The 127,577-nt window shown below is 47.8% G+C and overlaps 2 protein-coding genes and 1 non-coding gene across 3 annotated transcripts; all 3 read left to right on the top strand.

The window, feature by feature from the left end:
- Positions 1-7,340: 7,340 nt before the first annotated feature.
- Positions 7,341-59,828, top strand: mapkbp1 (mitogen-activated protein kinase binding protein 1). Its single transcript, XM_042338130.1, has 32 exons — positions 7,341-7,355; positions 8,378-8,514; positions 32,187-32,249; positions 32,976-33,033; positions 37,069-37,239; positions 37,984-38,121; positions 38,701-38,883; positions 39,401-39,418; positions 40,345-40,505; positions 41,281-41,470; positions 42,115-42,261; positions 42,820-42,995; positions 43,751-43,842; positions 44,352-44,477; positions 45,259-45,329; positions 46,977-47,098; positions 47,393-47,468; positions 47,866-47,977; positions 48,270-48,333; positions 48,649-48,774; positions 49,419-49,552; positions 49,800-49,864; positions 50,183-50,443; positions 50,757-50,893; positions 51,046-51,185; positions 52,289-52,453; positions 52,763-52,883; positions 54,058-54,262; positions 54,956-55,214; positions 56,322-57,293; positions 57,536-57,621; positions 58,871-59,828. Exons 1-32 carry the CDS (start codon positions 7,341-7,343, stop codon positions 59,141-59,143), a joined length of 5,064 nt encoding a protein of 1,687 aa, XP_042194064.1. The 3' UTR covers positions 59,144-59,828.
- trnav-cac lies at positions 40,876-40,947 on the top strand. The gene has a single exon. It is a non-coding gene; the product is annotated as a tRNA-Val (tRNA).
- Positions 59,829-66,626: 6,798 nt separating the features above from the next.
- jmjd7 (jumonji domain containing 7) lies at positions 66,627-73,113 on the top strand. Its single transcript, XM_007893171.2, has 8 exons — positions 66,627-66,675; positions 68,069-68,222; positions 68,688-68,941; positions 69,746-69,802; positions 70,121-70,216; positions 70,596-70,672; positions 71,635-71,794; positions 72,639-73,113. The coding sequence occupies exons 1-8, from the start codon at positions 66,627-66,629 to the stop codon at positions 72,725-72,727; spliced, it is 936 nt and encodes a 311-aa protein (XP_007891362.1). The 3' UTR covers positions 72,728-73,113.
- The last annotated feature ends 54,464 nt before the right edge of the window (positions 73,114-127,577 follow it).

Genomic DNA, 127,577 nt, shown 5'->3' with positions numbered 1-127,577 from the left:
GGAGAGGGGGGAGACCCGGGGGGGGAGAGGGGGGGAGAGGGGGAGAGACACGGAGAGGGGGAGAGGGGGAGAGGGGAGAGGGGGAGACACGGGAGGGAAGGGGGGAGAGGGGGAGAGGGGGGAGACACAGGGAGAGGGGGAGGAGAGGGAGACACAGGGGGAGAGGGGGAGAGGGGGGGAGACACAGGGGGAGGGGGGAGGGAGAGGGGGAGAGACACAGGGGGGAGGGAGAGGGGGGAGAACAGGGGGAGGAGAGCACAGGGGAGAGGGGGAGGGAGAGGGGGAGAACGAGGGGAGGGGGAGACACGGAGGGAGGGGGAGACACAGGGGGGAGGGGGGAGACACAGGGGGAGGGGGGAGACACAGGGGGGAGAGGGGGGAGACACAGGGGGAGAGGGGGAGAGACACGGGGGAGAGGGGGGAGACACAGGGGAGAGGGGGGAGAGAGACACAGAGAGAGGGAGAGACAGAGAGAGAGACAGAGCAGTGATTTAACACCGTCCCCAGCGCAGCGTTAGGATCCAAACACCTAACATATGCCATCCTCCCTCCCCCTCCCTCTCTCCCTCTCTGTCTGTCTGTCTCTGTCCACAGCCACAAACGGTTCAATATAATAATAATAATAATGATGATTATTAATAATAATCCTTGCAATTTGATGCAGCGCCCGATCGGGTACTTCGGGACGTCTCGGAGCGCTTGGGGGGGGATATTACACGACCGCGACAACAACCGCCGCCGCCACAAGATTACCGTCCGGATCGCGCCTTTCACGTCGGGAGGACGTCCCCTCCCCCCCGGGTGGGGTGGGGGGGTGGGGTAGTGGGGGTTGGGGGCCGCGCTGGAAAGCGAAGTGGCTGCGTGTTGTTTTGTGCGCGAAACGGGGCAGCCAATTGCGCGCAGAGGCCACCCACGAAAAACACTCGTGGATTCAGTGACCAATTTATTATTATTATTATAATACATGAATGTATACTGCGTGTGAGTGCAGACATGTATACACGCGCGCACGCACACACGCACACACACGCACGCGCACAGGGCTTTACAGAGACTTCACACTGTATTTTACACAATTTCAGCGCTAGATGCCAGTCGTTAAACCCGTCGGATGCACCCCCAACGAGCATATTCTTGCAATTGATGTAACGCCCGCCTGATCACGCCATCGAGACGTCTCAAAGCGCTGCGCGAGGATACACTGCGACGTGGAGTGACCGTAGATTTTGTGGGCGAAACGTGTGGCATTTGCAACCCGTTGCCATTTGCGCACAATATATATCTTGAGTGTTGGGGCTCTCTGCGAGGTTAACGTCGAGTGAGATCTGTTTCAATTACGTTATAAGGCTCAGCGGTATGTAACAATGTATTGTTAACACACACATACCCTGAACCTCACCCACTTACCCACCAGATAAAGGAACAATATAATCAATCTGTTCCGGGAGCTTTCTGTAAAGAAATCACAGTTGCTTCGTTAAGCTGAATGATAGACTGCGATGACCGCTCTCCCCTGAGTCCAATAACAGTGATATAATAATAGCCTTAACCACAACATGATAACAACCCAACAGGAGCAAGGATATTAGGAACGTAGGGAATCGCTAGAGGAGAAATGACGCAGGTTTGTCCCTGTCGTTCGCCTTCTACCATCCTGGTGGTCGCATGCTACGGCAAAGGGAGGTGTTGATAGTAATTAATTCTGTATGGATTAGACTGTAACTTACAAGCCGAGAGCACTTCAGCTCCGAGACCAACAGAGATCCGCATCTCACCACCGTTCCCGGCGAGGCACAGACTGGGGCTGTCAGATCAATGGTGGAGTGAGACGCCTCAGCAGACAGCTCCTGCTCTTACCGGAGGGTTAGGGAAAGGCCAGACAGCGAGCTCCACTCACCCACCCAGCAAGCCAACAGAAATATTCTCCTCTCCACCACTCGTTGTCAGGTCCTGGACCTCACAGCGTGAGCGTAGTGATGGAATCTGTCCCCGTGTGAGGTGCTTTGTCCGCACCTTCTCTGCCCCTGCTTTACAGCTCCCGGTTACCCGTGCGCGCTGTCACTCCAGGGCGCTGCTGAGGACAGCACGGCCAGCCTGGCTCACCAGCAGGACTTGAAAGCGCAGACCAGTCAGGGAACCCTACAAGGCGAAACTCCTAATGGGTAGGGTGGGCCTTCCTGGACAAGCAGCGGGAAAGCTTTCCAGACAGCGCTCCCAATAGCAAGACGCTGACATCTTGTTCGTTTGGTCATGCAGGCGTTATTCAAAAAGAGAAGGGAGTTTTTCCTGGTGCCCTGGCCAACAATTCTGATTAAAATTAGTCAGTCACTTAATGGTAGTTGGCGGGACATTGCTGTGTGCAAATTGGCTGCTGTATTTTTTCTGCAAATCACGCAGTCTCTACACTGCCTGCAGGCCACAGCTTGCCCACCACTGCGTTACATTAAGTGTAACAATAATAATAATTCTATGAAGTATACAGTGAGTATCCACTCTTGTCTCCAGATTGCTGTGTATACAACCAATTTCTGCTCTGGTTACTGTGCATCACCCACAAAATACAGTCAATTCACTTTACAGTATATTCTGTGAAGCGCTTTGAGACATCTCGAAGGCGTGATAAGGCGCTGTATCAAATGCAAGGATTATTATTATACAGCGATTCTTTTGTTTATCGGTAGCGAGGCGGAGTGATTGGGGAACTTTCACCCTAAATTCCTCCATGTTGCCCCCTCCTTCCCCTCTTTTAGATAGCGCCCAAAGACCTTCCTCTTCGACTGTACTTACGGCCCCCTCCTCCCTCCCCACAGCTCGGGGTCAGGCTGCACCACTGTTAAGCGCTCTGGGACACTGCCCTGAGTGAAGGGTGCTATATAAGCGCAAGTTGTTGTTGTATACAGCGAACCAGCTCTCGCACTAAATCTATAGTGTGTACACAGCCAGTGTGTGCTGTGTATACAGCCAGTCTTTGGTTACCATGTACACAGGCAGTCTCTGTACAATATGCAAAGACTGGCTGTATGTAGCCAAGATTGGACGGCACACCCAGTAACACAGTAAAATTAGATCACCAGGCTTGTTGGGAGATGTCCGGTGCAGGTGACAGCAGCTCCATCTTGGGGAGCCAGTGTGTGTTTGTGTATCTGCCGGCCTGGAGGGCAGATGCGCTCCTTTGGTGCACGCAGGCTCAGTGCTGAGTGGCCTCTGGGTGTTTGATTCCGGCTCAGAATGTTGGCAATCGGACCTCGTGTTTGTGCCGAAACACACTGAGGTCCGAACTCCCAGCCACCGGCGTAAAATTGTTACTTGTTCACTCGAGCTGGTGCAGGTGGTGAGTTCCAACCTGAGGCGAGTTCCTGCTGAGATGGATTCAGATATGCAGCACAAAGTGAGAATGAGATCCTGGTGGCTTTATTCTGTCTCCCTTTATCTTTGAGCTCACAATCCAGACTGACACTCCAATGCAATGCTGGGGGTGCGCTGTACTGTATTGACGGAGGTGCCGTTCTTTGGATGAGATGTTAAGGCAAGGTCCCGCGCCCCCCATCTGCCTGCGCAGGCGGACGTTAAAAGATCCCGTGCTACTATTCAAATAGAGAAGGGAGTTCCTCTCTCCCAGTGTCCTTGGGAGCCAGAGAACCGGTGGAGAAAATCAAGTGGCAGAACAGGTTTGATGGGGTGAATGCCCTCCTGTTCCTATCTGTATTCTGATGCTGACCTCAGGTCAGGTCATAGGCATTTGCAGCCGGCTTGCTTGCCCGGCCCCAGAATTTTACAAAAGCTGACCTAAGTGTAAAGATGCATTGACAGGATTTGGCTCCTCTTGAGTGAATATTTCTTCTTTCACCAAGGTCTCCCCTTCAAAGAATAATAAGGAAACTTGCCTGAGGTTTTGCCCCGGCCAGGAATCGAACTCAGGCCCTCTCGCTTGTGAGACGAGTGCTCTAACCACCACGCTATGGGATTTATAGGTACTGTCTGTGCTGAGATCTTCTAACTCAAGCACACATTGAGCACTGGCTGCTCTTGGCCTCCAAACGGACAGGGCCTGTTGCAATTTTAACAATCTCTGAAATATGAAGACTATGAAAGTCTGATTGAAGTGGGCAGGAAATTGTGCTTCAGGAGCCTGCGATTGACGGCTTTCTCGGAGTTCCCAGGGAGGAAATGAAACATTGTGGGAAGTGGGACATCCCCTGAGCCCCTGGCCTTCAGCGAGGAGGTGGAATTGTTCACGTCCCCCAGTCACCTCAGTCCGAGCGGGTCATGTTGCCACATCTCGCAGTAAGATGCCTGGGCTGGGCTGCTGCATTTCACTCCCCCCCCCCACACCCGTTGTCTGTCACATTTTACTCCACTTTCTTCTGAATTATTGATGTAACAGGAGAGTGGAACGGTGGCAGAATTTACATTGACATTAAAGTAATCATATTCCTTGCATTTGACAAAGCACCTTTCACAGCAGGAGTACGTCTCACAGCTCTTCACGGGATTAATGGCCGTGTCGTGTGTTTTTGTAGGCGAATGCGGTAGATAATTTGACAGGTTTGTGTGTCAACCTGACTCCATGGTAGCGCTTTCGCCTCAAGAGTCAGAAGGTTGTGGGTTCAAGCCCCACTTTGGGACTTGGAATCCCATCGTCCTAGCTGACACTCCAGTGCAGTGCTGGGTGGGGTGGGGGGGTGGTGTGGCTTCATTTTTGAGTTGCCATCCTTTGGATGAGACGTTAAACCGAGCCCCCATCTACCTGTCCAGGGGGACGTTAAAGATCTTTCACGTTGGGAGAAGGTCTCTCTTTTGTTTTGGTGGGCCAGGTGTCTGACACATGCGGAAACCCATCACCGTGATTAAGAGTATCCAAACCAAACTGAGAATTCCACACATCCCACCACCACATGGAAACTCCAGAGATAAATTGTTGGAATGGGATGCACACTTTCTCCCTGGAGGGACACATCCTGTTTATCTAATTCCGGAAAGTATTAGGCGCAGGTTGGCAAGAGCCAAGGCTTGGGGACTCCAGAGTGTGCGTTGGGGTAAGTGCTGGACTCAAACCAGTTAAAACTTGCCATTGATATCGATGTCTGGCAAACTTTCCCACTGATTGTCCAATTAGGACCACCTAACCTGTGAGGGCTTTGGCTTACAGGGTTAACAGGAACTGAATGGGAGGATTCCCTGATCCCAGTGAGGTCTCAAGATGCTTAACAAAGACTGAGTGTGAACCCGAACAGGGAGGGAGGTGAGTGGGGCATCACTACTCCAGTCAGTGTGGGTCTCGTGTCCTCTCTCTCTTTTCTGGATTCCACTTTTCATTTGGTAGGAATTTTTCGGATTGCTGCTGTCTCCTGTCACGAGTTAGCAGGAAATGATTCCAATCTCTTCTGCCTGCAGTTGTGAAACGGTCCCTGAGGCTGGCTAGTGTGTCTCTTGCTTCATCTTCCCACCACCCAGCCCTTCCATCAGGAGGTCGTACTGAACTTACAACATATATAACAGGCCGAGCAAGGAGCTAAAGGGCATTTTACTGCCCGTTAAGTCCTGCTGGGGTCAAGCATCTGAGTGAATGTGCGATTCAGAGCCAAGTAACACTTAGAGGCCTGACACTGGGACCTCCCTGTAAACATCGAGTCTCGCTATCACTTACAGTCGCCCACAAAACACAGTCACTCCACTCTACGCTATCCTGTGAAGCGCTTTGAGATGCCCTCCCGATGTGACGGGTGTTATATAATAATAATGATAATTCTTGCATTTTGATATAACGCCTTATCACGTCGCTGACACATCTGAAAGCATTTCACCGAATACATTGTAAAGTGGCTTGACTGTATATTTTGTGGGCAAAACGTGTATTTTTGTGGGCATATCAAATGTAAGGATTATTATTATTACACTGTACAGATCCAATATGGGACCTCCATCGAAGGGGATTGTGTGTTCATGCTGCAGGCAAGACAAACTCCATAATGGGGGGCGGTTTTGGTTTTAATCTGGAGGAAAAATTTCTGGTTCTTTGTTAAACTGCTGACCTCGCTGACGAGCTGTGTTTCAGACAGGATGATTGCTTGCTGTTTAACTAAGAGGATCTCATTCCGTGGCTGTTTGTGGGACGCTGCTGTGCACAATTGGCTGCCGCGTCTCGCCCACAAAATACACAGTCTTTTACTTTACAGTCTTTTACTTTACTTTACAGCGTATCCTGGGAAGCGCTTTGAGACGTCTCAATAATTGATAAGGCGCTATGTCAAAGGCAATGATTATTCTTATTATTATCCCAACCCTGTGTTACTATCTCCTTTGATATTAATCCAGTTTCCTGATGCTGGCAAGTTCAGTAACTTCCCCCCCACCCTGCCAACCCCTGTGTTACTGACTGTATCTCCATCCCTTGTACTGCCAGATTCGGGACTTCCTTCCGACCCAAAAATATCTCTGACTGTATCTCTACTGATGCTATCGCAGCTCACTCGCACTGCCAGACTCTCTAACTCTCCTAACCAGCTCCATGTGTTACTGACTGTATTTCTATTGATGTTAATCCAGCTCCCTCGCACTCCCGGGTGTCTTGACACATGCGAAAACTCATCACCATGCCTAAGAGTATCCAAACCAGACAGCATTCCACATCTGTATGCCACCCACACACGTAGAGATTTCCCGGGGTCTGGAATGGAATGCGCACACTCTCCCTAGAACGACTTAGCTTAGTTATCTAATTCCAGAGAGTATGAGGCATAGGTTGGCAAGAGCCGAGACTTGGGGACTCCAGGGTGTATGTTGGGGTGACTGCTGGAGTCTAACCAGCTAAAACCACATAGCTTGCCATTGATATCACGTTTGGCAAGCTTTCCAGCTGCTTGTCCAGCTAGGATCACCCTACCTGTTCCAGCTTTGCCCTGCAGAGAGGATTACCTGCCCCCAGTGACTGGTCTGCCCTTCCAAGTCCTGCTGATGAGCCAGGCTTGCCTGTACTGTCATCAGCAGTGCCCTGGAATACTGCCGACCTGCCTGGCTCAGGAACTGGACTAGAGTCCGGACCAGAGGGTGGGCTCAATTCCATTACCTTGGAGCCAGTTGAGGAGGTCCTGCTTTATCTCCTCCCCTCCTCCCCTACCTTACCGGGTGGGCTTTAAAGGTGGGGAAGGGTGAAGTTACTGAGAGCAGAAGCAGGATGGCTGAAAGCAATGGTGGGCGAGTCGGGTTGGATCGGGAGCGGAGACGAATGAAGGAGACAAATATTCAATGAGCAGACGGAGATGTAAGGTCACTGAGCTCGGGTGGGGCGAGGCCGTGGAGGGACTTAATGGTGAGGATCTTGAATTTGATCCACTGGGGGAATGGGGCCAGTGGAGGTGGGTGAGGTTAGGTGGGGGGGAATGGGCCAAGCCTGTAGAGATCTGGATGGTCTGCCTTGTGTAACGTTTCTCATCCAATTTGACTAAATTAGATTAAATTTGGTCATGGGACATTGTTGGTACGGCGCTTGTCAACATGTCTCCATCTCTCTTTGTGAAAGTTACTCTTTGTGCGCGATGTGTGCGTGCCTGTGGAAATGTTTCAGTATTGATGAGGCTCAGCATTAATTCAGGCTGTTAATAACATTAATAATCCTTGCATTTGATATGGCACCTTTTCACGTCTTTCTGACGCCTCAAAGCGCTTCACAGAATATGCTGTATAGTGAATTGACTGTATATTTTGTTAAGAGCTGGACTGCTCCACCTGATCCTTAGGGGCCTTGTGATGAGAATCGAGGGTTGTTTAATGGATCTTCCGAGGACTGTTGGCAGTCCTGTAGAGTATTTGTTAGAGCACTCGCCTCACAAGCGAGAGGACCCGGGTTTGATTCCCGGGTAGGGCGAAAACTTCGGCAGGTTTCCTTACTCCACATGCCGCTGTTTACCTAACAGAGGAGTAAGGTTGTTTGTTGACTGGCTGATCGTTTTCCAGGGGTAATAATGCCTCAACAAAAAAATTGGTCACTCAATCCACGACCGTTTGTGGGGCACTGCTGTCCGCAATTGGCTGCCGCGAATCTCCCACAAAATCCAGGCAATCCACTGTACAGTATATTCTGTAAAGCGCTTTGAGATGTGTCTCAAAGACGTGATAAGGCGCTGCATCAAATGCAAGGATTATTTATTCTTACTTCTGTATATTCTGCGAAGCGCTTCGTAACATCTCAACGAATTGATAAGGTGCTATAACAAATGGAGGGATTGTTATTTGTTACTATTGTCTAACACAAAGAGGACAGAATATCACACAACTCCACGGACAATGAGTGCTGACCATGGCAGCTCTCCGCACCGAGCCTGGCATTGCTCACACCCTCTGTGTCTGGGACACTCTGTTGTGAGCCTCTCCCTAACAGTGCATGTTTCTCAGTGTTTTTCTCTCTCTCTCTCTCTCTCTGCAGGTGACCCTGGAGAAGGTGCTGGGCATCACGGTGACCGGGAGCAGGAGCCTGGCCTGTGACTCGAAGACTGGACTCATAGCCTATCCATCAGGGTAAGTGGTTTGTACACACACACACACGCGAAACACACAACACAGATTTGCAGACGGACACCTCCTAGCGCCCACTTTACACGTCAGCATCTACGCCTCTGTGGTTGAGCCGCTCTGTTTGTAACAACAACAAGAACAACATTGTGGAGTCCTGTAGCTCAGTGGTTAGAGCACTCGACTCGCAAGTGAGAGGACCTGGGTTTGATTCCCGGGCACGGCGAAACGTTGGGCAAGTCTCCTTACTCCACACGCCTCAGATGGTGATTAATAGCCCCCCCCCCCCCACTCCCCTCGGTTACGCACAATTATTAACCATTACCTAGCAGTAAGTAGGAACCTGGTTGTTAGTTGATTGGTGGATCGGTTTTGCGTGTGTAATAATCCCTTAAAAAAAATATTGGGTCACTCGATCCACGACTGTTTGTTGGACACTACCACATTTCACCCACAAAATATAAAGTCAATTCACAGTATATTCTGTGAAGCGTTTTAAAACGTCTCGAAGACATGATTATTATTATTATAACAACAACAAATTACATTTGGACAGAGGATGTCCCAAGGCACTGGAGAGGTGGAGGGCAGGGCTAGGAGGGTGATTGAAGGCATGGTCGAAGAGGAGGGTCTTCAGATGGGACTTGAAGGAGGTGAGGGAGGAAGCGAGGCGAAGGGACTGTCATAGAGTTCCCGAGTTTGGAGGCAGAGAGGCTGAAGGCCTGACCGCCAATGGTGGGACGGGCCGGGCGGGGGACATGGAGCAGGCCAGAGCCGGCTGAGCGGAGGGAGCGTAATGATGTAATTCAGAACGTCACTCAGTTCCTCTCTGGGTGTTTTGTGCCGAGGAAGTTGAACATTTAACTCTTGGATGAGCTGAACGTTTTGACCATGGAATCTCTTGAGTGTTGCCCTGATTCTAAATGGCCCTGAATATGTTCCTGCCTATAGATAGATACACGTTTGCCAATGGAAGATAACCCTTAATATACAAGTTGCTCTTAATTTGTCACCCCACAGTTTACTCTGTCAACAGTGCAGCCACTCACTCACCACCTCTCCTGTACAGCTTGAAATGCTCTCTCCAGACACAGCCTGAGTTTGGGAGGACAGATCGAGGATTGTGAGACTGGGTGTTTGTCAGTCACGTTGACATGATACAACAACAACGTGTATTTATATCGTGGCCTTTACTTAGCGTACAGCTCGGAACTCTGAGCAAGAATTACACTCTCCCCTCGCCCACCCCACACCGGTACAGACACATACCCTCTCACTCAAACTCTCACCCTCCCGCACAGACACACACACACTCACCCCCTCCACCCGCTGCACAGATGCACACCTTCTCACACACACTACCCCCCTCCCTTCATTAAGGTGTATCTGTGGGGGGGAGGGGTGGGGGGGGGGAGTAATTCTCGTTCAGCGTTCCGAGCCGTACCCCACTTAAATGGCACGATATAAGTACACGTTGTTGTTGTATCATGTGTCAATTTGCACGCAGCAATATCCCACAAACAGCCGTGAGGTGAATGTCAAATTTTATTTGGGCGATTGTTGGCTGGACACAGGTAGAAAGTCCCTTAGTCAAATAAATAGATGTTGATGAATAGCCATCCCCTCTCGGTCCCGCTCACCTTTTCACCATCTGGAAACACCTAGTCGTGTCAGCCAACTGGATCAAGCAGTTATACTCTCAGAGTTATAATAATAATCAGCCTCACGCTACACAAATAATGGTTACCGTTTGTATACAAAGATGGCCAATGTGAACACCTGGATGCGTGTGAATTGTTTATAGTGTAGAAGCTGCTGCTAGCACCGTGACCATACTCTGGGAGAGCCAGCAGTGTAACCTGGTGTCCGAGAAGACCAGATCACTTGCTAACCACACTGGCAGAAACCATTATATCCCCGGAAAGCGATCCGCCAATCGACTAACAACCGGGTTCCCACTTACTGCCAGGCAAACAGAGGCGTGTGGAGTAAGGAAACTTGCTTAATGTTTGGCCCGGGAATCAAACCCAGGTCCTCTCACTTGCGTGGCGAGTGCTCTAACCACTCGATATTGTCAAAACACATTGCCCCCACCCTGAGGAACCTCTCCATTCCTCTCCTGTGTCTCTGCCTCCTCTCCAGGCCTGCTATTCCAGCTGTTTTGCTGGTGGTAAAGGGAGGGACCAGAGAGGAAACATGAGGATAACACGTGGGGTGCGGTGACTCTTTTTAACTGGATATCAGCACAGATGCCCCGCAGTGCTAGATCAACAGATTGTTATTGTGTGTGTGTGGGGGTGGGTGGGTGGTTGCTGCGTGTGTGTGTGTGTATGTTGGTGGGTGCTGGGTGTGTGTGTGTGTTGTTTGTGTCTATGGGGCCAGAGCCTTGTGTGTATTGTGTGCGTGTCTATGGGCAGGAGCTGTGTGTGTGTGTTGTATGTGCGTGTCTATGGGCAGGAGCTGTGTGTTGTGTGTGTGTGTATCTATGGGCGGGGGCACTAGCAAGGCAGAGCAGACCGAGGAATCTAAGACACAGGAAGTTACTGTGACTCGGGGAGACATCTGATCACCGTTCACGGCGTGTAAAAAGGATGGCACTGAGTAATCAGCGAGTCTGTCTGCAGGGAGAAGCCTATCATTTGCTCAAGAGGGTTCATTGACCTCAAAGCCAGAGCAGCAAAGCCTCAGCTCTGTGGGCAGCCTCTGAACCATGAAATTTGGATCTGCTCACAGCCAGCCTCGTGGTGGTTTATTTTCGAGTCGCTGCCCACAGGTCCACACTGGACTGAGTGAGCTGATCTCAGCCAGGGTTCTGCACTACACCTTCACTGCGTTCCTGGATTGTGGAGTCCTGTAGCGTAGAGTTAGTTAGAGAGTGTGCGCACATGCGTGTGGGTGTGTGGTGAGGACAGGTTATCTCCTCTTGTGTTCATAACTGTGTGTTTTGTAGGCGAAAGCGGAAGCCAATTTGTGTACGGCAATGTCCCTCCCTTCTCTTTAAAGAGCACCTTTAAAGGTCCCACAGCACTGCTCAAAAGAAAGGGGCTTCTCCCAGATAAAATTGATCATTTGCTTCATTGCTGTGGCAAATTGGCTGTTGTGTTCTTGTGTACAAATACCCAGTCACTGCACTTTCCAGTATATCCTGTGAAGTGCTTTGAGATGTCCTCCCAATGTGAAAGACGCTGTACCAAATGTAAGGATTATTACATGATTAGTATTATTATTAATGATGTGGGGATTGAACCCACAATCTTCTGACTCTGAGACGAGAATGCTACCGACTGAGCCTGACTTCTTTGGGAGAGGAGAATATTAATCAATAATGGTTTGAGCACTCGCTTTGCAAGTGAGAGACCTGGGTTCGATTCCCGGCAAGTTTCCTTATCCACACGCCTGATAATAATCCCTCAAAAAAAATTAATAAATGGGTCATTTCAATCCACGACTGTTTGTGGGACACTGCTGTGCGCAATTGGCTGCCGCATTTCTCCCACAAATATACAGTCAGTTCACTTTACAGTCTATTCTGTGAAGTGCTTTGAGACGTCGAGAAGACGTTAAAGGCTCTGTATCAAATGCAAGGATTACTATTATTATAATAGTCTATAGATTTGATATCAACTTATCACATCAACGAATTACCTCAAAGCATTTCGCAGGATAAATTGTGCAGTGACTGCATTTGTAGATAAATGCGACAACAGAGGAAACAACTTGGACCCTGAAGAAATTAAAAATACCTGGGTGTCTGACACATGCGGAAACCCATCACTGTGCTTAAGAGTATCCAAACCAAGCTGAGAATTCCATGTATCCCACCTACACATGGAAGAGGTAGATTGTTGGGATGGATTGCTGTTGCACTCTCTCCCTGGAAGGACACATCCTGGTAAACTAATTCCAGAGAGTGTCAGGCACAGGTTGGCAAGAGCCAAGGCTTCGAGAGCCAGAGTGTATGTTGGAGTAACTCCTGGAGTTTAACCAGCAAAAACCACATAGGTTGCCATTGATAAAAAGCAAGCAACTTGCTGCTCCTGATCGCATTGATACTGGGAGTGAGATGTCAGATACGCTATCTTGATTGTTGGATCATGCCCCTGTTTTATTCCCTCGTTCTCTGCTGGGCTTGGTTTGCTGAGTGGTTGGTTGGTGTGGCTGCTCACGACATGTAGAGTGATGGCTGCTCTCTCACACAGTGAGATATACCCACAGTGACGTGGGGGCCGAGTGGTAATGGAGTGAGTCTCTGGAGCAGATTGCTGCAACACATTGCTGCGCTTTTATATCAGAGCTGCACTGCTGGGCTCTCGCTCCCTCTCTCTTGTTCTCTCTCGCACATTGTCTGTCTCGCATTACCCTAACTCCCTGCTTGTCGGTCTTCCCAACTCTTCCCTCCACAAGCTGCAGATTATTCAGAACTCTGCAGCTGTTGTCCTCTCTTCCATGCCAAACTCCATGAACCTATCACCCCCATCCTCGCCCGGCTCCACTGGCTCCCCATTCCCACAGAGGATAGAGTTCAAAATCCTGGTCCTCGCTTTCAAAGCCCTTCATGACATTGCTCCTCCCTGCCTCTGCGACCTGTTAACTCCACGTCGGCTCCCTCTGGGCAGCAGGTCTGGCCTGCTTTGGAACTCCATCCCACAATACCTTCGCCTCACCCTCTTCCCTTGCCTCCTTCGAGGCCCGTCTCAAGACCCTCCTCTTCGACAGCGCCTTCGGTCACCCTCCTACCCCAACCCTCCCTGGCTTCCATCCCTCTTGATCCCAATCCCCTGCTCGGGTCCAAATCCTTGACTGTCCAGTGCCTTGGGACGTCATCCCAAAGCGAAAGACCCTATACAGCTGTAATTTGTTGTTCTTTTTGTCTCTCTCTTAATCTGTCTCTCTCTTTGCCTCTCATTCTCTTGCACTCTCTCTTGTATTCTCTCATTTTCTCTCTCTTTCTCTCTGTGACTCACACTCTGTCTCACACTCTGTGTGTCTCACAACCTCTCACTGGGGTCACTGACTCCACAGGAAGCAAGTTTCCTGAATCTGTCTATGTGTGTGTGTGTGTTTGTGCAGATTATTCACAGTTTATAATTTCCTGTCTATGTGAAGGGTATTTCATAGATTGCATTAATCATCAGGTAAGCAATAAGCTCCAGATCTGGGACTGGGGACTCACTTGTTGGCTTCCTTTCAGGGCACTGTCGTTGGCTCCACTTAATCAAATGGGGATTTAGTTCCTTTCAGTAATCGTAGTATAGTGTACTCCCAGGAGATAAACATTCATCTGGTCGCCACACAGATTCGGCCACTTCTCATTGTGCACGCCCTTTTTTCTAACAAAAAATTGGTCACTCAATCCACAACTGTTTGTGGGACACTGCTGTGCGCAATTGGCTGCCGCGTTTAACCCACAAAATATACAGTCACTCCACTCTAAGGGGAGTGGGATGCTGAGTGCATCTCCCTACCAACAGCAACAACAATAACTTCACAGTATATTCTGTGAAGCACTCTTGAGACGTCTCGAAGACGTGATAAGGTACTATTTCCAATGCAAGGACTATTATTATTATATGAATTATTATTATACAGGATAAATCAAAAGTCTTTCCTCGTGGGTCTATATAAGATGTTAACCCCCATTACCACGTAGACAGTTACACACGTCAATTCGGTTGCAAAAACTTTCACGAGTGTGATGAAAGACATCTGTAATAGCTGCACTCTCTCTACTAATTTCAAAAAAAGGACGTAATGGATAACTCTAGAAGTAAGGGAATCTGACTCAGCGGTGGCCTTCATTACGCAAGGTGGAGTCTGGGAGCCAAGGCTGGTGAGATCCCCTGCCTAGGGCTGGTGGTGGGTGGGTGGTGGGGTGGGGAGGTGGGTGACTACAAAGGTGGAGACATCCTCTCACCCCGAGGAGGCGAGCAGCCCACGACAAGCAGTCGCTGTAAAACGGAGGCATTCATTGCCTGGAGGGAATCTGGCCTCAGGTTGTGGAAATCACATAACAAACGGGGTCTGTGCTGTCTGAACCCTGGCGTGTTTAAACGCCCACCGCAAGCAAGCCGGGGAAGCCAGCCCTGCTGAGTGTGCGGGCGGTGATTCAGGACTTTAACAGTGACTTACAGTTAACACAGCTCCTGTCACAAATCAACGTCTCGAGACACTTGACGGTGTATAATTAATAGCAATAAAATCGATGTTATATAAGCAAGATGCCGCAGCTCATTCGCACCAACAGATTATCATCGCAAACTGAGGGCTGAGCAGATCTGCTGCTGCTTTTGCCCACATACCAACATTCACTCCACCTCCAAGTAACTCGTTGAGGAGCTCTTTGAGATTCTCTAGGATCACACTTTCCCTCGGTCAGACCCCATCTGGAGCAGTGCGTTCAGTTTTGCGAACCTGCACTTCAGGAAAGATATCTTTGGCCTTGGAAGGGAGTACAGTGCAGATTCACCAGAATGATACCAGGGCTAAAAAGGGCTAAAGTGCAAGGCCAGATTACATAAACTTGGCTTGTAGTCCCTTGAGTTTAGGAGGTTGAGATGTTTCAACGTGATGAGGTGTTGGTTTATGTTCCCAGTTGCGGTCTGTTTATTGAGCACTGGCAGCGAACACTGAGCTCCCCTCAGAGAGCAGGACCCCCTTCACCTGTGGATCATCAGCCTGGCTCAGTGGTAGTATTCTCGCCGCTGAGTCAGAAGGTTGTGGATTCAAAGGCGCTTTACAAATGTAATTTTGTTGTTGTTGCCTTTAAGGATCCCATGGCACTATTCGAAAAGGGAAAGGAGGTTTCTCTCTCCTGGTGTCTTGGCCAACAAATCCGCCCCCCACCCCAATAACTCAATCCACGACTATTTGTGGAATGCTCCTGTCCGCAATTGGCTGCCGTGTTTCGCCCACAAAGTACACAGTCAATCCACTTGACAAATATACTCTGTGAAGCGTGTGTGAGCTCTCAACGACACAATAAGGTGCTGAAACAAGCACAATCATTGTAATGTGTGGTGCAGGGTGATGTGTAGCTGGTATGTGTGGCAGTGTTTGGAGCTGTGTCTGATCAGGTCAGGCTCTGTAGGATGAGGCTCTGTGAGGCCCCAGGGCAGTGTAGTGTAAGCCCAGACACTGTCGTTGTTCCTTGGGTCTGCGGTAGTAAGATGGCTCTCGTGAGATTCCCTTTCCAATAAAGTGCCTGAGCCGGGATTTAATTTTCTCCAGCGCTGGTGTTGTGATAGATGGTGGTAATCAATGGTAATGCAGTATTGGAAAGAAGGTTGGTTTGTTCTGTGCCTCGCTGCTTTGTATATCTGTTCCACTAGCTGTTCTATCAGACACCGACTGTGTGGAGAGCAGTGTGGGCCAAAGGCAAGAGCTTTAACTCTTACTGCCCGGTGCTGCTGGGGGAGGGGAAGAGACAGCAAGACAGAGAGAAAGAAAGAAACAAGGAGAAAGAGGTCCATGGTCGCTGTCGATGGAGGGGGGAGGAAGAGGGGGAGTGAGAGAGTTAAAGAGAAGGAAGTTTCTCTCTCCTGGTGTCGTGGCCAACAATCCCCGAGTAAAATTGGTCATTCACTCCACAGCTGTTTGTGGGACATTGCTGTGCATAAACTGGCTGCTGCATTTCACCCACAAAAACAATAATAATAATCCTTGCATTTTATATACTGCCTTATCCCGTCTTCAATGCATCTCAAAGCTCTTCACAGAATACACCGTGGAGTGAATTGACTGTATATTTTGTAGGCGAAACGCAGTCAATCCACAGTATATCCTGTAAAGCACTTTGAAACGTCTCAGCATTGTGATAAGGCGCTATATCAAATGCAAGGATTATTGTTATTATAATAGGAGTTGGGGGAGGAGCAGGCTAGTTACTGTAGCTTCTCCATTTGCATTTTATTTCCATGGCCTGAATTCGCAGCTGAGTCACTGAATTCCATTGGGACTCTGTAGGGCGGGAAAGGGTAAGACTCAGTCCATTGGGATTGTCTCATTTGTGGTCCCTTTTTTTTTGGTCAGCTGGGTCTCTGACACAGGCGGAAACCCATCACCGGTGCTTAAGAGTATCCGAACTAAGCTGAGAATTCCACACACCTCACCTACGCATGGAAATTCTACAGATAAATTGAAACCGAATTGAAACTCTCTCCCTGGAGGGACACATCGTGTTTACCTAATTCCAGAAAGTATTAGGCGCAGGTTGGCAGGAGCCAAGGCTTGAGGAGCGTGCATTGGGGTAACTGCTGGAGTCTGACCAGCTAACACTGCATAGCTTGCCATTGAAAGCACTGCCTGGCAAGCTTTCCTGCCGCTTGTCCAGCTAGGCAACACCCTACCCATTAGGGCTTTGGTTTGCAGGATTAATGGTAGCTGAGTGGGATGACTTTCTGCCCCCAGTGACCGGTCTACGCTTCCAGGTCTTGCTAATGAGCCAGGCTGGGAGGTGCTGTCATCACCCTGGAATACTGCGGACCTGCCTGACTCAGAAATCGGACGAGAGACGGCTAGTTGGCTTGATTCTGAAATTCTATTGTGAAACATGTCACCTTGGAGCCAGTTGAGCTCCAAGGAGATCTCGCTTATCTCCCCCCACCCCCTCCCAACACACCAAAGGAGGATAGTCGTTAGTTGGTAATTGGACATCCGACAAGGGGGAGGGTTGAGCCCTCATTAGGTAGACGGTGATGTTAATGACTGGTGCTCCTGACGGACTTATATAGGGTACCATCGTATTATTAAAGGTATCTTCCAGCACTTGTTACCATGGCGATGACACCCCATGGAGAACAATTACCATATGGCAATGAGCTGTTTCTGTATGTCAAATAAACTGGAGGGAAATCATGAGAGATGCAGAGCGAGAGATGCAGAGAGAGAGAGAGAGAGAGGGAGAAAAAGAGAGAGACCGCCTCAGGGTGCAAGAGCTGTTTCACAGAGAGGCCATCTGTGGAGAGAAACCTATCCCAGGCAGTCAAGGACGATCAGAGCAGCCAGCAAAGTGCTGACAGCAGAATGTAATAATAATAATAATTATAATAAGCAACAAACGTGTCCCACAACACACAGCACCAAACACTGCCCCACACACAGACACACACCATATGCATATTCACGCAGACAACCACACTCACCCACACTCACCCGCAAACATACACAGACACAACCCCACCCCCCCTCACACACGTACCACACACACTCACACATACACCCACACCCACAAACACACACACACTCACACATACATACCACATACACACACACACCACACACTCACACACACGCACACACGCAGTGTAACTTTGGAATCCATCTGTCAAAGTCATACAATCTTAAGTTTATGAGTGTGAGATATTGCCCTCGTGAGGAGAGCTTTGTGTAAGCTCCCCCATTGACCTAGCGGTGTCTCGCTCTCAAGGGGAACGTTGCATTACCAAGTGACTGGATCTCATCGTGACGCAGTGGCAGCTAGCAGCCTCCCTGCCCCCACCTCCCTGGGGAGAGAGAGCCTTTCTGTCACCATCCTGTAGCAGAACATGACTGTGATCTCACACTGTGTTAAAACAGCAGATTGGAGTGGTTCAAGTTCGTTAGCAGCAAGCCATTTTTTCAGTTTATCTTCCTTCCTTCCTTCCTTCCTTCCCTCCTTCTTTTCTTCCTTCATTTCTTCCTTTACCAAGGTGTCAGCCTGGCTCGGTCGGTCGGTCGGTCAGTCAGTCAGTCGCACTCTCCCATTTGGGTCAGAAGGCTGTAGGTTCAAGCCTCCATACTGGGACTTTGAGCTCACAGTATCGTCTGATACGCCAGTGCAGTACTGGGGGTGTTCTGCATTTTCAGAGGTTCCGTTCATCGGATGAGATGTGAAACTGATCTGCCTGTTCAGGTTGACGTTAAAGATGCCCACGCCTCTATTCAAAAAGAGAAGGCAGTTTCTCTCTCCCGGTGCCCCGGCCAACAATCCCCCAAAATAAAATTGGTCACTCACTTCATGGCTGTCTCTGGGACATTGCTGTGCACAAATTAGCTGCCACATTTACATATAAAACACACGGTCGCTCCACTTTACCGTGAATCAGTTGTTTTAGCGTTTTAAAAGCACTTGTGAAAGGGTTTCTGTTTTTAAGAGAATAACCCTTCTTTACATAGAGACTGCAGAGAAGCTGAAAGGGGAACAGGTGTAACAAAGAGGTATGCAGGAGTGGAGGATATAAACTAGTGGGGAGTGAGAGGATGGAGTCTGGCTATGGTGTGCCATTTATATCCCTAATATGCCATCTCTTCAGCTGGATGTCTTTGATGTCCATGGTCATCCACACATATTGAGTGTCGTGTGGAGGCAGGAGTTATGTTAAAAAAAATTACTCAATCCACGACTGTTTGCGGGACATAATTGGCTGCCACGTTTCGTCCACAGAATACGTTCGACCCACTTTACAGCATATCCTGTGAAGCGCTTTGAGACGTCTCAGCAGCGTGAAAAGGCGCTCTATCAAACGCACGGATTATTATTATTCCTGTTCCGGCCATGTTCGCAAGGCAAGGTCCAGCTGGAGACTGGTCGCCCTGTTTGACTTTAGATCAAACACTTTTCATTACTGTTCCACCTCCTCCTCTGTCTCGCACGCAGGCAACAGGTCAAAGGTTGCTTCAGCAAAAATCCCCTGGGAAAATTATTGACTGAATGTTGAATTCAGTTTCCTGCACTCTCCTGCATGAGAGCATTGTAGACATTGTTTTACTGAGAGCTCCACTTTGTGACGTGGCAGTCAGAAGCACTGGGTATGTTCCTAACAAAGAAACCTGACCAGTCAGTTGGGTCTGGGCATTCTCCCACTCAGCTCATGTTAACCCTGCAATCCAAAGCCCTAAAGGGTAGGGTGGCCCTAGCTGGACAAACAGCAGAGAAGCTTGCCAGGCATTGATATCAATGGTTTGAGGTGGTCAGACTCCATCGGTTACCCTCAACGCGCACTCTGGGATCCCTAAGCTTTGGCTCCTGCCAGCCTGCACCTAATACTCTCTGGAAAACCAGAGGCCATTCGATAAGGTGCCTCATAAAAGGTTAGTCCAAAAGTTAAGGGCCTATGGAATTGGGGGGAGCATATTAACGTGGATTGGGGAATGGTTAACGGGTAGGAAACAAAGAGTAGGGATAAACGGGTCCTTTTCAGATTGGCGGGATGTGACTAGTGGAGTGCCACAAGGATCAGTCCTTGGGCCTCAGCTATTTACCATCTACATCAACGATCTAGATGAGGACATCAAAGTTAATATATTTAAATTCACGGATAACACAAAACCAGGAGGAAGTGTCAACACAGAGAACGACATTAAAAAAATGCAGCGAGACATAGATAGGTTAGGTGATTGGGAAAGTAGGTGGCAGTTGAAGTATGTTATTAGCTGGAGATAGATTAGAAGATCAGTCATGATTGAATGGCATGGCAGGCTTGAAGGGCTGAATGGCCTACTCCTGCTCCTACATGTTATGTTATGTTATGTTATGTTATGTTATGTTATGAATTAGGTAAGCAGGTTGTGTACCTCCAGGCTGATTGGCACAGTGTTAGCCTCCTGCTGGTGTGCGCTGTACATATGGAGGAGCTGCCACTCCTCCACACGTACTCCTCCACCAGTTTGCACCCCGTCCATGTGTAGATAACCTGGTTTCTCCCCACTCCACCACCCGCTGCCTCCGTTCGCCTGGCACCGGCCTCCCGCTTGTCTCGTGCCACCATTGGCGGCCGCACTTTTGCCCACTGTACCCCAAAACTCTAGAACTCTCTCCCTCAATCCCTCCACCCTGCATCCCTGTCCTTCCCCATCTTCAGGTTGCACCTGAAGACCTTCCTCTTCGACCGTGCTTATGGTCACCTCCCCCCGGCTTGGCGTCATACTCCATCACTGTCAGGCGCTCAGAGATGCCACCTTGTGCGAGGGCCGCTATGTAAATGCAAGCTGTTGTTGTTTTAGCATTCTACACTGCTGAAGCGTAACTTCAAACTTATGATGCCAAGCCTCAGCGTGGGATGTGTACTCACAATATATGAGAGAGTGCCAACAAGTGAGCCATGCAATCTGTGCTTTGCACTTCCCGAGCGAGACATAATAATTGTGTTTGATATAGCTAGCGGCTTATCACGTCGGCGAGACAGCTCAAAGTGCTTCACAGGGATTACCGAGATGGGGCCTGACGAATAAACCTTATTGTGGCTGTGATCGTGGCTTGTGATCAGTAAGGTCTTTGCTCATCGACTCAAGGGCACTTTAAAATTGAATTAGAGCTAGGCCATTTAGGAGTATAATCAGGAGGCAGTTTTTCACCGAGGGACAGTGGAAATCTGGAACTCTCTCTCTCTCTCCCAAAACGCTGTGAATGCTGGATCAATTGAAATTTTCAAGACTGAGGTGGATAGATTTGTTAGGTCAGTGTATCAAAGGATATGGGGCAAAGGTGGGTAGTTGGACTTGAGGTACAGATCAGCCATGATCTTATACACTGGCAGAACAGGCTCGAGGCGCTGAATAGCCTACTCCCGTTCTATGTTCCTGGAGGGGCCAAAGGCAGCAAAGCAGTACGACCACGTGACCTGTTCTCTGGGTGGTGTTTATCCTACAAGCTAACACCCTGCAATTGGAAATAGTGTTTTAATCCTACACACAACACACACAATCACAGCAGTCTGTGCCTCTTTTTTCTGGGTGTTATCTGTTTCGTTAATTATTACAGCCCTTTCTCACAGAGAGCGGAGGTGTGTCTATAAGCACACTCGGACGTACTGTTTGTGCAGCAACTAAAGTTGTGATAATTTTGTTCAAAGAAAACAAGTCTATGTTGTCAGCCTTCACTTTTCACTCAGTCTGGGTAATTCAGATAGCGGGAGTGGACGGTGCATGGGAAGGTTCTGTGGCTACAACACAACGTCCCTTATACTCCCCTAATTCAGAGTTTATTTTCCTCCAGGAATGCTGAGGGCAATGCACAGTTACCCTGTATAGTGTGACACATGAGTTAGTGACGGTGAGACGCTGAGAACAGTTAATAATAATAATAATCCTTGAATTTGATGTAGCGCCTTATCACATCATTGAGACGTCTCAAAGCGCTTCACAGATTATACTGTAAAAGGGAATTGACTATGTATTTTGTGAGTGAAATGTGGCAGCCAATTGTGCACAGCAGTGTCCCACAAACAGTCGTGGAGTGAGTGACTGACAACCGGGGTTCCTAGTTACTGCTAGGTAAACAGGCGTGCGGAGTAAGGAATCCTGCCTGAGGTTTCGCTCTGCCCAGAAATCGAACCTGGGTCCTCTCACTTGCGAGCGAGTGTGCTAACCGCTAGTGTGCCAACCGCCTACGTAACTAGAGTTGGTGTGGTTGGGGCTGAGGGGTATTGGGGAGTGTGTGCGATGTGGGGAAGGCTGTGTGTGTGTGTGTGTGGGAAGGCGAGCACGGTGACAGTTGGTGTGAGTGAGTGAGTGAGTGAGTGGGCGAGGGATGTTGTGAGTGAGTGTGGGGGAAGGGGGTGGGGAGTGTTGGTGTGTGTGTGAGTGACTTGCAGTCCCATTGTGAAGCTCTCTCCATACTGCCACAGGTCAGGTGCAGCACGGGTTTAGACACCGTCAAATGCTTTTCCAGTGGTGGTTTGGACAATAGTGCTTTTGTTCTTTCCACTGTGTGTTGCGTTGGAGACTGAGGAAATTATGGTCGTGAGCAGAGGAACTGGCTCAGCCAGTAACTCTCGTGAAGCAACTTTTAATGTTTACTGAACCCCTAGAGATCTGCTTACACATCAAGCATCAGACATTAGACAAGATCCGGGCAGATTAAGAGAAAAAGCAAGGCACACTAATGCCGAGGTGACTATAAGGACACTTATAAGGACCGCTTAGTGTGTATTCAGCACTGCTGCATGATCATTTCAGGTCTAGAGGGGTACTTTACTTTACAATCCTTGCAGTTGGTACAGTAGTGCCTTATCATGACATCGAGACGTCTCAAAAATGGGTTAGATACAAAGAATGGGTCACTCACTCCATGGTTGTTTGTAGGACATTGATGTGCGCAAACTAGCATTCGCCCACAAACTACAATATATTCTGGATGGACAGTGTAGAGGGAGCTTTAACAACAACAAGATTACATTTGCATAGCGCCTTTCACGTCAGGAGGACGTCTCAAGGCGCTGGACAGAGTACAGCATTTACTTTAACCTGTGTTGTCTGAAAGTTCTCGTTCGTGGGTCACTCGCGAGATCACCTGTGTTATAACGAGCTCAAATGTTACCTGCTCAGATCCCACCCGAGCAAATTAGCTCCAATAAAACTGTTCAGTAAGCAAAAAAAGTCTCAGTGACCAGCTGTTGTGTTGACAGCTGTACCAGACTCAATGTTGCTCTCACACACACACTACACACAGGACACACACAGATAGACACACACATCAAATGTAAACATGCTGAGACAACCCATGGTAAACAAGTGTGATTGCTCCAAGCCAGAAGCTTGCTTGTAGAGTCCTGTAGTGTATTGGTTAGAGCACTCGCCTCGCAAACGGAAGGACCTGGATTTGATTCCCGGGAAGGGCGAAACCTTAGGCAAGTTTCCTGATTCCACATGCCTCTGTTTACCTCGCAGTAAGTAGGAACCTGGTTGCTAGTTCCTCCTCCCAAAAAATAATTTGATCACTCAATCCACAACTGTTCGTGGGTCACTGCTGTGCACAGCTGGCTGCCGAGTTTTGTCCACAAGATACACAGTCACTCCACTTTACAATATGTTCTGTGAAGCGCTTTGAGACGTCTCAACGACGTGATAAGGGGCTATATCAAATGGAAGGATTATTATTATTATAGTTACCTACTTCTGATTGAATGTCCTCTGCTGTTGGCTCAGGCCGACCTGAAGGCATGTTAGCTCTGAAGATGCTTTGTGAGAGTCACTGGACACGCGGCCACTCGAGGCTGTGGGAATGAGTTGGATCACACGGGTAGATGTGGACTGTCTGATTGGGTTCAGAGTAATGGCGAAGAGGCAGTGCAGCCCCTTGGCTTATTTCTGCACTTGTCTGTTCAATATGTCTCCTTCACCAACCCCCCATCCCCACCCTCCCCAGACTGCTGACCGTATCACTGTCTAGTGGTTTTCTATAACCCTTCACGGTCTTGCTCGTCCCTACCTTTACACCAACCTGTCCGTTCCATCAGTGTGTCTTGGCCTCATTCGGCTCAGTGACCTTATTGCCTTTTGGCATAAGACACCTCTAATCTGTTTGTAATAATATAATGATCCTTACAATTGATATTGCGCCTTATGTCGTCAAGACGTCTCAAAGCCCTTCACGGGACATCCTGTAAAGTGAATTGACTGTATATTTTGTGGGCAAAACCAGGCAGCCAATTGCGCACGGCACAATTTGTACTCCTCTATTGAACGAGGCTGAGCATCTGAGGCCCTCGTCACTCTGTTTTGCGGCTGATCTCTTCTCTTTCGTGGTTTGGAGAAGGAAGCTGATGAGGTGGCTGTGGATTTGCCGTAGTCGGCAACTCAGCGATGCCGAGGAACGTGCTGGTGTGAGCAGGTGGCACTGGCCAGCCTCGCCGGAAGCATGGAGTTCCCTGTGGCTCTACCAGCTGCAGCATGCCGGGATTAGCCATCTGGCAGCTCTTACAGTCACATTAGAGGCAGCTTTACACTGAACACTCCTCTGGGCTAAGAACAACGTCTCAGTTGTGCAGCCGGTTCCCCACAGTCACCTACAGATGGCCAAAGTAACCTTTGTCATTTGTTTGGAGTCCTGTAATGTAGTGGTTAGCACTCTCGCCTCGCAAGCGAGAGGACCTGGGTTCGATTCCTGGACGGGGCGAAACCTTAGGCAAGTTTCCTTACTCCACACGCCTCTGTTTATCTAACAGTAAGTAGGAACCCGGTTGTTAGTCGATTGGCGGATCGCTTTCCAGGCTTAATAATCTCTCTCCCCACAAAATATTTGGTCACTCGGTCCGTGATTGTTTGCAGGACATTGCTGTGCGCAATTGGCTGCCATTCACAGCATACACAGTTAATCCACCTTACAACATATTATGTGAAGCGCTTTGAGATGTCTCAACTTAATTATTATTTGTATTATATTATAAGGGTAGTGAGCAAAATACCAATGACGAAAAGCGTGGTTATGTAAAGCACACAGATTCTCTAGAGAGCATATTGTTGTTATTATTATGATAATAATAATAATAATAACAATCCTTGCATTTGATATAGCGCTTTTCACGTCGGGAGGACGTCCCAAAGTGCTTCACAGAACACACTATAAAGTGAATTGACTGTATATTTGTGGGCGAACGCAGCAGCCAATTGCGCACAGCAATGTCCCACAAACAGTCGTAGATTGAAAATGATCAATTTTTATTATTGTTTTGGTTTTTGGAGGGATTATTATTAGGCTCTGTGTGGAGTAAGGAAACTTGCCCAAGGTTTCGCCCTGACCTGCCTGGAATTGAACTCAGGTCTCTCGCTTGCAAAGCGAGTGCTCTAACCACTGAGCTACAGGAGCTACAGCTGATGTCTGCCTGGCTCAGTGGGTAGCCTCTGAGTCAGAAGGTGGTGTGTTCAAACCCCACGTTGAGCCTTTGAACTTAACCCTGCAAACCAAAGCCCTTACAGGTAGGGTGGTCCTAGCTGGACAAGCAGCAGGAAAGCTCGCCAGACAGCAATATCAATAGCAAGCTATGTAGTTTCAGCTGATTGGAAAAAAAAGCTATGTGGTTTCAGCTGGTTTCAGCTGATTAAACTTGATCTGTACCCCAACGCACACTGTGGGGTCCACAAGCCTTGGCCTAGCCAATCTGAGCCTAATACCCTCCAGATTTAGATAAGCAGCATGAGTCCCTCCAAGGAGAGCATCCTCATTCATTCCAGACATAGGGAAATTTCCATGTTTAGGTAGCATGCAAGGATTATTATTATTATTATAACATTGTGAAAGTCTGGTTTGTAGACTCTTAACCACCTATGCTATGGGGTTTACCTATGGCGTCAGACACCCCGTTGACGAGAACAATCCAATCGAATAAGGCTGAATCCTGGAATCTATAGGGCGCAGAAGCAGGAATAAACCTCACAATCTGCGCTGGTCCTGCTCTGTGTAGATGTGGATGACCTGCTTCCAGCTTGGCTTTAACGCTGTATTACACAGAGCTTGGCCGGGCTCAATGCTGTCTTATTTTTCACATTGCTGAGATAATGCAATAAAGTAAATAAGATGAAGTGTGCTCACTGTTACCGAGGCGAGGGCACGTTGCTGGTTAGTGTTCCTGACCACTGATCAGGATATCGACCGAGGGCAGCACTGCTACTGAGCGAGCCACGATGATGATGATGATCTGGAGTCCTGTAGCTTAGTGGTTATCGCGCTCGCCTCACAAGCGAGAGGTCCCTGATCCAATTTCCGGGCGGGTTGAAACCTGAGGCAAGTTTCCTTACACCCCACGCCTCTATCTACATAGCAGTAAGTAGGAACCCAGTTGTTAATCGATTGGCGGATCACTTTTCAGGGGGAGATAATCCTTTCAATAATTAAACAAACAAAAACATTTTGATTCACTCAAGCCATGACTTTTTTGTGGGACACTACTGTGCGCAACTGGCTGCAGCGTTCCACCCACAAAATACACAAGTCAATTCAATTTACAGTATACTCTGTGAAGGGCTCGGAGACGTCTCAATAACATGATGAGGCGCTATATCAACAACAACAAATATCAAATGTAAGGATTATCATTATATTTTATTATGATGATGGTGACGATGAGAATGATTTCCGTATTTGATACAGCACCGATAAAGTCAAAACTTTGCAAAGCTTCGCAGGGAATTGTCTAAAGTGTAGTGACTATTTGCGGGAGTCAGGTGATTGTGGGTTCAGCCCTACATCAAGACTCTGAGCTCACAGTCCAGGCTGACACTCCAATGCAGTGCTGGGGGATGTGCTGCATTGTTAGAGATGCCATCCTTTGGATGAAATGTTAAACCAATGTCCTGTCTGCTTGTTTAGGTGAAGATTTTAAAGATCGCGTGACAATCTTCGAAAAGAGAAGACAGTTCCTCTCTCTCGGTGTCCTGGCCAACAATCCTCCAGATAAGATTGATCATATGCTTCATGGCTGTTTGCAGGACATTGCTGTGCGCAAATTGGCTACTGCATTCACCTAGAGAACATACAGTTGCTACACTTTGCAGTACATGCTGTGAAGCATGGGATGTCTTGACGACATGATAAGGCACTAATTCAAATGCAATGATCATTATATTGTCTTATTAGGCCTTGATGACGGGGTAAAAGACTCTTATCCAGTTTGCCACAGCTTGAGTACTAAGCGGGATGTAATTGACTCTGTTGACTATGCAACATGTAACTGTAATGGCACTGAGGGTCAGGTCAGGGGAACCCAACACAGCACAGCCATTCATAGCTGGTCAGAGCAGCAGAGCCTAAACCACTTCAAGCATACAATCAAGAGCCAGCTGTTTAACCCGTGAAAACACTTAGAGACTGCAGGCTAATCCAAGGTTTGGGCGGTTATTAATAGAATAATGGATGCCTGGAAAGGAGTTACACACTTAAGGCCAATCATAGAATCATAGAAATTTATATGTGGTTCATTGAGTCAGCACATACTCAGGAGAATTTGCACTTTCAACTCCACTGCACTATCGCTATGTCCCCTCAGCCTCTACTAACAATAATAACAATAATAATCCTTGCGTTTGATATAGCGCCTTATCATGTCGTTGAGACGTCTCAAACCTTCACAGAATCTATTGTAAAGTGAATTGACTGTATATTTCATGAACGAAATGCGGCAACCAATTGGGCATAGCAGTGTCCCGCAAACAGTCGTGGATTGAGTGACCAAATCTTTTTTATTTGGAGGGATTATTTACCCAAAAAGCAATCCGCCAATCGAGTTCCTACTGCTAGGTGAGCAGAGGCATGTGGAGTAAGGAAAGTTGCCTGAGATTTTAGCCTGCCCGAGAATCGAATCTGGGTCCTCTCGCTTGTGAGGCGAGCGCACTAACCATTACGCTACGGGACACAACTCTGTCTTTCATGTACCTATCTACTTCCCTCTTGAAACCCACACTGGGCTTTGCCTCTACCACTGGTTCTAGCAGAGAATTCCACAGCCCAACAAACTCCCTTCAGTGAAAACAAATCTTCTGCGCCAATGGTTGGGTGGAGTGGTGGACAGTGTTTTATATATCAGATTAACAGATCCCTGAGAGTGAGTTACAGATTGCAATCTAATCATGGGTTCAGATAGTTATGAAAGTTTAGAAACACATCAACAATGGCCCATTGTTTGATCTGATCACAAGATGGGTTTGTATGAAAAAAAACTCCTTCGGCCCATTTGATCTCGTTTCTCCTGAAAACCTGCCCCACCCATCACAGCATTGACCTGTTTCTTAGCTGAGTCGTGTATCCTGGCCTGAACCACTCTTACTGGTAACCTGTTCCAGTCGTTAAATTATCCTCTGGGTAAAGAAATACTTCCTGGTGTCTGTCCTTTGAAATGCTGAACGCAGTAACGTTCACCTTAACAGGTAGACATTCAAATTCTCATCCACAGCACAGCACCACCCGCAGCACTGCAATGGAGTGTCAGCCTAGACCAGTGGTGGCCAACCTTTATGGTCGGCCAATAAAATACATTTGTTGATTGCATATTTCTTGATTTATGCCATAAATCAAGAAATGTTCAATCAAAAAAAAACTGAAAACACACTACCGATCGAACACGGACTTACCTAGACTCGTGCGAATATTTGTCTAGACCAAGCTCAAATTCCCGACGTGCGACCTTGAACCCACAACCTTCTGACTCGAAGGCGAGAGTGTTACTACAACAATAAGGAGAAACAACTGACAGCAACAAGTTGCATTTATATAGTTCTGAGTAATATGCAGCTTGTGGAGGGAAGAGTTGGGAAGGCCGACAAGCGGGGAATTGGCCTAGTCGAGCCTGGATGTGATGGATGTGATGAGCACTAAGCACTCTGGAACGGCGCCCAACATGGAGGGTGCTATATAAATGGAAGTTGATGTTGTGTTGAATGCCTGGATGAGGGTCTTGGTAGCCTGAGGGGAGATGCAATGGCAGAGCTGGGGAAGTATTGTGGAGGAGGGGGATGGCAGAACAGGTCATGGCATGGATGTGAGATTTAACGTGCAGTTGGGAGTTGAACAAGACACCAAGGCTCTGGACTGGCTCAGCGAGGCGGGGAGAGCATCCACGAATAGTGACGCTGTCAGTGCCTGAGATGAGGAGCGATGACGGGAGCCAGTCAGGAGGGTCTCGGTCTCCTCCACGTTCAACTGTAGAAAATTGACTCTCAACCAGGATTTGATGTCTGACAGACCATCCGTCAGGACAACAGTGGCCTTGGAGTTAAGGGTTGAGGCAGATAGATACAGTTTGATGTGATCCGCATACACTTGGTAAATAACCCATGTCTGCCGGTAATGTCCCTGAGCGGGAGCGGTAGATATTAAGCAGGTTTCAAAACTGCTACCAACTGAGGCCAAGGTGACACTTAACACCTTGTACAAGGGTTGTGCGCACTGTACGTTTGGTGCGGGCAGGCTGCAGTGTATATTTTGGATGCCGGGAGGTGTGTGGTTGGATGGTAATTGTGGGCTGCTTATCACCAGTGGCAGCAGCAGCAGCGTGTGGAGTTTGATCCCTTCTCGCTGGCGTGATGTAATGCTGGCTGCAGGAACTGGACTGAATTCAGATGGACTGTTAGTGTGTGATTTGGTGAAAAGGAATTCCATTGTTAATTTGGAGTGGATCCAGTTGCGCTGAGTCCCTGAGCTGATCAGTTCCTCTGGTGCTCGGCTGGGGCTGAATCTTTGGGGGGTGGCTTTGAGTGGGTTAGTGAGCTGATAGATAGACCAGAGTATTATACAAGCAGACTCACCCACAACCACAACAAATTACACTGATAATGACTCAGACTGGAACCCACATCCTCAGCCTCTGCTGACCCACAGGCTTACTATAAGACCGTAGCAATCACTCACTGTGTGTTAGCAGTCTGGAGCGCACAACTGCTCCAATATATAATACACAATATCCATTATGACGGGGAAGTGTGAATGGGAGAGAAGATGGCCCGGGGAAGGCGGTGGGGGAATCTAACACTGTCCTCAATGTGATGTGTGTATGTGTCACTGATCTGCAGAGTAATAATAATAATCATAATCCTTGCAATTGATATAACGCCTTATCATGTTGCTGAGACATCTCATAGGGTTTCACAAGCTATACTGTAAAGTGGATTGACTGCGTTTTGTGGGGGAAACTCAGCAGCCAGCTTGCACGCAGTAATGTCTCCACGCATCTCTGTTTACTTCCTAGCGCTACGTTGGAACCCAGTTGTTCAGTCGATTTGTGGATCGTTTTTCCAGCAGTAGTAATCCCTCAAAAAAGATTGGTCACTCAATCCACAACGGGTTGTGAGACATTGCTGTGTGCAATCGGCTGCCAAGTTTCTCCCACAAAATACTGTCAATCCACTTCACAATATATTCTCTGAAGTGCTTTGAGATGATTTTTTGTTGTTGTGTCAACGGCGTGATAAAGGCACTATATCAAATGCAAGGTTAATTATTGTAATTATTAAAACACAGAGTCACTGTACAAATAACATATCTTGTGAAATGCGTTGGGAAGTCCTCCCAATGTGAAAGGCTCTGTACCAAATATAACAATTTTTTTTTTAGGGTTCTGATGTATTTGAGTGAGCTTCTCAGGCTTTACGCTTTTATTGTTGGTCTCCCTGAAGCCTTCTGGGCCTCCTCGCTTGCCTATTTGCGTTGAGTTCTCCTGGGGTACAAGGCGATTGCGCTGCTCGCAGTGGAAAGTAGGTTAGACTTTCCGAGAATTAATGAGAGAGAGAGACATTCTTTTGTTTGACTATTTGTGGTGACGGCGCAGGCCATTAAAAAGCACTCTCCGAGGAAGCAAAGTTAAACAGAATGTTTTATTGGACGTGTTGGTGGGAACTGGCAGCCTGGTATCTGTTGGGGCAACTGGAAGGAAGAGACCGGGGTTAGGGGTGATGTGTAGTGTAGATGTAGGCTCCACACTCAGGTCTCCACATTGCCCTGAAGTTTGCAGCTTTGCCTTTTGTTCTGTTCCTGACCTGCTCCTGAGAGATCAGTAAAATCACATTCCTCCACGCTTCCCTCATTGCAGCTTGAATTGTTTAAAAATCCGTAGTGTTCTGCAGCTGGATACACATCTGTCTTACAGTCAGACAGAGATCATCCTTCTTCTTGCATCCTGAGAGCAATCCCTCAGCTGTCTGTCTGTCTGTCTGTTGGTCTGTCAGTTCCAGTGAGCCATTGGCACCTGAAACAAGTATAGTGGTCCTGTCGCGTTGTGGTTAGAGCGCTCGCTTCGCAAGAGAGAGGACCCCGGTTCGATTCCCAAGCGGGGTGACACCTTAGACAAATTTCCTTACTCCACACGCCAGTGTTTACCTCGCAATAAGTAGGAACATAGTCAAATCACTTTACAAAATATTCTGTGAAGCATTTTGAGACATCTTGAGACAATTATTACCCCCGGAAAGCGATCCGCCAATCGACTCTTGCTCGGTAAACTCCACAAAGGCGTGTAGAGTAAGGAAACTTGCCTAAGGTTTTGCCCTGCCCAGGAATCGAACCCAGGTCCTCTTGCTTGCGAGGAGTGCTCTAACCAAAACACTGCAGCATTCCACCAATGCAATTTCATGTCACGCCTGGTCTTTCCCAACCAAATGGTGTTCAGTGCCCTGAAGGTACAGATGCCAAATTTCACGTTGAAAAGAGACCATTTTAGCGGTTTAGTTTGTCTTGTCAGGAACTGTTTCTTGTTATGTACTCTGTGTTCGTTCATTCCCTGTAATGAATGAACAAAAAATTGCAAATTGGCTGACTTACTTCCCCTCCCCAACCATGCCGATCAGACAACATGAACCGACACTTGTTTTATACTGCATCTGTTGTTGCATTTTATGAGCGTTCTTTTGTTGTATTTAGGGAATTTAATTTGTTTCAGTAATTTCACAACCAAGGACAGATATAGCACCATAGAAGGCTATTTGCCTGTCTTGTGCTCAGCTTCATTACCCAGGTCGCAGTTGAATTCTGTGCTATATTGGAACTTGCATCTATATAGCGTCCTGCACATAGAATGACGTCTCGGTGTGCTTTGCAGTACCAGGAACGGATGCCAAGCAAGGAGGAGGGGAGAAGCCGATCACCCCCATCCTCGCTTGGCTCCACTGGCTCCCCATCCTCCGGCAGATCGAGTTCAAGATCCCACCACAGCCTCACCCCACCCTCTTCTGCGATCTCCTCAAACCTGACCTCCCTCCGCTCAACGGATAGAGACCTGCTTCACGTCCCTTTGGATGAGACGTTAATCCGAAGTCCCGTCTGCCTGTTCAAGGTGGACGTTAGAGATCCCAGGGCGTTATTTCGGCCACAAAATATGAAGTCTATTCACTTTGCAGCATATTCTGTGAAGCGCTTTGAGACGTCTCAAAGACGTGATAAGGCGCGATATCAAGTGCAGGGATTATTATTATTAACATCTGCCTTTATATTCCTTCTTCAGGTGTGTGGTTGTGCTCTTTAACCCCAAGAAGAACAAGCAGCACCACATAATGAATGGATCAAGGTAGGCCTCTGGCATCTTTGAATATTTAAACTCTGCAGCTCATGTCCCCTCCCGCACCAAGCTTTCGTGACCCTATCACCCCCATCCTCGCCCGGCTCCATTGGCTCCCCATCCCCCAGAGGATAGAGTTCAAAATCCTTGTCTTCACTTTCAAAGCGCTTCACGACATTGCTCCTTCCTACCTCTGTGACCTGCTAACTCTATACTGGCCTATTCGCTCCCTCTGCTCGGCAGGCACTGGCTTACTCCTCGTCCCCCCCCGCCGCACCAGCGGTTGGGCCTTCAGCCTCTCTGCCCCCACCCTTTGGAACTCCATCCCACAGTCACTTCGCCTCGCTCCTTCCCTTGCCTCCTTCAAGGCCCATTTCAAGATGCTCTTTTTCAACCGCATCTTCGATCACCATCCTACCCCCACCCTCGCTTGCCCTCCACCCCTCCTGAATCCAGAGATTCCCCTGCGCTTGCAAATTGAATGGGTAGGATGAAGTCACCCTGGCGACATGCCTGTCTGTTCAGGTGGACGTCAAGGATCTCGGGTGGACTGACCTGGGGACTCGCACCTGGTTTCTGGTCAGTTGGACGAGATGTTTTGGAACCCATGGAGTTCCACTCCAGCGGAGGTCAAAAACAATCAAGGCGTTCAGCGGTGAGGTGCTGAGGGTGAAACATTTGTCCACAACCAGCCCCAAACGGGAAAAGTAAAACCTGATTAATATTTTTTTTTAGGAAAACAATCACAGCGTTGGCTTTCTCTCCAGACGGCAAATATTTGGTTACAGGGGAGGTGAGTCCTCCTTTCTCTTTGTGTCGTTTTTCTCTTTCTCTCTCTCGCTCTGTCGTCTCTCTTTCTCTATCTCATACATACCCACTCTGACTTTTCTCTCCGATTCCTCCTCTCTTCTCTCTCTCTGATTCCCACCCCCCCACCCTCCTGCCCTCTCTGACTTCTCTCTCTCTCTCACTCTCTCATTCCCCTCTCCTTGACTCGTTTCTCTCTGTCTGACTGCTCTCTCTCTGTCCCTGTGCTGTGTGTGTTTGTGTGTGTGTGATTAACGGAGATGATGGCTATTTTGCTGACGATGGTGTGATACCAAGCGCTGACTCCACATTCCAGACTTGCACTTTGTGTTGGCAGCGTTCCATGTGCTTATCAGGGAGTTCCTGTAGTAAACAGGAAGTTCCTCTTTGCAACTAACCCATTTCTTGTTCTTTAAATCAGTGAACGTTTGGGGATTGAGACATGAATAGCAACAGTGCTCCCAAATGGTCTGTCTGTTCAGGTGGCCATCAGAGATCCCGTGACACTATTGGAGAAGGGCGTTTCTTCTCCTGGTGTTCCTGGCCAACAAGGGCTGTTTGACATAAACTATGCCTCAGGGCTGTTTGTGGGACCTCGCTGTGTGCTAAATGACTGCCACGTTCACCTATAAGTACACAATCATTACACTTGACAGTAATTATAAGTGCGTGAAGACATTTCAAAGCGATAAATACACAAAAAATGTTCTTTGTCTACATGTCTTCTCTGGCTGTGTCCTGCCATGTGGAAGGGTGTATGTTTGCTCTACCTTTTAGAGGCTGTTTTCACCCTGGGTTTCAACAGGATGTCCTCAGCAAGGCGAATGGTCCTCGGGCAGGTAGTATAACCTAGGAACATAGGAACAGGAGTAGGCCATTCAGCCCCTCGAGCCTTTTCCGCCATTCTATCAGATCATGGCTGATCTGTACCTCAGCTCCAATTACCTGCCTTTGCCTCACATCCCTTGATGCCCTTACCTAACAAAAAAATCTATCGACAAAAGGCAAAGTACTGGAGATGCTGGAAATCTGGTATAAACCAAAAATCTTATCGACCACAGTTTACGTGCTGAGTAAGTGATGATTCTGTTGTCATAGCAGGGTGGCCTAAGGACCATAATAACGCAGATTGAAGTGTGTTGAGGTGGTCAGTATGGATCTGGTGGGCCTGCTGCCAGCACAGCACTGAGAGTCGAGGAACTCAATTAATCCCAGCTCCTCAGGAGCAACCTTTGTTTGTGGACTTTAGCTGCAGTTCAGACATAATTGTGAGCGCGAGTGTGTGTGTGTGTGTGAACTCGCACAAGTCTTACAGAAGGACTTTGTTTCCCACGATTCATTGCCATTCCAACACTTGCTGGTAAGTGCTGCACAGGCGGCGACGGTTCAAGACGCATTGAATCGCGGGAAATGTATTTGTGACCCGTCACCACGTGCGCACTTACCGGCTGCAATGAATTATATACATTGCAGATGATTGATTAAATCGGCTTTTATACGACTTATAGGGATTTGCCTGCAGCTCGGACTTCACGTAAGTCACAATGAATGTGATGGCCCCGACTGATAAGATTTACGAGTGTTTTACTGTATTAGGCGCAAGTTGGCAAGAGCTAAGCTTGGGGCCCCAGTGCGTGTGTGTGTGTGTATGTTGGGGGGGGCTATTAATGGGACTTGAGTGACTATTTTCAGCAGGCAGTAAATTGCCTCATTATCTGAAGTTTACACAAATCGGGAACATTTCTTGGCAAGGACTCTCCCTCGCTGGTTAGTTGGTAAGGTATAAAACCTCACTGAGCTAAAGGCCTCCCAATCCTCAGGCAGTACAGAGCAGACACTGCGCTCTTCCCCCCACCCACACACACTGCTCTCTGGGGGGAGCAAAGAGCTGTGTGTGGGGGGAGTGGGGGGGTACAGAGAGCAGTGTGTGTGGGGAGTGGGGGTGCAGAGAGCAGTGTTTGGGGAGGTGGGAGCAGAAAGCAGTGTGTGTGGGGAGGGGGGGAGCAGAGACCACTGTCAGGGTGGGGAGGGGGGACTGGTGTTTACAGTACAGACACCGCTCTATAAATAGCAGAGACTGGTTTATATCGTCGCTCATGTTCAGCACTTACATGCTGTCTGTCTCAGCGCAGAGAGACTGGTCAGGACTCTCTGGGTCTTTGCCAGGCTCCCCCAGCTCTCATAACAATCCTCACATGTCCCTGCATTTGATGTAGCACCTTATCACGTCGGAAGGACGTCTCAAAGTGCCTCACAGGATTTACTGTGAGATGGAGTGACTGTATATTTTGTGGGCAAAGGCAGCAGCACAGTTGCGTGACAACACTGTCTCACAAACAGCTATCAATTTGCTCGGTTAGTTGGTGCGTTCAGGAGGGTATCTGCAGCGTGTGACAGCCAGGAGTGTGTCTGGGGATTTGGGAGCCGGTGTTTACATCCTGAAACCAGGAACGTGTAACTAATGAACTGTGGGTTTGACAGAGCAATCCACTAAAATCTCCCTTACACAGCCAGCCTGTCGTTGGGATAAATGCACCAACTCAGCACTCAGGCAGACAGGCTCAGCGTAGATACAGTTGTATGGTAAAGATCCCACGGCACTACTTGACAAGAGAGTTTCTTTCTCTCGGTGTCCTGGCCGACAATTCCTGCAGAAACCCGGAGTGTATTGGTTAGCGCGCTCGCCTCGCAAAAGAGAGAGGCCCCAGGTTCGGTTCCCGTTCAGGGCAAGCGGGACATGTTTCCTTACATTTTTTTACTCCACACTCCTCTGTTTGCCCGGCAGGAAATAGCAGTACGGTCGTCAGTCAATTAGAAGATCGCTTTCCGGGGATAATAATCCCCCCAAAATATATATTTTTAACTGGAACAAGTGTAACACAGGGTGGCCACTCAATCCACGACTGTTTGTGGGACACTGCTGTATGCAATTGGCTGCCGTTTTCACCCACGCAACACAGTCACACCACTCTACAGCAAAGGGCTTTAACATGCCAGCGCCACACTAAGGAATGTTATTATATCCTGTACGGCTGCTGTTACCCATGTTTCCAAGCTCTTGTTCTGTGTCTATATTTCTTTTTCTTTCTCGCTCTCACTCTCTGTGTGTTTTGCTCTCTCTCTTTCCCTCGCTCTGTTACTGAGTATCTCTATATCCATCCGTTTCTCTATCTTCTCTGCGATCTCCATACCTGTTTCCCTCAATTTCTGGCTTTACAGAAGGGTCAGTCTGACCCTACTTTACTGTTCGATTTCCCCTCCTTTCCAGATCCTCCCTCCCTCCCTCCCTCCCTCCCTCCCTCTCTCTCTTTCCCAGTTCTTTCCTCTCTCTTTCTCTTTCTCTCTCTCCCTCCTGCTCTATCTCTGTCTTTCCCTCCTTCCTGCTTTATGCCCTCGCTAACCATCAGAAATAATCTGTTACTATTTAAATAATTTAGTTCCACTTAATAATCCATTACTGTCTATGTTCCCATATGGGCGATTTGTAACATGTCTGCGTCTGTCTGTCTGTTTGTCTGTGCGAGTGTGTGTTGTACTGTAAACACCGGGGTGCTGTGTGTGTATGTGTGTGTGCGTTGTACTGTAAGCACTAGGGTGCTATGTGCGTGTGTGTTGTACTGTAAGCACCGGGGTGCTGGGTGGGGCTGGCTGTGTTGACTGAGGTCCTTGCGTCTCCAAGATGTTCTGTGTTTTGTGACCTTGGTGAGGGTGAGGGTGTGGGGCAGCTTATACGCACCAGAGGGCACAGCGAGGGAGATGGGCATCAAGTCACAGCCATTGCCAGTTACTCCTTCAAATGGGTCCACAGCATGTGCGCAATGTGTCTGCCCTTGCGAGTGTGTGTGTGTGTGTCTCACCTGTGCGTGTTTGTGTGAGATCAGTGTGATGTGTGTGTGTGAGAGAGACGCGTGTGTTTGTATCAGTGTTTCTCTGTGGTCTCTGGGACAGGGAATGAGTGTGGGATTGATGGCATGTGTGTGCTCTCTCTCTCTCTCTCTCCCCCCCCCCTCCCCGAGCACAGAGTGGCCACATGCCTGCGGTCAGGGTGTGGGAGGTGACGGAGCGGGCACAGGTGGCGGAGTTGCAAGAGCACAAGTACGGGGTGGCGTGTGTGGCCTTCTCCCCCAACGCCAAGTACATCGTCTCCGTGGGCTACCAGCACGACATGATCGTCAACGTGTGGGCCTGGAAGGTAGGGAGCGGGGGAGAGTGGGGGCGGTGGGGGAGCGAGGAGAGTGGGGGGTGTGGGGGGGTTTACAGAGAGTGCAGGGGCTTGGGGGTTGGGATCAGTGAGCGGGGGGAGAGTGGGGGATCTACAGTGTACACAGTGCATAATAATCCTTGCATTTGATATAGTGCCTTGTCACGTCTTCGAGACGTCTCAAAAACCGCCGCAGAATATACCCTAAAGTGAACTGATTGTATATTTTGTGGGAGATGTATTTTGATGTATGTCAACAGTCGATTGACGGATCGCTTTCCGGGGCTTATAATCCCCCAACCAGCCCCCCCCCCGGCCTCCCCCCCAAAAAAAAACTTTATTCACTCAATCCAGACTGCTGTGTGATGTCCTGTCCTGTTTCATCCACAAAATACACAGTCATTGTACTTTGCAATCCAGAGGAATCTGTTGGTTAGATCGAGACAGGGAATTTTGTCTGATTTACCTCAAGTGGATTCAAGTGTATATTCTGTGAAGTGCTTTGAGACATCTCAACGACATGATATCGAATGCAACGTTATTGTTATCAAATAATATAATTATTATTATTATAGTGTACAGTTTTTTAAGAGCTTCTGAAATGTTACCCTGAGTGAGAAGTTGCTATATAAATGCAAGTTGTTGTTGTAAGAGCCTTTAGTGAGTGTCTCGGGGAGTGGTATCCGGGTGTAGTGACTGTCTCAGTGTGATGTGCTCCTGTTGATGAACCCGCAGAAGAATGTGGTCGTCGCGGCCAACAAGGTGTCCAGTAAAGTGGCGGCCGTCTCCTTCTCCGAGGACAGCAGCTATTTTGTTACTGTCGGCAACCGACACGTCAAGTTCTGGTACCTTGACGCCTCCAAAGCCTCGAAGGTGAGAGGGACCCATTCCACGGCCCCCCTCCACCCCGCACACTGACCCTCACACACACACTCTAACCCTCCCGCACACACACCAACCTCCCCCTCCCACATCCTCACCCCCTCCCACCCCCCACCCCGCACACTGACAGTCACGCTAACCAACCCTCACACGCAAACACACTAACCAACCCTCACACACATACGCTAATCAACCCTCACATGCTAACCAACCCTCACACGCAAACATGCTAACCAACCCTCACACGCAAACATGCTAACCAACCCTCACACGCAAACACGCTAACCAACCCTCACACGCAAACACGCTAACCAACCCTCACACACACACGCTGACCAAACCCTCACATTCACACATGCTACCCAACCCTCTCACACACACGCTAACCAACCCTCACACGCACCACACTGACCCGCTGCACACATTGACTGAATTCTGCCACGTCCCCCCCCACACACACACACACAGACACACACACATACCAACCTCCCCTGACACACACCGACCGGCACACTGCCCCCCCCCACCCCCCCCACCCCGCGCGCTGACTGGCCAGTGTTGTTGTGACAGGTGAACGCCACAGTACCTCTGCTGGGCCGCTCGGGGCTACTGGGGGATCTACGCAACAACTTCTTCAGTGACGTGGCGTGCGGGAGGGGCAGGAAGGCAGACAGCACCTTCTGTATCACCACCTCCGGACTCCTGTGTGAGTTCAACCAGCGGAGACTGCTCGACAAGTGGGTGGAACTCAGGGTAAGCCCGTCAGCATTGAGCCAGCTCTGCACACACCAACGCACGCCAACACACACCCAACACACGCCCACACACGCCAACAACAACTCCAGGTCCGCCGATGTTCCATCAGTTTGTCTGGCGGACATCGGGGCCCGGATGAGTGCAAACTCCCTGCAGCTGAATGTGGACAAGATGGAAATATACTCCTTGGCTCCCGTCAACGTCTTCACTCCTGCGGATCTAAACTCCTCAGCCTCCCCGGGCTCTCACTCAGACTTGGCGAACCAGTGCGCAGTCTAGGCGTCCGGTTCGACCCCCAGCTGTCCCGCAGCTTATGGCCACCTAACCCTCCCGCTCCGGCTTGGAATCAGGCTCCGCTACTGTTAAGCGCTCTGAGATGCTACCCGGCGTGGAGGGCGCTATATTAGCGCAAGTTGTTGTTGTGAGGTATTATACGCTGCTTTCTGCTGTGTCTCTAATGGTGCAATGCTTAACGCTCTCCTCTCCCTCCTGCTCTTCACCATTGACTGAAAAGAACACAGACAGTATAACAGTAAGTTGCACGCTCAACTATCAGAACATTCATTACCTCACCACCTACCAGCTCCCAGCCATAACACCGGATGTCTCAGTGTCTGACCCACACTATAAGTCTCACCATCTCAGCGTCTGACACTCACTGTACGCCTGTCACTATCTCGGTGCCTGACGCACACTCTTAAGTCTCTTACCATCTCACTGTCTGATTCACTCCGTAAATCTCTCGCCATCTCAGTGCCTGACACTCGCTCTACATTTGTCGTTAGAGTAATAATCCTTGTATTTGATACGGCGCCTTATCGCGTCTTCGAGACGTCTCAAAGCGCTCGGCAGAATATACCGTGCAGTGAATTCACAGTTTCGTGGGCGAAACGCAGCAGCCAATATGCGCACAGCGGTGTCCAAACACAAACACTCGCGGATTGTGTGACCAAATTATTATTATTAATTATCTCACTGTTAAGTCTCTCACCATCTCTCGGTCTGACACTCACTGTCGGTCTGTCACTATCTCACTGCCTGACACTCACCGTACGCCTCTCATCAGATCAGGGTCTATCTCACAGCTGCTGCGCATGAGCTGCTTTTTTTACCCGCTGACTTTCTTGGGATTTGATTTGCCTCCTTCGCTGAACTCCGTCATTCCTGGGAATCGCAAGGCGCCAGGGTCCGACGGTCAGTGTAGTGACTGTGTAGCGCAATCCTCCGTTCAAAGATCACAGCGAGAGTGGCCACATGGTGTCCGGAGGAATATCTTGCTTGAGCACCAAGCGCTGTTAAAAGACGGAGTAAAGCTCCCTCGATGCTGTCCGTCTGGCGCTCAAAAGCACCAGAGCTGGATGCCCTGCGAGGTTCCTGGGTTGGAGTTGCTGGGCAGGCTAGGATGTACCTGTGGTTGTTGGTGTGTGGAGCTAACGCTGGCTCTTTGCTCTTCCTCAGACCACCATGGCGAGCTGCCTGTCAGTCGGCGAGGACTATATTTTCTGTGGCTGTGCGGACGGCACCGTGCGGCTCTTCAATCCCAACAACCTGCATTTCATCGCCACCATGCCCCGCCCCCACCCCCTGGGCACGGACATCGCAGCCGTCACTGAGCCCAGGTCAGCGCGCGCGGGGTTAACCACACATGTGGGCTACAGCCTCTCTCTCTCTCTGTGTCTCTCATCTTTATTTCTCTCTCTCTCTCTCTCTCTCTCTCTGTCTGTCTCTCTCACCGTCTTTCTCCCTCTCTCACCCTCTTTCTCCCTCTCTCACCGTCTTTCTCCCTCTCTCACCGTCTTTCTCCCTCTCTCACCCTCTTTCTCCCTCTCTCACCCTCTTTTTCTATCTATCACTCCTTCCTTCTCCCTCTATCTCTTGCTCTCTCTCTCTACTCTCCAGGATGCCGTCCCATCATTTTCCCAGCGCAGAGATCATACTCAGCCTCTGAACCCGGCTGATTGAATGACCAAGATCTGTGGAGACCGTGGAGCCCTGTAGCGCAGTGGTTAGCGCGCTCGCCTCACAAGCGAGAGGACCCGGGTTCGATTCCCGGGTGGGGCGAAACCTTAGGCAAGGTTCCTTACTGCACACACGCCTCTGTTTACCTATCAGTAAGTAGGAACCCAGTTGTTAGTCGATTGGCGGATCGCTTTCCAGGGGTAATAATCCCTTCAAATACTAATAATTTTTAAAAATTGGTCACTCGCTCCATGACTGTGTGTGGGACGCTGCTGTGTGCAATTGGCTGCCGAGTTTCTCCCACAAAATTCACAGTCAATCCACTTTACAGTATATCCTATGAAGCTCTTTGAGACGTCTCAACCAAGCGATAAGGTGATATATCCCATGCAAGTACTATTATTGTTACATTATAGTTATTCTCCTCGCCCCCAGCCACCTGTTCTCCAACAAACCAGATGCCAAATACCCCGACACCATCGCCGTGACCTACGACCTGACTAACCGCTGGCTGTCGTGTGTGTACAACGACCACAGTCTTTACGTGTGGGACGTGAAGGATGTGAGGAAAGTGGGAAAGGTCTACTCCGCTCTGTACCATGGCTCGTGTGTCTGGAACGTTGAGGTGAGGTAACAACGACGACAACAACTCGCAGTTATATAGGGCCCTTCGCTCGGGGCAGCGTTTCGGAGTTTAGCCTCCGCACAGGGAGAGAGCTGGGACTCTCTATAGGAATCTCTGAGGCAATCAACGCTCTGTGCAAACTGGTTGCCGCGTTCACCTACAAACCAAAGTCAGTACACTTTACGGCATATTCTGCGAAGGGGCTTTGGGACGTCTCATCAATGTGATAAAGCGCTGCAGCTAATGCAGGAATTCTTCTTATATTATTGTTATTATTATAGCACCAATCTTTGCATTTGATACAGCGCCTTGTCACGTCTTCGAGACGTCTCAAAGCCCCTTCGCAGGATATACTGTAAAGTGGATTGACTGTGTATTTCGTGGGCGAAACGCTGCAGCATTATCTTCGCACAGCAGCGTCCCACAGACAGCCAGCAGGAGAGGCGAGTTAGGTGCGTGTGTAAATCCGTAAATCAGTGCGTTCGGGATATTAACATCATGACGAATTAAGTGGCCGCGACAAGTTACGTCAGGGTTGAGTTATCAGGAGTTTATTGCCTTGTTACATGTTGTTGTAAGCCCCGGGTGTGCAGGCGAGACCAGGCTCTGGCACTGACTCCCTGAATCCTGTGCGTTGCCGGCAGGTGTACCCCGAGGTGGAGGACAGTAACCGGGCCTGCCTGCCTCCCGGCTCCTTCATCACCTGCTCCTCGGACAACACCATCCGGCTCTGGAACACCGACAGCTCCAGTATTCACGGCACATCTCTGCACCGCAACATCATCAGCAACGTAAGCCATCCCTGTTACAACCCACCTACCCCACACTCACACACACAGTCACACATAGTCACACACACACAGTCACACACACACGCAGTCACACACATAATCCTTGCATTTGATACAGCACCTTATGGTGTCATTGAGATGCCTCAAAGCGCTTTACAGAATATACTGCATAAAGTGTAGTGACTGTGTATTTTGTGGGTAAAACTTGGCAGACAATCGCACACAGCAAGTGTCCCACAAACAGCCGTGGATTCATTGACCGCATTTTTCTTGAAGGGTTTATTACCCTCAGAAAGCATTCCACCCATCGACCAACAACCGGGTTCCTACTTACTGCTCGGTAAACAGAGGCGTGTGGAGTAAGGAAACTTCGCTAAGGTTTCGCCCTGCCCGGGAATCGAACCCGGGTCCTCTCCCTTACGAGGCTAGTGCTCTAACCAATACAGTACAGGACCCTGGCCCCCTCCCATCTTTCTCGCCCTCGCCCCAGGCCTCCGCGCGGTGCCCTGGCTGGTGAGGGCAGACAATGATGAGCTTGCTGCTCTGTGTCAACCCCAGGATTTGCTGAAGATCATCTACGTGGACAGTAACACACAGCCGCTGCTGGACACCGAGAGCAACTGTGCCGAGAAGAGCGACTCTCAAACGCCGGAGACCAAGACCGGTATCCGCACACTCTGTGTCAGCCCCGACGGGCAGCACATGGCATCTGGGGACCGGGCTGGCACTCTCAGGTAAAGCCATGGCACCAGGCATAAGGTGTGCTGTCACGCCAAGCAACGGGGCTCTTCCTGTGCTGGCACACCACAGTCATATGTGACTGTGTTGTGTGACGGTTGCTGTTGCTTCTTTCAAGAACAAATTGAATAGATTTCTGTTCGTAAATAATATCTCAGGATACAGTGTACAGTTTGATACAATGACAAGTGCATGTGATTGCCAGGATGGTGGAAGGCAAATTGAATTGATCTTGGTCTTCTTTCGTCTAGAAAACACTTACGTTCAGTGTTAGGTTACGGTCACTTTGTGGGTGTTGGTCACGGTGTGGATGCTGGTCGCTGTGTGGGTGTTGGTCATGGTGTGGGTGGTTGTCGCTTTGTGGGTGGTGGTCGCTGTGTGGGTGCTGGTCACGGTATGGGGGATGGTCGCGGTGTGGGTGATGGTCGCGGTGTGGGTGTTGGTCGCTGTGTGGGTGACAGTCGCTGTGTGGGTGACATTTGCTGTGTGGATTTTGATCGCTGTGTGGAGTTTGATCGCTGTGTGTGTGTGTTGGTCGCTGTGTGGGTGTTGGTCGTTGTATGGGCGGTGGTCGCTGTGTGGGTGACAGTTGCTGTGTGGGTGTTGGTTGTGGTGTGGGTGATGGTCGCTGTGTGGGTGACGGTCTCTGTGTGGGTGACGGTCGCTCTGTGGGTGACGGTCGCTGTGTGGGTGACGGTCACTGTGTGGGTGACGGTCGCTGTGTGGGTGACGGTCACTGTGTGTTTTGCAGGGTCCATGATCTGCATCTGTTGGGAGAGCTGCTTCAGGTGGAAGCCCATGACTCAGAGATCCTGTGTCTGGAGTACTCCAAACCCGAGACCGGTGAGTGCCCACTGCCTCGCTCTGCAACCTCTCCATCAGCGTCGGTCATCATGTCTCTGTGCTGGTCGCTGTGCCCCTGTGCCAGTCGCTGTGTCTCTGTGCCGGTCACTGTGCCCCTGTGCTGGTCGCTGTGCCCGTGCCGGTCGCTGTGCCCCTGTGCCGGTCGCTGTGCCCCTGTGCCTGTCGCTGTGCCCCTGTGCCGGCCGCTGTGCTCCTGTGCCAATCGCTGTGTCTCTGTGCCGGTCTCTGTGTCTCTGTGCCTGTCTCTGTGCCGGTCTCTATGCCCCTTTGCCGGCCGCTGTGCCCCTGTGCCGGCCGCTGTGCCCCTGTGCCTGCCTCTGTGCCCCTGTGCCGGTCGCTGTGCCCCTGTGCCGGCCTCTGTGCCCCTGTGCCCCTGTGCTGGTCGCTGTGGCTCTGTGCCCCTGTGCTGGTCGCTGTGGCTCTGTGCAGGTCACGGTTGCTGTCATGGTCACGGTGACTGTCCGCTATATGACCCCATGTCTCCACAGGGATGAAGCTGTTGGCCTCGGCCAGTCGGGACCGGCTGATCCACGTGCTGGACGTGGAGAAGGATTACCGGTTGCTGCAGACCCTGGACGAGCACTCCTCCTCCATCACAGCCGTCAAGTTCACAGGTAGGAACGGGCGGAGGGGGCACTGGGGTACGCGGGGCTGGGGGTGTGTATGGGTACAGGGAGCGAGTGTGCACCAGTGTACAAGTGAGTGTGTATGCACAAGGAAGCGTGCGTGCACAGGTGAGTGTGTGTGCCCAGGTGAGCGTGTGCACAATTGAGCTTGTGCACAAGTGAGCGTGTGTGGACAAGTTAGCATGTGTGCACAAGGGAGCACGTTGTGTGCAAGGTGAGAGTGTGCAGAAGTGTGTGTGTACAAGTGAGCGTGTATGCACAGGTGAGTGTGTGTGCACAGATGTGTGTGCAGAAGTGAGTGTGTGTGCACGGGTGCGTGTGCAGAGGTGAGTGTGTGTGCACGGGTGCGTGTGCAGAGGTGAGTGTGTGTGCACGGGTGCGTGTGCAGAGGTGAGTGTGTGTGCACGGGTGCGTGTGCAGAAGTGAGTGTGTGTGCACGGGTGCGTGTGCAGAGGTGAGTGTGTGTGCACGGGTGCATGTGCAGAGGTGAGTGTGTGTACACGGGTGCGTGTGCAGAGGTGAGTGTTTGTGCACGGGTGCGTGTGCAGAGGTGAGTGTGTGTGCACACAGGTACACACACCCTTTCCCACCCACACTGAATTGCCATCAGAAAATCTGTGTCCTGATTGCTGCTGGGAAAGGTGAGTGTGCGCGTGTGTGTGTGCGTGTGTGTGTGTGCAGGTCACAGTGAGAGCCCGATAGCTGTAAACATTACCAGAGGCTGATCCCCGTTACCGAGACATCTCATTCCACCACCTTTCCCCCCCAGCGATCGACGGCAGCGTGCGGTTGATCACATGCGGAGCCGACAAAAGCATCTACTTCCGGACGGCACACCAGGTGAGGAGGGGAGTGAGCCCGAGGCCACCGCTCAGTAATGCTGTGCTCACACCGCATTAGCACCTCACAGGCTGAGCCGGGGTTTCCGTTGGTTTATGACACCCAACTGTAGCCAGCTGCTTCCACCGTTGACTCCTGGACCACTGGTGTCCTGACCGATTCCCTGTCAGACATCCAGTCCTGGAGAAAAGCTCACTTGGTTCAATTGAACCTCGAGAAGTCTGAGGTCCCCCTACTTGGCTCCCGTCAGTGCCTCCGCACCTCAGGTGCTGACAGCATCGCTGTTCATGGATGCATTCCGCCCACAAAATGTACAGTCAATTATTTTACACTGTATCCCCTGAAAAGGCTTTGAGACGTTTCAACGACGTGGTAAGCCGCTATATCAAATACAAGGATTATTATTGTTATGCACTCTCCAGTCGAGGGTGGAGGCAGAGAGATACAGTTGGGTGTCGTAAAGACCTTCCTCTTCGACCATACCTTGTTCATCTTTCCCCTTTCCACCAGCCTCAGCTCCCACCCACCAGCTCGGCTGCAAACCCTAATTTGTTTCAAGAATAAATTAGATAGATTTCTGCTAGAAAATAATATCTCAGGATACAGTTTGGGAAGTGACTGCCAGGATGGTGGAAGGTGAACTAGATGGACCTTGGCCTTCCGCCGAGCAAATGTTCTTATGTAAACCCTGGACTGTCCACCCTCTTGGGACGTCCTGCCGATATGAAAGGCACTAAATAAATGTACATTTGTTATTGTTATATATAGAGTAACTGATCCCAGGAGGAATTACAGGCTGTAGTATAACAGGAGATTCAGTGGTTTATATATATATATATATATATAGAGAGAGAGAGAGAGAGAGAGTAACTAATCCGGGAGGGTTACAGACTGGGGTCTAATCGAGGGTTAAGGTGGTTTATATATAGAATAACCAGCCCTGGGAGTGAGTTACTGACTGGCTTAAAATATAGGGATTCGGGTGGTTCACAGTGAGTTACATGCTGGGGTCTGACCGAGGGGCTTATACCCACAGGAAAGCCAGTAAAAGCAACACAGCCCCGTGTGTCCGTGTCACTGACTCCTGGTTCCCGGCTCAGCCCAGGGGGACCTTTATCACTGACGTGACTCCAGCTGCCTCGCACTGTGGGGATCCGTAATATTTCCCTGTATCACTAACTGTTTCTCCACCGATATCAATTCCTTGGACTCAGTGTCCACCAGCACAGGGCAGTGCCTTCAGGGTAGAAGAGGGCATGAGATGCAATAATAATAACAATAATCCTTGCATTTAATAGCGCCTTATCACGCCGTTGGGACACTTCTCAGAATATACTGTAAAGTGAATTGACTGTGTATTTTGTGGGTGAAACGTGATAGCCAATAGCACACACCAGTGACCCACAGATAGTCAAGGAGTGATGGGAGGAATTATCACCCCTCGGAAAGCGATCTACCAATCGAATAACAACCGGGTTCCTAAGGTTTTGCCCTGCTCGGGAATTGAACCCCGGTCCTCTCCACGACGCTATGGGACTCCTCAAGTGAGACTCCATACTTGTTTTTCGATGTGATTTGAGCACCTTATCCATCGTAGCCTCTCGGTGACACCAGACGGGAGCTGATCCTTCGCTCTCTTCCCCACAGTCGGCCGAAGGCACTCAGTTCACCCGCACACATCACGTGGTTAGAAAGACCACGCTTTACGACATGGATGTGGATTCGTCGCGGAAGTACGCTGCCATCGGCTGCCAGGACCGGAGCATCCGGTAGGTGTGAGGCCAAACCCCACAGCCAAACCCCACAGTCAAACACACAGCCAAACCTCACAGCCAAACACACGGCCAAACCCCACAGCCAAACACATGGCCAAACACACGGCCAAACCCCGCTGTAACACTGCTACACTCACACCCTTTGCTGTCACGACAACTCTCAGAAACACATTGTACTCTCAGGCCCTCTCTGACATTGGGGTGATTGTGATTCTGAGGTCCCAGTCTTTATTTATGAGTCTCAATTACCCCCCCCCCCACCCCTACCCCCTCTTTCTCTCTAATTAGGATATTTAACATCAGTAACGGCAAACAGAAGAAGCTGTACAAAGGGTCTCAGAGTGAGGACGGGACGCTGATCAAGGTGAGCTCCTGGGGGTGATGTAGCACTGAACGGCTCGAGGCAGAGACACTGCCTGTGATACCCAATGCAGCCCCGAGGGGACATGAAACAGCAACAGCATCCGAAGATGGGGTGAACAAAGTTGCGTGTGGGGGGGTGGGGGAGATGCTCCAGTCCTGGCAGCAACAATGTGCAACAGCGCCCTTCATGCAGTATAGAGTCTCAGAATCTGAGTGCTGCAGAGTGGCGTGTGGTTGGACACTGAGGAAAAGGGGGGAAGGGAGTGTGACCATAGGCTCGGCCGCTAATGGTGGCGGGTAATGAGGGGGCTGGGGGAGATTTATGGGGTGACACTGCGGGGCTGCCCCAGAGGCTGCTGCTGCTAATGTGTTGTTGAATCTATGTTTCCCTGTGGCAGGTTCAGATCGACCCCTCCGGCCTGTACATCGCAACCAGCTGCTCCGACAAGAACCTCTCCATCTTTGACTTCTACTCGGGAGAGTGTGTTGCCACCATGTTTGGCCACTCAGGTATAAGCTCGGCCTCGCTTCTGCGATTGTCGCCCTCTCTATTTACAGGGCTTTACTACACAGCAATGCATGGAGGCACAGGGCAATGTTACGGCCAGTATTAACACAGTGTGTTTACCGCATGCAGGACAGATAAAAGTGTGTAACGATGTACCAATGTACTGTAAAGTGGATTGAGTGTGTATTTTGTAGGTGAAACGCAGCAGCAATGTCGCGAAGGTTATGTGGCAGTGAGTTGTGGCAGGAACTCAGCACTTTGCTCATAGTTCCCTGTATTGGTGTTTTATTGCAGAGATTGTCACTGGAATGAAATTCAGCAATGACTGTAAGCATCTGATCTCCGTTTCTGGAGACAGGTAAGCGATTGCTCCACACACTCAGGTCTGTCCTATCCACCAATCCTTGTCCCCAGCTCCCCTGGCCCCCAGTCTCCGGCTTGACCCCCTACTCCTGCCTCAATCTGCGCTAGGGTGTGATGGGTTATGCTTTGGGGGAGGGGTGATGGAGGGTGTTGGGATGTGCTAGGGTGTGATGAAGTAATGGGGTGTGATGGGGTAATGGGGTGTGATGGGAAACGATAAGGAGTATTGAGGTGTGATTGGGGGTGATGGGGTAATGGGGTGAGATAGCCTGTAGCTAAGCTCTGTCCCCATTCTCTCCTCTCCTCACAGCTGTGTGTTTATCTGGCGCCTGAGCTCAGAGTTGACAATCAACATGAGGCAGCGTTTGGCCGAGATGAGACAGAAGGAGAAACGGCAGCTGAAGACTCCGCCTCACAAGCACTCCATCCCCATCAGGTACCTGCGTCCTCCCGAGTATCTCTGACAGGCAGGTAGTGTGTGATCAGTGTCTGACCCTACTTCCCTCCTCCCCGCCAGAGAATAGTCACGAGTTGATGTCCGACAAGGGTGGCTTTGAGCCCTAACCGTGTTGATAGGAGCTGCCCGCCAGACTCTGGGTGAGCAGCCCATCATGAAGCTCTCCTGCCTGTTGATCTGTGGAACACTGTAGAGTCTTGTAGTGTGGTGGTTAATACGCTCGCCTCACAAGCGAGAGGACCTGGGTTTGATATCCTGGGCGGGGCAAACCCTTAGGCAAGTTTCCTTACTCCAAAACATGCCTCTGTTTACCTAGCAGTAAGTAGGAATCCGGTTGTTAGTCGATTGGTGGATCGCTTTCCGGGGGTAATAATCCCTTCAAAAGAATATAATAATTAGGTCATGAAACCACAACTGTTTGTGGGATATTGCTGTGTTAATTAGCTGCCGTGTGTCAAACTATGTACTTTACGGTATATCCTGTGAAGGGTTTGAGACGTCTCAACGACTTGCTAAGGCTTTATATCAAATGCAATAATATTATTATTATCTGTGCGTACGGAACTGGTGGGTTGGTGGTCGAGAGGGCCGGGCAGCGACTGACCTGCTTTATTTGTGTCCAGACGAGAGACATTCACTGTGGCTCCTGCGACCGCCATGTCTTCGGACAGCGAGAAGGAAGCGGAGGATGATGTGAACGGGGAAGAGGACGAGCCTGGCCTCAGCTTGCTCAACAGAGGCAGTGTGGATGGTGCTGGTAGGTAGATCCCCCGCTACACCTCACTGCGGTGGGCGGGCAAGGCAAGGTAGGGTAGGGCAGGGCAGAGAGCACCCGCTTCCACCTCGAGTTTGTTCACAGCTCCCTGGGGAGGGGGTAAAGGGGGAGTGGGGGACGAGTTTCGGTAACTGGACGGGGAGGAGGGGGAGGATTGCTGAGAATCAGCTGTTGGAAGAATCCCGGAGAAGCGCGGAGAGCTGAAGAGCTGCCTCTCTCTGTCCTGCAGACCTGTGCTCGGGCCAGCTGTACGGGGGCAGCGTGAGGAGCCTGGGTCAGTGTGGGAGCGGCAAGGTAAGGTTTGCCTCCAACCTCCGTACCTCCGTCACATCAGTCCTCTCCAGGCTTCACCGTCTCCCTATCGCAGAACGGATCGACGTCGAGATCGCCACACTCGTCTGCATGTCCTGGCACGTTCCCTACCTCTCCGTCCGGCTTATTGCCCACTCCGCCACCCACCACCTCCGGCCGGCCGACTGGCTCTGGCCTCTTGCTTGTCTCTCGACCCTTCCGTTCCACCATTAGCGGCCGTGCATTCAGCCGCTACACCACTACGCAGAGGGCAGGGCTGCGCTGGTGACTGTGACCTGTTCCTCTGTGTCCGTTTGACAGGCGGATGCTGGGACCAGGAGGCTGGAGGCAGCTTGTGACGTAGCCCCCAGGCCTCGTGGACGGTGGTCTCACCGTGTGAATAACCTGGAGCTGAGCGTCAAGTCCATGCTGGACCTCCGCCAGCTGCACTCCTTCCCATTCTCCCCGGCGTTGGATCTCGGCTTCCCCCCGGAGAGTGGCCTGTCGGAGAGTGGGGGCTTCGGCGAGCTCGAGGGGGAGAGGCAGGCCGGCCGGTCCAGCGTGGAGACTCTGCTGAGCGATGTAAGTGCCGACCCCTGGGGGTGGTGGGGTGGGGGAGGGGGTGCTGTGAGTGTACGGACAGACACTGGCACTTTAGGGATTAATGGGTCACCCCCCACCCCCCTGCTCCATCGCTCGTCCTCTCACCTCTGTGACAGAAGACCCAGTGTGTGATTTTGAGCTCGTGTTGCTATCACTACACCAGACAGTCATCACTGTGAACCCGGGTTATACTGTGCTGCACACTGCGTGTCTCTCTCGGGTGCTGTGCTATTGACCGTCTCTCTCTCTCTCTCTCTCTCTTTCTCTCTCTCTCTCTCTCTCTCGGGGGCAGATTGAGGAGCAGGAGGCTGTGTACTCATCCTTCACTCGGCCTCGCAGCATCAGACTGAGCTCCCGACACCCCAGCACCCCCGAGTCTGAGGAGACCATCTACCCCATCGAGCAGGACATCACCACCGAGATTGAGAGGTGAGAGACACCTGTATATACACACACACACACACCACAATCCAACAGTAACATATTTAACTCTCTCTTTTTCCCCCTCTCTCTCTCTCTTCCTCTCTTTCTTCCCCCCTCTCTCTCCCGCTCCCCCTCTCTTGCCCCCCTCTCTCTGGCAGTGAGTATCAGGTGAAGGAGCTACAGGGGGTGGTGCTGAGGAAGGATTGCCGTAGTGTTGTGGAGAAGCACAGCCCAGACAGCGCCTGCTCCCTGGATTACTGCAGCAGCCACCTGTCCAGCCCTGAACACCCGCACGAAGGTCAGAGTCGGGCCATGAGCCCCCGTGTACACCACAGCCACAATTCCACCTAGTCTTAGCCTGTCGCACCATTTGTGTAGTCTACTGTATTGGTTAGAGCACTCAGGGATGGGGTTCCAGTGGGCAAAAAAGCTGATGCCCGGACCACCGACGGTGGGGCGATCAGGGAGGGGGAACATGAATCAGCCAGTGCCCGCTGAGCGGAGGGAGCAGAATCACAGATTTATTGATAACAGTGGAGTCCTGTAGCTCAGTAGTTAGAGCACTCGCTTTGCAAGTGAGAGACCTGTGTTCAATTCCAGGCACAGGGCGAAACCTTGGGCAAGTTTCCTTACGCCACACAGAGCCTAATAATAATCCCTCCAAAAAAACAAAACAATAAAAAATTGGTCATTTTCAATCCACGACTGTTTGTGGGACATTGCTGTGCGCAATTGGCTGCCGCGTTCGCCCACAAATATACAGTCAATTCACTTTACAGTATATTCTGTGAAGCGCTTTGGGACGGCGAGAAGACGTGAAAAGCGCTATATCAAATGCAAGGATTATTATTATTATAATAACGTGGAAGGGAAGTGCCACTGTCCACTCTCAGTGCCTGTATTTCACCCTTTGGAACTCTGTCCCACAGTCGCTTCATCTCACTCCCTCTCTTGCCTCCTTCAAGGCACGTCTTAAGACCCTCCTCTCGACCGGACCTAAGGTCAACCCTCCTACCCCTACCCTCTCCACCCTGCTGTGACAGAGGGATGGGGTGGTCAGTGTCACTGTGTTGCTGTGACAGAGGGATGGGGTGGTCAGTGTCACTGTGTTGCTGTGACAGAGGGAGTGGTGTGGTCAGTGTAAAAGGCTGTGGATGCTCAGTCATTGAACATATTCAAGACTGAGATCGATAGATTTTTAAAAACTAATGGGATTAAGGGATACGGGGATAGGGCGGGTAAATGGAATTAAGTTAGAAGATCAGCCATGATCTTATTAAATGTTGGGGCAGGCTCGAGGGGCCGAAGGAATAATATAATATTATTAATATTATAATATTTATAATATAATATTAATAATATAATATTAACAATATAATATAATATTAATAATAATAATAGATTCGGAATGCACGGAGCCGCTGAGCGTGGATGGGAACTCGTCGGATCTGGAGGAGGAGGAGGATGAGCTGAGCCGGAGGAGGGAGAGTGTCGTGCCCAGAACGCCGGATCAGGAAATGTTCCTCAAGCAGCACTTTGGGACCCTGGCCGACGAGATGGCAGGAGGTAGGAACTCTTTGCTGTCCCGTGGAGTCCCGTAATGTAATGGTTAGAATCACTCGCCTCGCAAGCGAGAGGACCCGGGTTCCTGGACTGGCTCCAGGGGGTGACATGTATGACAAGGGAATGTCGGAAATGAGCCAACCCTCTGTGGTGGTCTCGTTATCCCGGTTCCTGAGCCAGGCAGGTCTGCAGGACCTCCAGGGCCTCCAGGGCACTGACAGACCAGTAAAAGTCCAGTTATGTTAACAGAGGGCGCTTGTAGACAGGGTTTACTCTCTGTGTTTAACGCAATGTCTGAACGTTTGTCTGCAGTGAGGATTGAGCAGCGTAGGGGCAGTCTGCAGTCTGAGGCCAGAGAGCACCAGGCCTTGCTGAACGCCAGGCTCAGCATCTCAGCCAAGTTCCTCTCCCGGTCGCTGACATCCAGCCCCAGGTCAGTGGGAACTGTTTATTATCTTGGCATGTGGGTGTGGTGGAGTGGAGGCTTGGTGGGTGGGTGGGGTGAGTGATTACTGCCTTTCGTGCATGTTTCTTACCTCAGCATCAGAATACTGTTAACATGGGAACCTGACGAGCGCTGAACACGAGGTGTGCTTTGGAATACCAACAGCTTTTAAAGCCATCGCTCAGAGAGGCGGGGAAGTCAAGCCAGCCTCACTCAGGGCAGCTAGAGGACGGCCGAGAAAGAGAAATGCAGGGGAACACAAGAGCAGGAGTACCCCCATTCAGCCCCTCAAGCCTGTTCCGCCATTCTGTTAGATCATGGCTGATCTGTACCTCAACTCCATTTACCCTGAGATAATGACAAAGGATCATTAACAGGAACAGGTAACCAGGAAGGGTGGTGGAGGTCCGGTTGCTGGATTCTTCAGCATCATGAGATCAAGCATCGGCCTGATGCCACAGCATGTTGGGAAGGTGATGGCTTGGTATTTTGTAAAGAGATAAAGTGCCTTCTTCATCCTTCCTCGCGGCCTTTCGGGGGAGAGAGTTCCCGATCTCCACTCCGCTTTGTGCGAAAACTCTGGAGGCTGGTGCCCTGGTTTACTGGGTGTTGTGCGGGGAGCACCTCTCATTGGGTTGGGGTGTGCATGTCTGTGGCCGGTGTATTTATTGCCTTCTTGAGTCACTAAGAGTGTGCCTGTATTGCTGTACTTCATTCTGTGTTATTTAAACCCAACAGAGTCTCGTAGCATAGTGGTTAGCGGGCTCGCTTCACAAGCGAGAGGACCCGGGTTCATTTCCCAGGCAGGGATAAACCTTTAGCAAGTTTCCTTACTCTTTACTTAGCAGTAAGTAGGAACCTAGTTGTTAGTCGATTGAGGGATCGCTTTCCGGGGTTAACAAATAATCCCCAAAACCCCATAAAAAACAGGTGTACGGGTGGGCGCGGGGCGAGTGTAGATAAATGGGACTGAATGGATCGCTCTCTAAAAGAGCAGCACAGACATGGACTGTCGAAGAGTAAGAAGGGAGTTTCTATGGTTCCATGAAGTGCAGAATAGCCAGTCAGTCTTCTCCCAACTACACTCCCTACACAAACCTCCTCTGCTTATTGTGAAGCTCCACGAACCTTCCTCATAACAAGCTCTTGCTGACAATTGCAGAACCTCATCAGACCTTCCCTCCCAGGCGCCTCACCTTCCTTGGCCAACAGGAGATCAGCCCCCAGTTCCAGCCTCCAAGGTACAAGAGAAGGAAGAGATCTCTGCAATTCAGGGTGAGAGCAAAGCAGAGATTTCTACCACAGAACCTCAGGAACAGGAGGACACAGCCAAATCCAAGATCTGGGAACAGATACAGGTAGAGAATGTAAGCATTTACTATTTTGACTTTTCTTCTCCAGTACTTTAAGCTACAGGTTGCAACCCTGTGTTAAAGATTGCTGAATAATTGCTAGTTTTATATTGGTAGCTTAAACAATGTGTGAACTTTAGAAGAGTAAGAAGGGAGTTAAGGTTGTGTCTTTGACATGTTGTCTGGAAGGGTTGGACTAGATATCTTCAGCGGCAGTGTAACATACTGTAACATAGGAATCCAGTAGTGTACTGGTTAGAGCACTGTCCTCGCAAACAAGAGGACCCGGGTTTGAATTCCGGGCGGGGCGAAATCTTGGGCAAGTTTCCTTACTCAACACGCCTCTATTTACCTAGCAGTCAATAGGAACCCGATTAGTCGATTGGTGGATCGTTTTCTAGGGGTAATAATCCCTTCAAAATAAATGAATAAATAGTAATGTGGTCACTCAATCCAAGTTTGTGGGACTCTGCTGTGCACAATTGGCTTTTGCGTTTAACCTACAAAATATACTTTACAGTCAATTCACTTTACAGTATATGCTGTGAAGCTCTTTGAGATGTCTCAGCAATGTAATAAGGTGCTGTATCAAATGCAAGTATTACTGTCATTATTAGGCGCTTTGAGTTGCCTCGACAACATGATAAGGTGCGAAACCTAATGTAAGGATTACAATAATAATGATTTATTTTACACTCTTTTTAACAGCTTGCATCAAAATCCTTTACGTTGTTAAACTATACCCCAGTGAAAAGCCCAGTGAAAGTCACGCTGATAGCAGATGCCAAGACTGTCGCAGAGAAGCCATCGCCTGTGAAAATGCAGGTTACTCAGAGGAAAGAGACCACAACCCTGGAGCCGCAGGGAGCTGGGAAGCCACAGGAATCCTCAGCATTTCCATGTGTATCTGTGTTATCCATCCCAGTCATCAGGAAATCCAAGTCAGTCCATAACCTGGTCTATGACGGTGAGCAGAAAAAAACAGAGACCTCTCTGTGTGGAGGACATTGCTCAGTGGGTTAGTGTGAGGCTGACCTCACCACAGAACACCCTGATCTGTTGGATCCCCCCTGTGGTATCAGTGCTGCTGTGGGAACAGGGCTGGAAGGAATGAGATTGTTCACTCATGCACGCGCTCACCCTCACACTTTCAGGTGATACAGTAGCGCTCTCGCCTCCCAGTCACAAAGTCAACAAACACTCAAACCAGTGGAATCACGTAGATTAGTGGTTAGAGTACGTGTCTCGAGAGGACCAGGGTTCGATTCCCTGGCAGGACAAACCCTTAGGCAAATTTCCTCACTCCACATGCCTCTGTTTACCTAGCAGTAAGTAGGATTGTTAGTTGATCGGCGGATCACTTTCTGGGGGCAATAATCCCTTCAAAGAAATAAGGGAAGGGAGTTTCACTCTCCTGGGTCCCAGCCGACAATCCCCCAAATAAAACAGGTCATTGACTCTATGGCTGTTTGTGGGACACTGTTGTGCGTAATTGGCTATTACGTTTCGCCTACAAAATACACAGTCACTCATCTTTACAATATATTCAGTGAAGCGCTTTGAAATGTCTCAACGATGTGATAAGGTGCTATAGCAAACAATACAAGGATTATTATTATTATTATTATTATTAATAGTCTCCTCAGTGAAGAGTAGTGAACTAGCGGAGATTCCTGGTGGAGAATCCCATGATTAAGATGTTGTGCTGACAAAGATTCCTCCATAATGTAACTCTTTCCACGATGCTTAGTGGTGAGGATATTTGGGGATGACCCTTTGTAATCCTATCGTTGGTGCTTTTTCGGGGGTAACAACCCCTTCAAAAAAAAATATTAATCATAATCATTTGGTCATTCAATCCACGGCTATTTCTGGGGGCGCTGCTGTATGCAATGGGCTGCCGGGCTTTGCCCACAAAATATACGGTCACTACACTGTACAGTATAATTTGTGAAGAGCTTCGAGATGTCTCAAAGACGTGATAAGGCGCTCTATCAAATGCAAGGATTATTATTATTATTATTATCTTTCTGTCTGTGGATGGGTCGTTTCCATTGTGTTTCCATCTTCCCAGCTGACAGGACAGCTCCAGTCCTCCTCACTTCCACGACGCTTCAGTCCCAGTCATTGCTGGTGACAGAGAAAGATCCCAGGGCCAACCAGCGTCGGACTCTGTCACCGGCTCCTGCTAAAATGGACATCTCAGCCTCGTCGCCGATGAAGGACAGCTCTCTGGGCAGGGCTGCCAGGCAGAAGTCCTACATGAGTCCAACCACCAGCTCCATGGCCAAAATGTCCCGCAGCGTTTCGATGGGCGACAGCCTGAACTTTGTGGAAAACGGCGAGGGCCTTTCGGTAACCGAAAGCGGGACCCTAGGGCACCCCACGTCGGACATCTCACCCGCAGAGTCGCCCTCGGCAACCCTGGACACCGCAAAGAACCTTTCTCCCAAACCGGAGCTGGCTAAAGAGACCTGGAGAGAGAACGCGAGCTACAGAATAGGTTCGCAACAGATGGGATCTCCAGGACTCTCTCCAGCGAGTGGCTCGCAGACTAAACTAACCCCTGGAGTCCGGGCGAACTTATTCCTGGATCTGCCCAACCCGCTGCCCGATAGACCTTGTTTGGCTTCTTTCTCCGCTCCAGCCTGGTTCAAGTCTCCCTGTGAGGCCGAGTTTCCCAAACCACCTGCCTCGGGGATAGGAGGAGGAGGAGGAGGAGGGATGAAATGGAAGGGTTTCTCGAGTGAGGGGCAAGGTGGTGGTGTGTTCACCCCCAGACAGGAGACCAGTGCTCAGCTAGAATCACAGGCCTCCTGGAAGGGGCCCGGTGAGTCCCAGCTGGGGACGTCCCTCAGGTCCCCGTCCCACCCAGCGGCTCCTTCCTTCCTGCCCACGGGGTCCAGGTCCAAACGCACACGGCCAAGCTTGGATCTGTCAGACACGTCCCCCGGCGTGCCCGCCGATCAGAGACACACGCCAACCACTCCCACGGCGCCAGCAACACCTGCCAGCGGGCTGCAGACAGCTCCAGCCAAGGAATCAGGTCTGAACACAAGTCTGCCTGCTCTCCATTTACACAACCCTCTCTCTGGGCTTTCTGTCACTTCTTTGTCTCTCCCTATTTCCACCCACTTTCTCCAGACTTTCCATCCTTTCTCGCTCTCTCTCTCTCTCCCTCCCCCTCTCTCTCTCTCTCTCTCTCTCTCTCTCTCTCTCTATTTCCTCCCCCTCCAGCCTTTCTCCTGTCTCTCCCCGCTGTCTGATCCGTGTGCGTGTGTTTTGCAGGTATCTCCGTCAGTGTTCAGAGCTGTAAGCTGCTGGCCAGTGAGTTGCAGAGTTCCTTCAACAAAGCCTTGTGCCTGTATCGAACAGTGAGTATCCCTCTCAGCCCACAGCAATGAGGTCACGTCACGATAGGATCTATAGCACAACTGCGGGGTGTGGTGGAGTGCCCGGTTCAGCAGTGTTCCCCTACGTAGACTCCCGGTGTCATCCCCGCTGGGAGGCATTGATTATTGTGAGTGGGTCAACCTGGTGCAGTGGCAGCACTCTTGCCTCTGAGTCAGAAGGTTGTGGGGTTCAAGCCCCACATCAGGACTTGGAATCATATCGTCTAAGCTGATGCTCCATCGCAGTGCAGGGGACGCCCTGTATTGTTGGAGGTACCTTCATTCGGATGAGACGTTAAACCGAGGTCCCATCTGCCTATTCTGGTGGATAATAAAGATCCCATAGCACTATTCGAAAAGAGTTTCTCTCTCACGGTGTCCTGACCGACAATCCCTCAAATAAAATTGGTCACTCTCTTCACGGCTGTTTATGGGACGTCGCTGTGGTCAAACTAGCTGCCGCACTTCGCTCACAAAACACACTGTCACTCCACTTCACAGTATGTCCTGTGAAGTGCTTTGAGATGCCTCGACGATGTGATAATCTGCTATATCAAATAATAATTCTTGCATTTGATATAGGGCCTTATCATGTCTTCGAAACATCTCAACATCGCCCAACATTTCGCCCTGCCTGGAATCGAACCCAGGTCTCTCGCTTGCGAGGCGAGTGCTCTAACCACTGAGCTCCAGGACTCCACAAATACAAGGATTATGGTTATTATTGGGGGGAGTGAGGGGGGCTGCGTGTGACTGCATTGCCCACTCTCTGCCTCACTGTTAACATTCATCTGAAGTTATTCAGCTCATTTTGGAAACTGCCTGTCTGCCTATTCAGGTGAGGACTAAAGATTTGTGGAGTCCTGTAGCTCAGTGGTTAAAGCACTCGCTTTGCAAGCGAGAGACCTGAGTTCAATTCCCGGCAGGTCAGGGCGAAACCTTGGGCAAGTTTCCTTACTCCACACAGAGCCTAATAATAATCCCTCCAAAACCAAAACAATAATAAATTGGTCATTTTCAATCTACGACTGTTTGTGGGACATTGCTGTGCGCAATTGGCTGCCGCGTTCGCCCACAAATATACAGTCAGTTCACTTTACAGTGTGTTCTGTGAAGCGCTTTGGGACGTCCTCCCGACGTGAAAAGCGCTATATCAAATGCAAGGATTATTATTATTATTATTATTATTCACTCCCTGTCTCTTTCCCCCCAACCCCCCCCCCACACCCAGGTGACTGCATGTCAAGACCCCTCCAAGGAGAGCTGCCAGATCACAGCCATTCTCCAGGACACATTTTCCTCTGTGAGGAAGGACCTAGACTGTCTGCAGTGCTCTGTGGGAGGCTGTGGACCCCCATTGCCAGGGCCGGGCAGGGTCACACCTTCTCCCCAGCCCCCAAGCAGCGAAGGCCTGGGGGACGAGAAGACCCAGGCGCTGTTACAACAGTACTCGGAGCTGTTGCTGAGAGCCGTGCAGAGGAGGATGGAGCACAAACAGTCGTGAGCCGGGCAGGCTGGGGACCCGGGATTGTGGGGGAATGTCAGGCTCGCCCCTCTCCTCTCCTCTCTGCCCCCCCCTCCTCGGACTTTCCATCCACGAGGACAAACCAAAGGCAACACTGCCCCTGCGTGCTCAGCCTGTGCTCCCTCACCCCACTCTGTCACACACGTGGACTTGTGTGACACTCATCTTCTATGCCCTATGGCTCAGTTTTTTACATCGAGGTTCCTGGAGTGTGACCTGGAGTGTGGGCGCTCAGTTTGCTCCCAACAGATTATTTCACAGTGGTATTGGTGGTGGAAAGGAGGTGTGGAGAGCTGTTCTACAATGATCCTGTCTCCCCTCCTTGTCCCATCTCTCCCTCTGCCGTTCTCCCTTATACGCTCTCTTATACAACAGACCAGACTGGAACACTACAGGCACCAATGCAGGTCTCCCACTCTGACCTCATGTCACAGTCTACATTGAATAGGATCTTAGAATCCTACAGCACAGGAGGAGGCCATTCAGCCCATCGTGTCTCTGCCGCCTCTTTGAAAGAGATACCCAACCAGTCCTACTCCCCCACTCTTACTCCATTACTCTGTAAATTTTTCCTTTCGAAATACATATCCAATTTGTAAACCTGCCATCCAAACCACTTCCACCAGCCTTTCAGGCGCTGCATTCCAGATCGTAACAACTCTCTGGGTAAACAAAATTCTCCTCGACTCCCCTTTGGTTCTTTTGCCAGTTATATTAAATCTGTGACTTCTGGTTAACCAACCCACTCACTGAAGGAAACAGTTTCTCCCTACCTATTCTGTCAAAACCCTTCACAATTTTGCACAGCTCTATTAAATCTCCCCTTAACCTTCTCAGCTCTAAGGAGTACAATCCCCGCCTCTCTAATCCCTCATCCCTGGTAACATTCTGACAGTCCATAACTAACGGTACATATCTAACTGCCTAACTCATCAGATAGAGCTGGTGCTCATGTACATCACGGAGTGGTTTGTGGTTGACTCCTCAGAGGTGTATCAATGAATCTTCGGGATGTGATTCTGAATCAATGTAAAAGAGACAGCTGCATGTACTGGACATCCACAGAACGTCAGTCAGACCCCCTAGAGAGAGGTAATTTCAGATGAAGAAGGCCCTTCAGCCCACCTCATTCCTCCAGGATCTCCACCCCTACCGTCCTCCCACTTCAGCGTCAAACTATTGTTTTGATTGCACCCCCACTCAACCACCCTTCCTGGTAATCGGTTCCACCCTCTGTTTCCTGTGTAAAGGAATACTTCCTGGTGACTGTCCGATCTCCTCTTGTCCTGCTGCCTTGATGTATCTGAAATTGGTGTGGTTTGACATTCTGTGTCCTTTTTAAGTATTTTATTTATCTCTAACGTGCTCTTTTGAGGCAAGAGGTCACATTGTAGAGATGTATAAGATCCTGTTCAAGGTTTGTCCAGTCATTCCTCAGGGCTCTTCCATCTGATGATCAAAATTTGGTCACTCAATCCACAACTGTTTGTGGGACACTGTTGTGAGCAGTTGGCTGCCGTGTTTGCCCACAAAATACACAGTCAATTCACTTTACAATACTGTGAAGAGCTTTGAGACGTCTCAACGACGTGATGAGGCGCTATATCAATGCAAGGATTATTATTATTATTATTATTATCATCATCGAATGCCTCATTGCTCGCAGCATCTGGTCAGACCTCTATGTTGAAGTGACCAGAAAAGAAGGGAGTCTTACGGATGCGGAGGGTCCTATTCCTTAGATATTTCCAGTGGCTTTCCAGTGCAATTCCCTGATGCCAGCCATTCCCCTTAATGTGGGGATATGTAAATTGGCATGTGCTGTTGGTCTCTCTTTTTATACTGTGATATTCTGCATTCCACCGTGGAGCACACATCCACATATGCCCAATTTCCTCCACTCGGAAAACCCCAGAGGATGAAATCCCGGGGAGATTACTTTATTATTATTACCGATTGACTGAAACCACGAGTTTCAGTCAATCCCTGGAAGCTGCAGGAGATATGTTTGGGATGCACTTCGCACAATTTCCATTGCAGTTGAGTATTCCCTCCAGCTATCGTCGCAGCGCAGCCCGAACCCTTTGCCCAGCATTCAGACCCATTACGAATTCCCAGACACCAAGAGTCGTACAGTGTGGTGGTTAGAGCTCTTGCCTCGCAAGCGGGAGGACCTGGGTTCAATTCCCGTGCAGGCAATATCTTAGGTAAGTTTCCTTACTCCACACGCCTCTGTTTGCCTAGCAGTAAAGAAGGAACCCAGTTGTTAGTCGATTGGCAGATCGCTTTTCGGGAGTAATAAACCCTTCAAAAAAATTAATAAAAATTTGATCACTCAATCCACAACTGTTTGCGGATGGAGTGACTGAATTTATAAATAATTTTAATAATCCACAACAGTTTGTGAGGCTGCTGTGTGCAATTGGCTGGCGTATTTCACCCACGAAACCACAGTAAATCCACTTTACAATATATCCTGTGAGACGACTCAACAACATGATAAGGCGCTAGATCAAACGCAAGGATTGTTATTATTATACCAGCCATTTCCCCACTTAGCCTGTGCCACTGTTTAATTTGTTCCTGACGGCGATTTACATGACATTCCTGTTTGCTGGTTTTATCTCAGTTTAGCTTCACTCTGAAAAGCTCCCAGTCTCAGTGAGTTATTTGGTTTTTTGTCAATTGATTGAATTTCCTTCCTTTATTATTCTCTCGTCCCTGACCATGTGACAGTTTATGTGACAGTTTGCACAACTGGGGTTGGATAGTGGTGCTGAAGGCATCTTCCTGCGGCTCTTGTCACAAAGGGCAGGGCAGGACATTAATAATAATAATTTGGTCAGTTAATCCACGATTGTTTGTGGGACACTGCTGTGCGCAATTGGCTGCCGCGATTCACCAACAAAATCTACGGTCAATTCAATTTACACTGTATTCCATGAAGTGCTTTGAGACGTCTCAAAGACGTGATAAGGCGTTATATCAAGTGCGAGGATTATTATTATTATTACTGACAGAGACACACAGTGGTGGTTCTTGGTTGTTGCTACACTTGTCTTCGGTCCACACTACCAGATTTGCGGAGCCAGAGAGAACAAAACATGAAGCAGACTTTTTTGGGGGGATCAGCCCATCTTTTTGATCATCTGGGCTGAACGGGACACGACAGCTCCTTGTGTGTATGTGCTTCTTTTTGATGACACACTTTTTCGGGCTGTTTTTTTAACCAAATCTGTATCTTTTCGTACTTGAATCGGGTCATGTGGTTGCGCCCGCCCTTGGTTATGAAAGCCATTGATCCCGGCGGACTTTCAAGAGACAATGTCAATGTAACTTACACCAGCAGAGCTACCCTGAACACTGAACAGGGTGAGGCTCAAATCTGCAGGAAACTCCCAGACTCTCAAACTCTGGACATGGAACCTCTGAGCCTTGGAGAGTGACGATCTCCCAGAATCTGGACTGAACCCCCGGAATTCTGTGAAGAAGCAACCACTGCCAGTCAGGAATCCCGTCCTTAAGTTTCAGTGGGAATGTGTTCCTCGAAGACGGGGAGGAATTCCCCACGGACCGACGGACTGTCTTGCAGTCTCCGAAGAGACCTCTTTGGAGACATCGTTCCTGGATTCCTGGTATCTCCCGGCAACACTGACTTCATGCCAACAACATGGGGAAGAGGGATCCACCAGAAGTTAACCATTCGGCTCCTCAGCTCAATGATCTTTGCCATCGAAGAGTTCTCTGCTGTAATTGTACCAGAGCAGGCTTGAAGCTTCTTTCTCAGAGCAGGCAATCCCTGACTGAACCTCTCTCTCTCTCTCTCTTTCTCTCGCATGCTCCTGTGTGCACAGAACACACAGCAGATGTCAGTGCGCCCAGAGTTTCCAAAAGTAAATGAAAGATTTAGCGCCGTTACACTCGAAGCAATTGTACACCGTGGGTAAACACAGCTGTATTATGAACTATGTGTAAATAACAATTTATACAGCGTGTTTCACGTCAGGAGGATGTCTCAAAACAATTCACATGTTGAATGGGAGCTTGACTGGAAGGGGGGAGCTTGGGGGAGAAGGAAGGTGTCTGAAAGTGTAGTCGAAGAGATGAGTTTCAAGGTGGGGAGAGAGTGGTGAGGTGAGGTCACACTGGGTTGGATTTCCAGACAGGTTGAATGGTTGAAAACTCACCCACCAAGGAACGGCTCCCAGTCAGGAATCCCACCCATAGGTTTCAGTGGAAATCCACCAAACGAACATAGGAATTGCTAAACTAAAAAAGGCCAAGGTCCATCTAGTCTGCCTTCTACCATCCCGGAAGTCGCTTGCTACAATAATGTAGATGTTGATAGCAATTCATTCTGTATGGATTAGTCCACAACAGAGAGGAAAGCATTAGGAATCTTAGATCTAAAGTTTCCTAGTTCTTTCGAGTAACTACACTTACTATATGTCATGTCCCAAATGACTCATACCCTGTATCTGCAAGATATTATTTTCTAAAAGAAATTATCCAATTTGTATTTCTGCGTCTTAGGGAGCCTGTTTCATAGATTCACCACTTGCTCACTGAATTAGTGTTTCCGCAGATTACCCCTCTTCAGTCGCAGGCTGTGTCTTCCGGTTCTACTGTTTTGGACAAGGTGAAACAGCTTGTCATGGTCTACGTTATCTAGTCCCTTTAGAATTTCTTAATGGGTTCCTCAAAGATGATGAGGTGGGCAGGGGGTTCATGAAACAGCCTGGTTAGCTGTTAGTTACATGATGAAGAGCACCTGTTATTCTCTCTGCATATGTGTTTACACATAGAGCATAATTGCACCTGTATTAACCCACGGTTTAAATAATGTTCATAAAAGACTCCAATATGCAGAAACGAGGCGTGAACAGGGCAAGTTTTGGAGATTGAGGGCTTTGGGAGAGAAAGGTTCAGTTTGTGTAAAAAAACAAATGTCTTAACCTGTCCCCAATTACTCAGGGGTAGAACCAAACGCTTTGTGGTGTTGGCACCACCAATATGGGGGTCACTTCAGCGTCAATGCTTGGATGAGCGGGCAACAAAGGTCAGTGAAAGTTCCTGCTTCTGATCAACTTCTCGTGAACTCTTCTGAAAGCGAACTGTCAGTGTTGGAGAATGACAGGCTCTGATTTTTTTCCCCCGAAAGACCTGCTGACCAAGTTCCCCGACAACGAACAGTCACTTGCCGATTCGGGCCGTGCCCAGTTCCGTTAGTTGGCAACATTGGTCGCAATACAAAGTCTAAACCAGGAGCGGATAGAGCAGTTCTCTTTCCCAGTGCTGTACATTCCTACTGTTTCTATAACTTAGCACCGATCTCTGGTGTTAAGAATCCGGGTGCCTTTCTCCGCGAGTTGTTAGGAGTTTAGGGTCCTCCTGAGATATCAGGAAGTCGGCCCTCTCCACTCGAGGTGTCCGTATGCAGGGAACAGCCTGCAGGAGAATATGGCAGAACTCGTTATTTGTAAAAGATGCGATCTTGGCCGCTCTGAATCAGGAAAGAGCGATGAACGGAATTGTGCGTGTGTTGAAGAATGTTGGAGCTATAAACTTCCAGAGACTTTTATGTGAACGAGACAGGACATTGCAGTTTCTGGAGAAGTGACGTCTTTATGCATGAAATTCCTTTGCATGGTGCCTCGTTTCAGTTCTGCATGTTGAAAGGACAGTGGCCATTTTGGAAACCTTTTTACACTTTCTTGAACCATTTTTTCTGTGAAGAATACTTTGTAATTTTATAAGGAAAACTGCTGTTTTTTTCGCCACGGTGTCAGCAAACTGATTTCTAAGCTGGTTGACGTTGACGTGTGTTTTTTCTGTGTCGTCCTCACAGTGTTTTTACCAGTTCTCCATAGTGTTGGTTATGATGACCTGTTGGTGACGTCTTAAATCTTTGCAATAAAACTCCTGATGTTTTGGAGGAAAGCTTTAAAGTGATCTGGACCCGTGTTGGTTTGTTGGTCCGCGGACGGAGAGATAACCTCAGACGTGAAAGTTTCCCACTTGTACTATGGTTCTGTTCGAGTTTCTTAAAAGAAACGATGGTGTTTAGAGTTATAACAATTCTTTGTTTTATGGTGTATACGTGTCTCGCAGTCAGTTACACGTGGAATACCTATGATATCTACACACAGAATACACAGAATTTCCAGGCAGGTCAGGGCGAAACCTTGGGCAAGTTTCCTTACTCCACACAGAGCCTAATAATAATCCCTTCAAAGCCAAAAACAATAATAAATTGGTCATTTTCAATCTACGACTGTTTGTGGGACATTGCTGTGCGCAATTGGCTGCCGCGTTCGCCCTCAAATATACAGTCAATTCACTTTACAGTGTGTTCTGTGAAGCGCTTTGGGACGTCCTCCCGACGTGAAAAGCGCTATATCAAATGCAAGAATTATTATTATTATTATTATTATTACACAGTCGCTGCACTTTACAGTCGATTCGCTTTGAGACGCCTCGACCACGTTTGTGAGGCTCTACGTCAAACGAAAGGACGATGGAGTAAAACTGCCGACGCGAAAGTTTCCCATTCGTGATGCGGTTCTTTGGGAGTTTCTTTTTTTCTCGAGAAGGAGACGGTATTTAGCGACTGACGTTTGTGTGGTTCGCGGCTGCCGCGGGTCTCGCGGTCAGTTGTACGTGGACAGGACACGCCCGGTCCACGGCAACAATTCACCCCAATCTGATACCGTCCATCCCTGTGTGCACAACAACAACAACAACAACCATTTGCATTGCTACAGAGTGACTCAGAGGTCCTTATTAATAGCGTTAGTGAATGCAGAGCTGAACCTGACATGAAAGGCGCTGTGACTGATTCTGACCAGTGGGCGGCGCTGTGACTGACTGACTGACCAGTGGGCGGCGCTGTGACTGACTGACTGACCACTGGGCGGCGCTGTGACTGACTGACCACTGGGCGGCGCTGTGACTGACTGACTAACCACTGGGCGGCGCTGTGACTGACTGACTGACCACTGGGCGGCGCTGTGACTGACTGACCACTGGGCGGCGCTGTGACTGACTGACCACTGGGCGGCGCTGTGACTGACTGACTAACCACTGGGCGGCGCTGTGACTGACTGACTAACCACCGGGCGGCGCTGTGACTGACTGACTGACTGACCACTGGGCGGCGCTGTGACTGACTGACTGACCACTGGGCGGCGCTGTGACTGACTGACTAACCACTGGGCGGCGCTGTGACTGACTGACTGACCACTGGGCGGCGCTGTGACTGACTGACTGACCACTGGGCGGCGCTGTGACTGACTGACTGACCACTGGGCGGCGCTGTGACTGACTGACTGACCACTGGGCGGCGCTGTGACTGACTGACTGACCACTGGGCGGCGCTGTGACTGACTGACTGACCACTGGGCGGCGCTGTGACTGACTGACCACCGGGCGGCGCTGTGACTGACTGACCGGGCGGTGGGGGATGGAGGCGGTGCGGCGGGGGCTGCGGCGGGTGGGGGAGGAGGCCCGCGGTGAGTGAGAACCCGAGGCCGAGGCCGAGGCCTGGACTGGGCCTCGCGACCAAATTCAAGTAAATCAAACAATGACACAATTAAAATAATCCTTTCATCATCTCCACAGCCCATAGCCCTCACACCATAGCCCCCACACACACACCCCCACAGCCCTCACACCCCCCACACCCCCCACACTCACAGCCCACAGCCCTCACCACACACCCCCCACACAGCCCCCCACAGCCCTCAACCCCACACCCTCACACCCTCACAGCCCATAGCCCCCACACCATAGCCCCACACACCCCCACACCCCCCATAGCCCCCTCACCCCATAGCCCCCACAGCCCTCACCCCCCCACACCCCCCACACTCACAGCCCATAGCCCCCACACACCCCCCATAGCCCTCACACCATAGCCCCCACAGCCCCACAGCCGTCACCCCATAGCCCCCATAGCCCCCTCACCCCCCACACCCCCACAGCCCTCACCCCACAGCCCTCACCCCCACAGCCCTTACCCCCCACAGCCCACACCCCCCACAGCCCACACCCCCCACAGCCCTCACCCCACACAGCCCTCACCCCATAGCCCCCATAGCCCCACCCCACAGCCCTCACCCCACAGCCCCCACAGCCCTCACCCCACACAGCCCTCACCCCATAGCCCCCACAGCCCTTACCCCCCACAGCCACACCCCCCACAGCCCTCACCCCATAGCCCCCACAGCCCTTACCCCCCACAGCCCACACCCCCCACAGCCCTCACCCCATAGCCCCCACAGCCCTCACCCCATAGCCCTCACACCCCCCCACACCCCCACAGCCCATAGCCCTCACCACACAGCCCCCCCATAGCCCCCACAGCCCTCACCCCCCCACAGCCCCCACACACCCACACAGCCCTCACCCCACACCCCCCACAGCCCCCACCCCCCACCCCCACAGCCCTCACCCCACACCCCCCACAGCCCTCACCCCACAGCCCCCCTCACCCCCCCACAGCCCCCACAGCCCTCACCCCATAGCCCTCACCCCACAGCCCCACACCCCCCATAGCCCCCACACCCCACAGCCCTCACCCCATAGCCCCCACACACCCCCCACAGCCCTCACCCCATAGCCCCCCCTCACCCCCCCATAGCCCCCACACCCCCCACAGCCCTCACCCCATAGCCCCCCTCACCCCCCCCCATAGCCCCCACACCCCCCCACAGCCCTCACCCCCACACCCCCCATACACCCCCACACCCTCCATAGCCCCCACCCCCCCTCACCCCACAGCCCTCACCCCCACACCCCCCATATCCCCCACACACCCCCACACCCTCCATAGCCCCCACCCCCCCTCACCCCCACAACACCCCCGCCCACACACTGAGCCCAGTCTCCGCCTCGTTCACACAGAGCTGTACCTGAACCAGACTGTGCCGTACCTGGACCGGGCCCCGACCCCACTGGAATTCCACCGGGACTGGCTGAGCCCCAACAGGCCCTTCGTGCTGCGCAACGCCATCAACCACTGGCCGGCGCTCTCCAAGTGGACAACCGGCTACCTCAGGTGCCGCGCTCAGCACGTCCCTGCGCGCTCGCCTTGCCGGCCGGAGGGACCCCGGGGCGAGACGTTAGTCAGGTTTCCTTACTCCCCGCTCCCGATTGCCGAGCGGTAAGCGGGAACCCGGTGGGCGATCCCTCGGGCGGACCTCGGAAGATCTTGCGGCGCGGGGGGAGGGCGGGGGGGATTGACGGCCAGGACACCGGGAGAGAGAGAAACGCCCTTCTCCTTCTCGAATGGCGCCGTGGGATCTCTGACGTCCACCTGAACAGGCAGACGGGCCCTCGTTTTAACGTCTCTTACGACAGTGCAACACCCCCACCCCCTCCCCCAGCACTGCATTGAAGCGTCAGCTTAGACGATGTGATTCCAGGCCCGAGGGCGTCGCCTCCGCTCGCGATGCTATGTGACCCCAGGAGCCCAGTGCCACTGCGGATCTAATGCCTTATGGGGTTTTGTTTGGCCGTGCAGAGAGACGGTGGGGAAGCAGGCGGTGAGCGTGGCGGTGACCCCCAACGGCTACGCGGACGCGGTGTACCAGAACCGCTTCCTCATGCCCGAGGAGCGGAGGATGGCGTTCGAGGACTTCCTGGACGTCATCGAGGGGAGGAAGGCGCGCGCTGGCGTGTTCTACATTCAGAAACAGTGCTCGAACCTGACCGACGAGTTCCCGCAGCTCCTGCCGGACCTGGACTCCCACATCCCGTGGATGAGTGAAGCTCTCGGTACAGTTTAGAAGAGAGTTTATAATAATCCCGGCAGTTGGTGTAGCGCCGTTTCACATGGGAAAGACGTCTCAAAGACGTGTCTAGGCTCAAAAGACGTCCCAAAGCACTGTGAAACGGAATGACTGTGTATTTGGTATATCTCCTGCGGTATATATATCCTGTAAAACGCTTTGAGACGTCTCAACGACCTGATAAGTTTGTAAGTTTGGCTTACGAACACACAGTTGCTACACTTGACAGCAGTTCCCTGTGAAGCACTGTGAGATGTTTTGATGTCATCAGTGCTTATGCTGCCTGAGCTTAGTGGTTACAGCAATCGCCTCGCAAGCGAGAGACCCAGGTTCGATTCCCACGCAGGGTGAAATGTTGGGCAAGTCTCCTTACTCCAAACACCTAATAGCAAATAGGAACCCAGTTGTTGGTCGATTGGCGGATCCCTTTTCTGGGGGTAATAATCCCTTCACAAAAACAAAATCGGTCACTTAATCCACGACTGTTTGTGGGACACTGTTGTGTTTTGCTCACAAAATATACAGTCGATTCACTTTACAGTATATTCTGTGAAGCGCTTTGAGACGTCTCGAAGATGTGATAAGGCGCTACATCAAATGCGAGGATTATTATTGTTCTCATCAAATGCAAGGATTATATTTGACAGTGAGTTGTCGTACAGACTGCAGAGGGCACTCCTGCACTGTTAATCCCCTCCGGTGTGAATTCATGACAAACATTGTGACCGGTGAATGCTGCTGATACCGTATAACACCCCCTCTCAGTATAACACTCTCTGTGTTGTTTCAGGGAAGAAGCCGGACGCAGTGAACTTCTGGCTGGGCGAGGCGGCTGCAGTCACTTCCTGTAAGTACCAGGGTCCTGCTCTCCCCTCATCCCCCCACCACCCCTCCAGCGACCCCCTGAGGAGGGTCCCAAAATATACAGTCAATTGACTTTACAATATATTGTGAAGCTTTGAGATGTCTCAACCATGTGCTAAGACACGATTTATCACATGCAAGGATTATTGTTGTTATACACTGGCTAATGGGTGCTGGAGAGCAAACAGTATTGGGTAACCCTCGGTATCTCACAAGTCTTTGTTGTGGTGTAAATGTGTTCACTCGAGTTGCCTCCTGTGCTGTTGTGACGTCTTGCTGACTGTTCTGACTCTTTTCTCAGTGCATAAAGACCACTATGAGAACCTGTATTGCGTGATCTCTGGAGAGAAGCACTTCCTTCTTCTCCCTCCCACGGACAGACCTTTCATCCCATACGGTAGGTGAGCGAATTCCTCAAGATCTCGTGGAGTCCTGTATCGTATTGGTTGGTGAGCTCGCCTCACAAGCGAGAGGACCAGGGTTTGATTCCCAGGTAGGGTGAAACCTTAGGCAAGTTTACCCAGCAGAAAGTAGAAACCCGGTTGTTAGTGGATTGGCAGATTGCTTTTCCGGGGGTAATTGGGAGGTTGGTAGATGAGGAATCCTGGACAGTAACATGTATCCAGGCACTCCTTGGGAAAATGGGTTGTTGGTCCCAATTCTTTGCTGCCCTTGAGATTGCTTTAACCTGGTGTGTCCCAGTACATGGTGTGTTTGTTGTGCCCAATGTTACATCGACTGAATGTGACCTGTACACACTAACTCTGTCCATGCAGAACTCTTCCAGCCAGCGACATACAAGGTTTATGAAGATGGTTCCTTCGATGTGATAGATGTCGAGAATGCAGACAAGGTAACAGAATTCAAACATATATCTAACCCGTGCTGTAGCTGACTTGGGAGTGCTGGACAGACAGTGTAGAGAGGGAGCTTTACTCTATCTATCTTGTGCCAAACCTGGCTAGTCGTTGGAAGTGCCAGGTAAGGAGGCAAGATTGGGTAATAAGTGTCAAATTATAAGGGAATCTTTTCTAATTTATGATCTCAAAGGTAAAGCAGCAGAGAATCAGCCCGAGTTAATGCCACATTGTCAGACACTTAGTTCAATGGAACAGTCAGTTCAAAGAAAAGCCTTTGGCAGCATTCATCGATGAGGGGCGGTTTGGCGCTTGGTCTAACTCCTGTTGAGGACTGAGCATCCATCTTCACTGAGCTGCGAATGCTCTTGTCACTGTTTCATTGCAGTAGCAGAGCACCACATCACAGCCAAGAAACAACACAAATTATATTTATATGGTGCCTTTCCCGTTGGGAGCAATTGTCTTAAAGCACTTTACACAGCTGGCCAAGCACACGAGCCAGCGAGGGGGGAGCTGAAGATGGTCGTGGGGTGGGGAGGAGAGGTTAGGATGAAGATGACCAAAAGTGCAGACGAGGTAAGTCTTGAGGTGGGCTGTGGGGTCCTGTTATAATGTGGAGGTTTAGTTCCCTAAAACCAGACCTTGTGTTACAATGGGAGCTATAAACATGGCTTTAAACATGCTCAGCACTGCGGGTCATCAGGTCACTGCTGATATCACTTCCAGTGCGTTGGCTGGACAGACACACAGTGAGCAGGAAGCAGGCAGCTCGTGCTCTCAGGTTTGTTTCTGGGTTGCGCCAGCGCAGGAATTGTCCCCGGCCTGTAACAGGCTCCAACTACGTCTTTCTGATATGTATATCTGAAATAACCGTGAAAATATTGATTGTGATCGGGTTAAATCACTGGCTTTAGATACCGTAGATAAGTTACAGCTTCTCTGTACCTCCCGACAGGTGCCTTGGATTCCCCTGGACCCTCTGGATCCCGACCTGAGCCGTTATCCTGAATACTCGTGTGCCCGGCCTGTGCAGTGCACAGTGAGGGCGGGCGAGATGCTCTACCTCCCCTCTCTGTGGTTCCATCACGTCCAACAGTCACACAGCTGCATCGCAGGTAGTCTTCCTTGTGCTCTGTTCGACAGCTTAAGAGTGGCCCAGCATGTCAGGAACAGCTGACTGCATACCACAACACGCTGGAGACAGGCCTCAACGTTATTATTAATGGAGATGATAATAATAATAATCCTTGCATTTAATATAGCGCCTTATCACGTCTTCGAGACATCTCAAAGCGCTTCACAGAATATACTGTAAAGTGGATTGACTGTGTATTTTGTGGGCGTATCAAGCTGCTCTTTCAATGAGTCCAGCATCCTGGTTTCTACCACCTTTCCTGGCAACCAGTCGTTAATTACCCTCAGGTCAAAGTAAACACTTCCTGGTGTCTGAATTGAAATTGCCTTTTACAACTCTAAACCCTTGCCGCATGTTCCACTGTCTTGTTGCATCCTGAAGCATTGATGTGGGCTTACTGTTTCAATTCTATTTAATATGTTGTACATGTGTTGAGATTCCCCCTCCCGCTGAGTTGTCTTCTCTCAGGACTGAAGAGCCACAACTCGTGTAATAGTTGCTTGTAGCTCATTCCTCTAACACTGGGATCTGCTTCATTAATTAGAAGAGACAATTTCAGGGATTGCTTAATGTATTGTAGTTGGGGTGGGGGTGGGGGGGCGCGGGAGAATGTCTGCCTCCTGCTAGTCAGTTATAGGATAGCAGTGGTCGCAAGTCCCTTGGTCTCTCGTAGCCAAGAAATAGCAGTTGTTGCTGGGCAGTTAGGAGAGCGAGAGAGAGAGAGAATGCAAAGTGAATGATTGAGGCCTGGAGGAGCTACTTCCCGTGAGCATTGTCAGTCCACATTTGCCGGCCTCTGATTTCTCATTTCTTTTTTGTTTCAGTCAATTTCTGGTACGACATGGAGTACGACATCAAGTACAATTACTTCCAGTTCCTGGACTCGGTCACTAAAGCAGCGAGTGGGGTATGAGGTGCTCACTGACTCCTGACCGTGTGGAGCCAGATGCGGGGTTTACCCAGCCAGTGGGAGACCCGAGTGCGATGTGCCCGAGGCGTGGCTCAGCGATCGGTCAGCGCAGCGGCACCCTCTGCCGAGGCACGTCTGCTCCTGACAGCGAGACACGAAGCACTCTTAACAGATTGGACATCTTCTTGCCCAAGCACTCACTGCCCAAGCTCTGTGTCACGAATTCACTGGACTGGGACGCTGCCCTGCTTGAGGGGCGCTGTATAAATGCAAGTTGTTGTTGTTGGGACGGCGAGGGCCGGGGAGGCACCATGCGTGCGTGGGTGCTTGTGTGCGTGTTTGCGAACGAGTGCTCGATGCAGCGGCTCAAATACAAAGTGAAAGCCCTGCTGCCTTTGCTCTCATTAATGCTTTGAACTCGTGCAGACCCAACTAAGTTGTTAGTCGATTGTTGGATCGCTTTCCCGGGGGTAATAATCCCTTCAAACAAATACAATGCATTTTTTTTTAAAAATCGTCGTTCAATCCACGACTGTTTGTGGGACACTGTTGTGCGCAATTAGCTGCCGAGTTTCGCCCACAAAACATACAGTCAATTCACTTTATAGTATATTCTGTGAATTGCTTTGAGATGTCTCAAAGTTTTATTACTACAGTAAAGCAGACAAATGGTGTATCATGCTGTAAGGGACTGGCAGATCTCTTGAGCTGGTCCTCTGCCTTGGGACTTCCTACCATCACGGAAAGTCCTATACAAATGCAATTTGTTGTTGTTGATCTGAGAGTGAGTGACCAATTTTTATTTGGAGGAATTGTTAGGCAGGACAGCGGGAGAGAGAAAAACTCCCTTCTCTTTTTTAATAGATTTGTGCATTCGGACTTGATTCAGTGTTGTATCTGCGGACAACATGAAACAAAGCTAGAGAAGAGGAACATTTCAGCCATAGCCCTGAGAAGTTACACTCCCTGCAAATGGGAGCGTTAATAATGTGTGGATTGACACTAATTTGGAATATGTCTTCTATATGAGTTTTTCATTCGGAAATGAAAAGTAGTAACAAGGTTGTTAGTCGACTGGCGGATCGCTATCTCGGCGTAGTAATCCCTTCAAAAATCAATAAATAATCATTTGGTCATTCAATCCACAAGCATTTGTGGGACACTGATGTGTGCAATTAGTTGCCACGTTTCGCCCACAAACTACATAGTCAATTCACTTTACAGTATATTCTGTGAAGTGCTTTGAGACGTCTCGAAGACATGATAAGGCGCTATATCAAATGCAAGGAGTATTATTTTACAGGACTCCATGGATATCCTTCAATTCCTTTGTGTTTCAGAGGTATATGTGGTTGCTTTTTGAACCCACATATACTAACTGTTTCGATAGCCTTCACTGGTACGTTACATTTGTTAAGTTAAAAGTTAAGAGGAAGAAAGGCGTCAGGTTAAAAGTTCTGTCTGATTTCCTCTCTTCCTCGATTCCCCGAAGCAGTGCCAAAACCAATCTCTCTGCCCCCACCGCCTGCTCTATTAGATGTTTCCTTTCTCAGCTATTCTTTCAAATGTGACAATCTAACCTGATTACTTAAGTGACATTAAAATAGTCACAAGCAAAGGCTGGGTGTTAAATAATAAATGATCCTGTCTTACAAAGATACACCATAAGGAGAATCCATCAAAATGTAATCATGCTATCTCATTGCTTACCGCTGGGGTGGAAAACCTCATGTAATAATCAGCCCTCTGTGACGGTCTTGTTAGTCCGGTTCCTGAGCCAAGTGGGTCCGTAGTATTTCAGAGCACTGGTGATGACAGCACAGCCAGTCTGGCTCATTGGCAGGACTTGGAGGGGCAGACCAGTCACTGGGGGCAGAGAATCCTCCCACTCCGCTCCTGTTAACCCTGCAAGCCAAAGGCCTAGTGAGTAGGAAGATCCTAACTGGATAAGCAGCAGAAAGCTTGTCGAAGAGTGCTCTCAATAGCAATCTGTGGTTTTAGCTGGTTAGACTCCAGCAGTTACCCCCAACACACACTCTGGGGTCTTCAAGTTTTGGCTCTTGCCAACCTCCGCCCAATACTCTCCGGAATTAGATAAGCAGGAATGCGCCCTCCAGGGAGAGTGTGCGTTCCAGTCCAATAAACATCTTTGGAAATTCCATATATAGGTGGAACGCATAGAACTGTCACCTGTGTTCAGATACCCAGCTAACCTAAATAAAACCAGTAATTGCTTAGTGGGTGGGGTGGAGGCAACACAATCGGATTGTATCAGCAGGTTCAAGAGGAAACTTGGTTGAAGAATCAATTGAAGAGGAAGTGAGTATTTGATTTACTTTGACCACCTGAGTCTTTTTGGTCCTGTACATTCTTACGTCAGTTGTCCGATCTCCGCTCGGTGGGCACTGGCCTGCTCCATGTCCCCTGCCCTGCCCACCCCACCATTAGTGGTCGGGCCTTCAACCTTTCTGCCCCCACCCTCTGGAACTCCATCCCCGAATCCCTCTGCCTCGCCCCTCCCTTGCCTCCTTCAAGGTCCATCTCGAGACCTCTTTGACCGACCACGCCTTCGGTCAAACTCCCATTTCTCCTACCCTCAACCCCTCTTCAATCCAACCCCCGGCTTGGGTTCAGCACCTTGGGACAACCTCCTGACCTGAAAAGCGCTGTGTAAATGAAATTTATTATTGTTTTTGTTTTAAGAATGTGGAATGACAGAGGTCAGAAATGCACAATTAATTGAGGTGCTGTGAGAGGGAGACAGATAGGTATGTAAGTAAAGAGGGTTGAAGGATGTGGAGATAGAGTGCGAATGCAATCAGAAAGATAAAGAGCTGTCATCAGCCAAAAAAGGGGTACAGCAGGCTTGATGGGCTGAAGGGACCCCTCCTGTTCCTATTTTTGCGTAAAACATGGACAATTGGATGGGTTGGAAATGGTGGAGGCAAAGGCACAAGCATAAGGCAAAGTACCTTCTGCCACCAATCTTTGTCTCTCTTCGATCGCTGGTTTGCTGTGACCGCCCTGTATCGTCCGTTATCTACCGTGGAAGTTTGCGGTCTGCCTTACATTACCGTGCAACTCCACAACACACCCGATACAGCACATTTAACCAGTGTAGTTGGCATGACATGGGAGAGAAACTGCAGACAGGATCAATATGCTAACAGGTTATTTATCCTAATGAAGCCAGTGTTGTGAAGTTGAGCATTTGGCGCAGAATGCAGGGCTGCTGGATTGAGAAAGGTGAACTCAAGGTGAGCCCATCTCGGGCGAGATACAGTGAGAGGTGTAGCTGTCACACAGTGACTCTTGGAAATCCATTACAGAGTTTTATAAATGACATCTGCTTTCTCAGGTTACTGTTCTTAATGGACTGGCTGCGTCAGGCAGCACTTTATATAGAGATCTGCTGAGAATTATTCACCAGAGACCAGCGCAAAGCTGTCAAACTGCTACAATGGCACACAGGACTTTGGGCATGAACCGATGTGCATTCATTACTGCCTGTCCCTCGTCACCTCCACTCCACCATCGGCGGCTGTGCTTTCAGCCACTACGCCCCGCAGCTTTGGCACTATCCCTCAATCCCTCCACCTTGCCCCCTCCTTCCCTCTTCCTTTTCGACCGTACTTACGGTCACCTTCTCTCTTCTCCTCCCCCCCCCGCCCCAGCTCGGCGTCAGGCTCCACCAGTGCTAAGTGGTTATATGCCCCACATGAAGGCCGCTATATAAATTCGAGTTGTTGTACTCCTAAGAAAGTGTACACATCAGAGGGAGGACAAGGTCAGCATAAAGCCTTCTCCACTTCTCCGAACTAAACATAACACGGCAGACAATTTGCACGCAGGAATATTCCCACAGACCAGCATGAAGTGAATGATCAATTTTATTTGGGGTGGATTGTTGGCCAGGACACTGGGAGAGAGAAATTCCTCTTCGAATAGTGCAATGGGATCTTTAACGTCCATCTAAACAGGCAGACAGGACCTTGGTTTAACATCTCATGCGAAGGAGGCACCTTTGACAATCAGCATACCCCCAGCAGGGGAGCGGAGGTGTCAGCGTAGACTATGAGCTCAAAGTCCCGATGTGGGGGGCTTGATCCCAAACCTTCTGATTTAGAAGTGAGAGACTGACACCTGGCCAAAAGATGGATACCTCGATGGGTGCATTAAGTCATACAGCACATGGATATTAGAGAAGAATATCTGATGGACTGGCAGAGAGAAGAGGTGAAAGACATGAGTAGAAAGCTGAAGCTGATTACCTTGGACATTCGGATAGATTCAGAGATAAAAAGGAGCAAACTGGTTGATAAAAAGGAAGGCCAATAATTGCAGGGAGGAAAAGACAGCATTATCGAGATGGACCTGTGGACTGAATTATTGTGTTACAATAAATAATAGTCTTTATTTAATATAGAGTCTTCCACGTCAGGAGGACGTCTCGTGTTGCTTCACAGGACTTGCTATAGAGAGTAGTGACTATTGGTTGGAAGTCCAATTTGTGCACAAAAATGTCCCACAAACAGCTACGAACAGCTATTTTATCTGGAGGATGTTGGTCAGGACACTGGAGAAACTCTCTACGCTTTTGACAGTGCCATGGGATCTTTAAAGTCTACAGACTCGGTGTGCGCAATTGGCTGCCGCGTTCGCCCACAAATATACAGTCAATTCACTTTACAGTGTGTTCTGTGAAGCGCTTTGGGACGTCCTCCCGACGTGAAAAGCGCTATATCAAATGCAAGGATTATTATTATTATTATTATTATTTGAAGGCACTGCATTAGAGTGTCAGCCTACACAAGGTCCCGACATGGGGCTTGAACCCAAAACTTTCCGACTCAGAGGCGAGAGTGCGACCAACTGAGCCAGGCCAACAAACCAAACAGAAAAAGGAGGTTGAAGGAAAATACAAGATAACAGATTTGACGCAGATAATTATCACATCAAACTGGCTCAAAGCTCTTCTCCCAGTGAGTTACTTTGAACTGTAGTGACAGCAGGAAACAGCAGCGACAGCCACACGTGAAGTGAACAAGATGAATGATCGATTTCAATCCGGTTAAGAATGATTGAGTAATGAAAATAGATCTGATAAGAGCTATTTTTAAATAAATAACTAGACAATGGATGAAAGGTAGTCACATCAATAGATAGAATACATGGGTGATTTATGCAAAGAGAATTACAGATGAACAGATCTATAGACGAGGAATGAAACGGATGGATATACAAGATAAAATAATGACAAAGACGTGAACAACGGCAGACGGGCAAACTGATAAAAGACAGAGTGGATAAAGTGGAATTATCACCACGACGGGTCAAACATCGTGGATAATTGCTATACAACTACATACTGTTTACCTACAGGAAGCACAGCCACTACACTACACTTAGAGAACAACGTCCTGCTTCATGTGCCCGCCCAAGTTGCCCCCTCCATTGGTGAGTGGGCTTTCAGCTGCTCTGCCCTGTTATCTTGGTTTCAGTTCCTGAGCCCTTCGACTTGATCCCTCCCTTCGTTCAGGTCCCGTCTCAAAGGTTTTGGTCATCGTTCCCCTCCCCACCCCCAGCTCGGGTGCCCGTCCAGCATCATCAAGCAGTTTCACCCAACGTGAAAGGTGCTGCGTAAATGTAAATGGTTTTGTACTTTACCAGTAGATCCCGTGAAGTTGTTTGATACAATGTGAAAGGTGCTACGCAAAATGTATTATTTTGAATAGACGGACAAATGAACAGATCAAGACAGAAAGTGGAGTTCTGTAGCGTATTGGTTAGAGCACTCACCTCTCAAGCGAGAGGACTTGGGTTCGATTCCTGGGCAGAGCGAAAACTTAGGCAAGTTTCCTTATTCCACACACCTCTGTTTACCTAGCAATAAGTTGGCTCTTGCCAAACCTGCGCCTAATACTTTCCGGAATTAGGTAAGCAGGATGTGTCCATCCAGGGAGAGAGAGTGCGCGTTCCATTCCAACGACCTATCTCCGGGATTTCTACGTGTGGGTGGGATGTGTGGAATTCTCAGTTTGGTTTGGATACTCTTAAGCACAGTGATGGGTTTCCGCATGTGTGAGACACCCGGCCGACCAAAGAAAAATCTACACTGACTGTGTGGTGCTCTCGTTTCATCCACAAAATGCAGTCAATTCACTTTACAATATTATTCTGTGAAGCATTTTGAGACACTCAAAGATGTGATAAGGTGCTATATCAAATTCAACCATTCTTATTAAACTCTCGACACTGTTTGTACAGTACTCACAAGTATACGGTTTCGTACATCTGTTTTGCCCACAAATATACAGTCAATTCATTTTACAGTATATTCTGTGAAGTGCTTTGAGACGTCTAGAAGATGTGAAAAGCGCTGTTTCAAATGCAAAGATTATTATATTATTTTTATTACTCTCCACACTGTCCTTCAGATAATAATATGCATTCTGCCAAAGGATAGACTTTCTCTGTCAGACGAATTCAAGATGATATGAGCATTTATTACAAATGTTCCCTGTATTATTTATGATGTACAAGCCTTTCAAGGAAACAGTAAATGTTCTCGTGTTTTGGTATGAAACAAATCTGCATTATCTTAACATGTCAGACAACAACCAAGCTGTCAGCAACAGGACAAGAGCATACAGATAGTGATTTTAGATTTATGTTCTATTAACTGAGGCGTTCAGTACAGTTTTCAAGACAATAAACAAGCCAAACAGGATAGTGGGTTACATTGCCAAGCTCCGGCTTAACCCTCTTGAATCCAACCTCAGCTTTGGTGCAAACGCTTAACTGTCCAGCGCCTTGGGACGTCCTTCCAACCTGAAAGGTGCTGTATAAATTTAATTTGTTAATATTGTCAGGCTGGACCTTGAGCGTGGAATCCTGTCGTGTATTGGTTGGAGCACTTGCCTCGCAAGCGAGTGGTCCCAGATTCGATTCCCGGACGGGGCAAAACCTTAGGCAGGTTTCCTTACTTCACACGCCTCGGTTTACCTACCAGTTGGTAGCTGATTAGCGGATCACTTTCCGGAGGTAATGATCCCTTCAAAAAAATATAGATAAATAATTTGGTCACTCAATTAACTAAATTAAACTGAATTGGACAGTTTCGCCCCAAAATATGTAATGTCCTGGCCAATAATCCTCCAGATAAAGTCCTCTTTCACCTTATAGCTTTTTCAGGGATCGTGCGTTCAAATTTGCTGATATTCATTACATACGTGCTTTGAGATGTTTTGATGCGATAATCTACCACCTGTGTCCTTATCCACACCAAACTCAGCTCGCCCTTCACCCCAATCCTCGCCAGTGTCCACCATCACCTGGTCTTTGAACAAATCAACTTCAATCCTCACAGACAGATGCTCACCCTCACATATAAATCCCTTTACATCCGAGCACCTCTCTACCCGTTCCCTTCGCTCAGCTAACACAGGCCTGCTGGCCATCCCTCAGCCTTCAGTCACTACACCCTACCTGGCCCCAGCCTCGCCCCTCTTAATCTATATTTAAATCCACACTAAGATCTACCTCTTTGACTGCATCTATAGTCACCCCCCACTCCCCCACCCCTTCTCCCTCGCTTGGTGTCCAACCCCATCACTGTGCACCCCTCTGAGGCACTAATCTGTGTGAAAGGCACTGTGTAAATGCAAGGTAGTGTTACCAAGGGTTTATAAAATGGGCAATCTTTCTTGCCTCCCTCGCTGGGGCATTCCTAGAGACATTTGGAGCTGTTGAAGGGGCGGAAGGGGGGACTGCAAACGCCAGGGCATGAGGTGAGTGTGACTGCGGCAAATGCACTGTGATCCCATCTGAGATGAGAGGCTTTGACAAGTGCCTCTGACTGAGTGGTCTCACATTGCGCTGACTTGCTGTTCTCCAGGTTGGCCACACCGTGGAGACAGAGCACTGTCCGGCTCACGATCACGGCTGATCGTGAGTGCGACTGTGACTCTGGTCAGAGGTGAGGGCCACCTCTCTGTTACAAACAGCGGGAGGGCGTCAGAGGTAAATGTGTCCTGAGGGATTGCAAACCAGTTACTCGCCATTAAACAATCTATCTCTGGAATCTCCATGTGTTAGGTGGGATGCATGAAATTCTCAGTTGGTTTGGGATACTCTTAAGCACGGTGATGGGTTTCCGCGTGTGTCAGACACCCGGCTGACCCCCAAAAAAATCAGATACACCTTTGGTTATCAACCTCTTGCCCCCTCTCCCTCACTCGGTGTCCAACTCTGCCACTGAGATGCTCTCCTGTGTGAGGGGCGCTGTATACAAGTTGTTTGAAAATACCAGAGTTTCTTACCTTGTTGTGGCCAATATTCCTACAGATTAATTGATCCTTCAGTTATTTATAAGACCTCGTTGTGTTACTGCCACATCTGCCTACATAAACAGTCACTACACTTTCTTGAAGTGCTTTTGAGAGGCTTCGGTGTCCATAAAAAATAATATTTAAGCGCTCTGAGACGCTCCATACCCTGCATGGAGGGCGCTATATAAGTGCAAGTTGTTGTTGTATGTTATTTATCGTGGAGTCCTGTAGGATATTGATTAGCACACTCACTTCTCAAGCGAGAGGACCCAGGTTCGATTCCCAGGGAGGGTGAAACCTTAATACTGGTGGGTTATTAATTCACATTTCTTTGTTTAGCAGTAAGTAGGAATCCAGTTGTAAGTCAATTGGTGGATTGCTTTCCGGGGGTAATAATCCCTCAAAAAAATACAATACAATGAAAATACAAAATGCAAAAATACGTGACTACTTGTGGGACATTACTGTGCGCAATTGGCTGCTAGGTTTCAGCCAAAAATCCACTTTGCAACATATTCTGGGAACACTTTGAGACGTGTTAACGACGTGATAAGGCACTCTATCAAACACAAGGATTATTATTATTGGAAATACCATAAACAGTAGCAGCATTCTGATATAGCAGATGTGGACTTTTTAAGATGTGGGACAAAGGTAAAAACATTATTAAAAACTATTAAAATAGTACAAAGATTCCTAGAATTACACGACTTTGTGTGTGTGTTTATGTTAGGAGCTTACTCTGTTGCTTGCAATATAATATGAAACTAGAAAAGTATTGTCATATTTCATTAAAAATATTTTATCTGCAGTGTAATTAATTTCATATCCTATTGATATGTTTGAATTCTATCTCATTAACTTCATAGCCATATTTTAATTTGATACCTTCTTAATTGCCATATTAATTATAGTTTTTGTAATAAAATAATTATTGACTATTATTGCTAAATGTTTAAGTTTTTCCATTAAAGATATTCTCTAAGGATATAGAGAATGAGGCTTGGAGTGTGTCCAGTGATGATTCATTAAATTAGTAGCTGGGGGGAAGGGGCTTAGCTATACTGAGAGGATGGGTAAATTTTGTCTGAGGAGGTTAAGTGGTTATCTGTCTGCCGTGGTTACCACAATAAAGAGAGTTCGCAAACTAGGACATTTACAAGTGGAGTCCTGTAGTATATTGGTTAGAGCACTCGCCTCGCAAGCGAGAGGACCCGGGTTCGATTCCCGGGTAGGGCAAAATTTTTCTTACTCCATATGTCTCTGTTTACTAGCAGTAAGTAGGAACCCCAGTGTTAGTCGACTGGCAGATCGCTTTCTGGGGGTAAATAATCCCTTAAAAAAATGTTTTGGGGGATAAAATGCTACGTGATAACACACTATATCAAATGCTAGGATTGTTATTATTATTATTATATCAAGTGGAAGCATTATTATTATTTCAAGTGTGATCAGAAAGCATTTCTTCACACTGCAGGCTGTGTGATGTGGAAAGCCAGGTTCAGAAGGACAAACAGGCAGAATTAATGTTTAGAAAGGTGATAGAAAGATAGATAGTTTAGATGTGAGGGGATTAGGGCCTGTGGAGAAAAGGCAGTTTAATGGTATTAAAAGATCCATCAATAAGCTGTTTAGATACAGAGTAAAGCTCCTGTCTGCACTGTCTGTCCAGCACTCCCAGGTCAGCTACAGTACTGGTTTGGTACAGAGTAAAGCTCCCTCCCTGCTATGACTGTTCCGGTGGCTCAGTCGGTAAAACCACTGTCGTTGAGACACGGTACCCTGGAAGGTCCTAGTTTTGATCTCTGGCCTTTGCTGAGTTAGCAGATCTCACGTTAGTTTGCACTGCTGTAATGGGCCTCCGTGATGTGCAAAGGAAAGATGAACACAAACCACAATGATAATAATCCTTGCATTTGATATGGCGCCTTATCACGTCCTTGAGACCTCTCAAAGCACTTCACAGAATATGTCATGAAGTGAATTGACTTATATTTTGTTGGGCGTAATGCGGCAGCCAATTGTGCACAGCAGTGTCCCACAAACAGTCATGGATTGAGTGACCAAATTATTATTAATATTTTTTTACTTTTTACCCCCAGAAAGCGATCCTCTAAACGATTAACAAATATGTAATAATAATAATCCTTGCATTTGATATAGCATTTTTCACGTCTTCTGGACGTTTCAAAGCGCTTCACAGAATAGACTGTAAAATGAATTGACCGTATATTTGTGGGCGAAACGCGGCAGACAATTGCGCACAGCAGTGTCCCACAAACAAGTCGTGGATTGAAAATGACCAATTTATTATTGTTTTTGTTTTTGGAGGAATTATTATTAGGCTCTGTGTGGAGTAAGCAAACTTGCCCAAGGTTTCGCCCTGCCTGGAATTGAACCCAGGTGTCTTGCAACTGAATTCTACTTATTGCTAGGTAAACAGAGGCCAGTATGGAGTAAGACAACTTACCTAAGGTTTTGCTCCCCCGCCCTCAGGAATTGAACCAGGGTCCTTTCTATTCCCGGTCTATACCAACGCAGCCTTGCCACACCTGATCCAACCCACTTCGGGCGAGGAGAAAAGAAACAGATGATGAACGGTCTTGGAATGAAATAAGATCCAATAAGATGGTTATTGTTGAAGGAGCAGGAGATGTGACCGAGGTACCTTTATTAAGATTTATGATCCAATTTATTTCATCAGCTGAAAGACACCACCACAGCTCTGACTCTCAGGCAGACACTAAACTTACTTTTTTTTCAGTGAAATATCGGTGCATCTCAGCAGTGACTGTGTTCTGGCCTCAGAGATGTTGTAAAATGTCAGCGTTTCTGCTTCGAACAAGTCAGTTTTCAGGAACAGAAAGAACACACCTGGACACAGGAAAGGACAGGTTTAGATTTGTAATTTCAGGCCAGACCAGGATGTTTTTCTTTACCCAGTGGGTAACTAACTACTGGAACAGATGGACAGAAAGAGTGGCTGAAGCCAGGAATCATTTAAAAAGCAGCTTGATGCTGTGATGGGAGAGTGGTAGGGTGCGTGTTCTGGAGGGATGAGATCAGATGGGCCAAAGGGTCTTCTTCATCCAACCGGATCTTATGACAGTTGTGACCGTTCAAGCCAGTGAGCATTCCCCATCTTAATTTTCACCTTATCTAATTGCTTGACAAATCCCTCAATCCCTTCTCTTTCCAGAAATGCGTCCAGTTACTGCATGAACCCATTTTTATTCCTGGTTTCAGTCCAATTAATTCCATCCAATTTCCCTCTGCTTGTATTTATCCTGTATGTCCCCTGATATCTGAGCCCTTTCCTTACTCAGTCACGCCCCACCACATCTCCCTTAGGCTCCTTCAGGATTTGCTTTATTCCATTCAGCCATCTTGAAGACTATTACTCGTATTTGCTGTAGCTCCTGTTTCCATGTCAATCATTTCAAAGCACTTCACATTATTTTCTGTAACGTCTAGTGACTCATAATAATAACATCTCAAAGTGCTTCACAGAATATACTCTAAAATGAACTGACTGTGTATTTTGTGGGCGAAATTCGGCAGCCAATTGTGCACAGCAATGTCCACGTACAACTGGCAAGTCCAGTGGATTGAATAACCAAATTATTAATCGCCTTCAGCCACTCTGCCCCCACCCTCTGGAACTCTATCCCACAGTCCCTCCAGCTTGCCCGCTCCATTACCTCCTTCAAGACCCATCTCAAGACCCTCCTCTTCGACCGTGCTTTCGATCACCCCCCTTCCCCTCTTGCCCTCCACCCTTGCCAACCCCGACCCCAGCTTGGGTCGGAAACAACAACAACAACAAATTACATTTGTATAGCGCCTTTCACGTCGGGAGGACGTCCCAAGGCGCTGGACAGTCAAGGAATTGTTTGGCCGTATACTGTAAAGTGAATTGACTGTATTTTGTGGACAAAAGGCGGCAGCCAATTGTGCACAGCAGTGTCCCACAAACAGTAGTGGGTTGAGTGACCAAATGATTATTATTTAATTTTTTTTAAAGGGATTATTACCTTCGAAAAAAATAGAAAAAAAATCACTGACTGTCCAGCGCCTTGGGACGTCCTCCTGATGTGAAAGGCGTTATACAAATGTAATGTTGCTGTTGTCTCAATGACTTGATAAGGTACTATAATCAAATGCAAGGATTGTTATTAATATTATTAAGTAACAACAAGAAACAAATGTTATTCAATAGGAGTTCTCCAGCACAAAGCGCCTTCTCCACAGTTCCACCTGTGGACTGAGCTGAGAGAAAACGACACTTGGCTCCTCATCGCTGCGCTTTCAATTCTCTCCAAATGAAGATTGAGTGCAGTGATCTGCAGAGACAGCCTCATTAATAATATTATACTTGTGGTTAAAAAAAACACTGACGAGCAAACTCCAGTCAGCCACTGTCCATCATTCTGTGCGACACTGGCTTGTTGATTTGCTTCTCGGCACAGCTGAAAGTCTTCATTTTATGCTTTTACAGCCTGTAATCGCATTCCCATCACTTCGTGTAAATATTTAGCACCCCTGCCTACAGTGTCTTTGCCTTGTGGGAAAATCAGAGGCTAAGGCAACCGCAGAGGTGACATTGGGAGCACTTCTGATCAGTGTCAATCTACACTTCAGCTCAAACTGTTAGTTTTCATTAGGTGTCAGTCTGGCTCAGGGAACATGCTCGCTTCTGAGTCACAAGGTTGTTAATTATTAGTACCCGTGTTGGTATTTAAGTTTACAGACCAGGATGACACTCCAGTGCAGTGCCGGGGAGACCTGCATTGGTGCCGTCCTTCAGGTTAGACATTAAACCGAGGTATTTTCTGCCTAACCCATTTAATCCCCACCATTTATCCGGATCCCCCGCCCAGCCCACCATCGGCCTCTCTGCTCCCATTCTCTGGAACTCCATCCCACAGTCCCTTTGCCTTGCTCCCTCCCTTGCCTCCTTCAAGATATATCTCAAGACCCCCCCCTGTTCGACTGCCTTCGGTCACACCCCTACCCTCCCTGCCCTCCACCCCTCCCGATCCCAACCCACTCCTCGGATCCAAATCCCCGACTGTCCAGCACTTTGGCACGTACTCCCGACGTGAAAGGAGCTGTACAAATGTAATTTGTCGTTGTTGTGGGTGATTGAATCGATCGCCGGCTAGGGACTCACCAGACATCTTCCTCTCTGAACTTTGGAGACTCCCATCAAAGCTACGAGAGACAGGTTTCACAACAGCTCATTCCGCCTTCACAGGATATTAATAATGAACAGGCATGGGAGTTTTCAATATTTTGGCTGCTGGCTGCTTCGGAGTCTGTTGCACACAAATGAGTTAACCCCAACTTCCCTTAGTTCCTGAGCATACAGATCACCATCAAGGACTGCTTTCCGCCCCGTTAAATATAAAGGCTCTTGAGCGTTATTGGAATTTACAGCTGTGGGCTACCTCGTGCACTCTCGAGACTGTTTGCCCTTCAAATGGGGAATCGATTGGACCGTAGCTAACTGTAAAACCCTTTTTTATTCATTTTGCCTTAGAAGAGAAGAGTTTGGTATTCATCATCTCCCGGGATTGAGTGCTGCAGAGAGGGTTCAATATCAGCTTCAAACACTCCCAGGTCACTTAGCGCACGGCTTTGAAAAGAACAAAAACAAAATTACATTTATAGAGCGTCTTTCACGTCGGGAGGACGTCCCAAAGGTCTGAACAGATACGGAGTAAAGCTCCCTCTACACTGTCCATCCAGCACTCCCAGGTCAGCTAAAGCATGGGTTAGAATCTCTGGGCTGTAGGCTGGAGATGTTGGGTTGAATGTATCACCATTTATTAGAATTAAGCTCCATTGACAGAAAGGTGTGTGTAAAAGAACACACCAGTCACTGGGGACAGGAACTCTTCTCATTCAGCTCCTGTTAACCCTGCAATTCAATTCAAGATTCGAATTCAAGATCCTCATCCTCACCTACAAGGCCATTCACGGCCTTGCTCCCTCCTACCTCTTGACCTACTATCCCCCTACTTACCTGCCCGCACCCTCCGTACCTCTGGCTCCGGTCTGCTCCACATCCCCCGCCCCAACCGCCCTACTATCGGTGGCCGGGCCTTCAGCCTCTCAGCCCCTAGTCTCTGGAACTCCATCCCCCAGTGCCTTCGCGTTGCTTCCTCCCTTTCCTCCTTCAAGGCCGGTTTCTCTTTGACTGTGCCTTCAGCTCCCCTCTCGACTCTCTACCCCCTCCTCGCTCCCTCCCCTCCCCTCACCCTGATCATTTCCCCTCTGCTCGGGTCCTGACCCAACTGTACAGCGCCTTGGGACATCCTCCCGACGTAAATGGAATCTTGTTGTTGTTGTTGTTGCAAGCCAAAGCCCTAATGGTTAGGGTGTTCCTAGCTGGACGAGCAGCGGAAAAGCTTGGCCAACACTATTTTCAACAACAACGAGCATTTGTATTTATATAGCGCCCTTTACACAGGGTAGTATCTTGGGTCGCTTAACTCACAGCCTGATGCTGAGCCGGGGGAGGGAATGTAAGCATTGTCGAAGAGAAAAGTCTTCATGTGTGATCTAAAAATGGGGAAGGAGGGAGCTAGGCAGAGAGGTTGAGAAAGAGTTCCAGAGTTTAGTGGGTGTAATGGCTAAAAGAGCGCAAAGGCTGGAGTGGAGGGTATTGAGGGACAAGCAGGAGGCTGGAGGTGGTGGGTGCTGGAGTGGGGAGCAAGCAGGTTGGAGAGGTAGGAGGTGCCAGGGCATGAAGCGATTTGTAGACTTTTATCAATGACAAGCGTGACAGTTTTAGCTGGTTAGACTCCAGCAGTTATCCCATTGCACACTCTGGGGTCCCCAAGCCTTGGTTCTTGCCAACCTGTGCCTAATACATTCCAGAATTAGGTAATTAGAGAAAGCCCATTCCATTGCACCAATCTATCTCTGAGATTTCCATGGGTAGGTGGGATGCATGGGATTCTCAGTTTGGTTTGGAGACACTTAAGCAGGTGATGGTATCAGACACCCGGCTGACCCAAAAATAAAGCAGCTTGATGCTTTGATGGGAGGGTGGATGGAGATTCTGGAGAGATGAGATCAGATGGGCTGAAAGAGCCTTTTCACTGGAGTGATCACTTGATAAGTAACTCATCCTCTGAATCATTTCAGCCACTAACCCTCCCACCCAGCCCCTTTTACTGAATGTGCTTGGCAACGATGTGGCAATTAAGTTTTGATCAGTTTCCAAAAAATACCTTTAAACTTCCCCTTAATGATGTCTGCCTTTTCAGCCCACACACAGGAGATGTTTAATTAGCATGTATTGCATCCACTGACCGCTGGCGCAGGCAGGCAGGTGGGCGTACGGAAGCTGTGCTAAAGCGGTCAACGAACAAGGATTTTAAACTCCATCTGATATCAGCGGCGAGAAGGATTCAGCTGTCAAGTCGAGTTTATTCTGCTGGCAATCTGCCCACTCCGACAGCACCTACAGACGATGTTGCTCCCAAACATCTGTTGCTCTGCTCAGCGCTTGAACCTCCACCTCCCTTGTCTGAGAGACTGACTGAGCCAAACTGACCACCATGAACTCTGCTGCTGAGCCTAATTATGAAACAATAATATATGTAATAATATTATAATCCTTGCATTTGATATAGCGCCTTATCACGTTGATGAGACATCTGAACATGCCTCACAAAATAGATTGTAAAGTGTATTTTGTGGGTCAAATGAGGTAGCCAATTGCGCACAGCTGTGTCCCACAAACGGTTGTGGATTGAATGCCCACATAATTTTTTGAGGTATTATTACTCCCTGAAAGCGATCCATTAATCGACTAACAACCGGGTTCCTACTTGCCGTTAGGTAAACAGCGGCGTGTGGAATAAGGAAACTTAACTAAGATCTCGCCCCACATGGGAATCAAACCCAGATTTCTCGCTTGTGTTACAGCCAGCAGGTAAACAGCAGAGTTGTGAGAACGGCTTGGTCCATTGGGGATTAATAGTGGGGAGAATGAAGAGAGAAAGAACTTGTATTTTATAGCGCCTCGGCACCTTGAAACATAATAACCTATTAGTGATCTTTGCATTTGATACAGCCCCTCTCATACCAGGAGGACATCTCAAAGCGCTTCACAGGATTCACTGTGAAGTGTCATTACTGTATTTGTAGATAATCTAAACAGCCAATTTGCACATATCAGTGTCCCACTCACAGTCTTGAAGTGAGTAACCAATTTTATCTGGGGGATTGAGGCCCAGGACACTGGGAGAGAGAAACGTCCTTCTCTTTTTGAACAGTGCCATGGGATCTTAAAGCGTCCCCGGCTGGCTCAGGAACTGGACTATCAAGACCACTACAGAGGGGTGGTTGGATTCTGACATTCCGTTGCCAAGCTTGTCAACTTCGAGTCAGTTCATCTCCAAGCTGAACCCTCCGCTCCTCGCGGGATGATAGTCACACTGACCAACTTGTGACGGTAGATCGCAACCCTCCCACCTCTCCAATTCAGCCTCTGAGCCAGCTGTGTAAAGTGGGTTGAGAATTCCTCTCAATGTGAAAGGTACTATATTACATGTAAACTGTTGTCGTTACTGGCTTTTAAATATTCAACCTGGCTCAGTCGGTAGTACTGCTGCTTGTGGCTCAGAAAGTTATGGGTTCAAGTCAGGCCCTGTATGATTGAAAGTGCCACTCTTTAGGTGAGATGTTAGCTAGGGGTCCTGTCTGCCTGTTCATGTGGACGTTAAAGATCCCACGGGACTATTCAAAAAGAGAAGGAAGTTTCTCTCTCCCGGTGTCCGGGCCAACAATCCCCCAAATAAAATTGGTCACTCACTCCACGGCTGTTGTTGGGATATTACTGGGGTCTGTCCTGAAACTGCCCTTTGCAACTCTAAACCTGTGTTCTATTGTTCTACTAAGTTATTGGCAAGTATTATGCTGGGTTCACTCTTTCAATCCCATTTAAAATTGTATGCCTCTCTGTGAGGTCCCTGTGAGTTGCCTTTTCTCAAGACAAGGCAGTTTCTCTTAAGCCATTTCCTGACATTCGACAGCAGTGAACCTCAATGAGCATAAATTGCAACGATAAAAAGTTAATTACAAATAGATTGAGGCCGGTTGTCCACTTATGGAGGGTGTGCTCTGCACATCATCATGAAAGACGTGTACTTCACATTAATAAGTGGCAAACAGGACTACTCCTCCCTAGAATTTGGAAACAAAGGTCGATAAGAATTCCTGCCGGAGCCATTCACAGATCTCCTGAAGCACTTAGTCAAGGCTTCCTCCGTGCAGCTCATTAGAAACCTTTGCAATCAATCTGCACTGAAACTGGGCCCGTTCACATCACTCCCAAGCCAGGCCCATTGAGGATTGATTTTGCTGTCAGCAATGTTCAGGCCGGTGGAGATAGATGGAAGGCCACCTTTGCAAGGTCAAGAACTTGTCTTCACACGACGTGGTTTCACATCAATGGCAATAAATGCTACAATGATTAAGCATAATGCAAATTAATATTTCAGAACATCTTGTTCCCAATTATCCAGCCTTTAAACTGTATTAAATAGACTCAGTCACCAAAGACTAATTGTCTCCATCAGGACCTTATTTTGCATGAAAGAGCCTTGAGTATTTCTCTTACACTTTTCACATTTGTGGCCCAGTCGGTTGCTTTCTTTGTGCCAGTTGCTCTCGTTCCTCGAGGCGATAGTTACTTCCACTGGGTACTGTGCACGAGCGCCTCGCTCAAGTGAGAATTATTCACGTCTGAGCTTTAATAATAAGAATATCTGCTCCGGCAAGAAATCTTTGTGTCCGGATTCATAGAATCGTAGAATCATAGAATCGTACAGCACAAAAAGAGGCCATTCCATGTCATCCAGGCCATCGAGTCTGTGCTGGCTCTTTGAGAAGAGCAATGTAATGTCAATCCCGCTCCCCAGCCCTTTTCCCCATAACCCTGCAAACCCGTCCTCCTCAAATACCCGTCCACCGCGTTTTTAAAAGTTGTTGTCGAATCGGCCTCCATCACCCTACAGAGGTTCAGACCTGTAGGTCACTTGTCAATGTGTGGTCCATGCCTTTGATCACTCTTTTCCTCTCCCCAACCCCAGCCTGGGTGCCCAGCTGAGTCCTTAGAGATATCCTCCCAATGTGAAAGGTTCATCTCTGACAGCTTGTTTCAGCTCCTCCGTAGTCTCATGTGGCTGTTATGTAGCAAGGGGTAACAGGACTTTGTGGACACTCTGTACACATCACAACACACCTCCACTGTGATTATTTTAAGATCCTCGCTGAATATTTTCGTAATCTGACACAGTGGAATAATGCAGAGCTCATAACATATTCAGCTTCCACTCAAACAGTGAGGTATCATGTTCAGAACCTCAGGGAAGTGTTTAATTGCAAACACTTCACTGTAAGAAATGTACCTGACCTGGGAGTGGGAGACAGTGTAGAGGGAGCTTTACTCCGTATCTAACCTGTGCTGTAGCTGATCCGAGAGTGCTGGATGGACAGTGTAATATGATGTAGGACAGGTAGTTTATGAGAAGCAGTTGCTCCAGTTAATAATAAAGCTCGAGAGTGTAGAAGGTATATTAACAGATGTGAGCACTCAGTAGGTGAAGGAACCTCTGTCAGTTAAATATGCCAATATGATCTATGTTCTTCAGACACTAATCTCAACCCTTAGCCTGAAGTTAGATACAGCAGTGTCAGTGTGTGAGTGCTGAGTTGCGAGAGCTGTGGTGCAGCACTGAATGAGTTACATTATCTGATTCAAATGACTGTGTGTTAATGGCTTTAGCAGCAACTATTAAACTGCAATGATGGGTTTGAAAATCATGTTTATATTGTTTTGAATTTGCGAACTTGTCGAGTCTAACTGCTATAACCTAACCTTTAATCAGTGAACTCTATTCAGTTCCACATCAATAATTTCTTTTGGTCAGCCAGGTGTCTGACACATGCGGAAACCCAACACCGTGCTTAAGAGTATCCAAACCAAACTGAGAATTCAATGCATCCCACCTACACATGGAAATTCTAGACATGTTTATTGGAATGGAATGTGCGCTCTCTCCCTAAATCCGGAAAGTATAACGCACAGGTTGGCAACAGGCAAGGCTTAAGGACACCAGAGTGTGAGTTGGGGTAACTACTGGAGTCTAACCAGCTAAAACCATGTAGCTTGTCCTTGATAGCACTGTCTGGCAAGCTCTCCCGCAGCTTGTCCAGCTTGGACCATCCTTTGTGGCTTTGGCTTGCAGGGTTAACAGAGCTGAGTGGGAGGATTCCTGCTGATGAAGCCAGGCTCGCTGTGCTGTTATCAATAATGCCCTGGAATACTGCGGACCTGCCTGGCTCAGGAACTGGACTACTGAGGCTGGCACAGAGTATTGAGTTGTACATAAATACAGTCTATGTCTTGTGGTTTATAATTTCTGAAAGGTTTTCAGAGGCCGAGCTGTGAAGGATTGATAATTCCTGCCAGTTTGTGAATCAGTAACAATGAGACATAAACTGAGGATTGTCAGTGGAAGAGTTTGAGGTTAGAAGCCCTATTTGTTTTACAGATTGCTATCCAAACATGGAAAACAAGCGATTGCTGAGGCTGTGACCACAGCAACACTTATACGGGAATTGTATTTCAAGAGGAAAGGTCAAGGGAAATGAGCAGGGAATTCGGATTAGGGGAGTTTGGTGCAATGAAAGATATACAGTACAATAAAAACTGGGAACACTCAGCAGGTTAGGCTGCATATACGGATGGAGGAAAGTGAGTTAATATTTCAGGTCGATGCCTTGTGTTAGAACTTCTGTTTTTATTTCAGATTTACAGCATCTGCAGTATTTTTCCTCTTGATGTACAGTGCAATGCAATTAACATTTATACAGCGCCTCTCCCATTAGGAGGATGTCTGAAAGAGCTTCATACTGCTGCCTGGGGACCTGAGCTCGGGTTTGGAGCTGCGGAGGGCGGTGGTGGGTGAAGAGGAGAGAGATGACCGAAAGTGCATTCAAAGAGGTAGGTCCAGGTGAGGGAGGGAATGAGTTGGAATGACTCTGGGATGAAGTTCCAGAGAATGGGACACAATGAGAAAGCCCGACTGGCGTGGGGGATATGAAGCAATCTCACTGAGCAAGGGTTGGTGTGTTGTTGAACGAGGTCACAGAGGAAGGATGGAGGGGTGGGGGTGCGAGACAGTGGCCAAATAGTCCACTGTCCTACAATTTTTCTCAGCAGGAATTCTTCCCACTCAGCTCCTGTTAACCCTGCAAGCCATAGCCCTAACGGGTAGGATGATCCTAGCTGGACAAGCTGCGGGTAAACTTGCCAGACAGTGCTATCAATGGCAAGCTATGCAGTTTTAGCTGGTTAGACTCCAAGCCTTGGCTCTTGCTAACGGATTCTTTCCTTCTAGGGAGAGAGAGAGTGCGCTTTGCATTTCAGACGCAGTGAGATTTCCTTGTATAGGTGGGATACACATGTGCAATTCTCTGTTTGGTTTGGCATCCATAGCAATGGGTTTCTTCGTGTGACAAACAAAAACCTGGAGTCTCACGGAAGATTCATCACAGGGCGACCAGGGTTTCGTCATTGCCACACCACCCTCCACCTTCTCCTCTGTCGGCTGCAGTGTTCAGCTGTCACGTACCATCATACCTGCTTCCCAGTCCTCTTCACACAAAAAAAACTGCCTCCCCATTTTATAGTAAAGAATTTAAGTCATGTCCTACCCCACAGCCCATAAAAATGATTTAATTCACGACAACCACATCGCTTATCTCCCGCCTAATTGCTTTGGGTAGCAGGATTAAGGCTATTAATTCTGCCAAAAAAGGATTCACATCCTCAGTCTGATCACTCATGGCCAGCCAAGCCAGAGAGCCAGTAGGTGTATGGACTTCCATCAATTATACATTAGGAAGCCCGTGCAAAGAATGGCAATGTGCAGCCACAGAACTTCATGCAACTGTGATACCTCACTTTACAAATGAAATGCCAGGCAATTATCAACGTGGGTGGGTGTCCTTTCCCAAACAAAGATTCTTGCCTACTCATTTTATCTTGACTGGGTGGATCAGTGACCTGTCTGTGACAGGCTTACTGCGCTGTGCAGGAGATCTGATGGTGTTTTTATTTTCCGAGAGCTTATTAAATTAATCCTCTGGTATTATTGTGCCTGGCAACACAGGGTTCCAGAGACCCCGTCTTGCACTGTGGTAATTGATTCCATGTTCATTTGCCCCACAGGGTTTGTAAAATACTCTGTTTTGTCTTTTATGTTAGCCTGACACAGTGTAGCACTCACGCCTCTAAGTCAGAAGATTGTGGGTTCAAGCCTCACGTTGGGACTTGTAACTTGCATAGTCTAAGCTGAGACTCCAATGCAGTGCTTGGAGTTTGTTGCTTGTCGGAGTAGCCGTCCTTTGGATAAGATGTTAAAACAGGGTCCCGTCTGCCTATACTTTATAGATCCCACAACATTATTCAAAAAGAGAAGAGAGTTTCTCTTGGTATCCTGGCCAACAATCCCTCAGATAAAATTGGTCCATGACTTTTTGGGGAACAAATGCTATGGGCAAATTGGTTACTGCGTTTGCCACACAGTCACTCCACTTTACAGAATATCTGTTAAATGTTTTGGGAAGTCTTCCTGACGTGAAAGGCTTTGTATAAAATGCAAGGATCATTATTCTTAATATGAATATTATTATTAATTATCTAACTGTGGAGACGATCTGTCAAAGATTGTCAGCGTTTGCTACGTTCAAAGTAGGGCAGGGAGCTGCTTTCACCACGTGAAATCTCCTGAACCAGGTGCAGGGACAGAGGGCAGAGAGCCTACCTTCTTCTATTTGTGATATTCAGAAAACAGCTGATGGGAGGAATGGGAAGGTGGTTGTTCTGGAAGGAGATCAAATAAGCCGAAGGGCCTTCTTCATCTGAACAGATCTTGCAACCCACAAACAACAGGTTATACTTACATAGATTTATACAGACTGTACAGCATAGATGCAGGCCGTCCGGCCCAACTAGTTTGTGCTGGTGTTTATACTCCGTATGAGTCTGATGTTGAGCTTCTTCACTTAAATCTCCTTTGTGTACTTCTACAAAAATACACAGTCACTACCCTCATTTCCTAGTAAAATCCTGTCAAGCGCTTTGAGAACCTCTCCCAATGTGAAAGGTGCGAAAGGATTGTTATTGCGTTGTGTCAGCCTGGCACAGTAGCGCTATCATCTCTGAGTCAGAAGATTGTGGGTTTAAGCCCCACATCAGGACTTGGAATCACATTGTCTAAGCTGACACTCCATTGCACTGCTCAAGGGGTTGCATTGTCGGAGATGCCATCCTCCAGATGAGATCCCATCTGCCGAGGTCCCATCTCCCTATTCAGGTGGACATTAAAGATCCCATGGCACTATTCAAAAAGAAAAGGAGTTTCTCACGGTGTCCTGGCCAACAATCCCCCAAATAAAAATGTTCACTCAAAACATGGCTGTTTGTGGGACACTGCTGTCTTCTTCGTTTCACCCACAAAACACACAGTCATTTCACTTTACGATATATCCTGTGAAGTGTTTTGAGATGTCTCAACAATGCTATATCAAATTCAAGGATTATTATTAATAAATATACAGTCCCTACCCTAACTTCCCAGTAAAATTTTGAGAAGCGCGTTTAGGCATTCTCCCAACGTGAAATGTGCAGTATCAAATGTAAGGATTGTTACGAAATAGCTCCTTCTCATTCCCCACCCACACCCCCCACTCCGCCCCCAAACCCGTGCTGTCTTCAGTTCCCACCTAAAGACCTAGCTCTTTGACGCTGCCTATGGTCATCCTCCCCTCCCCCCTTCTCCTTTGCTCAGCGCCCGACCCTGAATATGTGAAGCGTTCCGAGAAGTTATCCCATGTTATCCCAGGTGAATTTGAAATGAAGTGAATGGTATTTGGGTAAGGGCGGCAGCAAAGCTATACCAGCGATGTGCGCAGACAGCAATGAGGGGTTCAGCAACCTCATCTGAATCTTTTAGGGGTGAGATTGTCTGTTGGAGAGATGTAAGCCAAGACAGGTACCTCGGTTTAACGTATCATCTGAAGAACGTCACCTACAACAACGCAGAGCTTCAAGACAAGACTAGACTGTGAGCTCAAATCCTGACATGAGACTTGAAGCCACAACCTTCTGACGCAGAGGCGAGAGTGCTGCAAATCGAGGCAGACTGACAGAGGTCAGCTGGTTACCCACTTGGACGTGATGTACCCAGGCACTGACGGGAAGCAACATCTCATCTGACCTACAGCTGTAACTTAGCATAAAGGGCAAGCCTTTTCATGTCTTTGCCGCTTGATTGATTTGTATATGGTCTGCTTTGTTAAGCGCAAAGAATGATGCTGAGTTAGGGTATTTCAGTGAGTCATTTCAATTCTGTGATGGAGGATTGACGTGCTTTCTCAGTAACCCTTTGCTGGTTTGAAATGCAAAGATTGAGATTTAACGGCTTTGAGACTCTACCCCGTGTGAAGGGGGTTATATAATTGGAAGTTGTTGCTGTTGTTGTAAAGAGAGATGGGATACCTAGTCACCCCTTGGGAGATATCTCCGGGTCTGGACTATAAATTGTCTGGGAAAGCGATGAATGAAACCCATTCTACACACAGATTGCTGTCATCTACAGTGATGAAGATGGGAGCAGATACGATTAACAAATAGCAGCCCGTCACATTGTCTAGACAGCCCAAAGAGCTTTACAGGATTTACTGTGAAGTTTACTGACTGCATTTTGTGAGTGAATGCGGCAACCAATTTGCCATGTCCCACAAACAAATCACTTGATTTGAGGGGATTGTTGGCCAGGAAACCAGGAGAAACTCCATTCTCTTTTCGAATGGTGCTCAGGCTCTTTAACATTAACCCGAATAATCAGACAAAGTCTTGGCTTAAAGTCTCATCTGAAGCGAAAGGTGTGTATCAGGCACCATGACAAGTCTCTGGTAGAGTAATGAGATAGGAACTGGTGCAGTAAGTCTTCATGTGAGCATAGAGAGAAAACAGGGAGGAAAAGCGTGTAGAATAGAGACTTGTCATTTGTAACCCAGTGCGGAACATCTGCTGGATGCTATCAGCACTGCCACCTCTTACTATTAGGGTATAATTTGCTTGATTGATATTATAGAGTGTCAGCCTGACTCAATTGGTTGCGCTCACTCCCCTGAGTCAGAAGGTTGTGGTAGCAAGCACCACATCAGGACTTTGAGCTCAGTTTAGGCTGATGCTTCAGTAAACTGTTAGGGGAGCGCTGTATTGTTGGAGGTGCGTTCTTCAGGTGAGACGTTAAACCAAGATACCGTTGGCCTGTTCAGGTGGTAATTAAAGATCCCGTGACACCTTTTCAAAAGAGAAGGGAGTTTCTCCCAATGGCCTGGCCAACAATCCCCCAAATAAAATTGGTCATTCACTTCACAGCTCATTAATGTGTCCAAATTGGCTGCTCGGTTTGCCTTCTAAAATCACACCCACCCCACTTTTCCGTAAATATCCTGAGAAAGGCTTTGCGAACATCTTGTCACTGTGATAAGGCGCCGTGAGGATTATTATTACTTGGTTTGGTTATTTTGTTTATTGCTTTTACGAAGAGGTACATATTGAAATCATTTATGAAGTAAAATAAACTCTTGCTCCTTCCTACCGATGGACCCGCTAATATCATATCGACATGTCCTTTCAGCCTCTCTGCCCCCACACATTGGAACTGCATCCCTCAGTCCCTTCGCCTTGCCCCCGCCTTGCCTCCTTCAAGGCACGTCTCGAGACCCTCCTCTATGACCGCACCTACCCTTACCCTCTCAGCCCTCCACACCTCCTGATCCCAACCCCCTGCTAGGGTCCAAATCCCTGACTGTTCAGTGCCTTAGGACTTCCTCCTGAAGTGAAAAGTACTACACACATATAATTTGTTGTTGTTTTCGTACAACCAAAGCACTGTTCTCCTGTTATAAAACAATTGATTCTGCTGAGGTTTTTGGTTTAACAGTAAAATGAGAACCTGCAGTTTGTGGCTTTCTGTTCCACGCCTCAGTTAATTGTCTGCTCGATGGTCCAAATAAAAATGCATTTGAAACAGGAGTGTGATTGAATTTGGAAACTGCAGTCTCACTGTAACGACATGGGTGGAGATTGATTGCCTTCTGTTGAGTATTGAAACGATGATAGGGAATATGTTTTTCACATGGATTGGAATTTTGTGTTTAAATATTATGTTTGAATCCTGAATTGAGCACGAGTGGGAGTGAATAGGAATGGGTTCAGTTCATTGGGAGTGTGTACACTGGGAGTGAATGGGAAGCGGTTTGAACCATGGGGATTGGGTAGGGTAGTGGTTAGAGCACCTGCCTCGCAAGCGAGAGGACCCGGGTTCGATTCCCGGACAGGGCGAAATCTTAGGCAAGTTTCCTACTTTCTGGGTGTAATAATCCCTGGTTACTCAATCCACGACTGTTGCCTTAAGGAATGGATTGGAGATAACAGGCGAGGAGAAACATTAAGGAAAAATTTGTGGCATTTTGATGATTTCCCTCAGGAGGTAGCCAGACGGCGGGAAGGAAAATAAGCACACAATGTTTACTTTATGTCAAGAGACCAAGTTCAATCTACTGAGACTAAGTGAAATTGGCAAACAGTGAGAATATAAGTGAGACAGAGATACAGCCACAGATGGAAAATAATACAATACAATTTACATTTATATAGTGCCTTTCACATTTCGGGAGGATGCCTCAAAGCACTTCACTTTGTTAGACGGGCCCCCTCCAGAGAGGGAAACAGAGAGGGTAAGACAGATAGCAAGAGAGGGAGCAAGAGAATGACTTTTACCTTTTACCTCTTATAATAATATAAAAATCTTTGCATTTGATGTCACTTCATCGAGACTTCTGAAAACTCTTCACAAAATATACTGCAAAGTGAATTGACTGTGTATTTTGTGGGCGAAACAAAGGTTTACGTATAAACATATCGTGTGCGTCCATTGGAAGTGCTTTGACTGGTGACTTTGCGCTCACTCTTATGTGCTTTGCACAAGATGTCAGAGCAATGTTGAAAGCTCTCCGCAACCGGAGGCTCAGCCTTCACTTTGAGCTGGAGATCCATTTCATCCTGAACCATAACAAGCTGTTGAGCGTTGGACGTCTTTCTGCATGAAAGCCAAAGCAACAGTTACACAGACTGACTGGTGCTCTGGCAAACACTCCATCACAAAGACATTTCTTAATCAGTGCTCTGTGCGGCTGTCACTGTGCATCAGTTGCGGTGACTGAACCAGCTCTCTTGGTAGTTATTAGCACACACAGGAGCCCCAGCATGGCGGGTCCCAAACCAGGAAGTGCTCACCGTGTAACACAACAGCTTATCAAATCAATATTCTTCAGTCAGCATTAGTCATAAACTGATGGGGGGAATATTGATTCACACAGCATCCAGCAAGTTGATGGCATCATTTGCACCTTGATACATACTCAATAAAGGAGTCTCCTTGTTCACAGACAGCCAAACATACAGTATGAGGGATAAGGTGAGTGTCCGAATTTGTGTTGAACAAGTTAGAATGTGTTACCCCAATGTGTTCAAGGTCACTGAGTGCAGTAACATAAGCGGCTTATACAGGCAGGAGGTCAGGTGTCTGATACATGTGGAAACAACAACCACAACAACAACAAATTACACTTGTATAGTGCCCTTCACGTAGGAAAGACGGCCCAGGGTGCTGGACATTCAGGGGTTTTGGACACAAGCTGGGATTTGGGGTCAGGAGGGGTGGAGGGCATGGCGAGTGGGGATGGGAGGGTGGCCAAAGGAACGGTTGAATAGGAAAGTCTTTAGATGGGACTTGAAGGAGGCAAGAGAGGGGGTGAGGTGGAGGGATTGCGGGATAGAGTTCCAGGGTGTGGGGGCAGAGATGCTGAATGCCCGCACACCAATGGTGGAGCAGGAAATGGGGGGGTCCTGAAGCAGGCTAGTGTCTGCCGAGAGGTGGGAGCGGACAGGCTGATATGGGGTTAGGAGGTTGCAGAGATAGGTGGGAGCAAGACCATAGAGGGCTTTGAAACCCATCTCTACGCTTAAGAATATTCTATGCATCCCACCTACACATGGAAATCCCAGACATAGATTGTTGGAATGGAATGCGCACTCTCTCCCTGGAGGGGTGCATCCTGCTCACCTAATTCCAGAAATTATTAGCCACAGTTTTGGGGACCAAGGCTTGGGGACCTCAGAGTATGTATTGGGGTAACTGCTGGAGTCTAACCATTGCTAGCACTTTCTGGCAAGCATTCCCGCTGCTTCTCTATCTGTTATTGCTTTCGGTTAACAGGAGCTGAATGGGATGACTCCCTGCACCCAATGACTGGTCTGCCCTTCCAGGTCCTGCCGATGAGTCAGGTTGTCTGTGCTGTCATCAGCAGTACCTTGGAGGACTTCGGATCGCGTGGTTCAGGAACCAGACTACCAAGATTGCCACAGAGGGCTGGCTCGATTCTGATAATCCATTGCTAAATGTGGCCAATGTCACCTTGTAGCCAGTTGAGCTCCAAGGAGTCCGCCACCCACACCCCCGACCCACCCACCCCACCTCCCACCCACCACTCCACCCCTCCACCCCCCCCACACACACACCAGGAGTACAGTTAGATCACGAAGGTGCTATTCAGTCTAAAGCATCACCAGATGCTTGTTAAAGGTATTGACTGGTGATAGAAGCATACCATTAAGACTGCCGTGTGCTGTAAATCAGGAAAAATGACCCTTAAAATTCAATTTCATAAAATGTTTCACGCTCATTTAATGTCCCTGCAATATTAAAATGATTGAATTTTTGCAACACTATCAGTATAAACTCTTCATGCCAAGCCAAGTGTCTGAGGCAGCGCCGAATATCCTCTTCCACAGAGTGATTTGGGCAGAGTGTGTCAACATGGTGTGTGCTATTGAGATCAAATCCTAGAAATGTCTCTACACTGGTGCTGTGAGAATGTGGAATGCACTGCCCTCGAGAGGCTGCAGACAGAGAGATTATCCTTGAATTTGACCCAGCGCCCTTAACAACAACAACAAATTACATTTGTAAAGCGCCTTTCACATTGGGAGGACGTCCCAAGGCGCTGGACAGTCAGGGATTTGGACCTGAGATGGGGGTAATAATCTAATAAAAGAGCAGGCTTGATTGACTGAATGGCCTTCTGTTCATATGTTCATGGAATCAAACAGCACAGAAAGAGGCCATTCGGCCCATCATGCATGTGCTGACTCTTTGAAGGAGCTATCTAACTCACTCCCACTCCCCTGATCTTACCCCATTGCCCTGCATGTTTTTTCATTTCATTTACATATCCAATTCCCTCTTAAAAGCTGCTATTTAATTTCAGGCAGTGCGTTCCAGTGTTCACAATGGATTTTCAAATATTGGTTTCTAATACACCCTGATTCCCCCTCACCTGAGACTATTCACCATTTTGGTGAACAGCTAAAACTAGAGAAGCAGTGTCTGTCAATGTACGAAGGCCTGGTCTCCTCTCAGAGTCTCTGTCTGTTATGATAACCAGTCAGAGAGCTATGATGAAAAGTTCTTACTGTGAATGATATCTACTGCTTGAGGAGCATGATTCCCATCAAAAGGCAATTTGAAAGAATTAAAAATTCAGAATGAATGTCCCTGTGTGGATCAACATGGCTTTAACCCTAACTTTGCCTACAAATAGGTGCACTAAAGCTCACTGAAACTTTGGGAAATAATAAAATCAAAATCCTTGCATTTGGTAAAGCATCTTATCACGGCATCGAGACATCTCATTATTATTATTATTATTATCTCAAAGACTTCACAGGATTTACTGTAAATTGGATTCACTGTGTATTTTGTGGGTGAAACGTGGCAGCCAATTGTGCACAGCATAGGTTATATTTAATTATATATAAATATTGCATATATTTGATACATTCTCCATGTTTTAGACGCTATATGTGTGGTCAGTCTGGTTCAATTGGCACTCTCATCTCTGAGTCAGAAGGTTGTGGATATAGGCCTCACATCCTATATCCTATACTGGGGGAGCTCTGCATTGCCAGAGTTGCTATCCTTTGGATGAGATGTTAAACCACAGCCCTGTCTGCCTGTTCAGGTTGGACTTTAAAAATCCCATGGTACTGTTTGAAAAGAGAAGGGAGTTTCTCCTGGCCAACAATAACCAGGTAAACGCTGTTGTGTTTCACCCACAAAATAAAATCAAGTCACTTTACAGTATATCCTATCAAGCGCTTTGAGATATCTGAACAATGTGATAATGCGCTTTATCAAATGCAAGGATTATTATTATTGTTATTATGCAATTGATCATTGACTTCATGGGTTATTGCATTTGTGTAAATTGGCTGCTGTGTTTGTCTACAAAATACACAGTAACTACACTTTACAATTAATCAATTCTATGATGCACTTTGAGACATTCTGCTGACATGAAAGACAGTGTATCAAATGTAAGGATTATTATTTTATTATAATAATTAGGTGGAGCGGAAGCTTAGCATTTGAACATGGAGGTTTTGCCTTAAGGAAGCAGCGCATCTAACCTGAGATTGATCTTAGCACATTATCCACTCGCCACTCACTCACGTTCCAAGACACTACCCTATGTGAAGGCGCTGCATATATTCTAGTTGTTGTTATTTAGCTCTGGTGTTTGCAGTTTATAATGATCATGGTCAATAGAATCTTTTGTTGCATCTTCATAACAAATGCCTCATTATACAGAGGCAAAACCATTTAGAAGTGAAAGCTTCACCATTTGGAAATGTATATCTACTCCTAATAATCTTTGCATTTGATTCAGCGCCTTATCATGCCGTTGAGATGTTTCAAAGTGTTTCACAGGATATACTGTAAAGTCTAGTGATTGTGCGCATTTATAGATGAATGAGTAGCCAATTTGCACACAGCAATGTCCCACAAACAGCCGTGGAGTGAATGACAATAATAACAACGAATTACACCTGTATAGGGCCCTTCACGTCACCTGTGACAATGCAGCAATCCCCAGCACTGCACTGGGGTGTCATCTTAGACTATATGTTCCAGTCCTGACTTGGAGCTTGAACCCACAACCTTATGATTCAGAGGCCAGAGTGCTTACCAACTGAGCCAGGCATACATATTACAAACGTACCAATATTTTATGCAAAGCATTAGACACAGGCCAGATATTGTGTGAATTGATGAGTTAGACTGCAACAAAATATCCTGTTTCATTTTAAAATCAAAGTCAGCACATCCCAGTGGTTGATTAAATTAAAGGTTATGTAGGACTCAGACAATGCCTTACGGAGGGAGTGACAGGCAACTGGAAAGATTTGCTTTGCATCAAAATCCAGCTGTGTCTGATCGTACACAGCAGCTGAAAGATTTGCCTGTGGGTCGTGTCAGTCAGCCTGCATTAAGACTGCAAGTACCAACCCACAACCTTCTGACTCAGAAGTGAAAGAGAATTGCTTCCAACTGAGCCAAGCCAGCAACCTACACCTAGCGCCCGGGTCTGGACAAATATGACCGTGCCTTCAGCTCCCCTCTCGACTTGAATTATCTTCAGATAAACGCATTGAGGAGATACGCCTGTTTGTCTGCAGATCGTCCTGGGGGGTGAGGGTGGTGGAAGTGGGGGGGGGGGGATAAGTGGGGTCTCCTTGATGCTGAATTATCTCCAAGGTGACATGTTTGGCAAAAGAATGTCGGAATCGAGCCAGCCCTCTATGGCGGTCTCAGTAATCTGGTTCCTGAATCAGGTGGGTTCGCAGTATTCCAGGACACTGCTGATGACAGCACAGCCAACAGGGCTCATCGGCAGGAGACATAGAGAGGTACTAGGTCATGAAGTAATTTGGAGATGTGTGTGAAGATTTTGAAATCGATCCGTTCTATGATAGGGATCCAGTGGGGCGTGTTGGGAGATCTCAGGGATTTGTCACATTGTTGAGATATTTCAAAGCGCTTCACGGAATCATATTTTAAATAATAATAATCCTTCCATTTGATATAGCACCTTATCACGTCTTTGAGACGTCTCAAAGCGCTTCAGACTATACTGTGAAGTTGATTGACTGTGTATTTTGTGGGCAAAGCCTGGCAGCCAATTGCTCACAGCAGGGTCCCACGAATTGAGTGACCACATTTTATTTGGAAGGAATCTGGGTCCTCTCGCTTGTCAGGCAAGCGTGTTAACCACTACGCTTCAGGATTCCACAATCTCGCACAGACTCACCTTGCTGTGACCCGTTAGTGAATGAACTGGGGATTCAGCCCCAGAAGATAATGTCTGATCGCTCGTTGCTTAGTCCTTTTCCTTTTATCATTCCTCCCTTTTACTTTCTTTTCATTAAACTCCCATATTCACATGGACTTCATTATAATCTCCATACACACACACACAACCCATCCCCGTACATTGCGGAAACCTTTGAACAGAAACATCAAAGTAAAGTGAAACTGTGGCTTTGATTTTATACATGATGTACATACAACTCAGAAGAACCGAAAGCACAGGATAAAGATCATATAGTTTAGACAGTGTGGCCCATTCTGAATTCCGCCCAAACACACCATGGTCCTAGCACAGAGTTGCAGGAGAGCTTCAGATGATCACGGTCCTTCAGCCCATTTTTTGGGGGTCAGCCGGGTATCTGACACATGTGGAAACCCATCACTGTGCTTAAGAGTATCCAAATCAAACTGAGAATTTCATGCATCCACCAACGCATGGAAATTCCAGAGATAGATTGTTGGAATGGAAGGGACGCATCCTGCTTACCGAATCCTGGACAGTATTAGGCGCAGGTTGGCAAGAGCCAAGGCTTGGGGGACCCCAGAGTGTGTGTTGGGGGTAACTGCTGGTGTCTGACCAGCTATAACCATATAGTTTGCCATTGCTAGCACTGTCCGGCAAGCTTTTCCACTGCTTGTCCAGTTAGGAACCATCCTAACCATTAGGGCTTTGGCTTGCAGGGTTACCAGGAGCTGAGTGGGAGGTTGGCTCATTCTTTCAGAATACCCACCCTAGTCCTGTTTGCCCCCCATCACATCAAGCTGCCTCTTAACTATTTGCTTCAGATACACATTTTCAGCTTCACAGGTTCTGTAAGTTCCCTGACTATCGTTTGTGTGCGACGGGGGAATTAGGTAGTTTACAGACACCCTCTGATCCTCTCGTGTTGATATCATCGCCCTCCGAGGTTACTTTTGCACTGGCTAACCAGAAGCTGGGACTTTGAGCTCACAGTCCAGGCTGGCACTCAGTACAATATACTGTGTGTATACAGTGTGAGACACTGGAAGAGGCTGTGTTTATACAGTGAGAGACACTGGAAGAGTCTGTGTGTATACAGGAGAGGCTGTGTGTACAGGAGAAACACTGGGAGAGGCTGTGTGTATACACGCCTGATAATAATCCCTCAAGAAAAAAACAATAATGATTTGGTCACTCAATCCATGATTGTTTGTTGGACACTGCTGTGCGCAATTGGCTGCCGCGTTTCGTCCACAAATATACAGTCAATTCACTTTACAGTATATTCTGTGAAGTGCTTTGAGATGTCTAAAAAACCTGAAAAGCGCTATATCAAATGCAAGGGTTATTATTATTATTATTATTATTATTATTATTATTATTATTATACAATGCGGGGGCAGTGTGTTAATCTGAGGTGTGTGTTAAAAATCCCTTTGGCACTTTTGGAAAAGATAAAAGAGTTTCTCCCGGTGTTCTGGCAAACAATCCTCCAGATAAAATTAATGATTTACCTCATGGCTGTTTGTAGGACATTGTTGTGTGCAAATTGGCTTCTGCATTCGTCTATATAATACACAGCCACTGTGCTTTAGAGGAAAATCCTGCAAACCGCTTTGAGACATCTCGACAATGTGACAAGGCACTATAACAAATGGAAAGATTATCAATATACATTATTATACCGTAATGATAGGGGATGACCATTTTAATGTTTAGTTATGCATCTGCTGAGAATTCTCGGTCTCTCTCTATAAGCTTTATAAATCTTCCCTTAAAATCTCCATTTTAATTTCCCTGTTGATCCATTTGAGTGTATTTGAATTTAATTTGCACTTACATTTGTGTAGGAGTTCCAGATGGCCTGCGTAATGTTTTGGGAGGACGTCCATTTTTCTTCAGCTGATTTATGCCTCAGCTCCCACGAAGTTTTCCCCCCTTCGTCACAGCATCAGGCGTTCTAGTCTCAACCACACTTCCTGACAACCTGTTCCAGTTGTTAATTGCTCTCTGAACTATGTAATATTTTGACCGTCTACCTTCATCCAATAACTTCAAATCTCATATTTAAGAACCTTATTGGGTTTTTCTCTTGAGATAATTATTTTAACGTTTGATACAGTAATATAAGAATAAATGACTTCCAAAAGCCAATGTTAGGCTTTGTGGGTTTGAACCATTCCTGCTCTTATGCACTCTCCAACCCTTTTCAACAACAACTTGCATTTATATAGCATCCTTCACACCGCCAGTGTCACAGAGGGCTTAGCAGTGATGGAGTTTGATGCTGGGGAAGGGGAGTGGGGAGGTGACCATAGCCACTTTTCAAAGATAAATACCCAGTGGTTCAGGTTTATTCAGTGCATAGTTGTGTTGCCTGCCATCAAAGTGGGTGGAGGTGAGAGAGGGGAACACGAGAGGGCATGTGTGACTCGAGGCAAGTCTCATCCTAACAGAACGAGAGCAGAAATCGAAATTTAGCAGTCAATTGTTTCAGTGTTAATGTGACTAAAATCAACTTCAATACATCACACTCAAATGCAATTGGATTAATGAGCCATTTGACACGCAGAAAGACCGATGAGACAGGTTGAATCCTCTGATGTATCTGTGCACTGGCTGTAACACACTGGATGGAACACATTCCCAGCCATTGGATATTGAATATAACAAATCTTGTATTTGATATAATGCCAATAAGATTAAACAACAACAAATTACATTTGTATAGTGCCTTTCACATCAGGAGGACATCCTAAGGTGCTGGACAGTCAGGGATTTAGACCCGAGCAGGGGTTTGGGATCAGGAGTGGTGGTGGAGGGCACGGAGGGTGGGGGTAGGAGGTTGGCTGAAGGCGCACCCAAGCCTTGAGATGTGCCTTGAAGGAGGCAAGGGAGCGAACAAGTTGAAGGGTGGGGACAGAAAGGCTGAACGCCCTACTCTGATGGTGGGGCGGGCCTGGCGGGCGTAGGGAACGGACAGGTTGATGTGGAGTTAGCAGGTCAGAGGTTGGAAGGAACAAGGCCGTGGAGGGCTTTGGTGGTGAGGACGAGGATTTTGAACTCTATCCTCTGGAGGATGGGGAGCCAGTGGAGCCGGGCGAGGATGGGGGGGTGATAGGGTCACGGAGCCTGGTGTGGGAGAGGACAAGAGCTGGAGAGGTCTGAATGATCTGCAGCTCGTGGAGGAAAGAATTGTGGAAGGCCGACGAACAAGGAGTTACCATCCCGAAGCACTTCACAGGTAATTGCCATCAAGTGTAGTGACTGTATTCACAGGCAGGGAATATATATAAACCATCTGAACCCTGTGATTAGATTCTTTCTGTAACTTACACCCAGGAATCTGTTATTCTATATAACAATCATTGCATTTGATATAGTACCTTTCACATCAGGAGGATGTCTCAAAGTGCTTAACAGGATTTACTGCAATGTTTAATGAATGTATATTTTATGGGTTAACACAGCAGCTAATTTGAGTACAGTGATATTGCATAAATAGGCATGGAGTGAGTGACCAATTTTATCTGAGGGATAGTTGGCCAGGACACTGGAAGAGAGAAAACTCCCTTCTCTTTTCCAATAGTGCCGTGGGATCATTAACATCCAACTGAACAGGCAGGTGGGACCTCAGTTAATGTCTCATCCGAAAGTTGGCACTTCTTACATGCCGCGCTTCCCCCCAGCACTGGGGTGTCAGGCTCAATTAAATCCTGAAATGGGTGAGAGCGTTACCACCTGAGCTAGACTGATATACAATTAGGTTACAGCTCGGGCAGGAAACCCTCTGAGGGTCAATATTCCGTTTTCCTTCAATATTTAGGCTCGTACTAAGGAAAGACCAGCTAGAGAGAGCGCCCAGCACTCGGTTAGTGAATGAGTGACTTCTCTGCCTTTGCTCGGCTAACATAGACCTCTGCACATTCTCTGTACCCTCCTTGTGCCACCTTTGGTGGCTGTGCCTTCAGTTTAAAATCTACCATTGCAACTTTGCCTATGGAAACCTCCCCCTTCTCCCTTGCTCAGCGTCCAAACCCTGGCACTGTACAGCTCTCGGAGATGCTATCCTGCATGAAAAGTGCTGTATAAACATAAGTTGTTGTTCAGGAGAAAGAGGGAGGGACGGAGAATTGTGAGGGGCAGGAGACTCGGTCATTTCATCCGGTGCTGAATGATAATTTCCTTATCTTTTCTCCTGAATTAACAAACCGTCTTGTCAGTGAACAATTAGATTTACCACATTCACACGCTATTCAGGAGCAGAAGAATGCAACAAGGCAATGAGGTGGATGTTGCTATGGATACTCATGTAATGACTTTGCTGACTTTTAAAGAATGTTATTGAGGGCTTGAGTGACAGACTCAGCACTTTGCCTTCATTGAGGAGGTGAGAGCTCTGATTCAATCTCTGTCAAGTATCAGAGTGGGACAGTTTCAAGTGGATCAGAAATTTATGCATATTAAAGAGGTGTTCGTCTAAACTTCCACATAATCAGAAATGTTAAAGAGCAGATATCTGTCTACTTAATGCAGTCTCTTAGTCCCCTCTCCCTCAAGGAGATATCTGACACCAACTAGCATCTTCCCAGTCCCCTCTCACATGGAAGTATCTCTTCACTCACTGCGGAATCTCTCAATCCTTCACTCTAAGGATATCTGCACATCTCTCAGGCCCTTAGACACGTTCACTCCACTTTACAGTAAATCCTGTGAACAGCTTTGAGGTGTTCTCCTGGTGTGAAAGGTGCTATTCTGTACTTCGTTTATCCAGGCCGGTCTGGCCCAAGATGGAGTGTATCTCCCCTGAGATAGCCAGTCAATTCCAGCCAACCAGAGGTTTTGGAGACAAGCTTTGATCCCATTGCAAGTTGTGCGACTCCACATTCGGAAGGTAAGCAGACAGACGCCAAGTTCACACACAATAAAGTTCTGCTTCCAAAGCAGCCGGTGCTACCCACAATGTGCGTTTGATGTCACCTGCATGCCTTTAGCACTGACTGCTGATGAGGGAAGAGACCATATGCGCCTCTTCTCCGAGAGTGCTGTGACTCGATTTCCAGCGCTCACTGAATGTGTCGCCTACTCCCTGTGGGCTGGGTGCTAGTCTCCCAGTAACGGATGGTATGTGCTGCAAAGTAGTTAGTCTCGCTAAGAAGACGCTTGTAAATAGCACAAGCTGTTGCGAACTGTGAGAAATGCTGCATGTTTATGATCTGAAATGAAGAGTTTGAAGTGAATTTCTTTGGATGAAATGTGAATATAAGTGCCAACTTGCTCATAGTCAGGTTAACAGTCCAGTGCTGAACCTGTTGTACTCCCTGTCTCAATCCATCCACCTTGCCCCACCCCTCCCCTCCTTTAACCAGCCTTCGAATCACACCTGAAGATATTTCTCTTCAACAGTCTCTACCGTCACCTTCCTTTTCTCCCCATCTTCCGTGCTCTGAGATGCTAACCTGCTTGAAGGGCGCTATATATGCAAATTGTTGTTGATTGTTTAACGTGCCGTCCTCTGGATGTTAGACTGAGGCTCAGTGTGTTCAGTGTGTATTTCAATTATAGCATTTAAAGAAAGAAAGAGAGTTTCTCTCAACGTCTTGGCCAACAATCTGTAAGATAATGTGTATCAGCCTGTGATAGCACCCTTGCCTCTGAGCCAGAGGTTTGTAGGATTAAGCCCAAGTGGGAACTTGGAATCCAAAAGCTGACTCCAAAGCAATGCTGGGGCTGTGTTGCATTATCAGAGGTGCCATCCTTTGGATGATGTATTAATCTGAGATCCCATCTGCCTGTTCAGATGGATGTTAAAGATCTCATGGTACTATTCAAAAAGAAGGGAGTTTCTTCCGGTGTCCTGGCCAACAATCCCCCAGATAAAATTGGTCACTTAATCAATGTTTATTTGTGGGACGTTACTGCGGGATTTTGTCCACAAAATTCAGTCAATCCACTTTACAGTTTATCTTGTGAAGTGCTTTGAGACGGTGATATGGTGCTATATCAAATGCAAGGATTGTTATTTAAATTGGTCGTTCATCTCTAATAATAAGCATAATGATATAAAAATCCTTGCATTTGATATATCGTCTTATCATATCGTTGAGACAACTCAAAGCACTTCACAGAATATATATTGTAAAGTAGATTAGAACATAAGAACAAGAATTAGGAGCAGGAGTAGGCCATTCGGCCCCTCGAGCCTGGCCCGCCATTCGATAAGATCATAGCTGATCTTCAGACCTAACTCTAATTACCTGCCCTATTCCCATATCCCCTAATCCCTCTGTTTTTAAAAAATCTATCAGTCTCAGCCTTGAAGATGTTCAAGGACTGAGCATCTACAGCCTTCTGGGAAGTGACTCCCCAGTGAAGAAATGTTTCCTCAACTCTGTTCTAAAAGGCTGACCCTTAATTTTAAGACTGTGACCCCTGGTTATAGATTCTCCTACCAGGGGAAACAGACTCTCAGTGTCTACTTTATCCAGCCCTTTAAGAATCTTATATGTTTCAATAAGATCTCCCCTAATTCTTCTGTACTCTAGAGAATATAGCCTGAGTATAGATTACCTATAGATATAGATTACCTGAGTAATTTCTGGGCGGAAAGCCAAAAAACGGCTCTTCATCATTGAGTACAAATTGGCTGTTGCATTTTCCTATAAATAGGCACTATATACAGTAATTACTATTTTCCCATAGATAGCACTATATGCAGTAATTACTAGTTTCCTATAAATAGTCACAATATGAAGTAATTACTGTTTTCCCATAAACAGCACTATGTACAGTAATTATTGTTTTCCTATAAATAGGCACAAAATGCAATAATTACAATACAGTAATTTTAGCTGTTTGATGTTCTGTATCAGATGTGTATTAATGCCTGTATCACAATTTTTAAGAGTGGGTATCTTCCTTCTGATCTTTCCTTTCTTTCCTCTGTGTGTAGGATGCTGCAGATTAGTTGTATGTTAATCTATGTAACAGTCACTACATCTCATAGTAATAGTAACTGAACTGTGGCATTTCTCGAGCTTTCAATAAAAACACACAAAATCGCCATTAATGGAATTTCAGATTATAATCATAATTCAATATCTCAGTTTGAACCAATGTGCAAATTGGCTGCTGCTTCAGAAATAGTCACTGCACTCCATTGTATAACGTATGAAGTGCATTGAGACGCCCTCCTGATGTGCAAGATACTATATCGCATGTAATTAAAATACTGTGCATAATGCATCAGAGTATTCCTCCACTTACACAGTCAAGAATCTTTTCTTGTCCAATTGTAGCTGAGGGTTTTGTAAGCTCCGCATGAAACTTTGGCAAGCCAAGAGGATTGCTCACATGAATAGATGTTGGACAGAACCGGGCGGGAGCCACAGGCTCTGAAAAGGAGGAGTTGGCAGCGAGGTTCACGAGTCTCGGTGGGAATAATTGAGACTTCACAGGTCAGGTGCACCGCAGTGACTCCCCAGTGCAGCCCCAGCTGGGAGAGAGACTTCTTCATTCAAAGTCCACGCAGAAACAGTCCAGTATACTACAGGCTGTAGCTTTACAACAACAACAACAAGATTCCATTTATAAAGTGCCTTTCACGTCAGGAGGACGTCCCAAGGCGCTGCACAGTTGGGTCCTTTACTGCAGAACCTATTTAATCTTCATGCAAAATAATAGTGAAATGCTGCTGTTTCAGGCTTCTGCCTTAGGGCTGCCCACACCTAGTCTCTGTGTGTCATCACCAGATAGTATTTCTTTACACCCATTCAGAAGGAGAAGGGAGCTTCACCTATGTCCTGGCCAACATTCAGTATGAATAGTCACTCAGTAGGTTTTGGTCTAGCTCAGTCAGTAACACTGAAGTTGTGAGCACAAGCCCCATATTGAGACTTTTTAGCCCTGCAACCAAAGCCCTAACGGGCAGAGTGGTCCTAGCTGGACAAGCAGCGGGAAAGCTTGCCAGACAGTGCTATCAATGCCAAGCTATACGGTTTTAGCTGGTTAGACTCCAGTTATCCCGAGCACGCTCTGGGGTCCCCAAGCCTTGGCTCTTGCCAACCTGCGCCTGATACTTTCTCGAATTAGGTAAGCAGGATGTGTCCCTCCAGGGAGAGAGTGCGCATTCAATTCCAATAATCCATCTCTGGAATTTCCATGTGTAGGTGGGATGCATGGAATTCTCAGTTTGGTTTGGACACTCTTAAACACGGTGATGGGTTTCCTCATGTGTCAGACACCCGGCTGACCAAAAAACAAACAAACAAACAAAAAAATAGATTCAGCCTCTTTTCCTGTGGTTGTTGGGAGATGGACACTACATAAGGAAACACTCCTAGAGGCCGAGTATGCTAACAAGAAAATCCTCATTGATTTCCAGTGATGAGAAAGATTCCACATTAGTCTGATCAATATACACTTTCCAAGTCTGACATAATAAAACCAGCCCTGACAGCTAGCATGTTGGGGAGCGCAGAACACAATCCTAGTTTGAGGCACTAATGATATGACTGTTGTAGTTGATACAGTTAATTGGACGGAGGGGGTTCAGCAACCAGGAAGGCATGGGAGCTGGCTTCAACTGATGAGATGTATAGCTTGACAATTTCACAACCCACTCAGTGAGACCACACAAGCCTGGAGTGTGGAGGTACATGACTCCCACACTGCTGAATGAGTTCCCAACTAGTAAATGGTGTAACCACAATGACGCAATTTACACTTGTATTGCACCTTTCACATCCATGGGGCGGAGAGCCTTGCATAATAATAATACTTGCATTTGAGATAGCGCTTTATCAAGTCGTACAGATGTCTCAAAGAGTTTCACAGAATATATTGGAAAGCGGAGTGACTGTGTATTTTGTGGGCAAAACACGCTAGCCATTTGTGCACAGCAATGTCCCACAAACAGCCATGGAGTAAGTGACCAATGTTATTTGGGGGATTGTTGGCCAGGACACCGGGAGAGAGGAAACTTCATTGACTTTTCCAATAGTGCTGTGGGATCTTTAACGCCCAGCCGAACAGGCAAACGGGACCTCAGTTTAACGTCTCATCCGAAGGCGGGCAACTAAGTAGAGCAACTGAGCACGTCAGACCTGGCTGGCCACGTTACAGCTCAAACAAGATCTTTAGCTGCACCTCAGCGAAACACCCAGCAACAAACTGAGCATTAGTTCCATCAGCGTTTGTTCAGCCATTCAATGAAGTCAATTAAAGTTAAACTTTATTGTGGAAACAGCTCATCCTAATGGCTTTGTGGTCGATCCTGGATCATTAAAGCCTGTTTCTCTCAGAGGCCCATTGACCTATTGTGGATTTTCAGCATTCCCTTATTGCTACAGACAATATTTCTAAATCCAATTGGGAATTGGCTCAGTATCTCCATTGCTCAGTTAATCTTGCCGCTTGCTCTAGAATTAATTTCAGTCAGCACTGTATTTTATAAAGACCATTTTATTCCCCTGAAGACACTGTCTCATACTAGGTTGTAAATCAAGTTCCTCTATTTGTGGGTGAATTAGTATTGGCTGGATATGTGGATAGTGACCTCCCTTCTCATACAGTTCCAGTGGGGATTACTGCTGAGCTTCGGTACTGAAGGACACCGCACTTTCCACACTTGAGTCTCCACTGTTCCCAGGTCACAGAGTACATAAAGGGCAAAGATCCCTCTTCACAATCTCACAAACTGTGAGAGTCCTGTAGCGTATTGGTTAGAAGCCTCACAAGTCAGAGGACCCGGGTTCGATTCCTGGGCAAGGCGAAACCTTAGGCAAGTTTCCTTACTCTACCCACCTCTGTTTATCCAACAATAAGTCGGAACCTGGTTGTTAGTTAATTGGTGGACCGCTAATCAATGACTGTGTTGGAAGCTACCTGTCTGAGGAGGATGCTCTGAATAGCGATGTGTAAATTGGCTGCTGGGCTGGATTGTACCGTACTTGGTGGTGTTTTGTCAGACAAGCTGTCACATCACCCACATGGCACATGTCATTAAGCCAGGTATTTAGCACATCATAGGCAAGCCCTACATCTTAATTAGGAAGCTGCCAAATGACCATATGTACTGCATCTACCACAAATGTCAATATGTAAATCGTGGCATTCAGGCTGCAGCTCCAGCCTGTGTGAACAGGACAAGACATTGAGTGGTATTTATTGGAGGAACTGATAACCTCAAGGATTTATAAGGAAATTTGATTAATGCGTAGCAAACTGAACAAGGGATTTGGGCAGATCCCTCCGATGTGGGGAAACTGGCACCAGCACAATGGACTGAATGTCCTAATTTCCTGACCTGTAGACCTCCACAGGTCCCTGTGGAGCTAGTTTTAAGACTGAGATGGCAAGGATTCAGACATAATAATCCTTGCATTTGATATAGCGCCTAATCACGTCATTGAGACGTATGTATCAAAGTACTTAACAGGATGTACTGTAAAGTGAATTGACTGTATTTTGTGGGGGGAAACATGGCAGCCAATTGCTCGTAACAGTGTCCCACAAACCGTCATGGTTGGAGTGAACAAATTATCGCTTTCCGGGAATCTGGTAATCATCACTTAAAAAAAAACTAAAAATAATTTGGTCACTGTTTGTGGGACACAGCTGTGTGCAATTGTCTGCCACATTTCGCCCACAACATACTCAGTCAATCCACTTTACGATCACTTTTGTAATGTGATAAAGTGCTATATCAAATGCAAGGATTATCATTGCTAACTCTAACTACCAGGCTGCACATCGCATCCAGACAGCTGGATTATGTCTTTGAGATGACCAACGCCTGTGGAACTATACCAGGAATCCTAACTGGAACCAGACCTCAGCACAAGGTCAGCATCTCCCGGGAGGAGACTTGTATAAATAGAAGTTACATGTCCTGCAGGGAACCTCAGTTGGTCGACAGCCAGAGAAAATAAATCACTTCTTATTTTTAAAGAAAACGATAATTGTAACCGGGTTTGACGTGTAGAAAGATAAATATTCTCCCGCAAATTGTGCTATTAATCAAAAGACGTCCTGCGTGTCAGTGAACAGCACCTTTGTCGTGCTTAATTAGCTGAGGTCCTGAAGGATCGCTAAATAGGGTTGCTCTCCTCTTGTGTGTTGTGAAATGCTTTCTCTGGCATTTGCTAATCCCTGCGTTGTCCTTTTTGTCTGCTGCGCTGTCTTATTGAAGGTGCATGTACCTTCTCTGTGCTCTCTCTGTTTTCTCTGCTCTCTCTGTTCTCTCTGAGCCCTCCCTACCTCTGTGACCTGCTAACCCTGAACCGACCAGTCCGCTCCCTCCACTCAGCAGACTCTGGACTCTATGCTCTATGTCACCCGCCCTACTTGCCCCATCCTCGGTTTCCGGCCTCCGGCTTTTCTGCCCCCACCCTTTGGAACTCCATCCCACAGTCCTTTCACCTAGTCCCCTCCCTTGCCTCCCAAGGACGTCCCAAGGAGCTGGACAGTCAGGGATTTGGGTCCGAGCAGGGACCAGGTCCCCTGGAGGGCAGGGAGGATAGGGGTAGGAGCTTGACGACCAAAGACGCAGTCGAAGAGGAGAGTCTTGAGGCGTGCCTTGAAAGGAGGCAAGGGAAGGGGCAACGCAAAGGGTCTGTGGGATGGAGTTATAATAATAATCCTTGCATTTGATATAGCGCTTTTCATGTCTGGAGGACGTCCCAAAGCGCTTCACAGCACACACTGTAAAGTGAATTGAATATTTGTGCGCGAACGCGGCAGCCAATTGCGCACAGCAATGTCCCACAAGCAGTCGTAGATTGAAAATGACCAATTTATTATTGTTTTTGGTTTTGGAGGGATTATTATTAGGCTCTGTGTGGAGTAAGGAAACTTGCCCAAGGTTTCGCCCTGACCTGCCTGGAATTGAACTCCTGTCTCTCGCTTGCAAAGCGAGTGCTCTAACCACTGAGCCACAGGACTCCACAATTAAATTACCAAGTCTGACATTATCAATATTCTTTAATACCGTATAGGTAAAAAACATGGCTATTACAAGAAACATGAAATCCCATTTTTTTCTAGTCACTTGCCTTCAGGGAACTTGGTTACAAAGAGTTACAAAGAGCAGGGGTGGAGAGGCTGAATACATGATCCAAATAGATTCCATTTGGAACATAAACCCAAAAGAAACACAATGTTCATTTTGACTTTTTTTAATCTATCTTAAATTTTGATGTAAAGGATTGTGACGGGGACTTTTTGTCACTGACACGTCGTCAATAACACAGGGCGCTGGCTAGGGAGAGGTACTCAACCTGACAGTGTGAGGGAGCTGGAGGAACCACCAGTAATGTAGGCCACAACGTACAGTGATGGTTGTGATATTGCTGTTTGTAGCACAGTAGTATCTTTGTGTTGGTGCTCAACACAGCCCAGTCATAGTAGAACCAGAGGACATGACCTGCGATTGAAAGGTAACTTCAAAACAAATCTGCAGAAATGCTACCTCAGTGAGTAAATGTAATTAACAGTTCCCTTGGGAGGTAGTGGAAGCAGAAAATGTCAATTCTTTCAAGAACAAATTAGAGAGATTTCTGTTAGGAAATAATATCTCGGGATACAGTATATAGTTTGGGACATGTCATGTGCTTGCGACTGCCAGGATGGGTGAACTGGATGGAACTCGGTCTTCTTTTGTCTAACAGTTCTTATATATTCTTATTATAATAATTCTTGCATTTCGTATAGCACCTTGTCACATTGGAAGGACATTTCAAAGCACTTCACACAGGATATACTGTGAAATGAAGTGACTGTATTTGTAGGCAAATTGCACAATTGCACACAGCAATGTCCCACAAATAGCCATGTTTATGGCTGACTCGAGAGGCCAATTTTATCTGGGGGATTGTTGGCCAGGACACTTGAAGGGTGGGGGGGGGAGAGAGAGAAAATCTCTTTTCGATTACTGGGATCTTACCCTAACCCTTAGCTGTGTGTTGAACACCTGGTGTGAAATGTACTGATTTAAAGTGGACTTTAATTCATCCCCTGTGAGTGAGCACTGTTTACTCACAGAGTAGCTACCAACACCTTTTTTTACTCCGAATTTTGAAGAAAAATAATAATCCTGCAATTTGCTATATTGCTTTGTCCAAACATTTCAAAGCCCCTTGCAGGATTTTACTATAAAGTGGAGTGTCGCTGCCCCATGTGAAGAGCACTGCATATGTATGTGCAAGTTGTTTTTGTTGATTGTGTGTATTTTGTAGATGAGCACGGCAGCCAATTTGCACACAGCAATCTTCCACAAACAGCCATGAAGCAAACGATCATTTTATCTGGGGGCTCGTTGGCCAGGACACCGGGAGAAACTCCCTTCTCTTTCCGACTAGTACTATGGGATCTTAAACGTCCACCTGAACAGATGGAACTTTGGTTTACCGTCTGATCCAAAGAACGGTACCTCCGACAATACAGCAATCCCTTAGACCTTTGATTATCAACAAAATATTTTTTTTCTTGATTTATGGCTTGAATCTATGCTATTTTGTTACCTCTATGATTATTTTGTTGGCCAACCAGAAAGGTTTCTAACCTTTTTGATTAGCGAGTGCTACGAGCTCAGCCAGGCTGACATCATAACTGATCATTTTGTGATGAAATAGTTAATGGGACGATTATCACAGGCCTTTTGACATTGTGAAGGAGCATATGGGCTATACTGTAGAGTGGGCTGCCAAGCTTCCTGAGCCAGGAGAAGTTGTCTTTGCTCTACACAGTCCCAGTGTTTAGTGTTGCTACTTTTGAAAACTCAGGTCATGGAGGTGAGGATTTATTTCCATTGAGACTGGATGCATTAATTGGTGTGGAGTGCGTCTCTGAGTCATGTGGTCAGTGGCAGAGATTTATTCAATTACGCTGCTGGTAATTACTGGAGGATTGTAAATTCACTCTTAATAACGTGCTCATTTATTCAGGTTGCTGCAGAGAGATTTCCCAGCGCCGTGTGACCAGTCAATCATTTCCCATTGTTTACTCCCAAGTTTTTTTTTAAGTCGGCCGGGTGTTTGACACATGCAGAAATCCATCACCGTGCTTAAGAGTATCCAAACCAAACTGAGAATACCATGCGTACCACCTACACATGGAAGCTCCAGAGATAGATTGTTGAGATAGAATGGCACTCTCTCCCTGGAGGGACACTTCCTCTCTTTCCCCCCACACCCCCCACCCCTCCACCCAAGGAGGATAGTTGGTCCTTTGACATCTGACAAACCTGGGTGGATGGTAGGGTTAGGGTTAGGGTTAGATGGTACCGGGAACACCCTTCCTGACGGGCAACACAGCTCAGCCCACGCACTAGAGGTTTCCAAAGGAGTGGTGCAGACAGGTTGATGAAAGATAGAGGTACCTAATCCACCCTAGAGGGGTGAGCGATTCAACCAGTTGTCCTTAACCATCTGTGCGGTCTCTCATGGCCTACTCACAGTAGTTCCTGATTTGGGTTTGAACCAGGGGAATGTGGTTTGGGATGAAAATAATAATTCTGTGGAGCGTTTTGAAACTTTTCAATGACGTGATAAGGCGCTATACCGAATGGAAGGATTATTATTATTACAATAATTAAGACATCCAGCTACATGCTGAGCACTCTCTGTCCACTGGTCTCCAAAGTCTTTTCATTGTCTCGCCAGCTACACCGTTAGACACAATGACCAGCAAAGCGGGATCTGATCAGAAACTCAATACCAGTTCTTTGGAAACTTTGAACATTTGGAAATATTGCCCCTCTTTAAGATATTAACATTTTTCACTGTTCAAAGCTATTCTCTTCCTCCCACCTTTTTTTTACAATCTGACTTTCTGGCACATGAGTAATGTTCTCCAGACTGCTGAGCACCAGTGCGCACAGTAAGACCTGATTTATAGAAGCCCCATCACTTCAGCAAACGTACAAATGTGTCGCCTGCTCGATGCTCCCACCACTGCTCACGGGGGGAGAGAGAGAGATGGAGAGAGAAAATAAGGTCTGATTTTGTTATGTCCATTGTCGAGTTATGTTCACTCTGATTTCACTCTGAACCTCGGGCTTATGTTATTCCAGCTTTTCTTCCGAATCTTCATGTCTCTCCGAAAAGTCATTTCTATCTGTTTTTCCTCTTTGGGACTGGTTTGAGAATTTACACCCGACTCCCATAATGTAAAAACAGATTTGGCGTTCTGGGAAAGCTGAGATCAAATGGGCCGAAGAGCCATTCTCAACTGAACCCCTTGTGTGATCGTGTCTCTAACTATGTAGTAAATTTTACTATAGAAATTTTACCATAGTAAAACGCAGGAGGTGGAAAGAGGACAACAGGAGTAGCACAGGTAAAGGTTTAAAGCCTGTCATTTTAAACTTGTGTGCGTGTGTATACTGTATGCATGATATACCTTCTATATAAATGATCACTCTGTCAAATGTCTGACTGCTTTTCCATCTACTGAGTTGTGGCTTTACGGTGATCTGTGTCTTCAGTATGGATTGGCCATGTTCATGTGTCTCTTGCCCGTGGGTGTTGTCTGCTCTGGCTCTGATCAGAGATATATTTATCTAGTGCCCTTCGTGTGGGTAAAGAAAGTAGATTGACTGTAAATTTTGTGGGCAAAATGCGGCAGCGAATCATGCAAAGTGTCCCACAAACAGTCAGGGACTAGCGTCAGCACTCCAAGACGTCGTCCGGTGCGAAGGGCGCTATATAAAATGCAAGTTGTTGTTGTCAGACATTGTTGCAGATGAGTCGAGTGTAACAGAAAATAAATATTCAGTGTAAGAAGAGAGAAAAAAAAACAGGGGGTAACGGGACTTTGTGAACACCCTGTCCAGTGGAATCAAGTACTTTATATCTTGAATATTTCCTTCTTCATTAGTGGTAACAATTGGTGGGGATGGCTGGTACAATGGGGGTAACAGGACTTTGTGGACACCTTGTACAATAATCATTACACTGCTCCAAACCCATCGAAGCCAAGTCCTCTTGCTTGCGAGGTGAGTGGTCTAACCGATATGCGATGGGGCTCCTGTGTTTTGTGTAAAACTCTAAATGGGATTTAAAAAGTAAAACCAGATCAGGATACGCCGAGACAGTAGAACAAGGGGACGCAACTTTAGAGTGGTAAGGGGCAGGACTGACAACAGGATGTTTTTCTTTAAACTGAAGCTTCTGACTTTGAGTACTGAGGAGTTTAGGGCCAGCGATAGGTAAAGCCTCTCGCAGAAAGGTTTGCTGTAAACGGTTGAGGAGGTACTTCTTCCAGTGTCTCCACGTAGAACTTATTCTAACTGGCCCTTGTAAACACTGCTCAGAGACCCAGCAGTGACCTGGAGCCGATGGTTTGCTTGGCCGCTGTCCAGCTTTGCAAATTTTGCTTCCAAACATTTTTGCCTGTGAATCCATTATTAATTATAATGTGATCAAAGCCATCCCTCTGACAGACAGATCACAGCGTTGCCACTTAATTCAGTCTAATTGCCCGAGAGGATTGGCTTCACTCTGTGACGTGCATGCCCGCCTCTAATCCCCCACTCGTGGGCGCCTCCTTTTATTAGCTGATGATGAGGTGAGATGTGTTGTGTGTAATACTCTAAAAGGGATAGAAGAAGTAAACCCAGATTAATACTTTAGGATTGCCTCGCCCCCACCCTTGCCTCCTTCAAGGCCCGACTCCTCTTCCACAGTGCCTTCGCCTACCCTCCTACCCCTACACTCCCTGCCCTCCACCTCTCCTGAACCCAAATCCCAGCTTGGGTCCAAATCCCTAATTGTCCAGCGCCTTGGGATATCCTCCTGATATGAAAGGCCCTGTACAAATGTCATTTGTTGTTGTAGTGGCTGAAAGTACAGCCACTGATGGTGGAATGGAGTTGTAAAGGATGATTTCAGGACAGACACGAGGAAGTTTTTCTTTCCCCGGAGGATAATCAGCAACTGGAACTGGTTTCAGGAAGGGTGCTTGAGGCCAGGACATTGGACTCATTTAAAAAGCAGCTTGACATTGTGATGGGAGGACGGCAAGGTGGGTGCTCTGGAGGGATGAGATCAGAAGGGTCTTCTTCATCCAAACCGATCGTGTGACGACTGTTGTGGCACACTGCATTGTGCAACTGGCTGCTGAGTTTAGCTTTTAGCAAAATACACAGTCAATTCACTTTAAGGTTTATTCAGTGAAGCACTTTGAAACATCTCAATGATTTGATGAGGTTCTATTTCAAATGCAAGGATTATTATTTTGTTATTAGCTTGTGAAGGAATCTTTTGGGAGCTTTCAGTTCGATGAGCAGGCAAGTGGAACCAATGGTCTACTCCAGCCCGGTCAGTGAGGTGTGTGGTTAGATCAGCTGTGAGATCAGCTGTCTGCGCACTGCTTGGGTGCCAGGATGAACTGCCTGGCCCCTGTGATGGGCTGACTGGGCACCAGTCTGGGGTGGGGGGTGGCATGGGTGGGACAGTTATTGCCTCTGTGCACTCTAATCTGTTGAGGTACCAAGGCTTTCCCGCCTCGGGGTTCTGCTGCTCTTTATATGGCGCAGTTACAAGGTGGATCTTTTCTCTTTCCTCCCTACCTTCCATCATCTGCCGCACCCACCCCACTCCCCACCCCAGTCACAGTGAGGACGTTCTACTTCCCAGCACTAACTTTCCTCACTTGAAACACAAGAACCATGTGAATTTGTGAAACCCTTTAAAAATGTGCTTCAGGAGACAAAACCGAGAGAGAAAAAAATCATTTTCTCCGATATTTCAGCCTTGTGCCATTTCTCGGGAGATTAATGACCGGGATGCTCTTGGCATCTTAAGAACCCCGCAGTAATTCAAGCCCTGTGTGGCAAAGCATGTGATATTGTTTGAATAAAAGATGAGATACTGAAATTCCTCGCAAAATGGGACCTGCAGAGCAGGCTAGTCCTCACACTAGGCTTTTTCTGCTTTTAAGGGAGAGGAAAAGGTCACGCAGAAATTTTCCGCACCACTGAACTGTTTGATTCTTGTCCATTGATCTCTCGGCGAGTCTATTAAAATTCCCAGCGTATTTTAATAATCTGTTCAGCAATCTCCATTCTGCAAGTACAACAGTTAGTTAAAAATAATCTTGATCTCTTTTGGCCTCCTTATAATGAACAGGAATTCTTGTTGATCAGATCTCCTGTTGTGATTAATTCCATCGTGTTTACTCTCCCTGCCCTTGCCTGCGTCTGTCACTTTGTGTTACCTCTAATGGTTTGTTTGGCTTTTTATTAGTTATGTTGATCCAGCTCTCCCTGACAGGCCCTTTGTAATATAAACCGTGCTCACATGGCCTTGTACGTGCGGGAGCTTCCTCCGAGAGCCATCGCTCCTGTCAGCAACAGAGCAAATTCTGTTGTCTTTGCTCAACGGATAAAGTGAAACGGGGAACATGGTGTAGATTGTAACCCTTATCTCTGACTTCACAACACAGCTTTCTGTCCACACCACTGTACATAACACACATCACACTTACAAACTCAGCCTAGCTGAAGAATAGACTCAACATCAACACATAGGATAATGTCATGCTTCCAGTGGGAGGCTATTCAGTGCAATTGGTTAGCAATTCACCAATCGACTAACAACCGGGTTCTTGGTTACTATTAGGTAAACCGAGGTGTTGAAGTAAGGAAACTTGGGCTATGGTTTCGCCCCACCCGGGAATCTAACCCTGGTCCTCTCACATGCTCTAACCAATATGCTGCAGGACACCACAAAAGTTAGGATACTGAGAGCATCCCAACAACACATCATGAACGATTCCCAGCTGGTGACTGACACCATACACCATCCATTTAATTCCACGTTTTGTCAGTTGGGGCATTAAAGGAACGAGTTAGCACATCTTGTTGAGTTATATGCCAGGTGTCTAACGATTTAATGTTTATTGGAAAAAGCCTCAGATAGTCCGAGTGCCAAAAACGAAACAGCTGGGCGCTTTGAAGTGTTTGAAAGGAATCCTCTACAGGTTACAAGCTGAAGAGGGAAGCCGCTGAAAGTATAGCACACAGGCAGAAAGCTCTGCTTCTCTTTAAATTGCAGTATCCACAATTTCATCTAATGGCTTTTTAATTGAACTCTACATCGATCCAGTGGAGCCGATCTACCTGTGTTAATGGAAAGCCGACTTGGATGATGAATAATTTCACTCAAAATCATCTTTCATTTACAGTTCTTTCCCAGGGCTGGCCTGGCTTATTTAACCCCTGCTAAGGTGTCAGCTTGGCCCAGTCAACACTATTTGACAAAAGTTTCTCTCTCCCAGTGTCCTGGCCAACAAGTGCCCAGATTAAAAATTCATCACTTACTTCAAGTTGCTGTTTGTGGGAGATTGCTGGGTGCAAATTGGCTGCTGTGGTTGCCTACAAATACAGTCACTCCACTTCACAGTAAATCCTGTGAAGCATTTTGAGGCGTTTCGATAATGTTGGCTCTCCTTGAGAATGAGGTGTCAGTTCTCATTGAGCCATGTACACGGCACCAAACGATTACTGATTCACAATCATTAGCAATCAGCCCCCACTATGGGCAGGAGTTCCTGAACAGACCCCCACCCTCCCCATCGGAGGTCAGTCCTTTAGCCTCTCTGCCCCCACCCTCTGAACCCTCCAACTCACCCCCGCCCTCTGGACCCTCCCTCGCCTCCTTCAAGGCCTGTCTCAAGACTTTCCTCTTTGACCACGCCTTTGGTTATCCTCCCACCCCCACCTCTCTTAGCCTCCAACTCCCAGCTCGAGTGTAAGCCCTTGACTGTCCAGCCCCTTGGAATGTCCCCCCAATAATAACCTTATCAACACCTTTGAAAGTTAAATGTTCCAATTATATTGCTGGCTTATTTGTCCTGCTGCAAAAGTGCGAGTTTCCACCCGCATTCAGCCCTCGTCTGCTGCTCAAACCAATTAGCTCCCAGGCTATCCTGGCCTGCTGTGCACTAGCCAATTGCAAGAGAAAAGGTTGAGACCCATATGCTTAATGATACCCAACACTGGCTCAGGAACCAGAGTACTGACCAGTGATGTATATAATACATGCAGACACTAAAGGCTGACTGTTCATCCAAACCCACTGATATGAAGGTTGCATCTCAAGAGCCGTGTCTGCCTCTCATGATCTCTGGAGACTTCTACTTGTTGTTTCCAAGTCTCAATCAGAAAAAAGAAAACGATTCTTAGTTCCACTGCAGTGGTTGCAGATGCGGGATGCCAGCTCCCTGGTCTGTATTCTAGCCCAGCCTTATGTCTGCACGCTCTCAGAGCCACAGCAATGACATGAAGATGCATTTTCCTCCAGTGTCCTTGAACAGCTAAATGAGTGGACTGTGGCTGTGAGAAGATTAATAATAATAATGACTCACATGCAGAAATACCTCTTGCCCTTTGCCTCAGACTGCACTCATCCTCCTTGCCTGGACATGACAACCTGTTACAGAGCTTTGCAGGAAGCCACATTAAATCGTGCGCTCAATATAAATTTGGAAAACTGGGTTTCTGAATTCAAGATGGGCTGTAATGCTAATTCTAGATGAATTCAGCCTGTGATATCTTTGTCTTTATTAATAATAATTAAATTTTGCCAACACTCACTTCACACCCAAAATTCTGTCTGGTTTTACGTGGTAAAGGCTCTGTGTAAATGTAGGTGATTGTTGATGCATCCTTCCTAAAGTGGAGAGCCCAAAACTCAGCACGAAACTCCGAGTGCAGGCCGACCACTCCTCTGTATAACCGCATTACAGTGTTACTTGAAGACCCTCGTAGAAATGTACTGTGTTGCAGGCAGCCATTTGGCACATTATTTTGTGTCGGTGTTTGTTCCTTTAATTCATTCTAGCCCCTATTCTTCCCCGGTCCCTTGTATTACCAGTGATCTGTGTTCTGGCCCAGCCCCGTGTCTGCACCCTCTCGGGATCACAGTGATGACATGAAGGTGCATTTTCCCCAGGTGTCTGCATGCATTAGATACAAAACGCTGGTCAGTCATCTGGTTCCTGAGCCAGGCAGGTCTACAGTACCCAGACTGCAGGGCTCCAGTCAGCCCTCCCAAGTCTCTCATAGACACACATAAGACTGCAATCTCATAGGGGGCCCCGAATCGGGATTTGGAATCAATAGTTTAAGCTGAAGCTACATTGTGTTGTGTGCTACATTGTGTAATGCTTTAGGTTAAGGTGTGAAGCTGAAGTCCTTCCTGCTAAATGTTAAAGATTCCATGGCACTATTTGGAAAGAGAAGTGAATTTCTCCCTGTGTCGTAGCCAATAATCTCCCAAATAACACTGGTCATTCACTTCACTGTGGGACATTGCTGTGAGAAAATTGGCTGCTGCGTTCGACTACAAAATACAGTCACCCCACTATATCAAGGTGCTATATCAAATACAAGGATTATTATTATTGCCAAAGCTTCTCTGCACAATTGTGAATTCTGTTAACTGTTCCAAAAAAAAGAAACCATTTCCATTTAATGTGAGATAATCCTGATGAATGGAAAGCAAGGGGGTATTAGTCATCCGTGAAATGTGGATAGAATAAGGGAGATGCATACCATTACACTAATGTAATTTATAGCCATTTCAACCTCAGTGGGATTTCATTCAGGTAATGATGAAGTCAGAAAGAGCTGATTGTGGGCTCCCAGTCCAGGTTACTGTGAAACAAGGGCTTTACTTTATCCATTACACATCTGGTCTCAAATTATTATTGATTCTCGTCAGCTAGCCAGGGAATTCTTTTACTCATCAGGTCAATTCCTTCAGCCCTAACTTTCCACATTGAGAAATTGATGAGGGTGAGTCGAGCCATTTTGTAAATGAGTTTCAATAAGCTGTGCGGAGCTTGTTATTACAGAGGGACTCGGTACCTTTTAAGCAAGACTGAGATCAGCCTTTGTATGAAGGTAAAACGCAAAGTCTTGTCTCTCTATTCCAGAAATGAGACTGTAACTCACCACCTTTTACGGATCAGCCTGGCTGGTAGCACTCTAGCCTCTAAGTTGCAAGGTTGAGGGTTAAAACCCCACATCAAGACTTTGAATGCACAGTCTCGGCTGACATTCAAATGTAGTGGAGAGGGTTGCTGATTGTCGGAGGCGCTGACTAGGATGAGACGTTAAACTGAGGTCCCGTCTGCCTGTTCAGGCGGACGTTAAAAATCCCATGGAACTATTCTAAAAGAGATTGGAGTTTCTCTCTCTCGGTGTCCTGGCCAACAATCCACCAAAATAAAAATGGTCACTCATTCCATGTGTGTTTATAGGACATTTTCGTTGCAAAACCGTCTGCTGTGTTTACCTACAAAATACAGTCATTAACTCTTGCAAAGAGTTTTGAGACACCTTGATGATGTAACAAGCTGCTGTATAAAATGCAAGGATTATCATAAATTATTATCACAGAACAAAGATTGGCTGATGGTGATCTACAGTGACTCCTACAGGTGAACCTGGGAGAGCTGCATATAGAGTGTAGAGGGAGCCTTACTCCGAATCGAATGGACTGCACAAACTGAGTTCTTTTTGAGGCAGTATAAAGGGCACTTTACTCTGTGGCAATCTTGCACTGTGCCGAGCTAGCTTGAGAGCAGAACTGAAAGTTTAGCGCTGTCTTTGAACGCATCCTGTGACATTTGCCTAAGGTAGGCTCTCACAGGCAAAAGTCTAAGGGGAGGGGAGTGATTCTCCGGCTGTAGGTAAATATACAATTCTTATAAGTGAGGATGTTCTTTTCTCTCAGCTCTGTGAATTTATATTACCAGCCAGTAACTTTCCAGCCCACCCCCCCACCTCCTCAATTATCCCATGATTGCTGTAATCTCGGAAAGGTACTAAATTAAACTGGATCTGTGGGGAGGATCGAGCCTCGAAGTTGGGCTGTATCCCAAGGGTCAGCTCTTTTGTGGAAAGGCTTGAAATTCAATTTAACTATACACGTTTTGATAAGTCTTGGTCCATTACACCCTCCCAAGTCAGGGAGACGAATCTCAGCGTGTGGTCACTGGAATGCATCGGAGCAAATAAAAGCATTCTATTAATCTTTGCATTGGGCTCTAAATGTCCACAGGAGGGTGACAGATTGGAAACAACAAGTCCATTCATCACAGCCAGCAAATACCAACTGCAGGCAGTAAAAGGTTAGCTCTCCGCAAGATGTCCGTCAGCTTCATCCACAGCTTCTCCATCC

Source organism: Callorhinchus milii, unplaced genomic scaffold, assembly GCF_018977255.1.
Source record: "Callorhinchus milii isolate IMCB2004 unplaced genomic scaffold, IMCB_Cmil_1.0 Scaffold9, whole genome shotgun sequence".
NCBI lineage: Eukaryota > Metazoa > Chordata > Chondrichthyes > Chimaeriformes > Callorhinchidae > Callorhinchus > Callorhinchus milii.
Note: the sequence above shows the minus strand (reverse complement) of the source record. Positions and strands in the feature narration are given on the sequence as shown.

Bases quoted from the DNA above. Each gene is read 5' to 3' on its own strand.
- mapkbp1 (XM_042338130.1), top strand. The intron at 41,471-42,114 runs GTGAGGTAACAA...CGTTGCCGGCAG, and splicing joins CGTGTGTCTGGAACGTTGAG to GTGTACCCCGAGGTGGAGGA. The intron at 50,894-51,045 runs GTGAGAGACACC...TCTCTCTGGCAG, and splicing joins ATCACCACCGAGATTGAGAG to TGAGTATCAGGTGAAGGAGC.
- jmjd7 (XM_007893171.2), top strand. From the start codon at position 66,627: ATGGAGGCGGTGCGGCGGGGGCTGCGGCGGGTGGGGGAGGAGGCCCGC. The intron at 66,676-68,068 runs GTGAGTGAGAAC...TCGTTCACACAG, and splicing joins GGTGGGGGAGGAGGCCCGCG to AGCTGTACCTGAACCAGACT. The intron at 69,803-70,120 runs GTAAGTACCAGG...CTCTTTTCTCAG, and splicing joins GGCGGCTGCAGTCACTTCCT to TGCATAAAGACCACTATGAG.